The sequence below is a fragment of the Solanum dulcamara genome, chromosome 1, assembly GCF_947179165.1.
Source record: "Solanum dulcamara chromosome 1, daSolDulc1.2, whole genome shotgun sequence".
Taxonomy (NCBI): domain Eukaryota; kingdom Viridiplantae; phylum Streptophyta; class Magnoliopsida; order Solanales; family Solanaceae; genus Solanum; species Solanum dulcamara.
This window is the reverse complement of record NC_077237.1, coordinates 78,309,733-78,438,959: the sequence shown is the minus strand read 5'-3', so window position 1 is coordinate 78,438,959 and position 129,227 is coordinate 78,309,733. Positions and strand designations below refer to the sequence as shown.

Genomic DNA, 129,227 nt, shown 5'->3' with positions numbered 1-129,227 from the left:
CACTATCTATTCTGTGAAGGGGACAAGACAAAAAATGGAGTAAGGTGGGAGGAAAATAATAATTTTAACCCGTTAAATTTAACTTGTCTTGTCATGCTTCATTTAGATATTTTCTACTTTTATCTTGCTTCATGGAGCTTTTATATATGAAAAAATTATCTAATTACACTTCCTTATTTATCATATTTTTCATTACTTCCATTCATTTAAAAAAAAATCAAAAATTCCTTCTTTTCATCCGGATACATTAATTTAGTAATTCTGATACATTAATTCTGATTCATAAATTATCTCTATGTTCAATGTATCATGCTTTAAATGTTACCTGCTGATACATAAAATTCTAATTAATGTATCCAAATTACTGAATTAATGTATTCGAATTGCCATGTTTTAAGAGATTTTTGTAAATTGAAAAATGATAGAGAAAATTGGTAATTAGCCCTCTACACTATGTGATTCCTAAAGAATCTACTTTTTATATTTCTTGTGCTTTTTTTTTCCTGTAATTCTACTTCATTTTGAATTTTTTTAAAAATTCTGAATTAGTGCTCATTCAATCATCTGTTACTTTAAATATCATCAAGATTCTTTTAAAAAGTGTAATAATTGAGTTACTAATATTATAAATTTATAATGTATATTCAGAAGATACATAAATGATATTGTCGATTTTTTAGTTCATTTGATTCAATTTACTAGGTTAGTCATTTGTAAAGACAAATGATGATTAAATCAAATAAGTTTAGTTTAATTTTCATCTTTTTAGAATCAAATGAAAAAAATAAAAAAGAAATACTACAAATTAAGAAAAAAATCAATTAAATAGATTTTGTTACAAGAATATTCACGACTTTTAAATTTCTTCCTTCGATTAATTTTACTTTAATTTATTTTATATAATATTTTTTCTAACTCAATTCAAATTTAATAATAATTCATCATTTTTTAAAAGAGTTTCCACGAGTTAGTACATAGAAAGAGAGTTATGTAGAAACAAAATGAGCAATATAAATAAGAAGAAGACAAAAATTATCAAAAATGTGTATAAGAAATTTAAACAAAGACAATGAGAAAAAGAAAGGGTCATTTACTTAAATAATATAATATATAATATTAATTATGAATTTTAATAAATATTTTAGGTTTATCAAAAATAACAGTACTTTTTTACCCAAAATAATAAAAAAAGAAATAAAAATATTTTTCTCTTTCTTCTCCCCAATCCCTTTTTTTCCTTTTGTCCCTTTTTCCCTTTCTCTCTTTTTCTCTCTCTTTTTTTTCTCTCTCTCTCTTCTTTCTCTTTTATTTGTCCCTTTTCTCTCTCTCTTTCTCTTTCTTCCTCTTTTAAAAATAATAGTTAATTATCATAATTTAAATTTAATTTTAAATTAAATATTACGAAAAATGCTGGTTTATTATTTTTAAAATTAGTTGATTTTTTTATGTAAATACATATATAATGCATTTCTAATAATTATAATGCATTTTGAATTCAACATATTATGCATGTTATATGCATGTTTTAATGCACGTGGTGAATTTATAACTAAAATACTTTTAATACAATAATATATTCATTTAATAAGAGGAAAAAATAAAAAATAATTATAATAGATTTTGAATTTAATATATTATATTATAGGCATGTTTCAATGTACGTGGTGAATATATAACTAAAATATTTTTAATACAATAATATATTTTAGCACTGTTAATAAGAGAAAAAAATTAAAAAAATTATAATATTTTTTTAATTTAATATATTTTACATATTATAAGCATGTTTTAATGCGCGTGGTGAATATATAAGTAAAATATTTTTAATACAAATGTATTATAAGTATTATAAGTATTATGTGTGAATTTCAAATATTCCAGTACTATTCAAATTAATTTATATTGTTAGAAACGTATTATATTTGTTGAAATAACAACAATCGAATTCATAACGATGTATAATATTGAATTCAAATTGTAATTTATTTTGAATTCAATATATTATACATATTATATGTATGTTTCAATGCACGTGATGTGCTGAATATATAACTAAAATATTTTTAATACAATAATATATTTTGTTAATTAAGAGAAAAAAATAAAAAATAATTATAATAGATTTTGAATTCAATATATTATAATTAAAATATTTTTAATAAAAATGTATTATAAGTATTATGTGTGAATTTTAAATATTTTGGAACTATTTAAATTAGTTTTAAATTAGGATAATTAATTATTTTTTTAAAAGAGGGAGAAAGAGAAAGAGAGAAGAAATGGGACAAAAAGGAGAAGAACAGAGAGAGGGGGAGGGTAATGGAGTGATTTTAGTCATTAATTAAGATAAATATGATATAGATCGTAATAAAAAAAAGAATACCCTAAAAAGGGATAATTATTAATTTAAAAGAATTAATTATGTAAAAATTCCAAAAAGAAATAACATAGAAAAAAAATTAAAAATTAAAATTTTACTTTGAACCCAAAACAATGAGTTCTTTCATTGGGCTGAGATTCTGAGTTCAAAACCTTAGCCCATTTAAGCCTTTTCAAAGCACAAAAAAAGATGAAAAAATATTACAATTGATGGGTATCAAGGATTATTTCGGTCATCATAAGTTAGTTATATTTCCAAGACCGCAACAGAAGAATTAAGAGCATCTTTTGACTTACAACCAGTCTTAATGGAAGCACACAATTTTACTAAGGGAAACACGTATATCCTATATTGCTTGGACTCTTTAAAATTATTATCATATACATGTCGGATTCTTTAAAATGCAATAATTTAGCTATTTTCAATAGATCCTCGATTTCAAGTAAGAAACAGAAAAATCATGACTTTGGAAACAAATAAAATGGAAGCACAGAGTTTTAGCTGGATGAAAACACTGAGACAAACTAGCACAGAACCGTTCTCTGGATTTTAGTAGTTATTAATTAGCTCTAAATGGATTGTAACAAAATTAAATCAATTTTTTAATGCAAGAATTCAAATGTTTCAAGATATATATAGAGTTAAAAAACAATATAGTAGATCACTTGACCAAGCATCCAGTTTATATAATATTTTCACGTGCTAGCTCACATGATCACTCTGAAACTATAACAACTAATCTGAAATTCAGAGTCCCAATTATTGAAGCCCGTAATTATCTTATCTAAAAGTTTAAGCTTTATTTAATATCTTCAACATGTTTTCCTCCTGTACGGGCTTTATTATGTGCCAAGCACATGAAAATTTATTTTGATAACGGGTGGCAGTGAAACTCAATCCCAGCTAGATCTTTGTTTGCTTTGATACCATATTATAAAACGTGTTATCATCTCATCTAAAAGGGTTATGCCTTATTAATTATCTTCAGAACAGTCAAAGGAGCAAGCATCACATGATCCCACAAACATTGGATCCTCAACTCCATTTTAATTCATTTCAAACATACATATAAATCTCACCACCAAATCTTGATAAGCTATTACACTTGTATTGAACTTACTTACTATGAAGTGCCATTCAAGATTACTGGTAGCTTTTGTACTAGCCCTCATCTTGATTCTACGACATTCAGGGCCTAATACTGCAGAAGCTGCTCGATTCGTTTTCTCATCATCAGAGACTTTGCCTTCTTCAACATCGCAAACACTCAAAGTTCATGAGCGTGGAAGAATTAGTGAGAAGCAACCACTCAAGAAAGTTAAATCAAGATTTAGACGAATACCTCGAAGCAGATCCAATCCTACGCAAAACAAGTAAGTAGATTTTCTCATGTATCGCGCGTTAATAGGTTGACTGAAAGAAGGATCATAGAGCAAAAAAGAGTGTCTTCAGGGCAGTTCTTTTGTTCAATATTTAATGTAGCTTGCTGCTATTAGATGTTAGTTTCTTTTTAGGACAGTCCACTTAGTATCCAATTTTGTTCATTTGTAGCAACACATAGTTTTCTGCTAGATGTATTTCCATAGTTTTACACTGTTGTAAACTTTTCAAATCAAGGTGCATTTATTTCCCAAATCTTGCTACTTTACTATCTCTTTTTCTTACAATCATGCATCGGATACTTCCCTTTTGAGACGAGGGTCTACCAGAAACAAACTCTCTACGTCAAAAGGTAGAAATAAGATCTGAGTACATTCTACCCTTTTCAAACCTGGCCACGTGTGCGATTACACTGGATATGTTGTTGTTGTATTGTGACTATGCATCTAATTTTCTGCTCCTCTCAAATTAAACTATGTTGGTTAAGCCATTGACTAGAGAGAAATACCAGGATGAATATGATGAATGTTCCGATTTTTCGACTATATTATCTCCGTGTATAGGAAGATTCAATATGCGAGCCTTATATCACTGGAAAGATATTTCTGATATCCTTCCAACGATATATTATTTGTAAAATTTTGATATGTATGAACTAGATATGATTGTTAAAAATCGGTTGTCCGAAACAAAAAGAAATCTAGAATTTCAGGATGAACGTTTAGATTTACGATCTGTTTTCCCCCCTCTGCAGGCTTCAACTATGTGCAATCCATATATCACTGTATAGATATTTTTGATATCTTTCTAAGAATATATTATTTGTAAAATTATGATATCGGATTAAGGCTTCGACCAACCAAGAGGATTCCTTATATAAATATAAAGGAAAGAAAGTTTCAGGAGTGATCCTGCACACTCCAACCATTCAGGTCTATGGCCATCGAGAGCTTTTTCCCACGTTGACTTTTACCTGACTCATTTTTGATAGATTCATATGTGACTTGGCCCGTCCATTTGTCATTTCTATATATCACGAATGACTTCTTTTCAAAATAGTGCAATAAAAAGCAATATCATTTTCAACAACAAAAAACATGAGAAATATTATGATCACTTTTAGAAAACTCAACAATAATTTATTTAATTTTCAACTCTAATAATGCATTCAATCACACCACAAATTTATTTATGCAACATTGTATTAACATACAATTAAAAAACATAAATCCTATTTTTTTTCTAGGATCATATAGCATAATCATAACAAGTTACCTCCGCACTTTTAAATATTTCAGAATAAGAAAATAACTTTTCCACACTTAACAAAAGTTTTAATTTTGTATGCAACATACAAACTAAATTTATGCATAAAAAAAAATATATATGTGATAACTTAGCCAATTCAATAAATTGTTAGTTAATGACCTCTAAAGAATTTTGTCAAACCGTTAGCAGAAATAAATTACTATACCTTCTTGAAGCATATAACTCATGTCCAATAAAATGAACAAACATAAAGTGCTTCAGTTCAAATATAGAACGATAAATCACTAACATTAGGCAATATACACATATATATAAATAAATAAATAAATGTCACTGCAAACATGAAACAAAATGCAGTTTTGGGCATGTTTTTTTTCCCCATGATATTCCATTTGATATTAAGGGAAACATGAGACAAAACCTGAAACAAAACATGCCCAAAGCTGCATTTCCCCCCTTTAATATCCAAATACATTCAGATACGTTCAGATATATTTAAATACGTTTTAGATATATTGTATTCAAGTAGATTCGCATGTATCTGGTATATATAACAAATCTCGCTCGCTTCCGTGGCCTCTCTTCCATCTCGCTCGCCACTCTCGCATATATTTGGTATTTCATGTGAATTACACCAGATACATACAAATACATGTATCTAGTGTGTATTTAGTGTGATTCGCATGTATCTGAGATACATACAGATCTCGCTCACCTCCCTCCCCAATCTCGCTCACCTCTCTTCCTAATTTAGCGAATCTAGTAGTAAAAGTACATGTATTTGATAAAAAAACTTTTAATTAGTGGTAAGATACGTAACATTTTGAAAATATACCTAATAATAGTAAATATGATAGTGAAGTATGTGTAATTATATAGTTTTTCCTTAGAAAAATTCCATGTACACTACTCTGTCTCCTTGTGCCAATATAATTATCTAATGTAAAAGAGAAGTATTTGTAGATATAAAAAAAAAATTGGGACTCTACAAGACGTGTTCAATTTCAATTTGTACTTTATAAGAAGTGTTCAATTTCAATTAGGGTTTTTGAAGGCTACTTTATCCTAAATCCTAACTTATGCCTATATAAAGAATAATACATCTCCTTTGAAAAGCATCTCGAATATCCCTTATACTCTTGGGTATTCATAAAGATCACAATCTCGAACATCCCATAAACTTTTGGGATATTCACAAATATCAGATCACGATGTGGTCAAACTCTTTTTGACAATCAAATATTTCAAGAAGATCCACAAAATTCTTTCATGGAAATCAAATAAATCTCAAAGAGATCTAAATCATCTTAGTTTGAAAGATGCGCCACTAACGACCCTCGAATCACGGAAAAATCTTATGAGAGAAGAATCAAGGGATTAACAAATTTGTACCCACATTGTTTATCAATACATGTGAATTACGCCAAATACATACAAATACATGTATCTAGTGTGTATCTAGTGTGATTCGCATTTATCTGGGATACATACGTATCTCGCTTGCCTGTCTATTATTTTAGTGTATCTAGTAATAAAAGTACATGTATTTAGTAGAAAACTCTTAATTAGTGGTAAAATACGTAATATTTTGAAAGTGTACTTAATAATAATAAATATGATAGTGAAGTATGTATAATTATGTAGTTTTTCCTTAGAAAAATTCCATGTACACTACTTTGTCTCCTTATGCCAATATAATTATATAATGTAAAAAAAAGTATTTGTAGACATATAAAAAAATTGGGACTCTACTAGACGTGTTTAATTTTAATTTATACTCAACAAGAAGTGTTCAATTCCAGTTAGGGTTCTTGAAGGTTGTTTTATCCTAAACCCTAACTTATGTCTATAAAAAGAATAATATATCTCCTTCGAAAGGCATCTTGAATATCCCTTAAACTCTTGGTTATTCATAAAGATCACAATCTCGATCATCCTATAAACTTTTGGGATATTCACAAAGATCATATCAAGATGTGGTCAAACTATTTTTGACAATCAAATATTTCAAGAAGATCCATAAAATAAATCTCAAAGAGATCTAAATCATCTTAGTTTGAAAGATACGCCACTAACGGCCCTCGAATCACGGAAAAATCTTATGAGAGAAGAATAAAGAGATTAACAAATGTGTACCTGCATTGTTTATTAATAACCTTTTGTTCTTTATATTTTATTTGTGATTACAATTTATTTTTCTATCACTTTAAAATTCGTTGCAAACAAATTGACACGCCCAATGGAACCTAATCTGCCCTTCATCTTTTCTTTCATAGAATTGAAGCCACAAATTGCAAAGATGGAAGCTCCATTTTTATACTGAAAAAAGCTCCATTTTTATGGGTACTTCTAGTCTCGTCTTTGAATTTCATTAAGTCTATACTCTAACATGACTTGAAGTAGGGGGCATTTGTAGACATAGATTTTTTTGGGGGACTCTACAAGATGTGTTCAATTTCAATTGAAACTCTACAGGACGTGTTCAATTCCAGTTAGGGTTCTTGGAGGCCACTTTACCCTAAGCCATATGTCTATATAAAAGGTAATATATCCCCTTTGAGAGGCATCTCGATTATTTCATAAACTCTTGGGTATTTATAAAGATCACAATCTTGAATATCCCATCAACTCTTGGAATATTTACAAAAAGCAGATCAAGATATAATCGAACTCTTTTTGACAATCTAATATTTGAAGAAGATCCATAAAATCCTTTCATCAAAATCAAAGAAATTCCAAAGAGATCTAAATCATTTTAGTTCGAGAAATACGCCACTAACGATCCTCGAATCACGAAAAAATCTTATGAGAGTAAAATCAAGGATTAACAAATTTGTATGCACATTATTTTATCAATAAAATTATATTTTTTCATCACTTTAAAATTTTTGCATACAATATTATGGAAGACATTAAGTTATATGAACTCACTAGAATCGGAGAAGTGAGATGAAATTGCACTATACGGTAATGTATATTGTATGAAGTATTTTTCATCAGAGCATAAAAAATATTTTTAAGCTTGTTGAAAATCTTACAAAAAAAATACTTGATTGCATAATTTATAGGAAAATTTTTATAAATATTTTCGTAAGATTTCCAACATAGCAACTATATTTCGTTGGCTTAGTTTTTGAACCAGAAATTTCAACAATCCTTTTCTTTTCTCCATACACTTAGTATCAAAGTAAACATTATTACATAAATAAAAACAGAGAAGGCATATTTAATTTATATATCTCTGTTCCATTTTATACTGCCCTATTTAATTTGACCAGAGACAATTTGAAGAAAAAAAAAACTCCTTTCAAAATTTATAACTTTAAATATGTCATAACATTTATGTTATATAACAAGATCTTTTTAAACTCTTACAATCTTAAAATAAAACGGGAAGTTAAAGTTCAATTACTTTTAAATTTAGAAAGAGATTATTTTCTTTAAATAAGTATAACAAAACTGAATAGTTCGTGCCACCTAAATAAAACGAACATAATATTATTTATAATAAATTTTAAAGTGGTTGAAAATAAATTACTCACCAATAAAATATAAAAAAGCATAATAAAACGATGTGGTACAATTATGCTCCTTCATTGATTCTTGTCTCTTAAGAATGCTCCGTGATTCAAGGATATTAATGACGTATTTTTCAAATGTAGGTTGATTTATACCTCTTTGGGATTTATTGGATCTCCATGTAGGGAGGATTTGGTAGATCTTCTTAAATTATTTGATTGTCAAAAAAGAGTCTAGTCATATATTGATTTCTTTATAAATATCTCATGAATTTATAAAAAAAATTAGAATCTTCTTCAAGAAAATATATTACCCTTTATATAAGCATTAGCTAGAGCTTGGAGTAGAATAGTCTCCAAAAATCCTAACGAAAATTGAACTCGTAGAGTTCCACCAAATTTTAATGTCTATAATCTTCTTAAATTATTTGATTATCAAAAAAGAGTCTAGTCATATATTGATTTCTTTATGAATATCTCATGAATTTATAAAAAAAATTAGAACCTTCTTCAAGAAAATATATTACCCTTTATATAGGCATTAGCTAAAACTTGAGATAGAATAGTCTTCAAGAACCCTAACGAAAATTGAACTTGTCTTGTAGAGTTCCACCAAACTTTAATGTCTATAATCGCCTAATCAACATAGGTAGAGTTAACAGGAAACTCGATGAGGATAGCATTGGGATGGGGCTCGCGTGCAGAGACAACTCAGCCCTAAAACCACTTTAGGCCTCCGAAAAATAAGGCCTCAAAATTATTCAATGTTTTATATATATATATATATATATATATAAATAGAAAAAATTATGTACTTAATTATTGTTAGTATTAATTGAAGTTTTCTTAATATTTTGTTGTCATTATGCATATATTTTAAAAATTGTACTATTTTCTAAAAATATGACTGAACAAGTACCTTTTTTTCTTTAATCAAATTTGACAAAAATAAGTTAGTACTATTTTTTTTAATTCAATACCTCTCTATGACTGTTTGGTTTGTTTCAATATTTTTTTAAAAAACATTTATGGTGATTGATTTTAATAAACTTATAACATCATTTGATATTAAATAAATATCCAAATTTTTTACCTTTCAATCAAACACTATTTCTACGATATTTTTGTTCATCGAAGAAAGTATTAGAAATTGAAGGAAGAACTGATGGATTGAATCAAACTCTTAAACATTATCATTTATCAGTTTGAAATTTATAATTTTCTTTCAAAATATTTATATTGTTACACAAACGCATCTTCTAAATATTATTATGTTATTTTTAAAAAATTATTCTTATTAAAATGATGGACACATGTGAGGCTCACAAAGGTCCTTGGCAAAATATTGGTCGAGTTTTTTTACCCTTTAAAAGTATCTTTTACATTAGATAAAACTATAAATTAATAGTTACATTAATATTTAAGTTTTAATATTAATTAAAGTTTTGACTATTCAAGCTTTCTTTTTATCATTTTCGTTTATATAGTTTTATTGATTGACGTGATACAAACTTGCAAAACACATGTACTACACTAATTATAGTTAAAAGTCATATGCAATTAAGTTTGTGGTTACTTTCCACTTTTTTATTTGTCTAATTCACTTCAATTTGAATCAATCATGTTTTAACGTTGGTGTCACGATCCTGACATATCATAATTGAGACCCACACTAACCTTCCGGTGAGAGAATCGATACCACACCCAAAAGTCAACATTCTCAAAAGAATAAAAGCATTTAAAGCTATGAAAGAAGTATTAAAAAGTGAAACAGGGATTGAGTTCTCATAAACTCAGAAAGGTTAACCAATTAAGCAAAACATGCGGAATTTACCCCTAGAACCTGAAGGTCATTGTACCAAAACTCTTATAAGAACCAAAAGTCTAAGAAAAAAGGGGGTGCAATCCTGAAAGTCAAAACATAAAAGTATCTAAACATCCGGGTCCTGAAAGGAGGGACCAAGACAAGAAAGAACCCATGGTAGCCTGAAAGAACCGGCTCACCCTTGAATTTTGCTGCTTGACGGTAGTCTACACGAGGTCTCTCAACAGCTTTCTAAAGATGCCTTGTACTCAACAAAGAGAGAGAAGGTGTAGTATCAGTTTACAAAATAATGGTGTACTGGTAGGATCACACGGCTAGACTAGTAAGTGAGATATGAACAAGTAACTACAACACAATAAACACACATATACTGAGTACCTTACCACTTATCATCTCATAACCAGAACTTATACATATACACAGGTCAACAATCTTAATTATCATACACATTCAATAATGGTTCTCTCATGTAACCCACATTTCACCTATTAGTGTGTCGGAATGTGATACCCAATCCAACGTTACGTTAGAACGTGATACTCAATCCAAATACGTGTTGGAACGTGATATTCAATCCAGTTATGTGTCAAAATATGATATCCGGTCCAAGCAAACACAACTAATCACAAATACAGTAAATAGTTTCAACAGTCATAAATACCAAAAACAAGTTCATTACAAGCCATAGACAATAAATAGTCATTTCACATGGTTTATTTTATCTTCCCCTATATAGACATATATATGCATACAATGAACATCTATCAAGCAAATATAAGATATACTAGAAGACAAAATCATCACCTACCTCAAAACCAAGCTTTTGGAAACTCTAAACTGTTGGCGCTTTCTCTTTCAGAGTTCGTTCGACTTGTTCTTGGTCTAAAAACAGTCACACATGCAAAGGATCAATAAAATGGCCCAATTTACCTGAATTATAACAAAATTTCAACGCTTGGTAAACCTATGATCCTAATACCCAACTAGGGCTTTTTCCGCCATTAATTTCAGACCAAAATCCTCCCTCAAGGATAATCAACTATGATTCTAAGTTCTAAATATCAAATTACAGTTTAAAGGAGTAATTAGCTTACCTTTGGTGCGAGAATTCGTGGAAATATAGTGAGGAACTGCCTTAGGTCGCCTCTCAGCTCTTAAGAATGAAGGTTTGAAGAAAAATAACATTTTTGGGATTTTTCCCATTTTTAACCCTAATTGTCCCGTTATAGCGAGACAATCCCATTACATCGGCCCCACCTTGGCGGGATTAATCCCGCTTTGGAAGGATGCAAGGAGACAGAAAGTCCATGTTTGAGTCTCAAACTTTCCTCTTTGCAACACACCCTCATCCCATGACGTTCTAACATCTATACTTCACGTCAAGTTTAATTTTGGGAGTTTTACTTGCCCGAATACGATCTTATAAAGACGTACAAGATCTATATCATCTTGGATATCACTAAAATGATCAAGTTAATAATTCAATCCCCCACCCTTACAATATCACCCTAGACCTCACCTGACTCAGATTTTGTCCAAGTCTAGCCTAGGCTTAATATTTCCAAGTCACTACCTTAAAAGTTTTCTGGCCCAATTTTCTTACCCATTGGATTATTAATAAAGATGGGAACAGGTCATTACAATAAATACCAATTTATCCATCACTCATCCCCGATGATCAACTAGTAAAACTAGGCTAAGGCAGAGATAAAGTAATACCTGATTCGATGAATAACCGGAGATACTTGTTTCGCATGTCCTTTTCAGTTTTTCAAGTAGCCTCCTCTACTGGACGATGCTTCTATTGAACCTTCACAAATTTAAATTATTTGGTCCTCAGCTTCCGGACATCAAGATCTAGAATTGCAACTAGCTCTTCCTCATACTGAAGATCTTTGTCTAGTAAGACTAAGTTCCACTTAATAATATAATCTTCATCCCTATGATACTTCTTCAACATGGACACATAAAATACTGGATGGAATCCCGATAAACTAGACGACAAAGCCAACCTGTAAGCTATTGGCCCTATACAATCAAAGATCTCGAATGGGTCAATGTAGTGAGGACTTAGCTTCCCCTTTTTACTAAGTCTCTTCACTCCATTTATGGGTGGCACTTTTCAAAGAACTTTCTCACCAGCCTGAAATGTCATATCCCTTACCTGTGGTCAATATACTCATTTTGTCAAATCTGAGCCGTTAGAAGCTTAGCTTGGATGCTTCTTACCTTATCTTGAGCATCTCTTACCAAGTCAATCCCCAAGGGCTTTACATCTCCAGTCTCAAACCACCCTATGGGCAACCTACATCCCCTCCCATAGAGGGCTTCAAATGGTGTCATATCAATACTAGAGTGATAACTATTATTGTAGGAGAACTCATACAAGGGTAAGAATTTATCTCAATATCCTCCAAAATCAATCATATATGCTCTCAACATATCTTCCAACACCTGAATGGTCCTTTTTGACTGTCCATCAGTTTATGGATGAAAAGTTGTGTTGAAAGTGAGTTGAGTGCTGTCACGCCCCGAGAGGGTACCCTAGGCGTGGCCGGCACTCAGAAACCATCTCTGGCCTCTGAGAGAACCACTTGGTCTCATCACTTATTCATTCATCAGCGGAAGATTTAATAAGAATACTTATATGGGCTCTCCATTAACAACATCTAATGAAAGAAGAAATGTTTTTTTTGAAGAAGTAGTTTCAAAGGAGAACTACTCCAATTACATCATTAAACTTTGTCTATGAAGCCTCTAATACTCTTAGATGGTGCCAATGACATATCCATGGCTACCTTAAAAGAAACATAATACTCAACAATACTTAAAGGATAAAGAGTTCCTCCGAATATAAGAAGGACTCACCAAATAGCTGAAAAATAATGATCTTCAACGAAGCGCCTGTTGAGGATCTCTAACACCTGTATCTGCATCATAAAACGATGCAGGTCGAATGACGTCAGTACGTGGAATGTACGAGTATGTAAAATGGCAGGAAGGTAAGGACAAATATCAAGAAACTTCTCTCAAGAAAACTCAGCTCAGAACTCAACATCATCTCAACATCAATATGTAATGCAAGTTTAAAATATAATAATAAAAATAATAGTAACAAGCAAGGCTTACTCAATTGGGAGTTTCTCTAACCGACAACCATCACTTATGAGCTAGCGATGATACAACGAAGCGATGTCGTTGCCACATCCATCCAATACCTTGCCAGGGTAAATGACATCACCATCTTGGATCCACTCATCAAAGTCCTCTTTTTGGGACTTAAGAGGCATAGCCTCCATCCTACGCTGGCTACGTAGTTCTGGGGTTTGAGTCAATTAAACTCTTACCCAACTCGGTGCTCAATACTACTCCCAAAATATGTGCTCATATTAAACTCATCATCTAGTCTCATTGGACTTTAATTTAAATTATCAAACTCATCTCATTTCATGTTCATCAATCATTATACTTCCAAAAATATCATTTACATCTCATCAAAACATCTTGCTCAAAATATCATTTGCTCAAATTCATTCAAACTCAACTCTTTTGCTCTTTCAAAACTCAATAAAATACATATATAGTATTAATTCATATAACTTTCTTTTTATCAATGAAAAGAATAAAAAGCCAACATCTTTACTCAAAACATGTATAAAAATATTCATGAACATCAAATCAATTAGGATTCATGGGAAAGTAGCCATGAATAATAATTCCAATAATATGAGAGATAACAATAATAATATTAATCATGCATAAATATATCAACTCAATAGAAGAAGAATTAATTCATCTCGAATTCAAGATTTAGATAAAACTCAACTATAACTCAATTATAATAAATTTAAATATTGGGCGCATGGACGAACTCAATCCAATGCTATGAAAGCCTTACATACCTTAAATCGGAAGCTTTACTTCGAATTAGAACACTCTTGGACCCCTAGCCTTTTCTTCTCGCCGGTTTATTTTGTGTACTACCCGGAGTATAAGAATCACTAGAGTAGTATTTTTATACTACTAAAACTAAAACTATATTTGAGAAGGAGTAAAGAAGTATATAGAGAGAAGAGTTGCTTAAGAAAGCTTGGTGAATAAAATGAGGAAATAAGGTGGGTATTTATAGGTGTGGAGGAGGGACCTAACAATAAATAAACATAATCATAAAGGATGATCTTGAAAATTCAATGGAGAATTTTGATGTCATGGATGATGTCAAATGGTTCTAGATCTTTCTATGGTAGGTGAGATGAAATCTCTTTTAACGGAATATCTGTTTTCGAAGCTACGTTTGAATAAGATAAATTCCTTATTAGGATTTGGTGTCTTCATAAGAATTGTAGATGTAGAAGTCTAGTTTCAGTTAGTTCAAGAATCATCCAATTTGGAGTATTCTACATCGAGATATGAATTTTATTCTACAAATACTCCATTCCGTCACAACACTATGTCTTGCAAAGATCAATTTATTTGATCTACTTAAAATCCGAATCTTAAGATATGTTTTTCATGAAAGTTGTAGGTAATGATGTTATGGTTATTCAGAAATTTGAATCACCTAATTTGGACCATCCTATGAAAAGTTATGCCCAAATTACTTTAGGCATGAGAGAACATAATCAAAATACTTTTAGAACATGATCAAAATACTTTAGAACATGATCAAATTTCTTTAGAACATGATCAAAATACTTTTAGAACATGATCAAAATACTTTAGAACATGATCAAAATCTTTAGGCATGAGAGAACATGATCAAAATACTTTTAGAACATGATCAAAATACTTTAGAACATGATCAAAATACTTTAGAACATGATCAAAATCTTTTCATGCCTTCATATAAGGACTTTTGATAAATCAACAATTTAATGCATTTAAAAGCCAATATAAGTTAATATAAGATAGGTAATTAAATTTCATATATTTAATAATCTATGCATTTGAAATTATGATATGAAAAATCCATAAAGTTTCATGCTTGAATTAAATAGAAAACTTTGATAATTTATTTGGACTTCATGAAAGAAAGGATCCATGAATCAATAATATTTATGGGTTGTTACAAGTGCCCAACTATTCATGCAAATTCCCCTAAAATTTGGAGGTGAATTGTGTACCACAGTCTGAGATGATAGAAAGGGGCACCCCATGCAGCCCAACTGTTGTACATTGTAGTCCTCTCTGACTGGAATGAAATGAGTTGACTTCATCAATCTGTCAACCACAACCCATATATTATCAAACTTTCCCAGCTTCTTGGGAAGACCCACCACAAAATCCATGGTTATCCTTTCCCACTTCCATTCGGGAATGAACATCCTCTAAACTAAACCTGCAGGCCTTTGGTATTCATACTTTACCTGCTGATAGTTCTAACCTTAGCCACATACTTGCCTATGTCTTTCTTTATGCCCAGACACCAATAGTCATTTTAAATCTTGGTACATCTTGGTCACACTTGGATGAATAGAGTACCGCGAACCATGAGACTCGAACAACATCTTCTAAACTAGACCATCTACTCGGGGAATACATATCCTTCCTCTAAAATTGAGCACCCCATCTGCATCAAGGATTGCATCTTGGGCCTTGCCCAACAAGGTCTTCTCTCTTATTTCATTCAAGTTTGCATCCTTAAACTGCTTAGCCTTTATTTCTTCAATAAAAGTTAGCCTTAGCTCAACACTGGCCAGCACCCTACCCTTTTCTGAGATGCCTAGCCTCATAAATGTAGGTCCAAGGCCTGAATCTCTATAGCCAGGGGCCTCTTATAGGCTCTCAAGCAGGCTAGAATGCCCATACTAACTAGTTTCAAGCTTAATGTGTCTACCACTATATTAGCCTTACTTGGATGATACTGCATGGTCACATCATAATCCTTGAGTAACTCCATCCACCTTCGTTGTCTCAAGTTTAAGTCCTTCTGGGTGAACACATGTTGTAGGTTGTAGTGGTCAATAAACACTTCACACTTGACACTATAGAAATAATGCCGCTAGATCTTTAGAGCAAACATTATCGTTGCCAACTCCAAGTCATGAGTTGGATAGTTCCTCTCATGAGCCTTCAACTGTCACGAGGCATAGGCTATAACATTCTTATCCTGAATCAACACATCACTCAAACCTGAATGTGAAACATCACAATAAATAATGAAATCCTTACCTTCAATTGATAGGGTCAAAATAGGTGTCGTTGTCGGAAGAGTCTTGAGCTTTTAAAAACTCTCTTCACATTTATCAGTACACTCAAATGGTACCTCTTTCTGAGTCGGCCTAGTTAAATAGATGGCGATAGAAGCAAAGTTCCCCACGAACGTGAAGAATCGGTGATAATAACTGGCAAGCCCCACAAAACTCCTAACTTCAGTCACAAAGCTAGATCGACCCCAGTTCTTGACTGCTTTAATTTTTTGGGAATCTTTCATTACCTCTTTTTTGAAACCACACACCCCAAAAGGCAACTGAAGATAACCAAAATTTGCACTTAGAAAATTTTGCATACAAGTTTTGTTTTTCCAAGACACCCAGAATAATACGAAGATAGTCTGCATGTTCTTCCTTACTCTTCCACTAGACCAAATTATCATCTATAAATACAATTACGAAGAAGTCTAAGAATGGCTTGAATACCCCATTCATTAAACTCATGAAGGTGGCAGGTGCATTGGTGAGCCCAAACGACATCACCAAAAATTCATAATGCCCATATCGGGTTATAAAAGTTGTTTTGGGCACATTCTCAAGTATAATGTTCAAATGATGGTACCCATACCTTAGATTAATTTTTGAAATGACGGACAAACCTTATAACTGATCAAAAAGGTCGTCTATGTGAGGTAATATGTACTTATTTTGAATGATGACCCTATTCAGTTGCCAATAATCTATACATATTCTCATTCTCCTATTATTTTTATTAACAAATAAGATTGGAGCACCCCACGGGAAAGTACTAGGACAGATAAAATATTTATCAAGGAGTTTATGGATTTGAGTCTTAAGCTCTCTTAATTCTGTCGGAGAAATGCGGTAAGGAGGAATATAAATTGGGAGAGTGGCCAGCTCCAAATCAATGCAGAAATCTATGTCTCTATCAGGAAGCATACCCGAAAAATCGATAGGGAACACTTCTTTGAACTCAGACTATACCAGAATAAACTCAATAGAGAGAGAACATCAACATCCCGAATATGAGCCAAATATGTCAAAAAATCCTGCCCCACTATTTTTCTAGCCTGGAGAAAGGATATGATCTTAGTTGTCTTAGGTTTGTAAACCCTTTCTCGCTCAAACCTTTCCCTACTCGGGATTTGTGATCTCTAGAGTAACGATCTTAGCATTATAGTTAAGCACAACATAATAGGGGGAAAATCAAGTCATGTCTAAGATCGTCTCAAAATTAGTCATGTCTAAAATTACCAAGTCAGCCCAAGTGTTATATTCCGTAGTTTTGCACATTGGACTATTCATGAGATAACGGATATAAATCCAAGGACTTTTAATTTTGAATTTTAAAATGGCATAATTCGGTTGTAAATGACAAGTTATATGGATATTATATGTGAAGTTAAAGATGACTTAAGAAGGACCCTTGAGCCAAATCAAAGTGGAAGCCCTCAAATATTTTTTTTCTTAAAGTCACATTTTTGGGTGGGATGACTTTGGGAGGCCATAATCCTTTAGCATTTGGGAATTTGGGAAAACTCTAAAAAAGAAAGTTGTAGACAATTGAAATAGATTTCCAACCTTAAGTCGTGGGTCAGAAGGAGACATCGGAATAAGAAGATATAGATGTTTTAAGGCGGAAGGGTCGAGCTGAAAAGTGGATTCGGCCCAACCCGACTCCAACTCAGGTCAGGCCCAATACCCTCACCCTTTAAGGGATATTTTCAGCCTCCCTTCCTCATTTTTAGACCAAGAATACCCAAAAATTTCCAAAGAGAGAGAGAGAAGAGAATCCTCGAGAGAAACATCAATTTCGACCAAAATCTGAGCCCCGAATCCCGAAGCTCATAAAGAGAAAAGTGTTGTACGTCGCGTTGCCTTCAATTTGGGCTAAAAATCAACCAAGAAGGAGTGTTAATATGGTTGTTGCATACTTAAAGTAATATTAAAGTCTCTTTTTCATTGTTAACAAATTTATTTAGAGTTTTAACGAATTAGAACGGAGAAAATAACGTTATAAAACTCGTTTGTTGTTTTGTTGAGATTTATTGATTAAGGGGCTATTTTGTGTGGATTAAATAGATGGAATTATTTGAGTTATGATGTATAATAATTGTTGATGTTGTTGATGAGTTGTTGTTCTTGAATTTTGAAGAATAAAGTATATGAAGATATAGTATATATTTTGGAACTGTTGGTATGATATTTGTGGTTATTTTGCAATAATATTTTGGGGACTATTTCATGGTGGTTGCAAACTGTTTGTGGGATAGAGTATCGGGGGATTGGCTGTAGTTGTTGTTATTGTTATACTATGGATATACGAAAATAAAGAAGTGAATACAAGCATCGACATTCGAATGTATATTGGATTGTTTTGGAAGTAACTTAAGGATGGATTTAATTCTATATTGATATGGAATTCTTGGTATTGTTGTTGTTGATGTTTTAATTGTGTTTGGCTAAATTGGAATTTTGAGGATTATTACGTTTGTAGGGGAAATGTTGCCCGAATTTTGCTAAGTTTCATTTATACTTGGATTAGTTAGTAAGTGATATGGATATTTAACTATGGCATATGTTATCTTAATTTTAGACCCACAAGCTCGAGAAGTAGATGTTGGACATTTAGATAGAGTTTAAGGTATGTAAAGCTATCCCTTCTTTCTTTTTGGCATGCCTTAGATTTAAGTAATGAATGATATGAGTTTAGTGTAATTCTATTCATAAATTTTGAATGTAATTCACGATCCTTATTTAATTCTTGATGTTAGAGATCCTAATGTGATTGAGCTATTACCCCTCAAATCCTCTATATATTGAATAATTGCTGGTGTATAAAAGTCCCTATTTTTACAGACTTTATCATAATTATCGTCCTTAACTTACAATAGTTGTTCGCTTCATCTTGTTGCATTACCTACACTCAAGTTCGCGATGCGGACTTATCGTGGACCACACTGCCTCGCAGATTAGGTTCAAGTTTTAATTTGGTCGCTACATGTCAAAAGTCTGCGATGCGGACTTGTCGCGAACCATACTACCTCGCAGATTAGATTCAAGTTTCAATTTGGTCGCTACATTTCAAAAGTCCGCGATGCGGACTTGTCGCGGACCATACTGCCTCATGTTTAAATTATTGATTTCGCTTGGGTTATTCCTCATGGACAGATCTGCATCGCGAACCTGTCGTGAACTACACTGCCTTAGCTAATTAATTCCCTACTTTAGGTATTCGAGTGTTACTTATTCTATTGAGTCTCAGACGATGATCTAATTATATATGGTTGCTTATGATATTCTACTCATGCATACTGTTATTACCTCTTTCACTGAATCCCAGGCCGGGTATGTTGTCATGCACAGTTTTACAATATTATTCACCGAGTCCCTTACTAGAGGGTAGGGTACGGTATATGATGATATGGTTATGACATCGAGTCCCATAATGGGTCGGGTATGATAAAGTGTACACTACTTTATTTACCGAGTCTCTTGCTAGAGGGCCGAGTACATATATATATATATATGATGATATAATTATGACACCGAGTCCCATAATGGGTCGAGTACGGTATATGATGATGATATGCATGACTTCATTTCATAAGACATAGGTAAAGTGATTTATTGATTATCATACTTGTCTCTTGAATCTTTATTTCAGATGTGATCTCCTTTATGGTATTTTATACTTTATATACTCAGTACGTATTCCGTACTGACCCCCTCTCTTCGGGGGGCTGCGTTTCATGACCGCATGTACAGATAATCATTTTGGGAATCCTCTAGTTTAGGATTTCCACTCAGCTATTTTGGAGTGCTCCATTGTACTAGAGCCTAGATTTTGGTACCGATCCTCTTGATGTATATATATGTTTATTCAGGGGTATGGCGGGGGGCCCTATCCCGCCGTATGATATTATTGATACTCTTAGAGGTCTGTAGACATATATGTGGGTTGTGTATAAGTTTGTTCGGCTGAGTCTATACGATGTGCTATGGATATTGACATGTAATGGCAGCCTTATCGGCTTGCGCGTCCTTTTATGATATGATAGTGGTGACTCCTCAAGAGACAAATGATAGGAATGTATTATATGAAAATATCATGAACCATTGGAGTTCTTATGTAAGTTATCATATTATTCGTGGTTCATCTTGATAACATCTGATAGGTATGTATGTGGGTGTTCAGGTCGGACCCCAGTCACGGCCTACGGAGTTGGATTGTGACACTAAGTCTGAAAACCATAAACCAAAATAGGACAAGCACGATAGACATGAGTGACTATAACAAATTCTCCAATAGGGGTAAAAACATAGATCAGGGCATCAAGTAAATTACAAGTTGCATCAAAATTCAAGGCAAATTGTACTGACACGTATAAAATAAGTAGAACCAGATCAAACAAAATAGTAGTCATTTGGTCACAGATAATAATAGTACCTATGAGCACTGCATCAGATGCCTCAGCCTCAGTCTTGCCCGAAAAGGCATAAAATTGAGCCTAGACGTCCTGAAAAGCCACCTCCCTACCTAGCTGCACTACCCTCGACCTGCATTACTATTACCTTGGCCTCCATGGGTTACCTGATTTCCTCCTCTCCCACCTTGTGGACATCCTCTACCATTACTATCTCCGCCCATCAATACAATTGCTCTAGTCTACTATGGCGATAGGTCAGTCTTGTAAGGGTGGGGACACTCTCTCCTCTTTTGTCCCAACTCTCCACAATTAAAACAGTCATACTCAAAGGTGCTTCCTGGTATGAAAAAAGATCCCTAGCCTTTTTGGACAGGATTTTGTTGTGCAGTACCTGAGAAACTACCCATAAAAGCAGGCAAGCTAACTGAATTGGCCGGGTTGCAATTGTCGGCCTGCCTGATCCTCTAGAATAAGATCCATGAAAGTTACTTTTGTTTTTTGGCTTCTTAACCAAAGCCTTGACCTTCCCATCGTGTCGCACTCCTTCTAACTTTTTCATGAAGTCTGTCACTTGAAGAGGTCATATGGACAAACAACACCTGCAACTCGAGATTCAATCCCTTCACATATAGCTAGATCATATCCTCCTCTGTAGTCACCAGCTGAGTAGCCCTGGATAGTGCGTGGAACTTAGCTTCATATGTAGCAACAGTCAAACCACCCTATTCTAAGGCCATGAACTCATCCTTATTGTGATCCCTTATGGTCTGAGGTATATAATTTTCTCGAAATAGAGCATGGAACTGAACCCAAGTAAGTTGGGGCAAAACTGGAGAGCGGCACTCCAACAAAGCCCTCCACCACTGCTTGGCTTCACCTTAGAGACAAAAGGACATGAACTCAACCTTGTGCTGGTGGACTATGAACCTATTTAGATAAGTTTTTTTAAGGTGCTTATAAGGTGAAAACAGTTTATTATAAGCTAAAATAAAGTTGGGGTAACCCAACTTATTTTGTTTTGGCTTATAAGTTATTTTCAGCTTATAAGTTATTTTAGATAAGCTAAGTCATATAAATCCAATTATTTATTAGGGCTTATTTTAAGCATAAAATAACTTTAAGTTGACCAGTCAAATACTCAAAAAAGCTGAAAATAACTTATAAGCTAATCCAAACAGGCTCTATACCCAACTTGTTTAGTCTCTCATAACAATCAAGGATGAACTCATAGGAATCCTAACTCTCAGAACCATGGAACACTGGTGGCTTCAACTTCAGAAACTTAGTCAACATGTCATGTTAGTGCTAATCATCACTGGGACTTGACCATAAGGGATGGAAGAGTGAAGAAGGTTAGATACCAATTGGAATCAAGTCATAGCACGAAGGAAGAAAGATAGAGAAATTTTTCTGAAGTTATGTAGCCTCTCGAAGAAAAGTACAGATGTCTCTGTACCATTTTGCAAGACTCTACTAGACTCATTTTGCTACAACGAGATCAACGAACCTAGGTCTATGATAATAATTTCGTCACCACCCAGAACCATCGTGATTGGCACCCACTCTAACCCTTCTATGGGAGAACCATGATTACAACCCAACTAAACAATAATGACAAGAGACAACATTTGAAGATGTTAAACAAGTTTAAATAGCAGTTTTAAAAAGTTGAGTTCTCGTACAGGATCCATATCGTCTTAGATATCAACTCAAATGATCAAGATAACAATTCAATCCCCCATCCTTTATTGGATCACCCTAGACCTCATCTGACTCAAATTTTGTCCAAGTATAACTTAGGCTCAATATTTTCAAGTCACTACCCAAAATATTTCAGGTCTCATTTCCTTCTCCTTTGGCTTATCCATAACGACGGGAACAGGTCGTTACATGTATTAAGTCGCCCGATCAGTTTAAGTGTGAGTCAACTTTTCGAGATAACTTCAGGGTGCATTTGATGTCTTTTTCCTTTTCTTGAAAGGCATAGTATATAATTAAATAAACAAGCACTCAAATTTGTTCTCAACTTCCAAGTAAACAGTACTCCAATTTTGAGTATGAATATCTAGACATCTCAACTCGTTTTTGAGTTTCATCAAGTCTACACTTCGACAAGCCTTGAAGTTTTGTGGGACTCTACAAGACGAAGTCTAATTTCAGTTAGAGTTCTTAGAGACTACTATACCTTAAATCTTAGTCATGCCTATATAAAAAGTAATATATTCCTTTAAAGAGGCATCTTGAATATCTCACAACTCTTAGAATGTTCATAAAGAGATCAAAATATGATCAGATTTTTCTTGACTCGGATACTTCAAGAAGATCCATAAAATTCTCCTTACATGGAGATCAAATAAATTCGAAGAAAATTCAAATCATCCTATGTTCGAGAAATATGATACCAACAATCCTCGAATCATAGATAAATTTCAAAATAAAGAATTAAGGGCTAATCAGAATTCTGCCCACACTATATATTAATAAAATATTTTTAATTTTACATATTTTGTTTATGGTTGAAGACTTTGAAGTTTATTTGTATAACTTACAAAAACAGTACTTCAATAGTTTTGAAGCCCAATACCCCACTCAATCTTCAAGGCTCATTTGCTTGTTCTTCAACCCAACAATGGTGAGATCTTCAATTCAATTTCAAATAGCTTGAAAGTTTGGATCTAAACTCAAACAAGATTAGACAATATAAATCTAGTTTCGAAAACAACAAACTAAAGGATTAATTTGAAATAGATTATTTTGATTTTCAATTTTTTCAACCCATTTTTTGTAACAATTTCAAGGCTAGATTTGTGAAAATAAATCTATAACTCAACTCTGATAACAAATGATGCAACATCGAGTACACACACAAAAAAAGAAATAATAATAAAAGATAGGTTTTTGAGCTTCATGCTTTCATTTCAAGCACCCTTCAATCCTTCAAAATAACGACTCAATGAAAAGTCTACGAATTTCTTAGCTCGATTTTATGTATGAATTTTTGATAAAACTCGACTTGCATCAATAAATTATACTTAATTTATTATTATTGTTGTTTGTTACAAAGTCATTCAAATTTATCTAATATTATACCATGTAAGTCAACATGAGGAAATAAAGAAGACATTTTGTATGATACTTGGTGAAAGCTTTTGCTGCATCAATAATTCAATTTATTTGTGTATCATTTTAGTTTTTGTCTTCATCCATTTCATTCTAGGAACTATACAAGTGTCCTAGTTGTTCCTCGACATGAATATATATAGAATACAACAACTCATATATTAGTCAATTTATTCTAGAATGACATTTTAAATACCTTATGAAGTTACAAACATACGTGGTGCTAACAAGGTTCATTAAAATATATTAAGGAAAAGACAAGTTGTGACTTCATACATACTATTATAATTAAGTTCATTTTTTTAATTAACCAATGATCAGATAAAAGATAGAAAAGAATGATCAGATAATGTCATTGATTAATATGTCTACATATCATACACTATTGCATCCAATAGGTTAGATAGCTTGTTATTCATTCCAAGAAAATTAATGAAATACATTATTAATCGACCACATCTTTTCACTGACTCCTCACCACCATCAAAAGTTATTCCAATTGACATTATTCTTCTTGTTTAACGTATTTTTCGACATAAATATTTTTATATTTCTAAATAATTTAATATTAAACTTCATAATATATGTCTAAATATTTTTTTAAGAAACCCCATGCTCAATCAAATATTTTTACAAGATAGAAAATGGAGGGCAAGATAGGTTATATCATAATGGTAGTATATGAATCATAAATATTAGTTCAGGAAACTATGGGTTTCTCCGTAACGAAAGCGGATCAGCAGCAATTGTGAGTCGCATCACCGATCGTCGGAATTCTCACTAAGCGAATGAATTGCAGAGCGTTTTACTAACCCTAGCCGTCATTTAATGCGAATTATTTTTTGTTTTCCTACACCCATAATGTTGTATTTATTCATAAGAATTAGGGCTACGAAGGAGGACAAATTAATGAACTAACGAATAATTAACACCCCCTTATGAACGGACCCAACCCAATAGTTATTTCCAACAATAATTAATCTCATATTATGTCATAGTATGAAGTATAATGTATATTCATTTCGCTATTTTTATTACTAATAGAAGTTATCATAATTGATTTATTTTGTGTTGATAGTCAAGGTACTACAACTTTTCTTTTTCCGACTTGAAACTCACTATGTTTTTTGAGGATATATAGTTTATTTGTTTGACTTTGGATGATTGTTACTTATTATTTTATATTATGTTGTATTGTATTGTTTTGATGAGTATAAATATTTGGATAAATTGTATTATTATTTTTTTGTTATAGTATGTTACACATCAACGTGTGAAAGAATAAACTTATAATACTATAAAAAAAAATAAGATACGGAGCAGAATTAATATTTAAAAAAGCCAGGATGAAGAATAAAATAAAATTATTAAATAATAAATGAAGGTAAAAGAAGAAGAAAATTTAAGACGCGGTCACATCAAATCAATCATTACATAAAATGAAAAGTTTTGTCATTATATTATAAGAAATTTAACAATATGATATAATAAAATTCAAATAATGAAAGCAAACATTGATTCAAGATAACACAACCATCCAAACAAGTATTACTTTCTTCATTTCAATTTATTTGTCTCACTTTTTTTTAGTCTATTTCAAAAAGAATGTCTCTTTTCTTTTTTGACAATTCTTTTAATTTCAATTTTTTTCCATGACGTGCATGTTTAAGATCACGAGATTGAAAGACATTTAGTTACAGTTAACATTTGATTTAAGAACATAAGATTCAAAATTCTTTTTTACTTTCTTAAATTTTGCGTCAAATTAAATCAAAACAAAATAAATAAATTAAAACGAAGAAAGTACTATTTATCATCCATTTTAGCTTACCAAAAGAAATAAAACCTCTACCATCAAGCAATTAGATATATAATATAAGCGGACATGTTGGCAAGAAGCCATCTCTGAAGAAGAGTCTACAGCTTCAAGAAGATGAAGAGAAAAACAAAGAAGAAAGAGAAGAAACTGAACGGACAGAAGACATAGAAGTCTCCAGAAGAAGATAAGATATTTATGTGTCCAAATAATGGACAGGTTGCATCACAGCCATTGATTTCCCATATTACATCACAGCCATTGATTTCCCATATTACATCACATCCATTGATGTTCAAGATAACATCACAACCATTGAAAGCAATCTTGATGGATCAAATCTGGACCATACATCTCAATATACAACACCTGTACATAAAAACAAATTTAGTTAGTTTGTTATTTTTTCAGCCAATGAGAATAGCACAAATATGTAGGATTTTTGTTTTCTTTAATAGATTATTAGTTAGGTATTTGTATATAAGATGTGTAAATACAAGATTGAAAAATATACAGAAAATTACCAAATTTTGTATCTCTTCAATTTTGATTTCCTTCATGGTATCAGAGCACTGATCTCGATCCACCTCTCAATTTCCGTATCATCATTTTCATTACTGCTGTCACAGCTTCACCTTACTCACAAAAGGCTAAGCAGAAATGGGTGACAATGTTGCATCAGTTGCTGAAACTGGAAATAACACCATGGTGACTTATGATGTAGGCCACCCATATCACCTCAATCCTTCAAATTCCCCTAGGATGAATCTCATCCACTCTATATTTGATGGAAAAGGTTTTCCAGGATGGAGAAGATCAATCTTCATCGCCTTGTCTGCAAAGAAGAAATTAGGTTTTATCAATGGATGCATTAAAGCACCAGAACCAACATCTAAAGATTATGAACAATGGAGCTGTGTAAATGATATGATAATAGCATGACTTTTGAATGCACTATCTCTAGATATTAGAGATAGTGTTATTTACTCGAAAACAGCTAAAGAGCTTTGGGATAGTTTGGAACAAAGATTTGGAAAGCTGGATGGAGCTAAACTCTATCAACTTCAAAAGGTCCCTTTAATGAAGATACTTACAATGATTATTCTTATATTTTAACCATAGTGGATGACTATAGCAGGAGGACATGGACTTTTCTCCTGAAAACTAAATCTAATGCATTTCCAGTCCTCAGAGATTTCTTATTAATGGTGGAAAGACAATTTGAAGTAAAAGTTAAAAGGATAAGGTCAGATAATGCCTTAGAGCTTGGAAAAGGATCACTAGAGGCTGTTTATCTCAAATCAACAGGGATCATTCATGAGACATCTTGTGTAGCTACACCTCAACAAAATGGAATTGTTGAGAGAAAACATAGACATCTTTTGGAAATAGCAAGAGGGTTATATTTCCAGTCTAAAGTTCCTATTCAATACTGGGGTGAGTGTATACTCACTGCCACTCATCTCATTAACAGACTGCCTACTAAGGTCTTGAAAAACAAATCCCCATATCGAGTTCTTTTCAGAAAATCACCATCCTACAACAATTTTAAGTGTTTTGGATGTTTGTGTTTTGTTTCTAGTCTGGCACAACACAAAGACAAATTCCAACCTAGATCTAAAACATGTGTTTGTTTGGAATATTCTCAGGCTCAAAAGGGGTATAAAGTTCTGGATATGAAAACCAGGAAAGTGTTTGTTTCTAGGAATGTAAAGTTTCATGAAGAACACTATCCTTTTGCCAAAATCCCTCATTCAGGTGGGACTCTTTTTCCACCATTTGATCTTGCTGCTGAGCCTACCAAACCTATCTCTATCTCACCACATTTTCATTCACCTATTACACCTTCACCCTCACCCATACCCACACCTAACACTCCTAGTCCTTCATCAGATTCACCATCTACTTCTCAAATCCCTCCTCATAATGTCCCTTCTGGCTCACCTTCTATTTTTCCTGACCATCCACCATCTCATGCTCAAATTCTACCTCTTTCCACTAGACAATCAACCAGAATTAAACAGGCACCTGCTTACCTTCAAGATTTCATATGTAACAGCATTCAGTTGACTGATGTTATCAATTCCTGCTTCATTCATCCCACTACACCAACCCTTTTCTCTTTTGCATCTCTATCTTTCTCCAACCAGACTCTTCTTCAATCCTTTTCACAAATTTCAGAGCCTACAAGTTATGCTGAGGCAAGCCAACACCCTAGTTGGGTTCAAGCAATGAAAGCTGAAATTCAAGCCCTACAAGATAATAACACATGGTCAGTAATGAAATTACCTGCAGGAAAGAAACCTTTGCCATGTAAATGGGTATTTAAAGTAAAACATAAATCAGATGGATTCATAGAAAGGTTGAAAGCCAGACTGGTCGTAAGGGGGGATGTTCAACAAGAAGGCATAGATTTTACTGAATCTTTTTCCCCAGTGGTCAAAATGACCACTATTAGATGTTTACTCACAGTTGCTATCAAGAAAGGATGGAGAGTGTCTCAACTTGATGTCAATAATGCTTTCCTACATGGTGAATTACAAGAGGAGGTATATATGAGATTCTCAGCAGGTTTGGAACCTCCTTCACCTAGGCATATTTGTCTTCTCAAAAGTCTTTGTATGGTCTTAAGCAAGCATCTCGACAGTGGTATGCTAGGCTTGCTGGAGCTTTGAGTTTCAAAGGATATACTAGTTCTTTAAATGACTATTCTCTATTTTTCAAGACTACTGGTGGTCTTGTTTCCATTATCGCAGTTTATGTGGATGACATTTTACTCACAGGTGATGTTGTTTCCAAAATTCTTGATGTTACTTATTTTCTCAATGTTGAATTTAAAGTCAAAATGTTGGGTGATATCAACTATTTTCTGGGTATGGAAATAATCAGGGAACCCTCAGGTTTCATCATCAGTCAACGACAGTTTACTATGAATCTTCTTAAGGAATTTGACTGCTCTGGTTCAAGTGTATCCTCACCTCTTGACCCTTACATGAAGTTGCAAGCTGATGATGGACCTTTCCTCGACAACCCCACTGCATATCGGCATCTAGTTGAAAAATTGAATTTTTTGACTCATACTAGACCTGATCTCTCCTATGCCGTTCTGTGCCTTAGTCAGTACATACAGTGACCTTGTTTTTCACATTTCTCAGCTGCTCAGAGGGTGCTTCGTTATCTTAGGGAAGATCCAGGCCAAGGTATTCTTCTCTCATCTATGCCCTCTTTTGATCTCCTTGCTTTTTGCGACGCCTACTAGGCTTCCTGCAAGGACAGTCGAAGATCAGTTAGTGGTTTCTTTATTACACTAGGAGGTGCCCCTATTTCGTGGAAATCAAAGAAACAGATGTCTGTTTCCCTCTCTTCTGCCGAAGCAGAGTATAGATCGATGAGACGAGTTACAGCGGAGCTTACCTGGTTAGTGCGTCTCCTGGATGACCTCTCTACTCTTCCCTCTCTCCCTATTCCTCTTCATTCTGATAGTCAGGCAGCTATTCATATCGCTCGGAATCCTGTCTTCCACGAACGCACAAAACACGTTGATTTGGATTGTCACTTCGTGCGTCAACAATTTCTCTTCGGTCTGATTTCACTACACTTTGTTCCTTCTCATCATCATCTTGCCGATTTGTTTACCAAGCCTCTCTCTAGAGCTTCTCACCGTGTGTTAATGGACAAGTTGGGTGTTATGACCCTTCCCCCCAACTTGAGGGGGGATGTTGGCAAGAAGCCATCTCTGAAGAAGAGTCTACAGCTTCAAGAAGATGAAGAGAAAAACAAAGAAGAAAGAGAAGAAACTGAACGGACAGAAGACATAGAAGTCTCCAGAAGAAGAGAAGATATTTATGTGTCCAAATAATGGATAGGTTGCATCACAGCCATTGATTTCCCATATTACATCACATCCATTGATGTTCAAGATAACATCACAACCATTGAAAGCAATCTTGATGGATCAAATCTGGACCATACATCTCAATATACAACACATGTACATAAAAACAAATTTAGTTAGTTTGTTATTTTTTCAGCCAATGAGAATAGCACAAATATGTAGGATTTTTGTTTTCTTTAATAGATTATTAGTTAGGTATTTGTATATAAGATGTGTAATACAAGATTGAAAAATATACAGAAAATTCCCAAATTTCGTGTCTCTTTCAATTTTGATTTCCTTCAGGACAAAGTAGAAATTCTTTTTGTTAGGCTTAAAAGGTCATCTTCCTGTACTACAGAATGTAGTAATGTGTACTATTTAATCTCATCCCCTTCCCAAAACAGTACTGTCAAGTTTTGTCACTTACCTGTATTGATGCATATTAAATTATAATAAATTATTTTAGTTTAGAACCAAAAGAAAAAAACACTATATAATATAAAGTCCCTCCACAGCAATACTGCAGAGCAGAAGCTAGCATTAATTATTTTCCTCTCTCTTTTCTTTTCTCTCTCTCCATTAGGATCAATGGCTGTTTTTAACTCTCTTTCAACACCTTTTTTAATTACCAAATCATCTTACACTACAAGGACAATAAGGCTCCCTCTCCACAGACAAGTGGTGTTTGCAAGTGTTGATCATGACAATATTTCAAACAACATCTCATCATCAACAACAACAATAATTAGTCCTCCTCAGATCAAATCAACTTCGAAAAATAAGCTTACGGTATTTCATTCTTTTTAATAATGATGACAGTAAGATTCGATTCACAACAACTTCTGTCTGCTTTGATAATCTATCAAATTATATTAGGCCTAAAAGCCTAATTTAATATGATATCATTTATTGCTCAAGATATATCAATTGATAGAGATAACGATTATGTTTGTTTATTTATCCTTCTTTCTGCTTAGAACATATTGATTCGACCTAATAAGTAGAAGGACTAATCATCCGATTGATAGATTTTGTTTTAAAAATTTGAAATAATATTTGGAGATTATTTTAAGTAAGTGATTGTTTATCAAACTAACACGTTATTTCAATTTCAATTTCAAACTGATAATTTAGAAGTTTCCCACTCACCAAAATCTCGTCTGTATTCTCATGTCCAAACACAATTTTTAAATTTTAAATAGCCTTTTTCAACTCAATTTCACTTCTTAGTACTATTTTCTTTTTTTCAAAATATCAATCAATTCATATACAATCGTCTATTGCTCTTTTCATAATATATTTATTACTATATGAATATATATATATATAGGTATTTGAAGATAAGTCAACGGGTATAGTTTGTTATAGAGATGAAAATGGAGAGATCATATGTGAAGGGTATGATGAAGGCCCTCGTTTCTACCACCAACTCCCAAAATCTCCTTCTAAATCAAGGTATATTTATGTAACAAAAAACTATTAGTGTAATAATTAGAACATACATATATATATATATATATATAACGTTATTAGTACAACCATATAATTAATTTTATTTTTGATACTTACTATAACATGTGAATATCCAGAGATGAAGAAATTGTAGAGCTCATCCAAAGAAATTGGCTTCATATAGCTGATGTTGCTGTGGAATGAACACATTTTTGTGCAGTCTCAACAAGCTTAATTGACTACATGTTTGGAGTTCAAACTAATTAGATAATGTAAGATGAATATTATGTATTCATTTTGTTCTATTTAGACTCATAGTCATCGTTGTTCTAATAGCTAATGTTTTGACAAAACGATAAGCGATATTAGTACGATTGATGTATTGGAAATTCATTTTGCACTTTTTTCAACAACAAAAAAAAATTTTGTTTGGTATCTCATTTATAAACTTAAATTATTAGAGAAAATGTATGTTAATTTATTTAATTACATCATCAGCATGTCCACAGTTCACGCATATGCGGACCTAATCTTTTTTTTAGGAATGTCATGATCCTGATCCGCCGTAATTGGCATCCACACTAATCATCTGACGGGAGAACGATACTACACCTAAAACTCAACATATTTAAGGAGACAAGACATTTAAAGTTGCGAAAGCAGGTTTAGATAACGAAATAACGATTGAGTTCCCATAGACTCAGAAAACCTAGTCAATCAATCCCAAACAGGCGTAAATTTAACGCCGAGTACCTGAAAATCGTTGTACCAAAACTTCTAACTAACAACAAGTCTAAAGGAAAGGGGATGCAACCCTGAAAGCCATAAAAATAACAACATTTGAAAGCCTATGTCCCGAAGGAAGGACCAACATAGAGATGATGTCATACCCCGGGAGGGTACCCTAGACGTGGCCGGCACTCGAAGGCCATTTCTGACCTCCGAGCGAACCACCTGGTCCAGTCACACCTTCATTCAATCATATTCTCTTAGCGGAAAACTCAAATAATGAAATACTGATCATATATATATGGGGGCCGAAGGCCAAGCATTTTCAAACCAACAAAACAATATAATAAGACTCCTCAAAATAACAGTTCAACCTCCCCATACTCTAGTCTATGAAGCCTCTATCAAAGTATAAGAGGTGCCAATGACAAGTCCATGGCTACCAATAATCAAAATAAAGAAAATGGCAACAAAACTATACATGGAGGCTCAACATCCTCCGAAAACTAGAAGGACTCACCAACTAGCTCAGGGTGTATGTGGATCTTCAACGGAGCGCCGGTTGATGATCTCTAGTACCTGTCTCTGCATCATGAAACGATATAGGCCAAATGGCATCAGTACATGGAATGTACGGGTATGTAAAATGGCCGAATACAATGAACATCAAGGAAGAATTAATCAACTCAGAAGCTCAACTCAAGAGGAATAACAACTCAAACAAATGTTCTAAGTCTAAACAAGAATATGATTTAGACGGGACCAATCACATACAATTCAACTCAATCTGACTCAGAGTACTATCAAGACCTATTTGGGAGTTTCTCTTAATCGACAACCATCACTTATGAGCCAGTGAAAGTACAACAAACCGACGTTGTTGCCGCGTCCGTTCATACTTTGCCAGGGTATGAACGAATCAAAAAATCATGGATCCAATCCAACCAGGTCCTATAATATCAGGATAAATCTCTCGGGGAAGCATCCGACTTTAACGGTTCTATCCCCCCTACGTTTGGCGACGCAGTTATTGGGTTCGAGTATGGACTATACTCTTGCACAATTCGGTACTAGATACTCCTCACAAAACACAATGCTCATAAAACTCCATCCAATCAACTCAATCAAATCACATCGACAAGTCTCATTACAACCTTGTCAACTCATCAACTCTATCGCAATTAAATCTCTTCTAATCATACTATCCGATCAATCTCAATCATATCTTCAAAAGAAATTTAAATGCACATATATAGCAATATCTAGATATAATCAATCATTTCCTCCATCCATATGAGAAATATTTGAGACTCATCACGATTTCAAGACTTTAAATTTACTTTTTTTATAATAAGCAACATTTTTAAGAGAATAGCATCCTTTATCAAAATCTACATAGTCAAGAAGATCAATAGAACATGTTTAACAATTCATTTTCATCAACTCATACTCACATAAAGGCTAATTTTGAGAACTTCTTAACTCAACAACATCAATACATATAGAATCAAATAAATAGGGGACAACACTCATTTAAACTTAGACCATACCAAGAATCTCCATTTTCATGAACATCTAACCTCAAAGCAAGAATAGGGCACATGGGTGGACTCAACCCATGATTTGGATAGCCTTACATACCTTAGGTAAGACTTAGATAAAACCTTGATGTTGGGTATTCAATGGAGGACTCAAATCTTGAAGCTCTTAGGACAAATCCTTGTTGAGAATGGAGAAGAAGAAAGAGATAAAGAAGAGAGAGGGAGAGAGGAACTTCTAGGGCTTTTAGAGAGAGAGCGGGCTGGAAATTTTGATCCCAAAATGACCAATGGCAATACATATATAAATTGGGTAAGTTCCCAAATTACCCCTCCTCAAAAGTTCTGAAAATAGGCTAAAACCGCACCTGGTGCGATAGTGGCGTGTCGCGCCATTGCAGCGCTAGGCCGATTACGCCTAAAACCTGCACACCTCATAGTGGCGCGCCGCGCCAAGGACCAAACTACTGAGGCATGTTTCTGGCGCGATAGTGGCGCATCGCGCCCTTATAGCGCCAAGGCCAAAGTTTCTGGGTTCTGGAAATTTGGCCTGAAAAACCCTGCACAACTTTTAGTGGCGTGTCGCTCCAAGGACCAAACTACTGAGACATATTTCTGGCGCGATAGTGGCGCGTCGCGCCCTTACAGTGCCAAGGCCATTTCTCCAGCAATTGCAACCCAGGCCAAAAATAAAATTCCTGTCGCGCTAGTTGGTCTTAGGAGCGTCATATCTTTCGACTCTGAACTCCAAAATTCACATTCTTAGTGGCATTGGAAAGAAGACTCGACGACCATTGATTTAATAGATCGTGGGCCATCCATATCGTCATCTATCAAAAAATAGGGTCGTTAGAAGTTAACCCCTCAAGCGAACTCCTCCTCAAACTTAGTCACGACGAATCCTTGGGTTAAATTTGGTCCTAGGGGTCCTTCATGACCCCACATCACCTCTAATGCTGCAACATTTCTCAACAATTCGTCTTACTCATGCGAAGGCTCCACAATACTCGAGTCCGACCCTATCCGAACACAAGAAGGGTCCGAATCTTAGGGAAAATTTTTGAGGGCTGTTACAGATGAGTTCATGGTACCCTAAAAGAATTGGCTCACCCTTGAACTCTGACAAATCAACGATCTTCTATGCAAGGTTTCTCAACAGCTGTTTGAAGATACCTTGTACTCAACAAAGAAAGAGGAAGTGCAGTATCAGTACATAAAATAACAGGGTACTGATAGAATCACGTGGCTAGCTAGCACATATATAACACATACTAGAAAATAAAACCATCACCTACCTCAAAACCAAGACCGAATGCTTTCACAAGACTTGAGTCTTCCCTTTCCGAAGTCTCTCAACTTGTTTTTGGTCTAAAAGTAGTCACACGTACACAAAGGATTAATAATTATGTCCTAATTTATCTGAATTATAACAAGATACTAACCCTTGGCTAAACTCATAATCACTTTTTCCATCATTAATTTCAGGCCAAAACCCTTCCCAATAATAACCAAACATGATTCTGAGTTCTAAGAATTGAAATACGAATTAGGAGAGTAATTATCTTACCTTTGGCGTGAGAATTCATGGAAAATCGATGGAGAACTGTCCTAGGTCACCTCTTAGCTCTTAAGAATAGTTTTTACAGAAAATAACGTTTTGGGGTTTTTTTCCTTTTTTGTCCCGACTGAACAACCAAAGCGGGCCCCATCCCGCCATAGCGGGCCCACCCTAGCAGGAATAATCCCGCTCTGGCAGGATGTGCAAAGACAGAGAGTTTGTGTTAGAGTCTTAAGCTTCCCATTTTACAACACACTCTCATCCCATGATGTTCTAACATCTACACTTCATGCCAAGTTAAGTTTCGGGAGTTTTACTCGCCCGATTACAATTTTGTAAAACTGTACAGGCTCCGTATCGTATTGTCTATAAACTCAATCAATCAAACTGAAAATTCAATCCCCCATCCATTATCGGATCATCCTAGATCTCATCTGACTCAGATTTCGTCCAAGTTTGTCCCTAGGATCAATATTTTTAAGTCACTACCTGAAAGTTTTCTGGCTCAATTTTCTTCCCCATTAGCCTATCCATAACTATGGGAACAAGTCGTTACAAGGAAAAAATATCTAAATAAACATCCTATTTTATCATAATCTCTAAAATTTCCTACTGTTAACACCCAATTTTGACTCTCCATAATATAAGTTAGTCATCGAGCTCCTCTAATGTCAAAATATTTGGAAATAATTATTTTTTTATTATATATATATAGTACACATTGACCCACCACCTATTTTACCACTTTACTAATACTGCAGATAGCACAAAACTCCATTCCCCACGTCTCTTTGTTCCCCACACTAATCTCCACTCTATAATATATTAATTACAATATATCCCATAATCCCACTAACCCATTACAACATAAAATAGGTATATACCCATCCCCATACACATATTCTTCCTCCAAATAAATCTGAAAAATAGTACAACCCAGCTAGCTCTACATCTCATCCTTTGCTCGCGAGATTGAGCCACATAGTGGCGTCTAGAAGTTTTGAATCAATCTATACCGTCTACCTCACCTCGAATCCATCCTAATTTTATTTAGTTTTTCCCTCAATTCCCCAAAACCATTTCCCTATATGTACCCTCTTTCTTCTTCAGATAAAGGGGGTTAGAAAAATAATTAAAAAATAGAGAGTTGGAGAGCGCAGATAGACTAACTTTCACTTCAAAATTTATTTTTTTCACCATAAAGAACTCACGAAATGGCATGAAGAAACAGGGGTCTTGAGTATCTAAAGGGCATTCAAAGGTTTAGGAATTTTTTTTAGAGGCAAACGTCCTTTTCTTATGCTGTCTCGAGCCATTCGGTTTATTGGAAATTGCCGGAGCTCATCGTGGTGAAGTCCCTTTTGCTCGTTGTTCTCAGAACGATGCCCAAGAAAAGGTAATGACCTCATTCTTATTTCTCGTTTTCTTTCCAAATGACGCGTGTTTTTGATTTGTCGTCTTGGTCATTATTTTAGGATTTAGTTTATTGTTAACGCTATATCGAAACACTCCTAATCTTATTGAGTTTTCTTAGTTATTGATGGTATCTCATGGTTTCGAACATGCCTTATTTAATATTTTCCTTATCTTCTCTATCATAATTTTATCTTAGTTTAATTTCTTGATCTTTTAATTGTTGCTCTAATTTCATTTGTTTGCTAGCATTGTTGTCTCCCTAATGAATATGGAATTGATTTTGACTCTAACTTTAGCTGTTGGTTTTACTTTACTGATTTCTGGTCAACATCTTTAATGTCTTTCATGTGAATTTATTCTTGTTCTTGTTTTTCTTATTTGGCTACTTATCTAAATTCATGTGCCATTTTTTAGGGAACAGATCCTTTAGGCTTATGTAGGTATGAAGTGTTGGGGTATTTGTCTCATCTTAATGTTTGTTGAAGCTGGTAAAAGAAATACGCCCACTAGCATGTTTTGCTCTAAAGTTTGATTCTTGATCATTACTTCTCTTATTACTGCGTGAAATGCAATCTCTGTTAATCTCACTATTTGTTTAAATATGAAATTCTCACATTTTAAATTAGCATTTGAATAATATCCATTTACAAGTTGGTTATGTCTAAATGGTCAAATATGTTAACATTGATAGTTGGGATGTTGCTTCTTTAGGAGTTTTCCTTTGTCATAGTTCACATGCTGAACTCATGAAGTTACAATTGCTTTTACCGATTTTTAGGATAGATATAATATACATGCTTGGCTATAAAATTTGTGTGTGAGCATGGTTGTTCATAGAGGAATTTAATTTCATAGAAATGATTTTCTAAAGTACTGTGTGATGGCCCTTTTATATCAATTTTTCTTATAATATATTGTGGAGTTGGAAGAAATAGGAATAAGCTTTGTCTATAACCACAAATGGAATGCATAATTTTTGTTTTAACCTTCATCATTTATTATTTACTTGATTTACTTTTTATTTTTTCTTTCTTTACCTATTTGAAGCAGTAGAATGTCTACCGTAATTGATTATTTTGAATCATCATCATTGTAGTTTTCTCTTGTTACGGGCAGTGTTTTTTTGTGTAAGCTTAGAACATTTTTTTTCCTTTTCTTTTCTATTTTTATTTCATGATGTCTCCATCTTTCAAGATTTAATAATATGGTTATGTTTTCTGTATCGATTTATTGAGCATGTTCTTACTTGATTCTTTTTGTCACATGTGACATCAGCCTGAGTCCCTTGTGGATTTCCTTTCCTCCTTTGCATTTTGATTTGGGCCACGGAGGTCCAAACTCGTGTCTTTTTCGAGTTTGCCTTTTCGAAAGTGGATCAAAATCTATGAAATTTGAGAAATGGAGTGAAAACAGGTGTTGGAGCTGAAAATGGATCATATACGCCTAATACATGATCCGATATACAGGAAATTTGTGTTGTATACACTGATATATACAATTGTTATATAGGGAATTAGGCCTAAGACCAAAATGTGGCCCAACAACTTAGTCTAGGAGTACAGAAATTAAGTGTTGGGTCAGATTTTCATATAGTTTATTCATGTTTAATTGGGATTGTAATAATTTATTTGCTTGTTTATATTTATTTATAATTGTTTATACATTAATTTGGTTTGGTGTAACCTAATCAAACTCCCCTAAAAGAGAAACCTTTTTTTGTTAATCTATTCTTTAAAATGATTTCGTTCAAGTATTTTCTTTTACCTAGTCATTTTGATAAATATAATGTTCTTTCAAATTATTTTAAAGGTTTCAAGTTAATATTCCTTGAAATCAAAATGAACTCAAGTGTCTTTTTCTTTAAATATTTTCTAAATAGTCAAATGATTTATGTCGTTGGACAACCGCATGTTATTAAACCTTCTAAAAATAGTAATATCAAACCTTGTACCCTTTTCTCTAAAATTTTAAGACTTATTTCTGTTAAAGTCTTTTAAATTAAAGTTTTCTTAATTCCTTTAAAAAAAATTAAGTGGCGACTCCTTTTTAATTTGTTTAAATCTAAATTAATTTTAAAACCCATTTATTTCTCGACATAACACTTACCATTTAAAAAAATTGCAAAAATCACCTCTCGGATACATTCCTCACCTCTCAGATATATCCTTATCCCCTCTCCAATATATCCTTATCCCCTCTCCAATACATCTTTCTCATTAAGTAATGTATCATTCGTAATCCGTGCGCTATTTATCTGATAGATTTTCTGATGTATTCGAGATCCTATAAATTTAAGAATTTTTTGTAATTTGGAAAATAATAGAAATAGGATGTAGTTAACTCTTAGCACTATGTGATTTTTACTTTTTTTATGGACCTAACACGTAAAAGTTTTTTCTGATAATGGATGTAGTGAGACTAAAACTCAAGACTTCTATCTTCTCTAATACCATAATGAAGTTGTGTGGCCAACTTAAGTTAAATTATTAAGAAAATAATTAACCCAATTAGCAGTCCATTATAGCAATAAACTTAAAATACACTACTAAGAAAAGGTTAAAAATCAATGGATGGACGTTGGTTTTTTTGCGTAAAATGCTCAAAAATTATACTAAAAAGGTTTTTTTTAATAAGAAAACCGACAAAATTCCTGAATTATGTTTTTACGAAAATCGAGCGACTCTGTTGATTTTTAAATGCAAAATTGTTGTTATGGAGTATAAATTAAAAACAACGAAAGTATTTCAACAAAGAACACGTGTGGTGTAATGGTTGAATTGTTCAATGCCACAATATATTTGAGTTTGATTCCAAGATACTACAAAGTTTTTTATATATATTTGTGGAAAACGAAGGACAAAACCCAAGTATTTTAGTGCATAATAAATGTATAATGAATACACACTGACTATACACAAATTATGCAGTGATTATTCATCGATTATACTGCCTATTCAATATATAAATTGAAATTTTCTTCAATTATACAATGTAAATTCAATGTAGTATATATTTTTTAAAGTTGAAGTTGTTTGGGATTCAGAAACCAAATTGGAAGTTGAAAGATTATAAGGGTGTTTTTTATTAATAAAAAATAACGGTCCGTCACAAAAAAAAAAGTTATAAATGTTACACTATTTTAGGACTATCAAAAATTATACTCACTTCATTAATTTTATGCGGCACCATTTGACTTGACACGATAAAAAAATAAATATTTGAAACTTGTGGTGTATAACAATTCTTACATATTTGTGTGGTTATAGATCTCATTCCATAAAGGGTAAAAGGAAAAGTTTAAAGTTAAATTATTTTTAACTATAGAAAGGTGGTATTTTTTGATACTAATTAAAAAAAAAGGAAAATTATGCGAATAAACAAACATATACTAGTTAATTAGTTAATATAGCTATAGTTTAACTAATTTACAATTCACCACTAATATTTAGCATTAATTACGGTTTAAGTTTGTAGAATTCGCACGTTTGTATAATTCAAAATTTGTATAATATAATTTGTATAAATTTTGTATAATGTAATTTTGTATAATATAATTTGTATAACTGTTTAAAGTTTAGATATTTGTATTTATATAAATTCGTTATTTTGAGTTTATACAAAAATAATTCAATTATACAAATTCACCCGCGAATTATACAAACCCACGAATTATACAAACAGGACAGTTTAAACTATAATTACAATTCGTACGTAAATATACAAACTGTAATTATGGAGCATAATTAAAATATTTTTAATAGCTATTTGTGAAATTTCCTTTAAAAAAATGATATCACATAAAGGAGTAAACACTTTGATTTGATCACATGCTTTTTTTTCCTTGTTAAAATAGTATATTGAATTTGATTAATAATATATTCAACAGTAAGTTTGCCTAAAAAAACTAAAAGTACAAATACCCAGAAAAAATTAAAAGTACAACTGCTCTACCCTATTTCTTCTAAAGGGTAAATAGACACTTAAATTATAAGATTTACCGATTGAATGCTCAAACTATGTTAAAATTATTTCTTTCACATAACCCGTTTCCACATCCATCATCAAAATAGGAATGACGAAGTTGGACTGCAACGAAATTATTTGTTGTTGGTGGTGTTACAATGGCTGTGGGAGTGGGGAGTGGGACATTTGTGAGGCATTTGTGAAAGAGTTCTAAGAATAGTGGAAAAAATGTGATTTTTTTTCTTTTTTTACTGGTGTGTCATTTTCTTATTTGTAACAATGTCATATTAGCAGTGATAGGTACACTATAGCTTGAGTTCGAATGTTCAATCAATAAACTTATAATTTAAATGTCTAAACCAAAAAAATGAACAAGTTCAAAGGGCTGCATAAAAATAACACTTGACGATAAAGAAGAAGAAGAAGAACAACAACAACAACCCAGTGAAATCCCACATCGTGGGGTCTGGGGAGGGTAGAGTGTACGCAGACCTGACTCCTACCAATGTAGGACAGCTGTTTCCGAAAGACCCTCGGACGATAAAGAAGAAATAAAAGATATTTTATTGAAGATTGGTCAATAGATGAAATATGTTTTAAAATTTTCACTCACTAACTAAATAGATCTTTTCTTATTTGTAAATTTAGATTTGTTTGGTATGTTGGATAAGTATAGATGGGTTCAATAAAATTAGTTATCTAAAGTAAAATTTTAATAAAAGGCTTTAAGTACATATAAATACACAAAATAAAATTGTCTTTTTTATTTTTACATAATTGTTGTTTTTCATGTATTATTCTTAAATGACATAAAGCATTTAGTCAACCTTACGAAGTAATATAAATCTAAGAATTAATTCTAATTAATAAGACGGTAGTCATGTTTTTGCAATACATACCTTGGATATTGTTGTAAATGCTTTATTTATTAATATGAATATTTGAGTTATTTAATTCAAAATTCTAAAATATTTTTGATAAAAGGTACATATTTTCTTTTTATATATATATAAATTTGAATCTTTTTTTTTACAATCTTCAATATTGTAATAAGTGAAAATAAAATCATACATTTTGGGGACCACAATATTTTGGAGGCCTTAAAGTAAATGTTTTACTAGCTTCACCCTTGAGTCATTCCTATAGTCCTAGGATAAAATTTTAGTATTGTTTTATCCTTTGTTTGGTTACTAATTCTGAAAAGTTATATTAGGATTAGTAATTAATAACCGGATAACTTATTCTTCACAGAGGGTAGAATAATAACAACGGGATAAGATAATGAAATTAATGGTAGGCTAAAAAAAATCAAAGTTTATCAAAAGTCTAATATAAAATCCCGATAAAATTAGACTTTTATGATTACATCGGCAATAATCAAGCAAAAGGATGACAAAAGTATCCATACTATCCCTTAAACCTTTTTCTACAAAACAAGGTAGGAGGATATTTGTAACGACCCTGAAGGTCATTTTTTATAATTTTTGCAAAATAATCATTTTAACCCTCTCGGTAGTTGCTCCGAGACATTTTGATCAGTATTCAAATTCAGATTTGTGAAATTCTGTGAAAAATTGAGATTTTTGGAAAAAGTTGAGTTTTAGAATCTTAAATTGAGAAATAGTGATTTTCGGAGTCATTTGGAATTCCAAGTCTTGGAATGGAATTTCATTGATTCCATTAGTTCTGAAATGTGAAATTTGGTCTAAGAGAAATAACAGAATCAGATTTGGAGCTATATAATGGATTTAAGGCCTTGAGTTGAGAATTCTTGAAATTTTGATCACAGAGTTGAATTTGGTCAACAATCGGAGTTTGGATGCTCATAATAGAATTTTGATAACACTGTTGGATCCAGGAGATGATATTAGATCTAGGGAGAGTTTTTGTGTATTTTTCGGAGGCTCCGAGGGAGTTTTGATCTTTTTTTAGGCTTAGAGTTAGTTTGGTTGCGCCTTGTTGGATTTTGGGTCAAAGAGACCTCTAATTCGAATTCTAACAGTTCCATTGAGTTTGGAACATCGAATTTAGTATGGCTGCATATATGATTTGTGTGTACGGAATTTCAAACGAATCTCGAGGGTCAATTCGGGAACTTTCAGACGTATGCTTTTTGGGTCTTTTGTTGATATCTGGTGCAGCTGTCACACTCCGGGAGGGTACCCTAGGCGTGGTCGACACTCGAAGGTCATTTCTGTCCTTCAAGCGAACCACCTGGTCCAGTCACACTTTCATTCATTCACATTCTATCGGCGGAAGACTTAATCATAGGGATACTATCCATAATATAGGGCCAAAGGCCAAACAACTATCAAATCAATAATCAGCTAGAATAAAACTAGTCAAACGTACGACTCATTATTCCCACACTCTAGTCTATGAAACCTCTATCAACAATCTAAACAAGAATATGGTTTAGACGGGATTAATCACATACCATTCAACTCAATCCGACTTAGAGTACTATCAAGACTTTTATGGGATTTCTCTTACCCGACAACCACCACTTATGAGCCAGTGACAGTACAACAAACCGACGTTGTTGCCGCGTCTGTTCATACTTTGCCAGGGTATGAACGAATCAATCAATCATAGATCCAATCCAACCAAGTCCTATAATGTCAGGACAATAATTTTGGGAAAGCATCCGACTTTAACGGTTCAATCTCCTCCTACGTTTGGCGACGTAGTTATTGGATTCGAGTTATTACTTACTCTTACCCAATTCGGTGCTTGATACTCCTCCCAAGACTCAATGCTCATAAAACTCCATCCATTTAACTCAATCAAATCGTATCGACAAGTCTCATTTACAACCTTGTCAACTCATCAACTCCATCACAATCAAACCTCTCCCAATCATACTATCCGATCAATCTCAATCATATCTTTCAAGAGTAGATTAAATATGCATTTATAACAACATGTAAACCTATCCAATCATTCCTCTATTTATTTAACAAATCTTTTGGGACTCAACACAACTCCAAGGATTTAAATCAACAATTCAAGATAAACAACATATTTAAGAAAATTAACATTTTACATAATCAACATAGTTAAGAAATTAACAATATATGATCGACATCTCATCTCAATCAACTCATAATAATATAAAGCACGTCACTTTCTCAACTCCACAATATCAACATAATAGAAATTAGGGTAATAGATGAAAAGGACCTATTTGGACCTACCTCTATCAATAAGCTTCATTCTTATGGAACATAAATCAAAAGAAGATGTAGGGCACATGGGTGGACTCAACCCATGATTTGAGTAGCCTTACATACCTTAGTGAAGCCTCGAAGAAAACCTTGATGTTGGGTCTTCAATGGAAAGCTTGAATCTTTGAAGCTCTTGAAGCAATCCTTGTTGGAAAAGGATTTGAAGGAGAAGAGAGGGAATTTTCTAGGGATTTTAGAGAGAGTGTGGGACTGAAAAATTATCCAAAAATGTTCAAGGCTTGTGTATATATAATTTAGGGAAATACCCAAATTGTCCTTTCTTTGAAAATCTAAAAAACGGCTAAAACACTCTTGGCGCGATAGTGACGCATCGTGCCACTGTGGCGCCAAGTCGAATTTAGGCTTAAAACATGTACATCTTCTAGTGGCGCGCCGCGCCAGGGACCAAACTACTGAGGCTTGTTCCTGGCACGATAGTACTGCGTCATGCCCTTACAACGCCAAGCCCATATTTTCTGGGTTCTGGAAATTAAGCTTAAAAACCCTGCACATCTTCTAGTGGCGCACCGCGCCAAGGACCAAACTACTGAGGCTTGTTTCTAGCACAATAGTGGCGCATCGCGCCACTGCGGCGCCAAGCCCAGGTTTCCAGCAGTTGTCACCCAAGCCTGAAATTTCTGCATTACTAGTCTGTCTTAGGATAGTTATAACTTTTGACTCCGAACTCCAAAAATTACAATCTTAGCGGCGTTGGAAAGAATACTCGAAGACCTTTGATTTAATAGGTCATGAGCCACCCAGATCATTATATTTCAAAAGATATGGTCGTTAGAAATTGACCTCTTGTACTAACTCATCCTAAAACTTAGCCAAGACAAATTCTTTGGACTTAGCTTGGTTCTAGGGATCCTTTATGACCCCACATCACCTCTAACACTCTTCAATTCCTTGGGAACTCATCCTAACTCATGCATACACTTCATAACAGTCGGGTTCGATCCTACACGTATATGAAGAAGGATTCAAATCCTAGTAAAGAATTTTAGGGGGTGTTACATTATCTCCCCCTTGGGATCATTCGTCCTCGAATGACGAGTAAACCAAAGATGAACTCGGGGTACAAATCAAAATCAGAATTTAGTCATGCAACCAGTCAAATTCTCAAAATAATTACTATCCAAACTCAATATACACAAACGAATTCAATTCAAGAAAATAGACATTACCTTCAACATTCTCCTCGGTAGGCACGAATAGATGTGGATATTTAGATTTCATATCTTCCTCCGCCTCCCATGTGGCTTCCTCAACAAACTGATTTCTCCACAGGACTTTGACTGAGGCAATCTCTTTATTCCTCAATTTGCGAATTTGGCGATCAAGAATTTGGATCGGAACCTCTTCATAGGACAAGTTATCCTTAACTCCAATATTATTGATGGGGACTATCAATGAGGGATCGCCCAAGCATTTCTTCAACATCAAAATGTGAAATACCGGATGAATGGTGGCTAGCTCCAAGGGTAAATCCAATTCATAAGTGACACTTCTTATCCTCCTCATAACCCGGTAAGGACCAATGTATCGAGAACTAAGCTTTCCCTTTCTTCAAAACCTTATGACGCCCTTTAAGGGTGACACTTTCAGGTACACCCAATCATCCACCTCAAACTCTAAGTCTCTCCTCCTCACATCGGTATAAGATTTTTGATGGCTTTGGGCTGTCTTTAGCCTATCTTGAATAACTCCCACCTTCTCCATAGCTTGGTGAACAAAACCAGGCCCAATCAACTCCTCTCATACAAAGCTTCAAAAGGAGCCATTTGAATGCTTGCATGATAGCTATTATTATATACAAACTCTATGAGAGGTAAGTGATCATCCCAATTTCCTTTGAAGTCAAGTACACATGCCCTCAACATATCCTTCAACGTCTGGATGGTGCGCTCCGCTTGGCCATCTGTTTAGGGATGAAAGGTCGTACTAAGGTTCACCTTCGAACCCAGTCCCTTTTGAAAGGATCTCCAAAATTAGGAAGTGAATTGACCTCCTCGGTCTGAGATGATAGACAGGGGAACCCCGTGCAATCTGACGATCTCCTGAATGTATAATTTTGCATAATCTTTTGCTGTTTCAGTAGTCTTAACTGCCAAGAAGTGAGCCGACTTTGTCATCCTATCCACAATCACCCAAATCGAATCATGTTGTTTTCGAGACCTCGGCAAACCCGTGATAAAGTCCATGTTGATCATTTCCCACTTTTATTCTGGATTTTTATGTTTTGAGCTAACCCACATGGCCTTTGATGCTCAACTTTAACCTATTGGCAATTCGGGCACTTGGAAACAAATTCCGTGATATATCTCTTCATTCCACTCCACCAATAAACTTCTCTCAAGTCATGATACATCTTTGTAGAGCCAGGATGAATGAACTATCTGGAACTATGCGCTTCGGCCATAATCATTTATCGAACATCATCAATATCTGGTACACACAACCTATTTTGTTACCTTAGCACACCATCTTCCCCTTTGGTAAACACCATCACCTCTTGCTTGTGAACAACTTCCTTCAACTAGAGAAGGATGGGATTTTGGTCTTGCTTCTCTTTCACCTCTATCACAAGTGAGGAGGCAGACCCATCCTGAATATTAACTCCGCCTTCATTGTTCTCTTCAAGACAAACTCCCAATCGAGCTAGTCTATGCACCTCTTTAGCCAACACTTTCCTCCCCTCCTCTATATGGGCAGTACTACCCATAGGCAACCTGCTAAGAGCATCAGCAACAACGTTAGCTTTATCTGGATGGTAGAGGATGCTCATATCATAGTCTTTGAGTATCTCGAGCCATCTTCTTTGTCTCAGGTTGAGTTCCTTCTAGCTGAAGACGTATTGTAAACTCTTATGATCGGTGAACACGTCAACATGCACTCCATACAAATAGTGGCACCAAATTTTAAAAGCAAATACCACAGCCGCCAGCTCAAGGTCATGAGTTGGGTAATTTCTCTCATGAATCTTAAGTTGTCTTGAAGCATAGGGTATCACCTTCCCCCTCTGCATCAACACACAGCCCAAACCGATCCTAGATGTATCACAATAGATCACAAAACCCTTTGTTCCATCGGGCAAAGTTAGAACAGGAGCAGTGGTTAGCTTGGTCTTCAATTTCTGGAAACTCTCCTCACAAGCATAGAACCATTGGAACTTAGCCTTCTTTTGGGTCAGCTTGGTCAATGGTGATGATATGGATGAGAATGCCTCTACAAACCTTTGATAATAGCCGGGCAGACCCAAGAAGCTTCTGATCTTAGTCAGGGAGGTGGGTCTGGGCCAATTTATCACTGCCTCAATCTTCTGAGCATCAACACGAATACCATTTCCAAATATAATGTGGCCTAGAAAAGCCACTGATGCAAGCCAAAATTCACATTTGGAGAACTTTGCATACAATACCTGGTTTTTAAAAGTTTGCAAGACGACTCTAAGATGATGGGCGTGCTCCTCCTTATTCTTGGAGTAAACCAAAATATCATCTATGAATACAATCACAAACATATCTATATATGGTTTAAATACTCAAGTCATGAGGTCCATGAAAGTTGTGGGGGCATTAGTCAACCCAAAGGACATCACCAAGAACTCAAAGTGGCCATAGTGGGTTCGAAAGGCTATTTTTGGGATATCACACTCCCTCGCCTTCAACTGATGGTAGTCCGATCTTAGGTCTATTTTTGAGAAACAGGTGGCACCCTGAAGTTGATCAAATAAGTCACCTATTTTGGGGAGAGGGTATTTATTCTTTATGGTGACCTTGTTCAGCTTCCTGTAGTCAATACACATTCTAAGGGACCCATCTTTCTTTCGCATGAATAGGACAGGAGTACCCCATGGTAAGACACTCGGCCTAATGAATCCCTTATCTAATAAATCTTTTAATTATTCTTTCAACTCAGCTGGAGCCATTCTATATAGGGGGATGGACATATGCTGGGTATCAGGAAGAACATCAATTCCAAAGTCGATCTCTCTATCAGGAGGGACTCTGAGCAGGTCTTCAGGAAAGACTTTGGGAAACTTATTGACAATCCGAACCGACTCTAGGTATGGAGACTCAACCTTGTCATCTTTCACTCAGACAATGTGATAAATACACCCTTTTGAGATTAGCTTTCTGGACCTAAGGTATGAAATAAACTTACCCTTAGGCACGACAGGACTACCATTCCACTCTATGACAGCCTCATTCGGGAATTTGAACTTGACAGTCTGAGTCTTATAATCAATAGAGGCATAACAGACATAAAGTCAGTCTATGCCAAGGATCACATCAAAGTCAACCATATCCAACTCAACTAAGTCAGCCAAGGTATCCCTGTGATGGATTGACACAGTGCAACCTCTATAGACTTTCTCAGCTAAGACAGAATCACCGACAAGAATAGCTACGCAAAAAGGCTCACGAAGACATTCAGGAATTTTATTAAATTTACTTGCCACGTAAGGAGTCACAAAAGATAGTGTGGCACCCAGATCCATCAAAACATAACAGTCAAGAGAAAGGACTCAAATCATACATGTCACGATGTTTGGGGAGTCCTTCTGATCTTAGTGACTACCCATGGCATATAGACGGTTTGTACCTCCGCTCATACCTGAAGTAGTGCCCCTCTGATTACCTCTAGCTGGTGGTGCGGTGGTAGAATAGTGGGCTTTGTTCCCCCATGTTGGACACTCCTTCTGAAAATGGTCTATTTGGCCGCATTTATAACAACCAACCCTCTCCGCTCTGCACTCCCCCAAGTGGAGCTTACCGCACTTGCCGCATGGTGGCTTCCCTTGCGAACCTTGACCCACGCTAGCCTAGGATTGAGAACCCTGGGGTCTGAAATTCTGGTGACTCTATCCCTGCCGATCATACTTATTCTGCGGCATAGGTGCACTAGCGGTAGATGAGGCATAGTTGGAAGGCCTCTTCTGGAAGAAGGACTTGTTGCCCTTGTTTTGCCTCTATTCATTCTCATGGCCCGTTGATTTTGCCTTCTTGCTCAGATGCTCCTCTCTGTCTTTCCTCTTCTCATCCTCCACCTATTGAGCGTACACCATTAATCTTGAAATATCCATGTCAGAGATTAGCAGTGCCACTTTGCACTCCTTCTTCACATGTCTTCCCAAACCAGAGACAAATTTCCTCATCTTCGACCTGACATCTGAGATCATCTCTGGATCATATCTGGACAGCTGGATGAACTTTAGACTATACTCCTTAATAGTCATACTTTCTTGTTTCAGATTCACAAATTCTTCCACCTTCGCTTTCCTCAATTCTCTAGGAAAGAAGTGGTCAAGAAAGGCTCCCTCATATTCATCCCACATAGCAGGTTCAGCATCCTTACCTCTACCCTATTTCCATTGGTTATACCAAATGTTTGCCACATCTTTGAGTTGATAAGACACCAACTCAACCCTCTCGATCTTCGTAGCATACATAGCTTTCAGGATCTTCCACATCTCATTAATAAAATTCTAGGGGTATTTATCAACTTTAGAACCCGTGAATGCCGATGGATTCATTCTCAGTAAGTCTCTAATTCGGGTGATAGCAGATGGCTCTTGGGAACTAGAGATAAGAGTTGGCGAACTCTGGTTACCATTTTGGGCAGCCACTAGTTGAGTGAGCATGGCAATCGCTCCTCAAAAGTCTGCTTCCAACGTTGGTGCAGGTGGAGTAGTAGGCATTTGAGGTGCCTCCACATACCTCGCAGGTCGGCCCCTAGCCCTCGATGGGCGTACCTCTGACTGTGGCATCTCTGCATTATCAGCATTCCTCTGGCTAGCAGTACATTTTGGAGGCATTATCTGTAACGTATAAATGCACGAATTAGAAGGAAAGTTTTATAGAGTTTAACTCTATCGCACGAATTCAGAGTATGAAAGAAGTGAAACAATTCTTAATGTCTTATAGCCTCCTGATTATAAGTGTGGTGCACAACACACCCATAAGCAAGACTCTACTAGACACGGCTTCATAGACTCCCTATAACTCTTGAACTCTGGGCTATGATACCATGTTTGTTATACCCCAGGAGGGTACCCTAGGCGTGGTCGGCACTCGAAGGCTATTTCTGGCCTCCAAGTGAACCACCTGGTCCAGTCACACTTTCATTCATTCACATTCTATCAGCGGAAGACTCAATCATAGGGATACTATCCATAATATAGGGCCAAAGGCCAAACAACTATCAATCAATAATCAGCTAGAATAAAACTAGTCAAACGTACGACTCATCATTCCCATACTCTAGTCTATGAAGCCTCTATCAACAATATAAGAGATGTCAATGACATGCCCATGGCTACCAATAATCAAAATAAAAGAGATAAAAGAATACTATAAAGAAAATCTTGGCATCCTCCGGAGACTAGGAGGACTCACCAACCAGTGAGAAGTGGGGAAATCTTCAACGGTGCGTCGGTTGATGATCTCTAGTACCTATCTCTGCATCATAAAACGATGCAGGCCAAATGGCATCAGAACATGGAATATACGAGTATGTAAAATGGCCAAATGAAACAACATCAAGGAAGCATCAAATCAACTCAAAATCTCAACTCAAGAGAAATAACAACTCAATCAAGTATCCTAAGTCTAAACAAGAATATGGTTTAGACGGGACCAATCACATACCATTCAACTCAATCCGACTCAGAGTACTATCAAGACCTTTATGGGATTTCTCTTACCCGACAACCATCACTTATGAGCCAGTGACAGTAAAACAAATCGACGTTGTTGCCGCATTCGTTTATACTTTGCCAAGGTATGAACGAATCAACCAATCATAGATCCAATCCAACCAAGTCCTATAATGTCAGGACAATAATTTTGGGAAAGCATCCGACTTTAACGGTTCAATCTCCTCCTACATTTGGCGACGTAGTTATTGGATTCGAGTTATTACTTACTCTTACCCAATTCGGTGCTTGATACTCCTCCCAAGACTCAATGCTCATAAAACTCCATCCATTTAACTCAATCAAATCGTATCGACAAGTCTCATTTACAACCTTGTCAACTCATCAACTCCATCACAATCAAACCTCTCCCAATCATACTATCCGATCAATCTCAATCATATCTTACAAGAGTAGATTAAATATGCATTTATAACAACATGTAAACCTATCCAATCATTCCTCTATTTATTTAACAAATCTTTTGGGACTCAACACAACTCCAAGGATTTAAATCAACAATTCAAGATAAACAACATATTTAAGAAAATTAACATTTTACATAATCAACATAGTTAAGAAATTAACAATATATGATCGACATCTCATCTCAATCAACTCATAATAATATAAAGCACGTCACTTTCTCGACTCCACAACATCCACATAATAGAAATTAGGGTAATAGATGAAAAGGACCTATTTGGACCTACCTCTATCAATAAGCTTCATTTTTATGGACAATAAATCAAAAAAAGATGTAAGGCACATGGGTAGACTCAACCCATGTTTTGAGTAGCCTTACATACCTTAGTGAAGCCTCGAAGAAAACCTTGATGTTGGGTCTTCAATGGAAAGCTTGAATCTTTGAAGCTCTTGAAGCAATCCTTGTTGGAAAAGGATTTGAAGGAGAAGAGAGAGAATTTTCTAGGGCTTTTAGTGAGAGAGTGGGACTGAAAAATGGTCCAAAAATGTTCAAGGCTTGTGTATATATAATTTGGAGAAATACCCAAATTGCCCTTTCTTCGAAAATCTGAAAAACGGCTAAAACACTCTTGGCGCGATAGTGGCGCATCGCGCCTGTTATAACCCGTATTTTGCACATTAGGGCATTTCGGGATAACGGTAATAAGTCAAGGGCAAGGCTATGTTTGATCTTGTTGGACACAAAATTCTTATGACTAAATTGGAATTTCAACTTGGAAATATTAGAAAAAGTAAGGGGCAAAAATTTGGAATTTCTCATGGAGGATGTTATATCCCGTATTTTATACGGTTGGATGTTTTAAGGTAGCCGTGGTAAAGTTAAGGGAATGAACATCTTCCAAAATTTATTTAATATACAAGTTGGATATGAATATTATTTATGTTCATTAATAGTGTGGAAATATTGGAAAAGGCAAAGGGCAAAAAGGAAAATTCGCAAAGTGGCCTATGGTAATATTGTGGAAGGCTAGGGGTAAAATGGGAATTTCACAAAGTCTTCAAAAAGACTCATGTGGGCCCCCACATGCCACATGGCAGCCCATGGTTGGATAAAAGGGGTGTGTTGGACCAATGAAACCTTGACATGTGTCACTACTTAGATTTTGACATTTGTCGCCACTTAGGGCTTGACACGTGTCACCACTTAGGGAATGACATATGTCACCCCTAAAGTTGTATATATATATATGAGTCTTATGACTCATTAATTCCCATACTCATCTAGAGAGTTCAAGAGGGAGGAACCGAAATTACAAGGAAAAAAAAGAAGAGAAGAGAAGAGAAATTAGGCTAGAAACAAGGAAAGAGCTACGATTTTGGGAGGAGAAAAAGGTAAGTTCTCCGATTCCGTTCCAAGAATTATTATATGAGCTATACCATGATGTTATGAAGATGTTTGTAATGAAATTTTATGGTTTTAGGCAGCCCAAAACATTACCAAACAGTCCCTAAGTTTCAGCTGCGCTAAAGGAAATTCCGAGGCAAGTTTTGGCGAGTTTTGGTGAATTTTGGGAAAGGTAAAGTTTTCTGTTTTGAACTGGACTTTATGATGATGTTATGAAGTATATTACATGTCTTAAAATATGCTGGAAGTGGAAAAAAATGTATAAGGATGTTTGACGTTGGAAACAAACTAAATGGAAGTCGTAGTAGTTAAATCGAAGTCGCATAGTGTGTTGTTGTTGTGGTGCTGCAGTTTGATGGTGGTTTAATTTCGTGTTGCAGGGATGTAAAGTACTCAAAAATGGATGTGGGTGCTGCTGGTTGCAGCCACACAACCCTCCGTTGGGTATGACTACATATTTTATGAAATAAAGGTTAAAAACTCTATTTTGGTACCGTAGTTTGGAATGAGTTGTATAGAGCTTGTATTGTGTAAAGTTGAAGTGATTTACTTGTATACATGCTGCTGGATGTTGTTGTTGGTATGGATTTTGACATGGTGGCCGAGTTGAAAACTCGGGGATGCTCAAGTTACAGGGGAGATGCTGCCCGATTTTTGGTAGATTCGGAGCTAATAATAAACTAGTCAAGAGACATAGATAAGGAAATGATTCCTATGGTTACTTGGGTGTAGAGTTGGAAATTGGAAAGTGAAAATTTATTAACCTTAGTATTAATTTCATGTTAAATAGGTTCAAGAGACGACGAGGCGAGCATAGTTAAGAGTAATCCGTAAGAGGTACATAAAGCGAACCTTTCTTTCTTTTGGCAGGTCTTTGTCATAAGTACGTAAAGCTTATACTTTCTCTTATTTTGGCATGTATTTGTTATAAGTATGTAAAACCTTTCTTTATTTTGGCATATTTTTGACATAAGTATGTAAAGCATATTCTTTCGATTTTCATGTTTTGACATAAGTATGTAAAGCTAATCTTTATTTTGGTATGATATTTATGAAACAAAAATATGACTTTTATATAATTTCAAAGAGGTTCCTATTCCTAGAGCCATTAGGATGGCCAATTCCTTGATTTCCAAAAGGTATTTTATTATGCTTTGATACGTCTATATGATTCCAGAAGATTTATTCTGATATAATCCAGGGTAACTTTCGAAAGGTACTTGACATGAGTCTCGTCTCAATTTTTAAATGATAGCTCATTCTGATTATTCCATTGAGTCTTAAATGTGATTTAAATTGCATATAGTTTCTCACTACTCCACTCGTGGATGCCTCAATGCTTCTTTCACTGAGCCTGGGCCAGGATATGTTTTCGTGCGTATTTCTCTGCATTATTCGTCGTGTCCCGACGTGAGGGGGCATGTATGACATGTACCATGGGGTGGTAAATATTATGCCACGGAGTTATGCTGTGCCATGTACATATATGTTTGTGATATGATATGATATGATATGATTTGATATGGCCATCTGATATGATATGATTTGTTACGGAGATATTCCCTACTCTGGTGTTATGCTGTGCCGTGGCGCCGATGATGGGAGGGCGACCACACTTTGTTCACCGAGTCCCATAATGGGGCCGGATATGGCATATGTTTTCTGTATACATTATCTGAGGTTTTGATCAGCATTTGATATCTCCGGACATTTTGCTCAGTTTTGTACATTCTATCGCGGTAATGACTTTACTTATTACAATCCATTATATGTGGTTTGATAAACATTTGATGTTTTTGGATATTTTGCTCATTTTTGTACATTTTGCTCTAGTAATGACTTTACTGATTTCAGTCCATGCTTTACATACTCAGTACATTTTCCGTACTGACCCCCTTTCTTTGGGGGCTGCGTTACATGCCCGCAGGTACAGATGATTGGTTTGCTGATCCGCTCGCTTAGGACATCCACCATGTTGGTCGACAGTGCTCCTTTGTCCGGAGCCCTATTTTGGTACTGACACTTTCTGTTGTATATATATATATGTTGTTCAGGGTACGGCGGGGCCCTGTCCCGTCATATGACTAGGATATCATTCTGTAGAGGTCTGTAGACATGAGATGTGGGTTTTGTATATATGTTTTGGGTTTTATGTGTTTCGTTATGGCCTATCGGCCCTCGTGCATTATATCTATTTTTGTGATCTGTTTAGAGATCCCTTCTGATCATTACCTATGTTTAGTCGATTAAGGTACTAAGTGGGGCTAAAGGTACGTATGGGTGCCCAACTCGGGCACCAGTCACGGCCTACAGAGTTGGGTCGTGACAGCGCCACTACGGCGCCAAGTGGAATTTAGGCTTAAAACCTGCACATCTTCTAGTGGCGCACCGCGCCAGAGACCAAACTACTAAGGCTTGTTCCTGGCGCGATAGTGGTGCGTCGCGCCCTTACAACACCAAGCCCATATTTTCTGGGTTCTGGAAAATAGGCTTAAAGACCCTGCACATCTTCTAGTGGCGCGCCGCGCTAGGGACCAAACTACTAAGGCTTGTTCCTAGCACGATAATGGCACATCGCGCCACTGCGGCACCAAGCCCAGGTTTCCAAGAGTTGTTACCCAGGCTTGAAATTCCTGCAGTACTAGTCCGTGTTAGGATAGTTATAACTTTTGACTCCGAACTCCAAAAATTACAATCTTAGCGGCGTTGGAAAGAAGACTCGAAGACCTTTGATTTAATAGGTATGAGCCACCCAGATCGTCATATTTCAAAAGATATGGTCGTTAGAAGTCGACCCCTTATACAAACTCATCCTAAAACTAAGCCAAGACGAATTCTTTGGACTTAGCTTAGTTCTAGGGATCTTTTATGACCCACATCACCTCTAACTCTTCAATTTCTTGGGAACTCATCCTAAATCATGCATACACTTCACAACAGTCGGGTTCGATCCTACACGTATATGAAGAAGGGTTCGAATCCTAGTGAAGAATTTCGGGAAGTGTTACGGCAGCCTTTGCTTCATCAAAGAGAGTGGCACTTTAGCAAACTCTTCTTTAGCAAAAAGGGTGCCATTTTAGGGAAGAGGGTGTCATTTTTGTGAACTCTACTTTAGCGAGAGAGCTATCACTTTAGCGCATAGGGTCACTTAAGTGGGATTCGCTTAAGCGAACCACTAGTCACGAAAGTGAAATTCGCAAAAGCGTCCCCTGTATCTCTTAAGCGATACGTGAGAGACTTATGGTCGGGGTTTAGCCATTTTCCTAATTTTTAGACCTTAGGGACTCATGAGGGCCATTTGTGAAGTGATTCTTTTGAGGCTTTTTGATTGAGTAAGTGTTCTTTACCTAGAATCTTCATTAGTCATTCATTAAATCATGATTTTTAACTTCAAATTAAGGATTTTGGACCCCATAATTTGGTAATTTCTTCAAGAACTTGAAATTTCTAAAAATGTGGATTATGGGCTGTATTGAACTCCATTTTTAAAATGGTTTTCTTCAATGAATTCCTAGTGCTTTGAGGATCATTTTCATCAAAAAATTCCCAAATTTAAACTCCATTTTCTGAATTGGAATTTTGAGCTATTTAGACCTTTTTACCAAAATTTCTTGATTTGATATTGTTAGCTTCGTAATTTGATTGTGAATCACTATTTGGATAGATTATTGTATTTTAGATTCAAATCAGAAGGGAAAGACTCAAATACTTAATTGACCGGATATTGATTAAAGCAAGTGAACTTTTAAAACCCCGTAAATCTTATAGATTACTTAAACTTGCTTTCGATTATGTGTTGCGGTGAAATGGGAATAAGGTTTGGGATGATAATCATATAAATCATGCCTAATGAAAGATCCTTGTATGCTATGATTTGATCGGAAATGTGAATTCGTTGACTTGAAATTGACATGAAACTTAATGAAATGTTATGATAGCCTAGATGTGATTATGAATTGATGAAATTTTCACTTGCTCATTTTTTGTCTTGGAAATTGACTTAGATATACTTGATCATCGATTGATCCTAAACGTGATAAAAGGGGTATTGAAATAAAGTCTTGATGACTTATGTGATGTAATTTTTGATGTGAAAATATTATCGATAGTGTGATGTGAATTGCATTGATATGAATTGCGTTGTGACTGTGAGCACTATTATTTTCTCATTATATTTGTGAACATGCTTATTTGCATTGGTTTTAAAACATTTTTATAAGACTCGATTGATACTATAAAGGCAGCCTGATGCACTAAAGCTCCTGCTATGCACAGGGTTCAGAGAAGGGCCCGATCATAAGGGTCTATTGTATGCAACCTTACCTTGCATTACTCATTGATACTATGCCCATGGAAAATAGTTCTAGCAGATTGATACTTATGCCGATAGGAAATGGTTTCGAAGGATTCATATTGAAAGTACAATAGGGATCGTGCCACACGTTCATGGTGAAAGTTATTTATGAGAGAGATGGGATTGAGCCATACGTCCATGGAGGATACATAGTCCTTGTAAGGCCCTCATAGATTTCGATTTATTATACAACAGATATGTAGCATTAAGACAGATATATATCATCCTACATGATATCACATTGCATTGCATCTTATCTATCATCATGAAATTATGTATATACACCTGTGTTCTGAGATTAATCTATTTGAGGCTGATATGACTTATTCGGTGATGATGATGAGTATTGATGATCTATTTACTATAGGAACTATGTAGAGTAGATTGTATTGATTTATGTGTAGGTTGTAGTTGAGGAGGTTCGATTGGGATGAAAGAAGTTTTAACATCTATTAGATTTATCTGATTTTTTTAGTTGGCTTGATGAGTACTTCGTTATTTGTCACTCACCTCTTACTATCCACACCTGTGTAGGTCCCTAGTCCGGATAGTTACTTGTTTCCATTTCTTTTCATCTGAGGACAGATAGAGGAGAATGAAAGGTAGTTGTTCATCCCCGGCGACCCTTGATTTCTTTTTGTTATACTTTGTTCTATTCGAGTGACAAAGATATTGAAACTTATATTATTTCTATTTTGGCAACTTGTATTATTTCTATTTCAGCTTATTTAGAGGCTTGTATATGTGATAACCAGTAGTTTGGGGGTGTTTTTACTTACCTAAAACTTCTATTTTTGTTTATTTATCTATCTATTTTAAATTATTTCCACTATATTTTCTATAAATATTGGATTTTAGGTTGACTTTTCTGGTAGAAAGAATAAGTGCTACATGCTCAGGTTTGGGTCTTGATAAAATGACATCAAAGCCCTAGGTTCATAGGTCTCATGTGTACAAGCCAAGTCTAAGTAGAGTCTCGAGGATCAGTACAGATATTTTTGTACTTATCTTCGAGAGGCTATGAAGACTATTAGAAAAACTTTCTTTATTTATTCTTTCTTATCGTGCGTGGTTATTATCGCTAGTGCTGAGTGTCTTGTGTTGTTTTGGTAGATGTAGAGGACCAGAGCTTCAATTATGAGTAGAGGGAAGGCAGTCCTAGTGGCAGTTGTTGAGACTCCAGCTAGGGGTAGCGGTAGAGGTAGAGCCCGAGGTAGAGGTCGTGTCTGAGGAGTGGCACCAGCTTGAGGATATGCTGGAGAGGCTTCTCTAGAGCCACAGGATGAGGTTGGTGAGGACCAGGTTCCTTCATGACTCACATTCAGTAGACCTTGTTAAGGATGTTTGGTGTTTTGGAGAGTTTTACTCAGGGTGTTGTAGGCATACAACAGGGATCACAAACTAAAGTTAGTGCACAGACTCCAGAGAAGCATCAGGTCCTAGTGGATTAGCCACCACTAGTTTTCGCACCAGTTGTCGGTGCGCAAGTTCCTCCAAATATGGTCATGATAGTAGCTCATCAGCAGTGTTATAAGAGGTTTCAGAAGATGAAACCACCCCAGTTTTAAGGTGGTAGGAGTGAGGATGCTCACTAGTTCTTAACATTATGACATGAGATATCAGAGGCAGTGAGCATAGAGGATGCCCGGGGTGATCATTTTATTACACTCCACCTCTATGTTTCAGCAAGAGAATGGTGGAAGACGTTCATGAGATCTAGCCAGTAGGATCTCCTCTAGTAGAGTGGGTTGTTTTTGTTAGTGCTTTTGTGGATCTCATTATTCCATGGAGCGTATGTAAGCAAGACAGATTGAGATTCAAAAGTTTAACCCAAGGTGGTATGTCTGTTACTAAGTATGAGGCACGTTTTTGTTAGTTATCGAGGCATTTCATAGCATTGATCCCGGATAAGGAGGAGAGAGTCCACAGATTTGTGAGAGGTTTGACTTTCTCTATTCGTTCTTATGTGTTCAGATCGGCCCGCAAGGGGGATTCCTTCTAGTCCACTGTGAGCACCGCCAAGGAGATGGAATTGATGGTCAGATAGGAGTTTGGGGACCCCAAAAGGGCCCATTCTAGTGGTCAATTTTTAGGAACCTCATCTGGAGGTAGAGGGTCGCACGATGGTAGGCAAATGTACAATATCCAGCAGCCGAGAGTGGATAAGTAGTTTGAGGGTCCCAAAGTTTGGGTCGAGGTGGTTATGGTATTCCATTGGGTTCTTTGCAACAGTCCTCCTACTTGAGATCTTGTTATAGTTGTAGGGATCAAAGTCATCCAATGCGACAGTGCCCTCTACAGATTCATTCCAGGCTTCAACACACTTATTCAGCGGCTCTAGAAAGAGATTCGATGCCTTCGGCTATAGGTCGGGGCAGAGCTTAGACAAGTAGAGATGGTAGAGCCTCTAGTAGTGTTGTTATGGGTCCGCGAGGTAAAGGTATGATTCAGGCTGGTGGTGGTAGAGGAGCTCAGTTTATGCTTTCTTAGGGAGACCCAAGGCTGAGGCTTTCGATATAGTTATTATAGATATCGTCTCAGTTTTCCACCGACCTGTATTTGTGTTATTTGATCTTATAGCTACATTCTCTTATTTGTCTACCTATTTTTGCATCTGGAATTTACTTGACTTGTAATCACATGTTTGTGCTTGTTTATGTTTCTATACCCATGGGTGAGCCTTTAGTGGTGGATTAATTGTATTGATCCTGTCTTGTTTTTTTAGCCAAGTATGGTACTTAGGTAGACAAGATCATTCTAGGGATGGTAGACTTTGATGTGATATTGGGTATGAATTGGCTTTCTTCTTATTGATTTATTCTTGATTGTTATGCTAAGATTGGTACCTTAGTGATACCTGGTGTCCCGAGGGTCAAGTGAAAGAGTACTAGTGGTTCTTATCCTAGTTAGGTCATCTCCTATATGTGTGCTCAAATATTGATTGATAATGGATGTATGTCTTTTTTGGATTTTATTCGAGATACTAGCGTTGAGTGATCTCCTTTAGAGACTATTCATGTGGTTAAGGAGTTTGTCGATGTGTTCTCTACTAATCTTCCAGGAGTTCCTCCAGATAGGTATATTGACTTTGCTATTGATTTGAAGCCGAGCAGTAAGCCCATCTCTATTCTTCCATATCGCATAGCTCTAGTAGAGTTAAGGGAGTTGAAGGATCAATTGCAGAATTTTTTAAGTAAGGGGTTTATTCATCCCAGTGTGTCACCTTAGGGTGTACTAATTCTATTCGTGAAGAAGAAGGATCGGTCTATAAGGATATACATTGACTATAGACAGTTGAACAAGGTGACTGTCAAGAATAATATCCTCTTTCTTATAACGATGATTTATTTGATTAGCTTTAGGGAGCAGCTTTTTTCTCTAAGATTGAATTGAGATCTGGGTACCATCAGTTAAGTATTAGGCCATCGAATATTTCCAAGACAGCTTTTCGGACCCGTTATGGCCATTATGAGTATTTGGTTATGTCTTTTGGGTTGACTAATCCCTAGTAGGGTTCATGAAGTTAATGAACGGGGTATTTCATTCATACCTAGACTCTTTTATGATTGTTTTCATTGATGATATCTTGGTATATTCCAAGATAGATGAGGATCATGCTTGTAATTTGAGATTGGTGCTTCAGAAATTGAGAGAGCAGAATTTATATGCAAAGTTCTCTAAATGTGAGTTTTGGCTTGATTCTGTGGCATTTCTAGGATACATGGTGTCTAAGGAGGGTATTAGAGTGGATATGGCCAAGATTGAGATAGTTAGAGGCTGGATTGGGCTTACTTCCCCTATCGAGATTCGAAATTTTATAGGTTTGACTGGTTATTACATACACTTCTTGCAGGGATTCTCTACTATTATGGCTCCATTGACTAGACTAACTCAGAAGGTAGTAGATTTTTATTTGTCTGATGAGTGTGAGGCGAGCTTCCAAAAGCTCAAGACTTTATTGACTACAACTCCTATTTTGACCTTACTCGAGGAGGCTGTAGACTTCACTATGTATTATGATGCTTCCAGAGTTGGTTTAGGTGGAGTGTTGATGTAGATGGAGAAGGTAGTTGCCTATGCTTCTAGACAATTGAAGGATCATGAGAAGAATTACCTTTCCATGACATGGAGTTAGCAAGTGGTGGTATTTGTGTTGAATCTATGATGTCATTAATTGTATGGTGTGCATTGTGAGGTAGTCACCGATCATCGAAGTCTTCAGTACATCTTCAATCATAGGGATCTATACTTGAGACAATGCAGATGGATTGAGCTATTAAAGGACTATGACATGACTATCTTGTATTATTCAAAAAAGGCCAATGTGATGGACGATGCTTTGAGTAGGAGGGCTCCTAGTATGGGGAGTATCGTATCGATTAGTGTTGACAGGAGGCCCTTGGCTAGGGATGTTCAGAGGTTATCTAGCAACTTCGTCTGATTATAAGTTTATAAGGAGAGTGGAGGTTTTATTTCTTTCATTGAGGCTCGCTCTTCTCTAGTGGAGTAGATTCGGGAGCGACGGTTTGATGATAAGACAAGGTGTTGAGGGGTGAAGCTAAGAAGTCTAGACTTAGTGGTGTTTTGAGGATTGAGGGAAGGATTTGTATGCCCAAGATGGGTGATCTAATCAGATCAATTCTAGAAGAGGCTCATTGTTCTCAATATTTTATTCATTCGGGTGCAGTAAAATTGTATCATGACCTTAGTCATCATTATTGGTGGTGTGGTATAAAGAGGGACATTGCAGAGTTTGTGTCCAAGTGTTTGACCAGGTCAAGTATGAGCACCAGCGATATAGAGGTGTGACCTAGAGGATGCCCATTCCTACTTGGAAGTAGGAGCAGATCACCATGGACATTGTTGTGCGTTTTCCTACCACCGTGGGTGGTTATGAATCTATATGGGTGGTTGTTGACAGACTGACCAAATCTGCCCATTTTATTCTAGTTTGGGTAAAGTATACGATAAAGAAACTAGCCAGTTGTATATCATTCAGATTGTTCGGCTTCATGGAGTGTCTGTATCTATTGTTTCGGACCGGAGTTCATTATTTACTTCAAACTTTTGGAGGGCATTACAACATAATACGGGTACTGGGCCTTATATGATTACAGTTTTTCACCCACATACTGATGGGCAGTCCGAACGGATGATTCAGGTGTTAGAGGATATGCTTCGAGCCTGTGTTATTGATTTCAATGCTAGGTGGGATCAGCATTTACCCTTAGAAGAGTTCGTCTACAATAACAACTATAATTCTAGTATTCAGATGGCCCCACTAAAGCCGATGTATGGTAGGTGGTGTAGATCTCCGATCAGATAGTTTGACTCTGTTGAAATAGATTCTCTTGATACAGACTTTCTTAGAGACACCATAAAGCAGGTTCGCATGATTCAGGCTAGGCTCTTGACTACCTAGAGTAGGCAAAAGAGTTATGCAGATAGGAGAGTTTGACCCTTGGATTTCATGGAAGGTTATCATGTTTGGCTCTGAGTGTCGTCCATGAAAGGCGTGATATGATTCGGAAAGAAGGGCAAGATTATCCCTCGGTTTATTGGCTCATTTGAGATTTTAGGGCAAGTAGGAGAGGTGTATTATAGATTAGCCTTTCCACCTAGCTTATCAATGGTGCATCATGTTTTCCATGTTTCCATTCTTTGAAAGTATGTTCTGAATGAGTCTCAGGTGATCTCTCTTGATTCGGCAAAGTTGGGTCCAGATTTGACATTTGAAGAAGCCCATAATCATTCTGGATAGGCAGTTTGTAAGCTTAGGACCAAGGAGATTGTTTCAGTGAAAGTACAGTGGAGAGACCGTTTAGTCACAGAGGTGACTTGGGAATCGAAGGATGACATGTGTGCCCAATATCCCTAGTTTTTCAAGGTTTCGGATACTTTATTTTACTTAATGTTCAAAGACGAATATGATTTTTAGTGGTGGATGATGTAATGACCCTCAAGGTCATTTTTAGTATTTTTTATAAAATGACCATTTACCCCTCTCGATAGTTGTCTTAAGTCATTTTTTATCATTATTCGAAGTTGGTTTTGTGAAATTTTGTGAAAAAACTGAGATTTTTGGAAAAAGTTGAGTTTTAGAAGCTTAAGTTGTGAAATAGTGATTTTCAAAGTCATTTGGAGTTTCAAGTCTCGGAATAGAATTCCGTCAATTTTATTAGCTTTGAAATATGGAATTTGGTCTAGGAGAGTTGGAGGAATCAGATTTGGAGATATATCGTGGATTTGAGGCCTTGAGTTGAGAATTCTTGAAATTTTAATTATAGAGTTGACTTTGGTCAATATTCAGAGTTCGGATACTTGGAATTGAATTTCGATGACTCTGTTGCATTCAGGGGATGAGTTTAGGCCTAGAGAGAGTTCTTGTGTATTTTTCGGAGGCTCTAAGGACATTTTAGTCTTTTTTAGGCTTAAAGTTAGTTTGGCTGAGACCTCGAATTTGAATTTCGATGGTTCCATTAAGTCCGAAACATTGAATTAAGTATGGTTCGCATATGATTTGTGTGTATGGGATCCTGAACGAATTTCGAGGGTCAATTTGGGAACTTTGAGACTTATGCTTTTTGGGTCTTTTGCTGATATCTGGTGCAGCCTTTGCTTTAGTGAAGGGAGTGCTGCTTTACTAAACTCCGCTTTAGCGAAAGGCGTGCCGTTTTAGCGAACTCCGCTTTAGTGAGAGGGATGCCGCTTTAGCGAATAGGGTCACTTAAGCGGGGTTCGCTTAAGCGAATTACTGGTCGCAAAAGTGATCTCCGCGAAAGCGACCCCTGTGTCACTTAAGCGATACCTGAGAGGTTTATGATCGGGGTTTTAGCCATTTTCCTTATTTTCAGGCCTTGGGGACTCGTGAGGGAGTTCTGCGAAGTGATTTTTTCAAGGCTTTTTGATTGGATAAGTATTCTTTACCTAGAATCTTCATTACCCATCCATTAAATCATGATTTTTAACTTTGAATTAAGAATTTTGGACCCCAAATTTTGGGAATTTCTTCAAGAACTTGAATTTTCTTAAAATGAGGATTGTGGGCTGTTTTGAACTCCATTTTTTAAATGATTTTCTTTAATGGATTCCTTAGTGCTTTGAGGATCATTTTCATCAAAAAAAATCGAATTTAAACCTCATTTTTGGAATCGGAATTTTGAACTAATTAGACCTTTTAGCCTGATTTTCTTGATTTTAGTGTTGTTAGCTTCATAATTTTATTGTGAATCTCTATTTGGGTGGATTGTGGTGTTTCGAATTCACATCGGAAGGGAAAGACTAAAATACTTGATTGATCGGATATTGATTAAAGCAAGTGAACTTCTAAAATTCTGTAAATCTTGTAGATTACTTGAACTTGCTTTTGATTATATGTTAGGTGAAATGGGAATAAGGTTTGGGATGATAATCATATGAATTATGCCTAATGAAAGATTGGGGTAATCAAAAAGACTTGTGTGCTATGATTTGATCGGAAATGTGAACTCCTTGACATGAAACTTGATGAAATGCTATGATAGTCTAGATGTGATTATGAATTGATGAAATTGTCGCTTGCTCATTATTGATCTTGGAAATTTACTTAGATATATTTGATCACTAATTGATTCTGAATGTGATAAAATGGGTATTGAAATAGAGACTTGATGACTTATATGATGTAAATGATGTAATTGTTGATGTTGGCATGTTATCGATAGTGTGACGTGAATTGCATTGATATGAATTGTGTTATGATTATGAGAACTATCATTTTCTCATTATATATGTGAACATGCTTATTTGCATTGATTCTAACCATTGTGATGAGACTCGATTGATACTATGCCAATGGAAAATGGTTCCGGCGGATTGATACTTTTGCTGATGGAAAATGGTTCCAGCGGATTCATATCAAAAGAAAAATAGGGATTGGGCCACACATTCGTGGTGGAAGTTATTTATGAGATAGATGGGATCAAGCCACCGTCTGTGGAGGATACATAGTCCTTGTGAGGCCCTCATAGATTTCGATCTGTTATACAGCATATGTGTATCATTAGGAAAGATATGAATCATGCTACGTGATTTCACATTGCATTGCATCTTATCTATCATCATAAAATTATGTATATACCCCTGTGTTCTGAGATTAATCTATTTGAGGCTGATATGACTTATTCGGTAACCATGATGAATATTTATGATCTATTTGCTATATGAACTGTGTAGAGTAGATTGGGCTGATTTCTGTGCAAGTTATAGTTGAGGAGGTTCGATTGGGATGAAAGGAATTTTAGTATCTGTTAGATTTATTTGGTTTTCTTAGTTGGCTTGCTGAGTACCTGTTGTTTGGTACTCACTTCTTGCTATCCACACATGTGTAGGTCCCAAGCCCGGACAGTGACTTGCTTCCATTTCTTTTCACCCGAGGCCAGATAGAGGAGACTGAGAGGTAGTTGTTCGTCGCTGGGGACCCCTTGGTTCCTTTTTGTTATACTTTGTTCTATTCGAGTGAAAAAGATATTTAGACTTGTATTATTTCTATTTCGGCATATTTAGAGGCTTGTACATGTGACAACTAATCCTTTTGGGTGTTTTAATTGACTAAGACTTCCGCTTTTGTTTATTTATCTATCTAATTTAAACTATTTTTGCTTTATTTTCCGCAAATGTTGAATTTTAGGTTGACTTGTCCGGTGGAAAAGGATAAGTGTCTTCAAGCCCGAGTTCGGGTCGTGACAATATTTTTGTAAACAAACAACTTCTTAGAAGTTTGCAAGGTATGTTGTTTTTAATGCAACAAATCAAACAATCAATAAAAAATAATCTCAATATAACTAATCTCAACGTAACCAATCCCAATATAACTTATCTTCAAATCAAACAGCCCCTTAATGTTATGATGATCCTTGAGTGCAGAATATTAAAATATTATAGACTCTGATAGAACATTTATGATACAAATGATTCATACAGTTGATCCCCAACTACTAAATTGATATTAGACATTGTTGTTGTTCAACAATAACACTATTCAGAAACTCTAGTTTTCCAGCCTATAGTATTGGAGAGACTTGAAAGTCATCTGTTTACTACTTGAACCAAAAGATATTGAAGCCCAACTTCATTTATTTTCAGGTAGACAAATCAAAAAGGAATATGAAGTGAGCAAAGAGATCAAATCCCATTGGAAGGAAAATAAGGAAAAAATAAGAGACCAAATTTATTATAAAAGATCAATGTACAAACTCTTCAGCAGCATAAACTAATCCAAAAAATCATGCATTGACCAAAAATTGTAATTGATCCTTTGTAACTCATGTACAACTTGTGTTCCACACAAGGAAAAAAAATCAGGATTTAAAAAAAAAATGTACAAAGGTAAACCTATGTCTATGTAGGAGAAACCTTTCGCTAGAACTATAATTCTCCAGCAATGTCTTCTAAACAAGTAATTATGTGTTCCCTCACTAAGGAGAATACCCCTGAATCTGCAAACTACATATCAAAGAATTGAAAAAATGGGGAGAAATATATGAACCTAGTATAACCGGGAATCCCAGTTCTACGATCAAATATACAGAATCACTCAGTAGATTTTACACTTTGTGAGTTCTCTCCAGACAAATCATTCTGTGACTTGTTGGGAGTAATAATAAGAGGTGACCAGTGATCTGGAACCATCAGGAAATAGGTGGTCATTGCCTTTCGGAACCTCTTTTTGTATTGCATAGGTGAAATTATAGTCGGGGCCACGTTCTTAGGTCCACCAAGGATACCAGAGGCCTTAACCCATGTCTCCAGGTGCTTGTCCCATGTATACTGCCTCATGAAGTCAATAATCCCAAGAACGAGTTCATGCTTTTCTTCGTCGACACCAACCAATAGTGAGTAATCCATCACATCAACTGACTGCAAGAAGAATTACTAAATTAGTCCAAACCATAAAGAACTCTGCTAAAAAGAAATACTCAGACAAGTTTATGGGATTAGGCAACAAATATAATAGCTTGTTAGGTAAGAGGATGATGAAGGGTTTGAGTTTGAAAAGACATCTGATCAACATAATGGAGTTTGGAGGAGTGACTAAACAACATATGATCGCATTAGAAAGAAACACAGATATCCTTGAGCTTTTTTCTTTTTGTTTTCCTTTGCACAGAGGTTGGGTATTGTTAAAGGCAAATAATAAGAGGTGGATCGAGGAGCTAAATTTGATGGGTTCAACCTTTAGGTACTTACTACTGATCCCATTACATTTGAAATAATGGGTTCAGAATTCAATATTTCTACAAATTTTAGTGATTTTTCACAGATATATCTATACCATCAAACCACCAACCAGCTATGTTGCTCAGACTCTCTAAAAATATTGCTGCACCCGTGTCGGATCCTCCAAAAATGCACTACTTTTAGAGTATCCGACATGCACCTGTCGATATTTTTGAAGAGTCCAAGCAACATAGTCAACCAGCTCCTCATGGTCAGAGAGGTGCTTCCTTCTTCGTTCCTCGCCCCATGTGTCAAACAGACACTTTCCATTTGGAAGTGATACAACAATCACATCGGTTAGAAGTGATTCAATCAACTGCAATACATAGTTCTGATGGCCAATAAAAGACATGAAACTCTTCCATGATCAGACCTCAATAGTCCACTAAGCAGTTTAGAAAATGTTCATTGGAATGAACAGAGTGTCATAAACTTACTGCAAGAAAAGCAGTGTCATTCCAGACTGCTCGTTCCAAAAGTCTCTTGGCTTTGTTTCCAACAAAAATGGGTGAAGTTGGCATAGACTCGATCAAGTTTTGATCCAGCAAGACCTTATTGCTTCCGCTAGAGTCGGGATTGTAACGAGACCTGGCAGATCCTTTAAGGTCATAAAGCCGTGTGAGGTTCCTCCCAAATAGAAGGTTCTCCATAACTAGCACATCCATTTTAGATTCCTTCCCTCCTTTAAGATGCTTAGATGTCACCTTCACATAAACAACAGACATAATTATGCAAAACGACTAGATACTCATAATCATAGTACATGATATAATGTCTTGTGAAATTGCCCAATTAATGAAATGTGAGGGAGTCAGGGAACAATCAAGAAACTTATTACTTTAGACACTAATTGCACATCAAAATTTGTCTTCATAGAAAGGAAGACAAATATCCAGCCGTTGTTTTGTGGTCAATTCACACACAAGGTCATGGAACCATAACAACTATAATTCGAAAGACTTTGCAGACCATAAAGATGATCGTGTACTCATACAGACCAGCATGTTCCTTCTAAAGGCAAAAATCCAAAAAAGAGGTATCTCGATTACCCAAAGACACCAGTAAAAATGGATTGTGCCTTGCCAGACCAATCCTAGTGAAAACTTCACGTGAAAATTAAAAGTGAAAAACAAACCCAAGTGGTAGCTCAAATGTGTCAAGTTAAACCATTAACTATTTATAAATTATGTTAAACGCACCTTCCAAATGTGATACTCGTCTTAGCCCCTTAAGAAATACTACATTCACAATAAATGTCGCATCGTGCTGTTGCAGATATTTTCCCCTCTAAGACTATATCGATCACTTCGTAACACGAATGACCTTATAATTCAAAATTAAAAAAAATCGAGAAGCTGGAGTAATCAAGAGTGGATAAAAATACCTGATAGATCCCCAGAATTTTTGCCAGGCAAGTAGGACTCCTTGAGCTTATTGATTCTGAAAGATACTTAAAATATGCAGGAGCAAACTTTATAAAAGATTCCAGCTCTGTCTTAGTCACTTGTTTGATAATGAATCGATCATCCAAGGTCTTGGCAAAGAAAACATTGCTCTTGCCTCCTTGGGCGCCCCACTTCTTACAGCGGCTAAGAGATCTTATGTAATCCATCTCAGATGGGCAACATATCCTCCTCAAAGCTTCAAAGCGCTTCGCATAATAGCAAGTCACTGTATACTTCACGTTCCCAAGTGGTCCATCATCCGAAAAGGAGACTCTGGCATGCATTGTCTTCGTGTATGAGAGCGGATCCAAAACCGAAGAGCTGTGACTACTGGACGAGGACAAGATACTGTCATCTATAGATCCAAGACTTCTGTGGGATTCTAATACTATTTCATCCATAGATTGAAAGGACTGCAGACTTCCAGATTCTAGGGACTGCAGTGGCAGGGTCGAGTCCAAACTAGCATCCTTTGATTTCTCTGGTTCATCAGATAGTTGTGCAAGATAATCTGGTGAAACTAGTGCATGAGATATAATACTTGTGGGCTCGTCATCATACACTGGTATAATGGTATCATTAACCCCAGCAGGTAGGATCAACCTGGCTCCACCTTGTGCCTCTGACTCTCTAAATGATGAAATGTAGACAGGGCTGTACTCGCCTAGCGTATCCAACTTCTGAGCACTTGGTAAAAAGTTTTTGTTCAGTGACCAGTAGAAGCTAATAAAAGACATACCTAACCATCCCCCGGCGTCTTCCACACTTTCAGAGCTCTTGGAGGATAATGAAGGAGGAAATCCAAACGCCTTAGTTCCGCTATGTTCCTCCACAGGGTCTTCAACATCTACTTTTTCTGCTAATCTAGTTGTTGAAGAATCTGCTATAGGTGGTTCAGAAGATCTGCAAGTACCATCCTTCAGCACTCCAGGACCGGAATTAGTTTCACCAGTCCAAGCTGCCTCAAGAGTATCTGACAAACTATCCATGATCGCAGACTGCCCTTCAGAAAGGGCTCTAGACCCCTCTGTATTGGATTCTGCAGAGTTCGACCCGTAGAAGCTTTCTGTTCCAACGGGAAGACCTGATGGTTTCTCAACTGCACAACTAGAATAAAAGAGAACCTCATATCCTTGATGAACTGTGTCCACATGATTCTTTTGGCTATCACTTACTCCATCATTAGATTTTTCATCAAGTATTGGAGTTATAGAAACAGAATCAGTGGCATTCAAACAGTCACTGGGCCTGGAAGGATTATCTGGACCAGTGAACTTATCATTACCAACAAGGGGTTTCTCTTCAGTAACGCAATGAGCCTCACATTCTAAGCTGGCTGCATATACGAGACGGTGATCCCACATATAAGATTGGAAAATAAATTGCCTTCGCAACTGATTAATCTCAAAGATATCAATGGCAGGCTGCACCTTTTTAGCCTCCTTGGTCAGAATTTTCTGGAGAGATTCCTGCTAATACACAACACCCAGGGAAACCCATAAAAAGAAAATTAGCAATTGCTTTACAAAATCATTGGCTTTAAATCCCTAACATAAAGTGAGACAATCGAGAATTCCACTCAATTAGTTTACATGATGTTAGAATCATGATACACATGAAAGTTAAGTATTAATGCAAGAGGTTAATAATGATACCAAGCAAGTAAAGTTCTGATGCATCAAAGAAGATGTCAATAGAATCTGCAATATGGGCAGCAGAAGACAATTCCACCATTTTCTGACGCCCAAGCACAAGGTTAATAAAAGAAGAAATACTGAATCATAATGAGACCCATTTGCACATCCCTTACAGATAATTGGAGTAAAAGAGAACAAGCAGAGACTCATGCTTCATAATTACTGCACAAACACCCAACAACACATACAAACATAAGTGTGGAGCGGAGGGGAAGTGCTTAGTAATATATGCAGGACCATGCCATGCTTAACAGAATATTGAATCCGGGTAAGGTTTAAAATTTATCCTTAATCAACCACATAATCAGTATCCTTTGAATTTCATATTTAGGAAACATATCTCTCAGGTTATGCAGAATTTAGAGACAATTTTTTATTAATATTTAGAAGTGAAGACTTTACTTCAAATTCTTCCTTCTCCTTCTGCAGCATTCCTTCCAAAACAGCAATTTGACCTCTTCCTTCTCCTTCTGCAGATTTTTTCTCCACCAAAAGACGGATTGCATGCCGAACCTCAGAAAACAAACGTTCAGCTCGTCCAGTGACCTGCTCAAATTACGCCATGAAAAAAAGTATACAGTGAGATCAGATGCCACTTTATACCACTAAAAAATCTGTCTTCGCACCTCATTCACTTCTTTTTGTATCCAGTCCTGATTTTTCTCAGAGTTAAAATCCAGCTTTGCAGGAGGAAGGCACACTAAGTGAACATCAATTGAAGCATAGCGAAAGCATGCAACCATTTTTCCGAAACTGCACAAGTCACAAATTTATCAACATTGCAAAAGATAAAAATAATACCCAAATTGATGGGTACAGCATTGCAAAAGACACTGAAAATAAAAGGGGAATCATAGTTTTAAATTCAAACCCGTAGAACTTTTATGCAGATTATTTTCATACATTGGCAAAATAAATTACAAGCTAGCACTACGCAAAACCAACACACAAAGAAGGAAGCAATAATCAATCAAAAAATCAAAGGGAGAGAAGTACTGTTAATTGAGGAGAGCATTAAACCAGCTAACCATGCAAACAGATTAGAAAATTAAGCATGACTAAAGAAGAGAACAAAAAATTGAAATGCTCTTAGATTTATAACACTGCAGGCAACAAACTGAATAAAAGCATACCCATAAAACCGAAGACAATCTCTGTGTAACGAATGCCCGCAACTAGCCACTCTGCTAGCAGCTGCATGGTTTGAAAAACTAAGTTCTAGGAACTTCCCAAAGGATAAACCCCAAGCAGCATCAGACATCACTACTCTTTGAGTTGCTAGAGGAAATCCTTTAACCCTTGGACATCTCAGGCATCTATGCCACATCCATATTTTTCCTTCCCTTTCACCAGGCAAAAGAAACTCTGGCAGCTTCTTAACAGAAATAGTTAAAGTGCCTTGACGATGAGTATAACACTGAACATGTGCTTCTGAAGGCATGTCACATGAACTACATCTATAACTCTGCAGAAGAAAAGGAAAAATAAAAGATAAAAGATCTTTTCGGTCTCTTAATTATATTCTTAATGTTTCTGGCAAACATGGAAAGGAAAGGGGAGAGCTTTACTTGATCAAACAAATTGTCTCGTAGAAATCGACCCAATGGCTTATCACTGTTCCCATAATATTTAATCCGAAAGAGATGAGACCTTTCACAGACAGTACCCTTCCAAACACATCGGGATGATAAGGAAACTAAAATGCTTTGATAGTCAGATGGGGACGGAGGAAACTCTTCCTTTGAAGAAGCTGGTTCATCATGAACATTTTGTCCATCTAGTTGCAAAACCATTAGATTTGAGCCACTTTGGTTCGCATCCACCCTGCAATCTTGGACATTCTTTGACAAACAACCTTGTTCAACTTTATTTGAAGGCGCAAAACCGGTAGACAAAAAATGGTAACCTTGGGCATCTTGGATATTGTTGGCTACTGAAGGCTTTGACCAGGAAGACTCTATCATATGCATAATACCTCTGTCCACAGATGTACCAGTCAAGGAGGGCCAGAGGAAGGAAGTCTCAGTGCTTGCAGCAGTAGGGAACTCTGACATACCCATCTTCTGAGCACAAAGGTTTGCAGCCTTGAGCAGGTCTGTTGTGGGAATGCTATTTGATCTATGTGGTGCACCACCACATAATGCTGATTGAGTTTTCTCAGTGTAAGGAATATCATAACCAGGTACTTTTGAGATTGATCTGCAATTAGTTGATGATTTATCCGGAAGTGCTACAGTCATTGGAGAATTCAGAGGAAATTCAGGTAGAGATGCTCCCTCATCAGCAAGAAAAGATGTTTCCAGAGCCAAATGATAAGCTGCAAAAATTGAATATTGAAAGACATGCTTTATTTTCTTCAACTCATCCCCATTTGCACCACGGAGTAATACCTGAGACAACAAATATCATGAGAGCCCAAAACATATTTAGATGTCCATATGACTAATTTGCAATATGTACACATATGATGTCGTAAGAGTAACTTGGCCATGATAAGAAACGGAAAAACCACCAATTTGCAGGTTGTCAAGTGTCTATTTAGAACATAGCAAGACAATAATTACCTTACGGTGGTTGAAGTAATTGATGATAGACTTACAGTGCATCCCAGTGGCTTTAGACATCCTTCGAAGTACATTAGAGTCTTCGCCAGCTTCTTTCCACTCTGTCCAGCTGTACCATGCTCTTCAAAAAACTTCTCAACACGGAACATGTCACAGTATCCCAATTTTTTAGATGAGAAATGATCTATTGAAGGTACTATTGGACTACCCGTGCAGCGGGCTATACGCTCCAAAAGTGTCCTCTTGATATTTAAGACAAGTGATATGTCCTTTGCCAGGAGGTACTCTTGTGCATAGCGAGATACAGATTTTTCCACCAGAAGAAGATCTGGTTGGTGTACATCAATTTTGGCAACAGCCATCTTGAGATGATCCATTTCCTGAATAGATATACACATCTATAAAAAAATGATTCAAACACTATCTGTTTCAAATATGGGAAGACAAGGTTATTCATCAAAACCTGCTGCAACAAAGTATCAAAACTTGATAAGTGGTTAGAGACACGCTGGTATTCAAGAGCCCCTCCAAGGATTAATATGCGAGGCTTCTCTATTTTGGATGTCATTCGTCGATGAGCTACATTTTTCTTGCAGACAACTCCTTTCACCACGACACTATTTAAGGGGGAAAAGTTTAATATGAGAGGATACTATATTGGATGTACGCAAGAACAAGAACACAACAAATATGCTACAACATAAAGAGGTATAAAAGGCAGTGGGTACACAAGAAGAAGAAAATGATTTCTATTCTTGACCAAGAACACACTCACGAGCAAAAGAAAGCTGCCATATGTATTTGCACAACTATATTTAGTTTACAGATCATTTGGGGAAAAGCACAATGTCAATAATATTGTCATTGCTTCGTACTTTGCAAAAAATCACTTTGATCAAAATACTTCACAAGGCAAGAAATACAGGTTCTGGAGAAGAAGCCAAGTATTGAATAGAATTGTATCAGTGAGAGACTCTAGTACTTCAAAGTTCTTCAAAAATCAAAGAAAACAAAAGTATGTGGTGTTTATTGAATAGAATTGTATCAAAAAGAGACTAGTATTTCTAGGTTCCTTCAGAAATCACAGCAAACAAAAGTACTGTCTCTGTGTGTGTGTGAGGGAGAGGGGAGGGAGAGAGAGAGAGAGAGACATGAAAACCTCAACAAAGCTCCTGTTTTCCTATTTCAAAATTTTCTGTAGCTGCTTATCCTAACTAGTAACATAAGTGGCAAGGATCCAACACACAAGCTGAACAGCATTGTGGACAAAAATGGAAGAAAACAAAACTGCTTACCTGTCACCACGACGTCCAGATGCAATACATTTCACCTTTACGTATCCCCCAGGGTCCATCCCTCCACCCTTGCTAGTGTCTGGTTTCAGAAGTGTAGCAGCTTCCCATGATAGGGATGTAATAATCTCCAGCCAACTCTCTTTTTCATCTTCCTCATCGATGTCAAGGCCGTGAACCTGCATAAGCTGGGATACTAAAGCCCTAAAGTGGCCATCAACCACATTTTTCACAATCTTTTTCTGCTCCTCACTTGACCTATCCCTACTTCTATATTCACCACTTCCAAAACTGCTTGATGACCATAAACCTCCCAACTCTCCTGCAGCACCCCCGTCGTCATCATCATCATTCATAAGTGCTTCCTTTTCGTCTTCTTCATCTTCTGGTTCAGGTGGAAGCCACAGAAGTCCATTGTTCTCAAAATCCACAGGTTCCACATTAATATCTTCTGGAACATTTAGGGATGGAGGAACTTCACATTCATCAGAAATGTCCTGTTTTACAATCTGTTGGACTTCTTCGGAAGCCTGGGAATCAAAGCTATTGTGTAAGGAAGAGCTGCTCACACTTTTTTCATCAATAGCTTCTCCATCAGGGTGCTCTTTATGTGATCCATAGTCCTTTTTGATCTCATCATACTGAATGTGACCATAGTAGTCATTAACCTGGGGAAAATGGCCCTGGGAATCTAACTGGTAAACACCATATTCATCTTCTTCATCATCACTCCTGATTCCACAATGTAGCAACAAACAATTAACTGATACAGAAACGTATTCTTGGACACAAGTAGTAGAAACAGCATATAACTACAAATGTAAAGCAACTCAAAAAGTAATTGGTTTGCTCAGGATAAACTTTTCATACACAAATCAAAGTGCTTTATATAAATCTTACAGCAGATGATACACATTCCTCTCAGACATAAGACTGTTCAAGATGTATGAAGACTTCCTTTTTTTGGTGTAAAGAAGAGGGTATAGAGGATGCTGGATAGATTTAAGATTTTATAGGCTCTTTATAACTTAGTAGTAGTAGTCCTTGGTTATTTTTTTTGGTTTTTTTGATGTAAATCTTTTTGGGGGTTGCCAGCATGCCCTTAAAGCTGAGGAATACAACTTCACCTTTTTCAAAAAAGAAAGAACTATATTCTCGACACATTATTATCAAGCTCCTAGTTATACAAACATATGTCAAGCAGCATGAATCTAGTACGTAATAGAAGACCCGTTCCAACAAGGAAAAGGTGCCGAAAATACTGCATGCTGTTCAAGAATGGGCAAAGTAGTATAAGAGGAGAAGCCATGTGATCTGCAAACAAAGTTGTTCTTTCTGACTTGATTCAACATCACGAATCATGTCGAGTCACTCATAACACCACCACCACCCGCAATCCTGCAACAACGTTTTTTGGGGGAAGGTGGAATTGGCTTGTATTGATTTGTGTGTTCATCTCATCTAAAAGCTTAAGACGTTAGAGAAGCCTAATTCCTTTTCATGAGCCAAGCACGTGGAAATTCTTTTTAATATTGGGTGGCGGTGAGACTCAAACCTAAGACCTTTTTTGTTCTGAAAACATGATAAAAAATGGACCTAGTCCGTCATTAGTTGTGTAAAAGTCCTTGGCCACTCCACCCATTGCCTTAAAGGTTTTGGTTAGATGCTAAGCTTCACCTAGTATCGGAGCCAAACTTTGGTGAACCCGTTTGCACTATCACTTTATCTCGTCATGTTTTATCGCTCTGAGCTTCTCTCTCTCAACTAAGCCCATGGAGTAGCTCTGGGCTTCTTCTTCTCTCTCAATTCAGCCTATCGCACCAAAAACTTCATTGCAGGCCTACTTCTTAGACTGTTGAGTTTACTCTACTCTCAGCTCCAGGTGCACTCTTTGGCTTGTTGAGCCTAATCTCTCTCTTCAATCATCAAAAAGAAAAAAGGAGACCAAAAAAATATTCAGCCCATGTGTAGACCCAAGAAGTTCCACATGTGTGAGGGTGTCAGAGAAATACACACTTGTCCTTCATTAGTTGTGTAAGGGTCTCCAAAGAGGTTTATAGTGTCTTGAGCCTCTGCACCCATTGCCTTAAGGTTATGGATTGGATGCTCATATTATTTCAGATCTAGGTCGTATAGCAGGCAAATTATCTTGCAAGTTGCATAGAAGAAGTAGCATCATGTTTCCGACTTTCCATCTGGTTGCAGGGAGATGGTTGGCCTATTGTAAATAAAAGTACACACATGGCCCACACATCATCAACCATCACAAAGGCTGGCCTTAACCAAGCAACAAACTTCAGTTATCAATGATTTGATATTGCTTGTGGTATCAGTTCTTTTACTTTTTGCTGCATTACTTGAGAGAAAGAAAGGGAGTTTTGCTTATTGGAACAAATTACACATTTGAAAATAGAAGGATATTCAAATTGTTAAGAACATGTCCAGATTCATTGTCGTAAGAATGTGTTCAAATTCATAATAGAGCATTTTGTAGGATAGTCTAGAATATTGTGTCTTAATTAGGAGGTTATCTTGCATTAAATATAATCCTTTTAAATAAGTTACCATACTCATAAGAGTAGTTTAACAACTCTTATATAAAGGCACCCAAGGGTGGGGCCTAGGGAGGATGATGTGGGAGGAGAACAGGTCTCAAATTCAAATCCCAGCGGAGACAAAAACACTAAGTGGTTGGTGCCATTCTAACTCACAAACCAATTATGGGATATGTTCATAAATATGAAGGGTGTCAGGTGGGACAATGCCAGGCAACACTGTTGATCTCCTGGCAAGCTAGAATGCAAGAAACAGTGGCAACAGGGACAGATATGGAAAATTGTCCCGGCAAGCATTTGGTGGACAATATGGAAAGGGAGGAACTCTAGATGTGACAAGGATACAAGCTGCTCTCTGCAGAAGATTAAAGCTAGATGCATTCTTCTTTTTGGGTTTTGGTGTAAATCTAAATTATAGATAGAAATGATGTAATTTTAAAAGTATTAGGATCCTTGTAAGAAGAACAAGGATGTTCTAAATATCCTTTTGAATTCTTCCCATTTGTCTAAGCCTTGGAAGACAGAATTACCTAATACCTGTTGTTGGTGGGATGTAGCAGGTATCGCAAGGAACTAGTTGAGGTGTGTGAAAATCTGGCCAGGTCACCACTGTTATAAAAAAAAAACACTCTTATATAAGGAGCTCCTTTGTATTGAATTTAATCATCATGGAAAAAATTTCTCTCTGCGCTCGTCTCTCTTTTCACACAAGGGTAACGTTTTCTAAGCCCATTCCCTCACTTGTAAGTTACGGTTTAAAGTTAGTGTGTGATCCCAAAATCGGATTACACTTGCAACAGGGTGTTGAATTAATGGTTGTCCAGCTTCTGAATACGTTTCTAGAAGTGTTGGGTTCATCCACTGATAACCTTAAAGTCTACGGTTCGATACTATAATCTTTTACATAACTCAAAATTTTAACCTATCTTAACATTACACGACCGGATATCTCATTCACTATCAGTATGGTTAGCCAATTTCTGTAGGATCTCAAGATAGTCACTAAAATGCTGCTTGAGAAAGATCCTGCCTGGTGATCTACTTTATTTATGGAGAGTTTGCAAGGAAAGCTGAATGTGAATATATGGCATTGATGCCCCTATACAAAGTGGCTAAATATGAGTTGGGAGAGCATTCTTTGGTATATCAAAAGCAATCCAGGACAAAGCCTTCTCTATGAGGACTAAGGAAACACTGATAATATAGCACACGTAGACACAGATTTAACCAGATCACCCTCTAACAGATGGTCTACATCAGTATATCATGGAGAGAAAGATAAGTTTAAGCTTGATTGACTGAAGGAGAGGAGCAGAGAAAGAAATTAAATTCCAGAGAAGAGAAAAAATTAAAGTCAATCTAATCCCAAACAATGTACCTTCAACTCGGAAGGCTAAGCCATGTAAAAGGGTGTGTCTCCTACGTCAGTTTGTGGATCACAACCTCACACACTAATCCCGTCAGGTGCTAGTTTGTTCACGAAAACTTGATGTCGTCAAAAAATTAAGAGGCAAGATGTGGTTGTAACAACTGGTGTAGAACCTGAGTACCGAGCCACATCCTTATAGACACATGAGTTCATTTGGTTGATTTCACACAAATCCCTAAGAGGATTCAAACATGCAATCATGCATACTATTTAAGATACTATCGAAACTAGAGTCACAAGTGCTTCTTCACTACTTAGTAGGAGCTGCCCATAGTGTTTAAGGCAATCTACCCATTCACATTTGAAAACAAAGAAGCTCATAAATGTTGCTACTTTATAAGCAAAAATCAATGACAAAATAATAGCTGATTTGATTTCTTTTTCATTAACTGGTTGGAATAGAACTGATAAAATATAAGATGTCGGATGAACCTTGTTGCGCAAAATGCATATTGGTTTAGAGAAGGGTCCAAAACTCCTGTATTAGCAGGATCAAAGCTCCCTCTAACTGATGCAAAATTCTGCCTGTCTAGAGAAGATTCCGTTACAGACGATTTGCACGGACTAAGTACACTAGAAGGTGGCACCGAAACAAAGGTAATATTACTGCTGTCCGCGGTTCCACTAGATCTGAAGCTGATAAAACTAGTCGTTGCAGAAGGCGAAGAACTAGTATGCAGGTTAGGAACCTGAGTTCCATTACTAACACTAGAAACTAAACCTTGATCCCATTGCTTATAACAGTAATTGCATACCCTGATCTTTTCCCACTCTTCTTGTAGTGGCCTTGGATCACTAGATGTTGCAGGAATCCAATTAGACGTACACTTTGCACAAAAAACTCTTCCACAAAGACGACAGTGATGCCTACGGTTAAACAATGTAAATTGTGAATCACAATCATAACATACCCTACAAATGTGATCAGGCATCCAAAAATCCCTCGATACATTTTCAGGCTCAGACCTCCAAGGGATCCAAGATTTCAGTAACTTTAACAGATCAGAAAATGTCCTATTTGTAGCATCCATCAAATAAAATAGAGGCTTTTGCCTCTCATTGCTATAAAAACCTCATTCACTAACAAAACACATATCCCAATCAACCTTAAACAAAGAGTCTAACAATCCAAACCAACAGACTAAATCCCCTAATCAACAAACTCTTTCACTGATTATAGCACACTAATATTGATAATTTCACCAAATCCATAGATATCAAAAGTGCCCATAGCTTCCAATCAACTAGCATAAAAATAAGATTCCATTAAACTGTTCTCTGAATCAAAAAAAAAAATCTTGGTATGGCAATAAAATCAATTTCAGAAACTCCCCATTGAAAAATCAAAACACCCAAAAGCAAAAGATTGAAACTTTAACCTTGAATGATAAAGGGAACAAGTTTTCTTGCTTCTCCGCAATCGATATACATCTGGAAAAAAAATATTAAAAAATCAAAGATATCTGATTAAGATGAATTGAATGGGATATATAACCCTTATATGAACATCAAACATTCTTGAATCGAAACATAAAAACATTTTTTGTTTGAATATATATAAATGAAACCAGAAAAGACCCTCTTTTTTTTTTTGCAGAATCAAATTTATGGGGTCAAATTATGGAAAATAGACCCCCCCCCCTCCTGCGGAAGAGGGGTAGGTCAGTACGTCGATTCAAACATGCAACCTTGCTACTCTTTTGTTTGGATGGCCTCATTTTATTTTTTTAAAATTAAAAAATATTATTTTCGTTTCATTAGCTTTGATTGATATTTAAATTTGTATAAAATTGAACAATTAAAAACATGCGTTCTATATAGCATAATGCACGTAGACACAAAATTCATCATGTGTCTATTTATTTAATTTTATATAAGTTTAAGTGACTATTTGTACACATTCAAAATTAGACGATATATATGTCAGTTGAGATAACTTAAAGGTCATGTTTATGTATTAGGTCTTTATTATATTTAGACTTGATATACTTATTATGAAAATAATGATTAACATGATTATTTTACTACACTATCCTTATTATAATCTTGTTTGGATGGTTGTTATCCATCGTATTATATTATATCGTTAGTTTAAATATCATGAAATTGTTACTTAAATTTATTGTATTGTATCGCTTAAATTTATTATTAAATAAAAAAAATTATATAACGATTGATTTGATGTGATCATATTGTGCATCTCCTTCTCAATTCTCTATTTAATAAATTCATTGTGGTATGTTTAGGTGATTGAAATTTATTCTCTATGATGCAAATATCAATTTAATAATATGAGATTTTGTCGGTCAAATTTTTATTACTATTTTGAGTTAATGATCAAAATCTTATTTAAAATAGCATATTTTCAATGTTGATTTGGCTTACGCATATTTATCATCGACTGAAAATAATATTTAATCAATTCAACACATCAAATTATTACTTAATATTGAAATATCGTAATTTAAATATGTTTTTAACTAACTCTTTTATTTTGAATTGTTTTCCTAAAGATAAATGGACCACCCTCAAGAAAGTCAACTTTGCGGAACCATCATTTGTTTCTTTTCTTTTTTAATTTTACCTTGATTTTCAATAAAAAAATTTAAAAGCAGAATACATAAATAATTATTTAAAATCGACATCAAAATTCATTTATGTTAAAATCTAAATGATCAACAACAACAACCCAGTGAAATCCCACATCGTGGGGTCTGGGGAGGATAGAGTGTACGCAGACCTGACTCCTACCAATGTAGGACGGCTGTTTCTGAAAGACCCTCGGCTCAATAAAAGCATAGAAAAAGGTCAGACAAGAATATTAGAGTAAATAAGTAGATGACGAAAACGGTCCAAACAATAGTATAATCAAAGCACAAAAAACAGTAGATATTATTATTAGATAATAACATAAATACCATAAATAACATATATCAGAGTACAAGAAATTATAGTGCGTTAATACGAAATCTAAATGATCATGAGTGACATTCATACCTACCCTTCAATAGGGACGGCTCAACGAATTTTGTGGTCTAAGGCAAAATCATATTAAGAGGCCTTTAAGTTTTTATAAAAATTTTAAACAATAAATTTTCAGACGAAGAATAAGAAATTTCAAAAAAAAAAGAGATTTGGAAGAAGAGCACAAAGAATAAGGTGGTGGATTATCGATGTTGAAGACCGAAACTCAAATTGAAATTTTGATTTGACTATCATCACAAACAAGAAAAAGAAAAAAGCGTACACAACTTAATAGTTGAAGTTTTGAGCATGGATAGTGTCAAAATATATACACCTTCGATCAAATTTTTGATCAGTTTAAATGATAATTGTAGTTCATTCTATTAAGTAACACTCGTTAGTGAATATTTAAATAAATTATAAAAAAAATAATATAATATGTTTAATTAAACATAAAGGAGATTGATGCATGAATGCTTTTGTGTTCATGCAATTTCAGAGAAGATTGAAAAAAGAAATTCATTATACCATCAATATATATAACTTAATTCCTATAAAAAAAATTGAAGGGTGAAAAAAATAAAATTGACTAATAAGAGAAAAAAATTGTCATAATTTATGATCTTATTGATACAAAATAACCTCAAATAAATAATAAAAATTATATTGTAGCAATTTTATTTATATACATTATCTGATACATGATAAATTTAATAATAATAAAAAAATTAAAATAAATTGGGGCCTCCAAATTTTTGGGGGCCTAAGGCAATGGCCTCATTAGCCAAGCCATAGAGCCGCCCATGCCCTTCAACAAGAGAAACAACAAACTCAAGATTTAAATACCGTTTGAATTGGCTTATAAGCTGTTTTCAGCTTTTTTTGAGTGTTTGGCTGGCCAATTTAAAGTCATTTTGTGCTTAAAATAAGTCCCAATAAATAGTTGGGTTTATTTGGATGAACTTATTTTAAGCAGTTTTCAACTTATAAGCTGCTTAAAAATAAGTCAATCCAAACATGCTATTAATCAACGTTAGGCCATTAAGAATTAATAATATCTAAAATTAAATTAATGTTTTCAAAAATAAATGTCAAGATCTAAGTACTGAATAAATAAACAACTCTTCAAGAACTAAAAGTCATCGAAAAACTTCTAACTAAACAAGTTTAAAAGAAATGTCAACAACTAATATAAAATAGATCTTTATCATTCAAATATACTTAGATCTATTAAGTGATTGTAAAATAAAAGGGCAGCCCGGTGCACTAAAGCTCCCGCTATGCGCGGGGTCCGGGGAAGGGCCTGACCACAAGGGTCTATTGTACGCAGCCTTGCCTTGCATTTCTGCCAGAGGCTGTTTCCAAGGCTTGAACCCGTGATTGTAAAATAAAAAATAAATAAACGCACTCTATAATTAAAAACTAAATAATTAAGATTCATATTTAAAAACTATAAGCTCCTAAATTAAATGAGTGAAACTTAACTAACAGTTACAACTGGCACCTAACAAGCTAAACGATTATCTACCTTAAGTGAACCAATTCCTTACTTTTGAAAATCAATATGAGAATATGCATAAAGTAAAACATGTTTACAAATAAACGAACTTACTTAGTCCTATAAGCACCTGGATTATAAAGGGAGCAATAAAATTATAAAAGATAGACTAAAACCTCATGACTATAATCAAAGAGATATTATAGAATTTAAATACAAGATTAAGAAACACGATCCGATATAAAATAAAACAAAAAAATATAGGTCTCATAAGTACTACCATGAACAAATTGTAATTGGCTCAATCATAGCAGAACTTGATACGCTGTCTCGAACTAATATTAGATAAATCTTGTGTTACTATAAGTAGATGCATATGCACAAACAAAGAGGGAGAAAAAGAAATAAATGAGGCAAAATTTTAATTGATTTCGTATTAATATAAAAATTTAAAAAAGAGAAAAAGAAAGATCACGCAATGAATTGTAAAGAGGATTAGATGAAGAGTGTCAAGATTCGGATTTGTCGCGAGTGACACTCACACTAACCTTAGTGGGAGAATCAATACTATATTCAACTAAAGCATACTCTTAACCAAAATATATATTAAAATATGTGGAAACAGTTTAAATATAAATTAAAAGTTGATTTCCTATAAACTTAGTTAATTTATCAAAACAATGAATGTCATTGTTCCAAAACTCAATCTAGCGGTCTAGAATAAGTGGATGCAACCCCAAAAAATGATAAATATAAAATAAAAATCTAACAAGTCTGAGTCCAAAAAGAAAAGACTAAGAGTTAGGATGAATCCACACCAGCCTGAAAGAACCGATTCACTCTTGAATTCGAATGATTAATGAACTCTTAACTGAGGTCTCTCAATAGTCACCTAAATATGACCTGTACTCAACAAAGAAAGAACAAATACAGTATCAATACACAACCACAGTGTACTGGTAGGATCACACGACCATTTTCAGTAGATGAAATATGAACAAGAAACTACAACATAGTAAGACAACAATATATATAATCACATCACAGGTATGCCAACTCTTAAATCATTATACAGGTAAATAAGCTCAATCACAATTCAACAGTCAATAATGGTCCTCTCATGGAACTCATACCCAAACTGTTAGTGTACTGGCGTGGTACCCATTCCAATAGTCAATAAACATAGTACCCGTTCCAAATGTACAGGCTTAGTGCCCTATTCAATTGTACCGGTGAGGTACTCAACCCAAATGTACTGGCATGTACCCGATCCAAAATGAATTCACACATCACAATCACAATCACAATGAATAGGCACACACACTTGTACAATCAAATAATACATTCATTGCATGCAATTTGATAACAAGATGTCATTTCAATTCATGTACTTTCTTTTCCTCTAATCATATATTATGCATGGAATAATAGTGAAGTAGTTAACAGATGCATATAACGCAAATGGAAAAGACAACCATCACCTACCTCGAAACAAACCTTGAAAATTCTAAAGAACTGGAACTTTCCCTTTTTTCAAACTTTAGCTCGTTATTGGTCTAAAACAAACAAAGAATATATGTAATCAATAGACAATGGCATGCACCCTGATTGTATCAAAATCCTGACCCTTGGCCAATTTCATGTCATTTCTCCCAACTGGGCTTTTTCCATCATTAATTTCAAGTCAGAATATTCCACGAAAGAACCCCCATATATTAGAAGGTCTAAAAATCAAATATCAAGTTAGATGAATGAATAACTTACTTTTACCGAAGAATTTGATGAAAACTGAAGAGAAACAACCTTAAGTCTCCCTTTGCTCTTAAAAATTAAGTTGCAGCAAATAATTACGTTTTTGAGACTTTTAAATTGATAAATCAGCTTATGGACAGTTATAGCGGTCCCAGCCTGCTATAGCACCCCCCTCTATAGCGGAATAAATTCCGCCACAGCGGCTTGCACGGAGACAGAAGCTCAAAATTCGTTTCTCCAATCCTTATTTTGCAACACATCTCAAACTTTGACGTTCCAAAATAACCCAACAAATTCGTTACAAAAATATACTTTTCAAAAAAATAAAACTATGTAACTAAACAAGCATAACTACTATATATGTATAACATAGCAATATTTTCAAAAAAATTATATAACATGGCTATAGTTAGGATTTTATAGTAAATGCCCCATTTCTCTCTTCCTCTCTCATTCGCCATTCTTCTTTCTCTCTCCCTCTCTTGCTTTCCTCGCTCGTCTTATGTTCTTTTCATGCCTTTTTTTTCTCTTTGTAATGATCCATTTTTGTAGTATTAGATAAGCCAATGGAGAAGAAATTTGGGTCAGAAAACTTTTGAATAGTAACATAGAAGTTTCGAGACTAGGCCAGACTTAGACGAAATGTGAGTCAAGTGAGGTCTAGGGCAATCCAGTAATGGATTGGGGTTGATTTCTAAGTTTTGATTATTTGAGCTAGTAGCTAAGACATTAAGAAATCCCTAAGGCCTTACGAAAGTGAATTCGGCTAAGTAGAACTCCCGAAATCGTTAAATAAGTGAGACTCAATATAGATAAGATGTTGATAGTGTCAATTTATCGAGAACATGATTTTAAATAGAGGAGTATGAAAGTCACGGGTAAGGGTGGTAGTTAAAAGTTGTACCATTACTAGCTTATTCATTTATTTAGTCTGGTAATAGTGTAGAGCATCGTGTAGATTGTAGTATTAATCTGGTCTTTATCTTTTGATATTTACTAGAGGAAATACATCATTTCACTCCTGAACTTAGCACGAAAATTCACTTTAGCAATTAATTTAAGTTGTATTTATATACCCGTAACAACTTTCATTTTAATTATTTTTCACCCTGAAAAAATTAAATCACTCTCACAATGTAAGCATTCAAGCCCATTCCGTGAGACAGAACTTCGATCACTCTTGTATTACTGTTACGATCCAAAATGGGTCATGAGTGACACCCACACTTAACCTTCTTGGTGGGAGAACAAACGGTACAAACTCCAACTTATAAAATATGACAATAATGCTGAAGTTCAATTTATGAGAATAAGAAATAATAAAACTATTAAAATCTATTACATACGTTTTTCCAAAATCTGAAAGTCATCACTTCAAGAAAATCTAATTCTAAAATACTAAGTCTGCAAATATCAAACACCAGAATAAATAAATAACTTAATGTATTCGAAAACTAAGGACATCATGCCATTCTCAAGAGAATCCAACACGAGCTAGATTGAATAGCTCACCTTGAAACCTGATGTGCTGGACACTTACTAGAGCTGAGATTGAGTCGAAGTCGATGGAACACTCCATGCACTCCACAAAATAAAACAAAGAAAAATACAAGTAGGGGTCATTACAGGACAACATGTACTGAGTAGGTATCATCGGCCGACTCAAAATAGAAATCAATATGCATTAAGAAATAGCGGGAAATCAACCATAGCACTTAACATGTGCAACCAACAAGATCAAGATCAAGTAACAACACAATAAACCATTACATAATCAGTCAACAATATCAAAAGTATACATGAAGACCCAGGCCTCCTGTAACACCCCTCAAAAAATTTCCCTAAGATTCGGATCCTTCTTATATACGGGTAGGGTCGAACCCGAGTATTGAGGAGCGTATGCATGAGCTAGGATGAGTCCCCGAGAAATTTAAGGATGTTGGAGGTGATGTAGGGTCACAAGGGGCCCCTAGGACCAAATTAAATCCAAGAGATTCGTCATGGCTAAGTCTTGGGATGAGTTCGTATAAGGGGTCGACTTTTAACGACCCTATCTTTTGAAAGACGACAATCTGGGTGGCCCACGACCTATCAAATTAAAGGTCGTCGAGTTTTCTTTTCAATGCCACCAAGAATGTAAATCTTAAAGTTCGGAGTCGAAAGATATGATGATCCTAAGACGAACTAGCATGGCAGGAATTTCATTTTTGGGCATGGGTTGCAATTGCTGGGGAAATAGCCTTGGCGCTGTAAGGGCGCGACGCGCCACTATCGCGCCAGAAACATGCCTTAGTAGTTTGGTCCTTGGCGCGATGCGCCACTAAAAGTTGTGCAGGGTTTTTCAAGCCTAATTTCCAGAACCTAGGAACAATGGCCTTGGCGCTGTAAGGGTGCGACGCGCCACTATCGCGCCAGAAACATGCCTCAGTAGTTTGGTCTCTGGCGCGGCGCGCCACTACGAGGTGTGCAGGTTTTAGGCGTAATCGGCCTGGCGCTGCAATGGCGCGATGAGCCACTATCGCGCTAGGAGCATTTTTGCCTATTTTTCAGAACTTTTGAGAAGGGGCAATTTGGGAATTGTCCCAAATTATATATGTATCATCTGGGAATTATCCCAAATTATATATGTATCATCCTTGAGCATTTGGGAACATAATTTTCAGCCTCTCTCTCTCTCTAGAAAAGCCCTAGAAAGATCCTCTCTCTTCCTCTTCTTCTTCTCCAAGCCCTTCTTTAACAAAGAATTGTTTCAAGAGCTTCAAGATTCGAGTTCTCCATTGAAGACCCAACCACAAGGTTTTCTTCAAAGTCTTCACTAAGGTATGTAAGGCTATCTAAAACATGGGTTGAGTCCACCCATGTGCCCTATACCTTCTTTGAGGATAAATGCCCATAGAAATGGAGTTTCTTGCTAGGGTTGTGTTCAAATGAGTTTTGTTGTCTATTAGAGTGATTCTTGCTATGTTGATGAGGTTTAGTCAAGAACTTCCAAAAAGAGTCTTTATGTGAGTATGAGTTGATGAAGATGAGTTGTTAAATATGTTTTATTGATTTTCTTAACTATGTGGATTATGATAAAGGATGCTATCTTCTTTAAAATGATGCTTATCTTGAATTGTTGATTTAAAGCCTTGGAGTTGTGATGAGTTTCAAAGATTGATTAAATGGATAGAGGAAATGATTGGTTATGTTCACATGTTGCTATAAATGTGCCTTTAAATTTCTCTTGAAAGATATGATTTAGGGATGATTGATTGTGCTAGAGTGGATGAGTTGACAAGGTTTAAATGAGACTTGTCGATATGATTTGATTGAGTCGATCGGATGGAGTTTTATGAGCATTGAGTCTTGGGAGGAGTATCGAGCACCGAATTGGGTAAGAGTAAAGTCCATACTCGAACCCAATAACTACGTCGCCAAACGTAGGAGGGGATTGAACCGTTAAAGTCGGATGTTTCCCCAAAATATTTGTCCTGACAATATAGGACTTGGTTGGATTGGATCCATGACTGGTTGACTCGTTCATGCCCTGGAAAAGCATGAACGGACGCGACAACAACGTCGGCTTGTTGTACTGTCACTGGCTCATAAGTGATGGTTGTCAGATAAGAGAAACTCCACATAAGTCTTGATAGTACTCTGAGTCGGATTGAGTTGAATGATATGTGATTGGTCCCGTCTAAACCGTATTCTTGTTTAGACCTAGGACACTTGATTGAGTTGTTATTTCTCTTGAGCTGAGTTCCGAATAGGTTTGATATTTCCTTTATGTCATTTCATTCGGCCATTTTACATACCAGTACATTCCACGTACTGACGCCATTTGGCCTGCATCATTTCATGATGCAGAGACAGGTACTAGAGATAATCAACCGGCGCTCCGTTGAAGATCCACACCCACTCCCAGCTAGCGGTGAGTCCTCCTAGTTCCGGAGGATATTAAGCCCTTTTTGTATAGTTTTGATGTCATTTACTTTGTCTTGATTGTTGGTAGCCATGGGTTTGTCATGGGCACCTTCTAGGTTGTAGATAGAGGCTTCATAGACCGGAGTGTAGAAATGTTGAATTGTTCTTTTGAGTAGCCCTTTTTAAAATTTCTTGTCGAGTTGATGATTGTTTGGCCTTTGGCCCTAATTTATGAGCAGTATATTATTAATTGAGTTTTCCGCTAAGAGAATGTGATTGAATGAATGTGTGACTGGACCAGGTGGTTCGTTCGGAGGTCGGAAATGGCCTTCGAGTGCCGGCCACGCCTAGGGTACCCTCCCGGGGCGTGACACCTCCACACCACGGTCTTTTGGAAAATGAGTTATTTGAGATTGAGTAGTATTAAGTCATTTTAATATATTTTCTTTTAATATTATCGTATCGGAATGTGACACCCGATCCAATAATATCGTGTCGGAACATGACACCCGATCCAAATATACTGTGTTGGAATGTGACACCTGATTCAAATATACTGTGTCGGAACATGACACCTAATCTAAATATAATTAATTTATCATTATTTATTATCACATTCCACTTCGTTAACAATATTTCATCAAGCCTTCTTTATTTAAGACATCACTTTTAATAGGATAAGTTCAAGATTATGAATTTCACGATCTTGGGATTGCAGACCAATCACAATAATATATCAACCATTCAAACCACAACAATCAAATGCATAGTAAACTTCGCACACTACTCAATGACTATCAATTGCTATTAAAAGTCTATCTATGATATAGAATAAACCATAACCTACCTCAACCGAAGAATCGAAGTCAAGCAAGCTAATCCACCAATGTCTTTCCTTTCTTCGATGCCTCGGAACGTCTCCAATCTATCAAATATATATTCATAAGCAAACGAGTTCATAGACACCCATATCACTATATATCGTCTAGATTCAATAACCCATCCCAATCTATAATAAGATTCCTAAATTTTGATGTCAACTAATACCTCAAGTCTCATATTCCTAAATCTTAAGCAAATGTTAAGTCTCAATTTCCTCCAAATATCATAAAATTAATGGTATTAATATAATACAATACACCTAATATTTAATTACCTATCTCAATATATCAAAACATAAATTATAATGTGATAATTAAATAAAAATATTTAAAGGCGAGACCACTGCTAGAAAACAGTGATGACATACTATTGAACATATACAGAACCACCGTTTCTTTCCTACGTTTTCTATTTCATATTCACCCCACATATGCTCATGATGATCTCCAATGATTAGGTGTAATCATGATCTCATTATTGGCCATAAACCCATAGTATTATATTTCTACTTTTCCTACTATTTTTTCCAACTACTGCCAAACAAATTTAACAATATACTTTCACTATCTAACAAATAAATTGAATCAAGTAATATGTTAATATACACATTGCCTATCCTAGAAAATAATATGCAGAACGAGACTTGATGTTTAACCCTTACCTGAAGCAGTTTCGGTTACTCTTCACCAGCGTTGCAGGTAAGTTTTCTGTATCCTCCCTTTCTCTTTTCTTTTTATCTTATAAAATAATTATGTACTAAAATTAATAAATTTTATCCTTTTATTTTAATAATTATGGAACAAGTGGTATAAGAAATTCAACTAAATTATCACTTTAGTCCACCAATTAAATTAATTATCTAAATTTACCCTTCAACTAAATAACCATAATTATCAAATAATCCAAAACACCCATTAAAAATTTACGAGATAAGTCTTTTATGAAATAAAAAGCTCTAGTATTCAAAACGACATAATGGATTGTTACAATTACATTTGCTCTATGTCATTGGCTCATTGCCATGTCAAAAATTACCAACCCTTCATTTTTTATTTTTCTTTTATTAGTTTTTCTCTCTTTTTCTCCTTCTCTTTCTCTTTCTTATTCTTCTCCCTTTTCTTTTTGGCCCTTTTTTCTCCTCTTGCTTACCACAACAACCACAATCGCCGCCAACGACAATCATAAAAGAATCAATATTATTATCCGTTCAAATTAGATGAATTGCCCTCAAAAAAATTATCACCATCATCTTTAATCCACACTCACCACCACCACCATTATCTCCCTCCAAATTTCATCTAATTCTTTCACAAATTAATTTTATTTATACTCAAATTCGTTCAAATTGAATGTTTTGATTGTTATTATTAGCCATTATTAATTTGGAAGAATTGTCCTTCAAAAGAAAATCATCACCATCATCTTTAACAAACACCCACTATTACGATCCAATTTCGAAAACTAAGTTTCAAAACCTTTTCATAACTTGGCGAAAAAAAATTCTTAAATCATTAAAAATTATTTTATTAGAAAAATAGAAATTTAGAGTCGCCACTTAATTTTAGAAAAATTAAGAAACCATTTTTAAAAAAATTGAAAAGAAGCCACATTCGGGTAAGGATTCAAACAATCCTCTAAAGAAGGTTTTATGCACCTTAAAGGATCCGCTGACATGCAAATGACCGATGGATTAAAAAGTTTGACTGTTTTTAAAGAAAATTAAAATTACTTGTAAAAATATTTATTAGAAATGACTAAACGATTTTATCAACAGTCAAGTACTTGAACTAAACGATTAGTTCAAAGACATAAACAGAGATTAAAAAAAACTTAATTCAATAATTATGAAAGGATATAGGTGATTTTTAAGTCATTCTTACAAAGTCCTTAGAAAAACTAAATTAATTTTTTAGAAAAAACTTACTGAATATATAAATAACATGAGTAAATAAGATAGTGAAATAACCATTGAAAACCCAAAACGTTGAGGATTCATCTAAGCTAACAAAAAATGGATGTTAGAGTTGACAACAAATATCATGAACTAATAATATAAGAAAATAATTAAATGCAAATGAAATTGGGCAGTCTCAAGTCTACTTCTGCTCTAATTGAACTCCTATATGTATGTGTATATATATATATATCAACAGGTCCACCTTTTTGTGTACTTCACTTGCTTAATTTTATTTTTTTGCCACGTCGACATTTGGGGTGGAGAATAATTAAAAGATAAGTTGTTAAGGGGGTATATAAATACAACTTAAGTTTAGTCGATAAATTTGAATTTTCGTGCCAAATTCAGGAGTGAAATGATTTATTTCTCTATTTAATATCATATGTGGTCCTTTGTTTAGGTGATCATATTTTGTTGGTGGTGTTATGGTTCCTTGCATACATGCATCGCACTGTTTTGCTATTGGCTGTCATATTTCTCCCAATTATCTTTTTTTTGTTGTGATTTGCTTGAGCTGAGGGTCTTTCGGATGCAACCTCTCTACCACATAGAGGTAGTGATAAGGACTACGTAAATTTTACCTTTCTTACACCTCTCTTTGTAGGATTTCACTGAATATGTTATTGTTGTAGATGGCTTACACCTCCCTGGACTTGTGCCGAAAAGTCAAGTACACACTTAAACTATTATGACGGCCTATTATACAGTCAAGTACACACTTAAACTATTATGACGGCCTATTATACACCTTTGATACTTAAGAGTGAATTTATTTATTCCCTAAAATTGATGTGAAAAAAGTAAAATAAATAAAAGCGTGTTAATTAAAAATTAAAGTTAAAAAGATAATCAAAATCCTTCTTCCATTCCTACGCCCCACGTCTCTTATTCTTCACACCTACCCATTATTCTCTTCTTTTTCATTCTTTCTTTTTATCACAATTCTCTTCTTAATTTCTTCATAAATTTTATTTTTATTCTTACTCCACTGTTGATACAAAAATCAACATTTAAAATCTTCACCTTCTTCATTACATATCGCTCAACTTTGTCAAAATGTAATCGAGAAGAAAGCTACAAAATCACCATTAATTTTTCTATACTAAATGAAACATCAATGAAGAAGAACCGCCGCATTCCTAATAATTTAACTATTACTATCAGAAATCATAACATTATCATCTGATTTATCACCTTTATCATATCCGATTTCTCTCTTCCTTCACTTTAAAAAAGGTTCTCTACATTAATTGAAGAAATTAATGTTAATGACAACTTTATTGGTAGATGATAAAGCTGGTTGTTGGATTTAAAAAATAATATATAGTGATAAATTTGTTGGTGGTGGGTGATGGCTGGTAAAGAAGAGGGAATGAAAGATGATGAAGAAGAAGAAATCGATATCGATAATGATGATGGTGATATTTGGTGGTTGCTGACGAAGAAGAATTGAATGTGATTTGATAATTGATGGTAAAAGTGGCCGGACATGATTTTTTTGATATGATAAGAAATTGAATGGATGACGTTTAGTGATTAAAAAATATAATTATTAGAGAATAATAATAGTTAATTAGGAGATTAATTAGTATAAAATATAATTAACAAAAAAATTAATAAATAAAGAAAAGAAAAGAGACATAAAAATATTATAATTTGTGACATGATGTTTACGTAATGCTGATGTGACTATAAATGACAAATACCACATATTACAAAAATGATGTTAAATAGTAAAAATATATAGTAAATTTAAATGTATATTCAATTTTTCAAAATAAATTTAAAGAAATAAAATGATGTCATATAAATGGTTAGGATTAAGCTCCAATTCCCCTTACTTTGATCAACGTCAAATTTTTCATATTATTCCGCATCTCTTTTTCCACTTTTCAACCAACAGAATCTGATCCACAACTTTTTCCGGCGATTCTCCACCCCATACGCCCAGCTAAAACGCACATTTCCCGGAAAAAAAATGTGGCGTAGATCAGCTTCTTTCATTATGGACAAAAACCAAAACGACGTCGTAACAAACCCCGAAAGCCACCATCTTTCTCCTCTTTCAGCCGCCGCCGCTGCTTCAGCATCCATGGCCGAAACCCTACAACACCAGCAACAACAACCTAACCCTAATCCTGACATTTCGGCATACTATCAAACTAGAGCGGCTCATCATGGGGTTGTCACCAGCGACTGGCTTGCTCAAGCTCAGGCTGCCGTCGACAACCCATCCGAAGACGCTGTATCCACGAACTATTCTTCTAGTTCGGGTGATTTGGGTAAGAAATTTAGTGTGATTGATGAGTTCAATAATTGGCGTAAACAACCTGATTTGGCTGAGGCTGTTGCTGCCATTAGGGCTTTGGCTTCGGTTATTCGGTCGAGTGAAGCAACTACCATGATGGAACTTGAAATTGAGCTCAAGAAGGCTTCTGATTCTCTTAAGGTTACTTTTCTTATCCCTGTTCTTATTGAAATTAATCGAATTCTCGTTTCTGTTGCAAAGTCGCAATACTATTATGCATATTGTTTTTCTTCTCTTTCTTTATCGTTCTCCGAATAAAGCTCTATTTTTTTGTTCTTCTTAATTCCTTAAAATTAGAATATCCCCTATTCATTCAAATTTGGAACTTTAAATTGTTCAATTGGTGGAAGTGGTAATCCTACTGTCAAAAGTCAAGGTATTGCACCCTTTTAATAAAGAAGTGACTAAAAGAGTGGTCATAGAAGAAGAAAAATGGAGGAATGGAATTGGAGAAGTGAATGGGATGTAATGGCAAAGTGAAGCATACTTTGAGGCCTTAGGAGAAGAAGTTGAAGTCAAATATGAGAAAATCTATAGTGTGGAGCCAATCTGCTTATTTCATTGACCAATTTACCATGAATGCTGGTGGCCTTATTCCTTGGGGCAGCAACAGTGGTAAGTGGACTGCTGCCACTAATAATGACACTGAAGGGGCTTTGGACAGTGGCGGAGAAGATCTCTTGGTGATTTTAGGCGATGACGACTATGGTGGTGATGAAGAGTCTGGGAGCTTTACACTCTAAATAATTTGATATTTACTTCTCTAATGGCATTGTTAGCCCTGTTGTCCATTCATATTAATGCAGCACTCATGTTATTGTAGTCTGAAAATGTTTAGCTAGGAAAAAGGAAAAGAAAATTGTCCTTTCCTTTGTTTTTCACTAGTAGTTAGAAAGTGTTGTTCTTGTGTTTCCTGAGTTTTTTTAGAGTACTTTTCTGTGGTGTCAGAATTGTCGCCCTGAGTCTTTTAATCAAGTGTTAACGTTATATTTACTTTTAGACATCAAAAAGAAAAGTTGGTTCTTTTTAGTTTTCGGCCCAGTTTTACCTGGCAGCCTGTTACCTGCCAAGGGTGGAATTGATGAGCTCACACTGAGTGTTGTTGTTGGAGTGCAAACCTGGGAATCCAATGCACACATTGTTACTCCTACACCTTAACTACTTAGCCTCCCCTTGGAGACAACTTTTAAGTTGTATTTGAGCGGTGTAATTGGTACATGTTTTAATAAGGTTAGGTAATGTTTCTTAGACAAAGTACTCTTTTGTATTTTTCTGTCCTTCTAAGGTATTGTTGTGAACCGAGTTGGATCTGAAAGGGCCTATGGGCTAGAATTGGTGGAGACTAATTTAATTGGGATTATTGGGCCGAGTAAAATGTTGAAGTGTTTTATTTGAGATCCAGGTCCAATTAGCATTTGGTTAAAAGGGCGAATGAGTTGGAAAGAAGGGTTTATGCATATTGAAGAAAATGTTTGTTCCTCTCTTCTTCTTTTAGAGTCTAAACTTCTCATCCCCATTTTTATCTCTATCCTTAGTTACTTATCATTTCAGTATTTTCCGTTGTAATTCAATAGTTTAAGTGTTGCTGTGATAATTTGGTTGTCAAGGATTATATAATACTTCAGTATTTGTGTTGAGAATTCGGGTTCGTTACATGTATTTAATTGTTAACTGCTGATGTGCTAAAGAATTAAAGTAGGCTTTTTTTCTTCTTTAGTTAATATGTCCCTAATTCAATCCAATGTGGAATTTTGAGTTATTCTTGAGTGGTGAAAGTTGTAAACTGCGTTCAAGGAGTTTGCCTCCATAACACCCAGTGCTGCTATGTTTTCTTCAAACAGGGGAGATTTGGAAAATTCTTGAAAGACATGGATCTGTTTTACTAATCTGATGTTTTGAGTCACTTAAGCAAAGATAAAATAGAATGTGGATGTCAAGGGAATAATTTTTTGATAAATCCTTTTTATTTGTTTATCCTTAAAAGTATATTTGAAGGTCACTGTTGTTTTTGTTGAAAGAACTAAGTATCAATGAGCCAGATCATCAGATTTAGTCTTGCCATCAGAGGATTATAATTTGATTTGATTTGGTTAGAGATGATTGTTACTATGATCGAAAGGGAAGCCTGTCTTTTGGGTTTGAAGGGAGAACTAGTGGTGGTTTACGAAACTTGATATCAATGGACTGATACGACAGCATAGATGCAGATATGGCGCTGTAGTGATTAACCAATTTCCCCCTTGATGGAGGGTGACGTGTGTCTAATGTCATTAGAGCTTTATTATTCAACTTTTTAAACGCCTGCTGTCGTTGGACCCTTGTATTTTGATGTGTAAAAGTAGATTTCTGGAGCAGTATACATCTACCTTATGATAGTCAAGTCAAATTTGATTGCCAGCATAATGAGAGACTTGAGAAATTTATGCTTTTTCATTATTTATGTTTGTATTGCAGTCATGGGATAAAACCTCCATCTCTTTGACAGCTGGTTGTGATTTGTTCATGCGCTATGTAACAAGAACTTCAGCATTGGAATATGAAGACTTTAATTCAGCCAAGTCTCGCCTTCTTGAACGTGCAGAGAAGTTTGGGGAAATATCTTATAAGGTACACCATGCAACTGCCTAAAAGGAAAAATATTAAGCATTTTAATCAAACTAACATAATGTTTCCAAAAAAAAATTTATGCAGGCTCGGAAGATAATTGCAATGCTCAGCCAAGAATTTATTTTTGATGGCTGCACCATTTTAGTACATGGCTTCTCCAGAGTGGTGTTTGAGGTTCTGAAAACAGCAGCTCAGAATAGGAAGAATTTTCGAGTTCTTTGCACTGGTTTGTGTAGAAATATTACATTTCTAGTTCAAATAAACTATTGCTAGAGTTAGATAGTTCTATATGCTATCAATCATTAAGTGACTGTTGTTTTCTCCTTTCTCAGCATGTATGTTCATATTTGTTGGGTAAGCCAGAAGTGAATGGGAAAAGTATCTTTCATCAATTTACTGGCTTAATAAGAGAACTTTTGCTTGTTGGTAAACCAGATAAAAGTCAATAATGTTTAGGACAGTTAAATACAAATAAATAAGGGAGAGGAACTTTTTTTGCTTTTGCTCTTTTATTTGTTTTGGTTATGGAGATCTACATGGAATTTTAGGAGTCAACTTTTCTGTAGTCCCCTGTCAAAAAAGAATGTTCTTTCTCTTTCTCCCAGTTCCTCTCAACTACTGATTGGTGAAAAGTTTTTTGAGTTTCCTTTGATTATGCAATGCTTGTTGATTTTTATGTGTTCCTAATAATGATGAAAGATGACCTTGCATATGCTTTCATCTAGACCTGTTTGAGAAGATGGGCTATTGTTTAATGGTGTCGCATGATAATTTGGATTCCATAATCTAAAATGCAGAAGGGCGGCCAGACAGGAGTGGGTTACGATTGTCTAACGAGCTAGCCAAGCTTGATGTTCCTGTGAAACTCTTAATAGATTCTGCTGTGGCATATAGCATGGATGAAGTTGACATGGTTTTTGTTGGGGCAGACGGTGTGGTTGAAAGTGGAGGTGTTATCAACATGATGGGAACCTACCAAATTGCTTTGGTAGCTAAGAGCATGAATAAACCAGTCTATGTAGCTGCTGAAAGCTACAAGGTAGGTTGAAAGCATGTTATCTGTTACATTAAGGATTCAAAGCACATATATTAAGGAGGGCCATTTTAACTAGATGAACATACTGAATGCTGTTTGCTGCCTAACAAGTTGTACTTTCTTGCAGTTTGCTCGTCTCTATCCACTAAACCAAAAAGATATGGTTCCAGCTTTACGTCCAATTGATTTTGGGGTGCCAATTCCGTCCAAGGTGGAGGTTGAAACATCTGCTCGTGATTATACACCACCCCAGTATCTTACACTACTATTCACGGATTTGGGCGTTCTAACACCATCCGTAGTAAGTGATGAGCTTATACAGCTATACTTATAGCCCCCAATGAAGTCTGGTTCTGTTGTAGGTATCCCAACTACTACATGTAGAGAGGAAATTTTGTTTTCGTTCTCCCATTTCTTCTATGACATGGGAGAATATATACCCAAATATTACATTCTGTTTTCAAGTTTGCTCGTCTTTTTGGGTATGAATCAAAAAAAGAATCATCAGACTATTCAGAGCAACTTCATTTTTTCTCTCCCCAAATTTGATGAGAAATGAGTTGATTTTCCTAAATTTAAAATATTCAAATTGAAGCATAGTTTACGTAAACACAAGGATATCATTAGATTCTACAGAAAATATTGGTGCTCGTCTATAATGGCAATGCTGTCTGGAGGGATTGCTACTTAGATACATATGGTATTTGATCTTTTAGCCCTTTAGTTTTTACGTGTTCTTTTTTTTTGCAACTCTTCTTGTTCATCAAGAACACCATATTCTTGAAATTCTTGTTTAGGGGTGGAAATTTGATGTTAATGATTGGTTGTTATTTAAATTGTTTGAGTATTGATTATTTGTGCTTAAATTTCTAGTTCTAAGTGGGAAATCACACGTTGGCAAAAATACTTTTAGCTAAAACACGAAACAACTCGAACACATGATAATAGATTTGAAGCTTTGACGGATGGAAGCTAAGGCAAAACGTGCAAAAAATCTTAGAATTTCAATTACAGTTCAAGCTCAAAGAAGAAATACCTCAAGTTTTTGACTGTGGTAGCTCAAATTAGCAATTTCATCATGGAGTTTGAAGTGGTTTAGTCTAAGCTTCAAAAAGTTTTATGGAGTTTGAAGTGGTTTAGTCTAAGCTTCAAAAAGTTTTATGGAGTTTGAAGTGGTCAAGATATTTTTATATATGGTGCAAACTCGATGAGTGTTTTTCATGGAGTATAAACTTGAAATTGTTATGAAGTTTGAAGTAGATTTATGAGTAAAATAATGTTAAATGATTGTGAATGAAATAAATAATAAATGGTCAATCTAGTGCAATAACTTTGTGACATTGGCTTTTGTTGGTGTAAAAAATTTTGTGACAAATGAGGCATCATAAATTCATCACCACTTTCAGATACTGAGAAAGGAAGGAATTTCATCTCCTAATAGAAGGGATTTGATTTCTAAATTCAATCGAACTTCAAAAAGTTAGGCAAAGACTCAATATAATTTACTAAATATTGTGGTAAAAAAGATATTAGGTATCGCTCTATTACGATAATTTAACATCTTTCTTACTAATGCCCATTCTTTTATAAGTTGCATTGAAATTTTTTCTTATAGTCAAGTAAAACTGAAAACTTAACAATTGGACTGTGGTGGACAACTCTATAAGCCTATAATAAACACCATTATTGTTGTGGGTGATTTCACCATTTCAAAAATAATGAAATTCTAACCGTTGACTCACTAGACATTTTTGGATATATAAAAAAATATAGGAAGATTGATGAATTTTAAGCTCATCCAAAATTCCTTTTAAATAGAGTTTTGAAAAAACAAAAATCGGACGAAAAAGTATCATAAATCGCACTATTTTTCTTCTCTATTATAATAGGTCAAGTATAAATATATTTTTTGAACTTGGTAACTTTAAGTATAAATATAATAAAAATTGTGTAAAAATATTAAATCTGCCCCAATATTAAAACTCATATAGAACACTAAATTAGTGCGCTATATGAGTCAACTTTCTTTTTACACTTCAAACACTTTTCTTTTTTCACCCATCAGTTAAATTTCAAACTCCTTGCTCATTTAGTACGAGAAATAAATTAGATATTTCATAGATAAATATAAAATAAAATTTATAATGCATTAAATTAACGATATAAATTTATATCTCATCTAATTTGAAATTATTTTATCCTATCTCTCGAGTGAAATAAATTAATCCACATTTCGAACAATACAAAATTAATTTTCAAATATCAAATATACATGTAAATGTACCTTAAAATTAATACAATACTAAATTGAAAAATAATAACCAACAGAAAAAAAACACACATGAAATGTGTTTGGCATGATTATTTACGTTATATCAATTGTAACTTTAAGCCATTTCAAATTTTCGCAAATTTAATACAAGTAGAACATCAAATTGATATTTTAAAAATCAAATTAATTTCATAATCACGATATAAATTTTTACTCAAGTCTTCACAATTAAATTACTTGGTAGGAGTAAGGTCTGCGTACATTCTACCCTCCCCAGACCCCATGTTGTGGGATTTCACTGGGTTGCTGTTGTTGTAAATAGATAAAAGGTAAAATTGGATCATTTTCCTTGTTTTTGGAACATTTATTAGTAAGATGAGTATTTTTGAGTTACTTTCGTCAGTAGAAGGTCATAATTAAGTCAAAAAAACATAATAACAAGGTACAAAATAATATAACGATAGATAAAACTAACTCATTTTTAATAGTCCAGCAATATATATTTATCCTTTTTATTTTATTCTTATGTATTTGAACATGTAGAAACACCAAATTCCAATTTTATTTTACTTTTTGTAAAAATTTTCCCACAAATTTTGGAAGATTCTTTTTTCTCGTTTCATCTCTTTTTTTTCTGCATGATTAAATTAGAGAAAATGAGTGATTAGCCTCATTCTCTAAACTAAAATTACCGCAGAATTGCTTAATTGACTTCCTATGAACGTTTTATAGTTCTGGGTTTCTTATTCGAAAATTTGTTCTTAGTATTATTTTTTCAGAAACAGAATATTAAGGGCAAAAAAGAGTATATATATGAACTAGTTATTCTATGTTTTTATTTAATCAATTTTTTTTAATTTTTCTTTTTTACAATTTTTGGAATTGGTTCGTTCTCTTGTTCGTGTTTTTTTTCGAATTGAGTGTTTTTGTTACTCTAAACCCAAGCTCGTTTTTAGACGTAATGATTCAAATTAAAGTTGTAAATTTTTAATCTCTTTTTTCTTGGCTGTTGATTTGACTGTTGAGTTAATAATTTAATGTGAAAAAAAGGGACTCTTAAATCACACGAACATTTAACTTTCCGTATTCTGTTTACCATATATTTTCTTTTTGATTATTAGTTGTAGATTTTAAAAGGGTTAGGGTTTGTATTCTTTACTCTATTGGCCTTTTCATCTGTGGCTGTATTGGTTTCTCATTCGTGGATGGATTCGGAGCTATGTACGAAAATCCTTTGATGTTCTCTAATTTCTCTATCTGGTGAGTACTTTTTTGCTTATACCCAGTTCCAGTTTATCTGATTGTTCGTTGATTTTTAACTGTTTTTTGGGGATTTGGGTTGTATTTGACATTGAAATCTTTGATTTTTTCCAAGTGGGTATGTGTAACTTGAGGTTGTTTTGAGATCAAAATCCAGATTTTCAAGTTGGGTATGAGTAATTTTCTGAATTAGGTTGTCATTGAGACCAAAGAATTGTTTTTTAAGTGGTTATTGGTAGTTTTCTGGATTGGGGGTGGGGTGGGGTGGGGGTGGTTATATATGAAGATCAATATGTTGCAGTTTTCTTGCTAGCTTCTTTTGGTTTATGCATGTGTTAAAGGTTTGGTGCTTTTGCTCATCTGGGCATTTTTATATGTTCTTACACGTGTAATAGGATTTTTCTTTATGCAGGGTTTGCTAGAGTTAAGATTCAGGGTATGAGAATTCCTTTGTAGGCGTGAAGTAGTTTTAGGAAAGGAAAGCGAGGTTAACGTGATGTTTAATAGCCAAGGAGCTTCCAGACAAAGTTGCAGTCTTCTTGCAGTATTATGTGGGAGAACTGCTGAATATGATCAGAAGAAAGATGTACATGATGGTAAGCCGAGATACTGCTTCCCGGAGATTGTATCATCAGGGCGTTTGGAGGTATTATTATTAATTACGTTTGTATCTAATTTAACATGTTCTGGGTTGATACCTCTCAGTAGCAAGGTTCATCATCAGCTTGGCATATGAACTGGTTTCTTATGTCTATTACAATTTGCTAAATGTAGGTGCAAGTGTTGAAAAACCCCAGTACCGATGAATTTCATAAAGTTGTAGATTCATGGAAGCCAAATATTGTATACTTGCAAGGAGAACATCTTTCGAATGATGAAGTTGGTTCACTTGTTTGGGGAGGTCTTGATTTGTCTTCTGCGGAGGCCCTTTCTGGACTCTTTAGTTCCGCGTTGCCAACCGCTGTATGTAACATTCTTTCCTTTGTTTTTTCAGGAGATTTGTGCTAGTAGTGCCTTTTCTTGCATCTCCGTTGGTTGGATGTTCAAAGGTTTTTTTTTTTGATTGATGTCTCAAGGATTTTATTGATGCATTTAAGTATTAAACAGTTCATGTACTTCATCTTTGGTAGTTCATGTTATTTCTGAAGCCATTGCCAAGTCGTTGGATTTTAATATATCTTGCCAAATGGTTTAGATTCAGATTATAAGATAATTTGCAGGCTTGTTAGGTTTGCATTATTTCACTTAATTTAATAAATAAGATCCAGTCAGTTCTTTTGCAGAATCATCCTCTTTAACCATTAAAGTTGCATGGTTATTATTTGGGAGAATCAAACTTTGTGGTAATTTAGCATTATTTCAATGAAGGTTGTTATTGTGCTTATGTTTTCAGTCTAGCGGTTGAGAGCATGTGACTAAAGGTTCTCGTATTTTGGTCTATTTCATGTATGGATGCTTGTCCAACAATATGTTGGTTTGTGGCTTGTTTACAGATTGGTGTTTGTTCCTCTAACTTGTAGTGTAAATGGTACAGCTTCTATTGTCGTAGCAAAATAGACTTCCAGGTGATTGCTTATAAAAAGTAGACTTCAAGATGATCATTTCTTAATGAAATACCTAATAATCAGTAATGCCTTAATTCAAAAAGGGGTTAGAAATAAATACCAAACTGCCTGTTAGTGATTAAGTTAAGTTGTATTCTGCTGAAGATTCAATTATTTTGAAGTGTTCCTATGGTCATATTATACTTGCACTATTAGGACCGTAAATTGCAGTATTGTTAGTTCTGATGTTTACTTGATGATCCAATTGTAGGTCTATTTGGAGCTCCCAAATGGAGAAAAATTGGCTGAAGCACTTCATGCTAAGGTGAGAGATTACTTGTATTCGCTAAATCAATTGATGATCTGGCCAAATCTCCTCATTTAAACTAATGGATGGTTTCTGTTGGTTCCACCCCTATGCTCATTTTTGCAGGGAATTCCTTATGTGATGTACTGGAAGAGCGTATTTTCATGCTATGCAGCATCCCATTTTCGACATGCATTTTTATGTGTGGCACAAAGGTATTCTTACCGGTGACTCTGATGTGCAGTGTTTTGACTCATTATTCTGGACTTCCCATATACTAATTGCTTGTACTTTCCTTTTAGTGCGTATTCTCTATGCTAGAGAACAACAGATGTATTCTTACAGTTGACTTCAATAATATGGCTGTGTATTCCGTTTAGAAAACTATCTGGTTTTATACATTTCCATTAAGCTATTTCTTAATGGTATTTTTGTCGTTTGTCAAATTTTCTATTATAATGTTTTTCCATGTCTGCTACATTTGTCTGAGATTTACACTGCATTCTTGTCTAGTTTGACGGTGCCTTAGTTGTAGACTTCACAGAGCTTTTCATATTGAGTTATGTGGCATTCTTGACCTTCTATTCTACTGGAATGTTATGAGATCTCTTTAATTGCAATCAAGAATGTTATCTGGGGATTGTCAAGATTATCAGCACACTTTACAGCAAAGGGATGCCTTCTTTAGAGGCTTACATCAAATAATAGTGCTAGCTACTTTCAGATCAGCTGACCATGCGATTGATTTCTTACCTACATTGCATTGCTAGGAGAGCTAACTATAATGAAATTTATACATGATTTTATATATGTATGGTTTGATTTAAGGAATTGATTCAAGAGGCCGACCTGTCTTTTGCAGTTCAACTTGTCATGTTTGGGATGCTTTTCAACTTGCACATGCATCCTTCAGGCTTTACTGTGTCCGAAACAACCTTGTTCTCCCTGAAATGAGTCAGAAGGAAAGTGAGAATGTGGGTCCTCACCTGCTTGGTGATCCTCCAAACATTGATGTCCCTCCACCTGAGGCAGGTCCTGAAGATGATGAAGAAACCAATTCTGATGCTCTTCCTGCGATAAAGATCTATGATGATGATGTGAACTTGAGGTTTCTTGTCTGTGGATTGCCATGCTCGTTGGTATGGGATTCGTTTCATGTACTCTTTCTATTCGGGTGCACGTGGCACAATTCCCTTTTTTATTCTAAAAAGTTTGACTTCAAAAAATTTAAATTCATTAATCAATTCAATTTTAATGAGGATTCATATAGCTTACCCCAACTTGTTTGAGGCTGAGACATAGTTGTTGTAATCAATTCTATTCTGAACAGCAATTGTGATCCTTCCTTTGCGAAATTGTATCTGAACAAACCCCAAAAGTTAGATTAATTTGGGTATTGTTACAACTGCAATATGTTATCAAGCTGTTTGACAACAAAATTCAAACTTTCTCCTTATTCTTCATGCACTTAGTTTATGACTGAAGATATACAGTTTACTGTACACAAACATATAATATTCTCTTCATAGCTTATCTTCTAAGTTGTATCATCTTATATTTGGAAATAATTGTACACATTACTTATGTTATGAATGGCTTCTTGTGCTCAGGATGAATGCTTGTTGGGATCTATAGCCGATGGTCTGAATGCCCTTCTAAACATAGAAGTAAGTTGCACCAAATTTTTCCTCTTTTTATCACCTTGTGACACATATTTTCAATTCTTGAAGAAATGGAAGCCGCTAATTATATCAAATATACTAAAACTACTTCAGATGATTATCATTTGACACCATTTTCTTTACTTGAGTTGCTCAGACTTGTCCTCTTTTTGGCTTCTTGCCATCCGACTAAGGGGTTGTTTGGTAGAGTGTATAAGAAATAGTGTTGAATAAGGTGTATGAGTAATGCTGTCATTAGTTATGCTGCGCTGATTTTTTATACACTGTTTGATTTAGTGTAATAAAAATAACATACATTGTATAACTCCTAAAAATGTTTTTTTACAAAAATACCCTTCACAAAATACGGTGAAAAGGATGTCCAAAAGGTTTTGAGGGACAATTGTATCTTTAACCATGCTAATGCATGCATTAAGAACCCTTGCATTACTAATACCATGGTTTGCCATGTGTTTAGTTATTCATAAGATAATACCAAATAGAAAATATAACTAATACTTGTTATACGTAGGTTGAAAAAGTATATCAAATAAGATATTAGTAATACAAAAAGCTAATGCATTTTACCAAATGACCCCCAAGTGTATATGGTCACCGTTTTCGTAGAAACCAAATTTTCTGTGCACATACGGTCATGAATCAGGCTGTTATTGTTCCCTTTTCTTGATCTTAAAGAAATGTTGATAGATGAACCCAAGGTTGTGTCTAACGGTCAATGAAGTAGGCAAAAACCATCGGAGACCAAGGTTCAATCCTAGCATAGAAAAAAATGCTAGATGATTTTTTCCCATTCGCTTAAATAAATATTGGTGGACAAAATTACTGCTACTTCTATTCCAATTTATGTGACGTAGTTTGTATGGACACGTAGTTCAAGAAATATGGGAAGACTTTTCAATATTCCAAAACTACTCCTAAAATAAATGGATTTTTAAATAGAAGAGTACAGATCAGTCTAGGTCGAGATGAATGGAAGATGCTTCTGGAACTAGTTTTTGATAGGGTCTATCTTAGCTCGAAGGAAAGAACAACCAAAGTTATACCCCTATCTTTATTTACTTTCCCCAAATAAGTGAGACCCAACGAGGGCAAAGTGTTATGTCATTAAACATTTGCCAAATAAAAAAATGTGTCATTCTTTTTGGGATTGATTAAAAAGGAAAGTGTCATAAATTGGGGTAGAGAGAGTAGATAACTTTTTTTTGGGGGGGGGGGGATCATGTATTCGATGGAGTAGTTGAGGTGCGTGCAAACTCATCCGAACGGACAAGAAGAAGAATAAGGGCACATTTGGAGAGGTACCTTGGAATAGGATTTGGGTGTAATTGAATGTAGTCACAATTTTTGCGTGTTTGTCTGCCCAAGTAATTAGTTGGTCAAAATGGAAAAGAATGTAATTGAGGGGGAGCAATTACACTATCCAATTCTTAAGAGAGGTGAGAATTGGTAGAAATTACACTTTGTAATTATATTTCAAAGTTAGCTTCTATTTTTTTAGTTCATTTCTCATGCTATCCTGTGCTCAGGGACGGAGCTACGTGGAGTTCATGGGGTTCACCTGAACCCCTTCGACGAAAAATTATACTGTATATGAAAATCAATTTCTGGTTTTATTAGTATATATATTAAAATGAACCCCTTTAAAACTAAAGAGAGGCATGACTTAGTGGCTAAAGGGTTCATTGTTGACCGAAATGGTTCGAGTTCGATTCCCATTGCATACAATATTTTCCCACCTTTTTTTGTGCTTTGAAAAGGTTGAGATGTGCTCAGGTTTCGGGCTCAGAATCCTAACCCAATGAAAAGCCTCATTGTTTTTGGGTTTAATGTAAAGTTTTATTATTTTTGTTTTTCATTATTTTTCTCTCTATGCTATTTCTTTTTCTCAATTTGTATTAGACACATTTTTGATAATTTGTGTTTTATTCTTCTTATTTATATTGCTCATTTTGTTTCTATATAACTCTCTTCCCATGTACTAACTTGTAGAAACTCTTTTAAAAAATGATGAATTATTATTAAACTTGAATTGAGTTAGAAAACATATTATATAAAATAAAGTAAATTAAAATTGATCGAATGAAGAAATTTAAAAGTCGTGAATATTCTTTTAACAAAATCTATTTCATTGATTTTTTTTCTTAATTTTATAGTATTTTTTTTTTCAATTCGATTCTAAAAAAATGAAAACTAAACTAAACTTATTTGATTTATTCATCATTTTTCTTTTTGCAAATGACTAACCTAGTAAATTGAATGAAATGAACTAAAAATCGACGATGTCATTTATTTATCTTCTGAATATACATTATAATATTAGTAACTCAATTCTTACACCTTTTTAAAAATCTTGGTGATTTTTTAAGTAACATATGATTGAATGGGCACTAATTTAGAATTTTAAAATCAAAATGTAGTAGAACACTACCAAAAAATGGAAAAAATGCACGAGAAATATAAAAAAAGCTCGATGGAGCAGGGTAAAAGTACGAAGAACCTAAATGCGGCATGATAAGGCAAGTTAAATTTAGCGGGTTAAGATTAATATTTTCCTCCCATCTTGCTTCATTTTTCATCTTGTGATTTTCACGTGTTTACTTATTTATATTTTGAACCCCCTTCATAGAAATTCTGGCTCCGCCACTGCCCGTGCTACTTTTTTCACGCCATTTTCACCAACAAAGTAGGAGTATATGTTCTAGAAAAAAATACTTTCACATCTCATGCCAATCTTTAAGACATTTTTAATTTTCAAACCAAACAAATATAAATTTATTGATGAAGAACAATTATAAATTTAGATTCCATTCACATGTTTTGACTAAAACATCTAAATTTGCAATTAGATCTTTTCTAAAATTATTTGTGAGACGCACACAATGTTGCGTCTTAGTGGTGAATGAAGTGAGTGAGAACTTTTAGAAACTAAAGCTTTAATCTCAGCTAAGACAAAACACTAGGAGATTTCTTCCCCATCTGGAAAAGCTTTGGTGGGTAGAGTTACCCCTTATTTGTCTTGATGTGAGCTGCCAAATAGCCAGAAGAGTAGCCAAGGTTCTCACACGCTTCCCTAGACATCACGTTATTCAAAAACAATTCTTGTGAGAAACTATTAATTATTTACCTAATACTAAATTAAAATACTTTAATAAAAAGATATGTATTTCAAAATATATCATACTAAGAAGCTGCTAGGTCACGCTATGAATGTTTGAGAGTGGGGCGGAGATGAGGGCGAGGAGGGATGTGATATTTTTGAGAACCAATTTGGATTTATGCCAGGACGCTCGATTGCAGAAGCCATTCACCTAGTAAGGAGACTGGTGGAACAATATAGGGAGAGGAAGAATGACTTACACATGGTGTTCATCAACATAGAAAATGCTTATAACAATGTCCTCGGGGAGGTTATTTGGAGGTGCTTGGAGGCTAAAAGTGCATCTGTGGTGTACACTAGGTCAATTAAGGACATGTACAATGGAGCCAAGATCCGAGTAAGGACAGTAAGAGGAGACTCAAAGCAGTTCCCCATTTTGATGGTGTTGCACCAGGGATCAACAATTATTATGCTTTTATTTGCCTTGGTGATGGATGTATTGACGCAGAAAATTCAAAGTGAATTGACAAGACTCGTGTCAGAGCACTAAACTGGAGGTATAGAGACAAACTTTAGAGTTTAAAGGTTTTAGGTGGTGCAGGAACACGAAAGAACACTCGGAGTGCAAGTTCAATAATATGGTGGATGAGACTGACGTAGAAGTGAGGCTTGATACATAGGTCATCCAAAAGAGAGATAATTTCAATTATCTTGGATCTATTATTTAGGAAATGACGAACATGTCACTCTCCGTATTAGTGCAGGGTGGATGAAATAGAGGTTCACATTTGGTGTTTTGCGTGATAAGAAGGTGCCACCAAAACTTAAAGGCAAGTACTGCAAAGTGATGTTTAGACCAGTTTTCTTGTTCGAGGTGGAGTGTTGGCTGATCAAGCTCTCACATTCAGAAAATGGAAGTGGTGGAGATGAGGATAATATGATGGATGTGTGGTATACTAGAAAAGATAAGGTTAAAAATGAGGATATCCGAGACAAAGTGGAGTGACTTTAGTAGAAGACAAGATACAGGTAGTGAGGTTGAGATGGTTTGAACATATGATAAGGAGATGCACAGATGTTCCAATGTGAAGGTGTGAGAGGTTGACTATGGATGGATTCAAGAGGTAGAGGTAGACCGAAGAAGTATTGGAGAGATGCGATTAGACAAGAAATGACGCAGTTGCAACTCATCGACGTCATGACCTTAGATAGAAATGTTGTGATGGACACAAATTAGGTTAGAAGGGTGTCCATACTAGTATGTAGGAGTGTATTGACTTGTTGTCTATTCTAGTAGTAGTATTACTCTTGTTTCTTGTTCTTCGAGTGTTGTTATTATATGTTGTTTGGTGTAGTTTGATTATAGTATTATTTTGTTGTAGTATTATTCTACTATTATCTGTTGTTTGATTACGGGCTGTTGTTTCTTTTATTTCCTTTACTTCTTTTTCTATCGGAAACAACCGCTCTACCTCTGAGGTAGAGGTTAGGTCTGATACATTCTACCCTCAGCAAACCTCACTTTTTGGGACTACACTGTGTATGTCATATTTTTAAATATATGGTACTCCCTCCGTTTCAATTGATTTGTCCTACTTTCCTTTTAAGTCCCCTTAAAAAAGAATACTTATTTCCTTTTTTGACAACTCTTTAATTCTAACTTTCCACATAGCATACTTAAGACCCCACAAGATTAGATGGTATTTTGGTACATTCTATGTATCTTTAATTTAAGACCACATGTTTCAAAAGTCTTCTTTATTTTCTTAAACTCCGTGCCTAGTCAAAACTAGACAAACAAATTGAAATGGAGGGAGTTATAAATTATTTTTAATTATGATTAGATACACATTAATAATTACGTAAATAAAGCTTATTTATTGTTCATATTGTTACTTTTCATATTATTTGTAAATTTAAAATATGGCTTTGTAATTACCACTTGTGAAACACACCAATCATGATGTTGAATTACTTAATAATTACATTATGACAAACAAACAAGCCTTTGTTTACTAAGCCATGCAATTACTAGACTGCGCAAATGCTACCTTATTAATTACACAACCTAGCAATTACTCTGGCTTTCCATATGTGTCCTTTTTGTATCTTTGCATGTCTACTGAAGAATGAGGAAGTAGGACTTTCTTGAAATCACTAAATATTTTCTAGGTAAGACGTGATCGAGTACTGAAAAAACTGCATTTCTTTTTGTTATTCCAGATGCGAGGGAGTAAGCTGCATAACCGAGTCAGGTATTTCTCAGGATGGATCTTGTGGAGCAGTAACAATTTATTTTCCCTACCTGCTTCATGGAGTTGTTATTGTCCATTTCCAAAATTTGATGTTGAATTACATCTTAAAATTTAATCCACCTGTTGATTCCATCTTTAAGACAAGGAAACTTTCATGTTTCATATGTGATTACTTTCTTTTATTCTATGAGGAAAAATTTGCTTATTTTTCTTCTGGTTGTCAGTCACCAAGTCATCAGCAATATGCACTTCCCTGATTAAATTCTTTCTGTTCATGTGCTTCTCTCTTGTCAAACTTTTGTGCCCCTAATGTTGCTGCTCTGTGATACAGTGCCCTTCCACCGCCTCTTCAGGCTGGTACATTTTCCCGTGGTGTTGTGACTATGCGGTGTGATCTGTCAACCAGTAGTTCTGCTCATATTTCACTTCTAGTTTCAGGCAGTGCTCAAACATGTTTTGATGATCTGGTAATTTTAGCAGTATGTTCATGTATAAGCTAATGACTTTAATCTCTCTCTGACGATAGATTGGGTAATGTATATTTCCCTGTTAATTTTCAGCTATTAGAGAATCACATAAAAAGTGAAATCATTGAAAATAGTACGCTGGTTCATGTCCTGCCAAGTGATGAGGAAAATAGACCACCTATATCTGCTCCTCGGAGATCAATGTCTGTAGCTTGTGGATCAGAAGTATTTGAAATTTGCATGAAGGTTCCGATGTGGGCTTCACAGGTCCTTTATTTTCACTGCTCTTTGTTTCTCTTTTTTGTCCCCTCCTTGAATCTTTTTGAGAGATACCCTGAGAGAAGAAGGTGAATCCAATAAATTTGACTCCAGGTTTTCTTTGAACGTAATGGCTGATTTAATCAGTATATGTGCGTCCTTATAAAGAAAAAAACAATTTATGTGTGTGTTCTAAGTTCGGTATCTCTCCTTCATATTTGTACTTACATAAGTTTGCCTTCTGGTTAGTAAGTTAGACGATGGGTCTATACATTTGATAGTGGGTATCCAGGCTTTCTTTTAATGTAATGGTTGATCTAGTCATTGTTGTTCTTCTTTTAAGTTCCTTAGTCACCTTTACATATTTGTACCATCAAGGATTGTGTGCTGAATCACGGATCACTATTAGTTATTCATTTTTTCCATAGTTTCAAAGAAAAAGTTAATTCATATTTTCAACGTTGATGGTGTTTACCACGTGCTTTAGGTTTTAGATAGTCCTTTATAACTTTGTTCTTCATGTTCCGTTATTTTCAGGTTTTGAGACAATTGGCTCCTGATGTTTCATATCGTAGTTTAGTTGCACTTGGCATTGCTAGCATTCAGGGACTAGCTGTAGCTTCATTCGAGAAAGATGATGCTCAACGACTTCTTTTCTTCTGCACAAAGCAAGGGAAGGATGTTTTTTTTGGCAATTTTAAGATTGGCAATCCTCCAGCATGGTTAAGACCGCCTGCTCCTAGTAGAAAGAGGTCTGATTTATATCAGGGAACGAGTTATATTTGCCAAAATGGGTTAACACCTGGAAATCATGTGGCTGTGAAAGAAGAGAAAGAAAGTCGATTAGGGAATGGTGTTGCAACACCTCTGGTGACTGCTAGACAAAAACTCAAAGTTGCTGCTATGAGGCCCATTCCTCATGTTCGTCACCAGAAAATGCTACCCTTTTCACGAATTTCGGAGCTGGAGAGTCATGATGGGAACCAGGTGAAAACTAATCTACCCATCATTCCTTCTTCAACTAAGGGTAGCAATGTTGGAGTAACACCTGTTACCCATCGAAAATCTGCGTCAAGCTCACATCAAGCTAAGCAAATTATATCCTTGAATCCTCTTCCACTGAAGAAACATGGTTGTGGGCGCAGCCCAATACATGTGTGTTCTGAGGTGAGATAAGTTTTCCTTTCATATATATTTTCTCCTTTTTTTTAATCAATTAAGTGTATTTCCATTCATAAACATGGACAAAAAGACTATATACCGGGGGTATACCAAAAGGTAAAGAATTTACAAAAAGACATGATTCTCTACAAACTCCACCCTATCATCTATACGACAAGGGACTTTTTGTGTGCACCAAAAGAAGAAAATAATGAAAAGGAGACTACTCCTCAACTGAGAGAAACTTGCTTCTACTCCTTCAAACACTCCTATTTCTCTCTCAACCACATTAATGCAAGAGGGACCATGTTCCAAACCCTACATCTTCTCTCGCTCTTCTAGCTGAACATCAACTCTTTCTCAGTTTTTGGCATTGCCATGGAGTGCCAAACCACCTAAACATATCCCACCATAGTCTCATGGTAAACCCACAATGTAGAAGAAGATGGTCCACATCCTCGCCCGCCTCCCTACACATGTAGCACCAGCTGACGGGGATAACCTTGCGTTTTCTAAGATCCTTTCATATATATTTCCGTGCATAACTTTGCTTGAGGAATCTGATTTCTGCAGTGGATGATGTCATTTATCTGCTCTTACCTATTTAACTTGAATTATTGTAAGTAGACAGAAGTCAGAACACTGATTTCAGAACACTTTAGCTTATTTTACATGCTCTAAGAAAAGTAAGTGTTGGGGATTTCAGACATTGAATTTGCGAAGCTTGTCATCATTAAATGGTAATTTACAATATTCATTCTAGGATATGTGAGGTATAGGGGCCTTACAGGATTTTTTGTTCTTCAGAAGGATTGCCTTTTTTTGGTACTTTGTAGTTCTTTTAGATGAGAAAGTGTTGGCACAAACTTATGGAATCAAGTTATTTAGTTTGCATTAACTGATGAGAGGTTTTCTTTTAACACCAGGTGCTTTCAGAATACATTCTACACATCGAATGCCGCTTTTCACTTGATTCTACTGGTTGTAATAATTTTTTCTTGTTCCCTCTTTTCTGCCCAACCTATTTACAGGAGGAATTTCTGAAAGATGTAATGCAGTTTCTAATTCTTCGTGGACACACTCGTCTCATTCCTCAAGGTGGCCTTGCTGAGTTTCCGGATGCTATTCTCAATGCCAAACGCCTTGACCTCTTTAACTTGTATAGGGAGGTGAGCTTTCTTGTCTTTGTGCTTATTAAGGACATTTCAGAAATCTGCAAAGGGTGTAGAACAATATATTTTATACCCCCTTGCAGAAAAAATGATAAGACTATCATACATTGTTCTAATTTGTAAATTTATGTTCTTCAGGTGGTTTCAAGGGGTGGGTTTCATGTTGGCAATGGCATCAATTGGAAAGGGCAAGTTTTCTCAAAGATGCGAAATCACACAGTGACCAATAGGATGACTGTAAGACCTCTACTCAGTGTAACATATGGTAGCCTGTTCCTCTTCCAAGAACAATTTTTTGACTAAGCATGTTTCTCTCTCTGAACCTGGTTGAAAGAACTGCATGTTTGTTATGTTCATAAGTTTTTGTGGATGCTTATACTTCCGCGCAAGAACTGTTACTCGAGTATTTTTTACTTCTGATTTTCCAATCCCCTTTTTATGTATACTTGCGGAAACTTGAACAGCTCTTTTAACAAAATAATTTCTTGAATCAGGGTGTTGGAAATACACTTAAAAGACATTATGAAACTTACCTCTTGGAGTATGAATTGGCTCATGATGATGTGGATGGAGAGTGCTGCTTGTTATGTCACAGGTCAATTCCCGTTCGTTTTGTTTTAACTGCTGCTAGTTATCAAAGGTGTAATAATGATTGCCTAACATGATGTTCTCCTTATGTCCTCCAGTAGTGCTGCTGGAGATTGGGTTAACTGTGGGATTTGTGGTGAGTGGGCACATTTTGGCTGTGATAGAAGACCAGGTCTTGGCGCCTTCAAGGTACCACTTTGATCTTCATAACCACCTCTTTCATTTCTTAGTATTCTTAGAGGAGTTTTGATGTGAAATATGGGCTGTTTCTTGTTGCAGGACTATGCAAAGACAGATGGACTGGAATACATATGTCCGCAATGCAGCGTTACAAATTTTAAAAAGAAGGTGCCAAAAACTATAAACGGATATTCCTGAACCTAAAGCCTAATGGCTTCAGCAAAACCAATCCCAATTGATTAAACAAACATGTTTTCTCTTAGAACATCATCTGTGCTTTTGCAGAGAAATTAGTTAAAGGTTGTATTACTTAGGGCATTAGCTTCTTGTGTTCTGGACAAACAGGGAAAGACGTGGAGGCGTATATTGAACAGAAGTGAAAAGGCAAAAGAAGTTTGGAAGGCGTCAGGCGGCGACGAGGAGTGCTGCTACTCTTATTAGGAGGAAGAATTGTAGAGATAGGGAAAGGGATGAGACTGCAGACAGGCTCATGGCGCAAGTCTGTAATATATAATCCTCTGTGAGGATATGGCATTTTGTAGTTTGGTTGGTGGAATTCATCATTTTGCTAAAATTTCACAGATCTTTTTTTAGTCTTCGTTTTTTGGATAAAGATGTCTTCTTTTTTTCCACCTTGCACTTTCCTCTTACTTTATTTTTCAAGTCTGAGTTGGAAATTTTAGGGAAGTTTTAGTAGCTTAGTTGGTTGGTGTTCGATTTACCATCTTATAATTCTCTATTCTACCCTCAATTTCTTTTTTTTAAAAAAACGTCAGAGAAATTAGCAGTACTTAAACTTGTTTATTCAAAGTGATTTTTATACTTAAACTTGTTTATTCAACGTGATCTTTAATAAGCTATAAATTTTTTTAACCAAATCGAAGGAAGTGAAACCGAGATAAATGCAACAATCAAAGAACTTATATACGACAGAATACCCGAAAACTTACCGTTTCATCTGTGAATATGTTTTACTTCTTTTTTCCCGGAGTTAAATTTTGAAAATCATGTTTGGCAATACAGTTTGAAGTTGAATTCCGAAATTTTAAAAATATCAAAAAAAAAATTCATTTCAAATTACTTGCAAAGATTTAAAAGCATAACTTCAATTTTTGAATGTCATTTTTCACTTTGAAAGTATTTTTTTTCCTTCCAAATTTCACAATTTCATCTGTTGTATCAGATATCTATTTCATTTTGTGTATCTCATATCAATTTCATCATTGTACCATCTATTAAGTATTTATGTAAGGGTATGATATGTGTACACTTTATCCTCACCAAACTCACTAGTGAGATTTTACTGGATATATTATTGTTATTGTAATAGTGTATTCGTCCACTGCAAGTATTTGATACAAAAAATACATGTATTTAGTATCACAAAATGTATTGATACAGTTATTAGTGTATCGGTGCATAAAGAAAAAGCGAGAGGGAGAAGGGGGGGGGGGGGCGCAGAAGAAGAGAGTGAGGGGGAGTAAGGGAGAAAAAAGAGGAAAAGAATGAGTGATTATGTAATTAGTTAAGATTACATGTAATTATTTTAAAGTATAGGAAGATTTAGTAGATATGATAGGATATTCGTCTAATTTGATATTATTTCTCAATTTTTTTTATGAAATGCACTATAAAACACATACATAAACATAGTATAATGTCACAAGTATGCCTTGAAGAAAATAATGTGTACATAAACCTTAATCGTATTTTAAAATTATTTTTAATAAATCCTCAATACAAAAAATACATATATAATTCTAAATATCTAGAACAATCCAATAAAATAAATTATTTGAGTCCCAAATAGTAATAACATATTCTTTTGGGACAAATGAGTATTTCACTCTTCATAACTTGTCATTTTTTTTTGGGTGATGATGGGGGATGGATAGTGTCATTACGATGTAAAAGTATCATCATTAGTTATTCAACGTAATTTTATAAGAGATTAACTCATACAAATTAATCATGTGCCAGGAATCAGATTTGAATCGGTGACACGAGGATTTTCAGTCCTCTGCTCTCCGACGCTATCTAATATATGATAGCAGTCAAGAAATTGAGGGATTCCTTTTTTCTTTCAATTTTGATAGTACCGATAGATACTATCATATAAAAAGAAGAGGTGGTCTGACTAACTCAATGAAGTTAATTTTTCAAAAACATGATCAAAAAATGGAGTTTTTGAAAAGAAAAAGAATCCATTTTATCATTTAGACGAAAAAAATATTATGATTCTTAAGAACTCAACGGGCCCTTCCCCTTCGAATCAAACAAACAAAGAAGGGAATCCTAGCATTGAAACTTTAGTATGGGCTCACGAACGCACACCTTTGGCCAATTTGATTACCCACGCTGCATAGATTAGGCATACATGCATTTCAACCCATTTTAGTGGAGGGGCGCGCTATTTGTTTACATTCATTAGTTTGTAAGGGATTCAATGTCGATTTTGATGGAGATCAAATGGTTGTTCATGTACCTTTATCCTTGGAGGCTCAAGTAGAGGCTCGTTTACTTATGTTTTCTCATATGAATCTTTTGTCTCCGACTATTGGCACTGGACGTTCCCAAAATAGAGATTATCGAGTAAATTCAATATAATAGACACCTGTTGGCATTCTAGCCTTCATTCTCCTTTCAGGGCCTATCCGAAAGAGGATTCAATTTGTGCCATAAAATTATTAGTATAAAAATTGGATAGAAACTATATTTTATGTGATTCTTTTACCTATTATATTAGTGTATACAACGATTGTAATATCAATAACAATCTAACTAGGAAAATAAAAACCTAAATAACCTTATTTATCATTGTGAAATAGAGAATTTGATTAAATAATATATGCTATAATATCCCAAAATTTAGAAATATGTACAAGCACAACAACACACATCTTAAAAGAAACTCATAGACTTTCAATTTTTTCCGCAAAGTAATCTTTATTTGCATGAGATTACACATTTTTTTTTTGGTATTATATCCACTATCAGACAAGATTAGGAGGTACTTCTTCCAAGTATTGAAAATTGCATTCAAATATCACTTTTGTTTTATTTAGGATTAAAATATCGCTCAACTATTATTATTTTTTCAAAATATACTTAATACTTGAAAAGCGTCCTTCTCTCCTAGTTGGTATGCCATGTCACTAAAATCATTTTTTTAATAATAGGATTATTTAATTCATCAAACTCATTTAACTAAAATTATAGTATTATTTTTAAAAAAAATACATTAATTTATTAAGAAGTAAATCTTAAGAATCATATATCATACTTGAACTTTATATTTTTTTCTATTGTGAAGAATAGCTTTTTAACACTTACTATAATGCCATTAATTTTTTTGTATAATTATAAACATATATATTCAAAAAAATATTGCAGTTTTAAAAAATTCAATTGAAGTTAAAACTAAATCATGATGCACAAATCATTTCATGAACATTTACTTACATTATTTAATCATTATTGTATAATAAATTAATAATATTAAAGGTCAATTAACCATTGAAAAACATAAATTAAGTAATTTGATATTAATCCTTACAATCTTTTTTTAAGAAAACAAATAGAAAGTGAAGCAATATTTGTAGTACAATTTTTTTTAACCTTTATTAATGAGCATATTTATCTCATATAATGTGTGTATTATTAAATTAAAATAGGTAACCCAACTAATTAATTGTGTTTCATGAATTCGGAATGAGTTAAGGATATATATTAGTGCTTAATTATATGATTCGATAAAATATAATATAATAGTCATACAAAAATTAAAAAAAATTATAAATAAAAGTTAAATAGTAAATTTCTCTTTTTTACCAACTTTTTTGTATGTCAACCTTATGGATATATTTGAATATTTTAATGGAAAATTACTTGCTTTTAATTTTCAGAAAATTTACTTAGGGATTTCAAAATCCTTAGGTAATAATTACTTGCAAAGATTTTTTTCATTGAATTTTATTTGTTAGAAAAATTTGTAGGAAATTAGATTATTTATGACCTTTTTTGTATAATCTCCATAAATTCCTACATAATTTATAATTTTTTTTTGTAGAGACATAAGTTTGATTAGTTAAATAACTCTATTTTTTTAAAATGATGATTTAATGATATGACATGTCCACAAAAATAGAAGGAGATTTTTGAGGTATTTTGTATTTTTTGAGAAAAAAATATTAATGGATCTTTAAAAAAATAAGAGTGATTTGTATAGGCAATTTTCAAAACATGAATAACTATTTAGGAAAATAATATAAATTTTAAGTGCCGAAAAAGATTTCTAAGCTTGCAAATTTCTTCTTAATAAACTAATCTATTTTAAAAAAAAAATAAAGAATAAAATTAAAATTTTGGTTAAATAAATTAAATAAGTCTATTATTAAAAAAAATAAGGCTTTATTGACATGGCATGACAACTAGAAGAGAAGGGAGCTTTTGAAGTGTTAAGTATTTTTGGAGGAAAATAACAATAGTTGAGTGATATTTGAAGGAAAATAGTGATAGTTGAGTGATATTTTGATCCTAAATAAAAGAAAAAATTATATTTAAAGGTAATTTTCAAACCTGAGTGACCATTTAAGGAATTGACTCACAAGATTAGTCTACATTTTGACCAATGGTCGATCATTTTTTTATAGAAAAAGAAATTATTAACGATAAAAATATTTTTAAATTAAACTATTAACTGATGAGAGTTTTATTCAATTTCGTATAATTGCATCTTTGACCCCCTTTTCGATATATTTAAGGGATTGTTGGCTAGTTAAGGTCTCTCACGTTCAAAAGATGAAAGTAGCCGAGATGGATGTGTGGGCATACCAGGAGCGACAGGATTAGAAATGAGGCTATTCGGGACAAGGTAGGAGTGACCTCGGTGGAAGACAAGATGCGGGAAATGTGACTGAGATGGTTTGGGTATGTGAAGTGAAGAAACACAGATGCCCCAGTACGGAGGTGTGAGAGGTTGGCCATGGATGGTTTCAGAAGAGGTAGAGGTAGATCGAAAAAATATTGGGGAGAGGTAATTAGACAGGATATGGCGCAGTTACAGCTTACCGAGGACATGATCTTAGATAGGAGGGTGTGGAGGACCCATATTAGGGTAGAAGGCTAGTACATAATCTCGTTATTCCTCCGTATTAGTAGGCGCATTAGCGCACTGTAATTTCTTTTATTCTGACTTTTGTTATTATCTTTCTATTACTTTCTGTACTTTGATTACTCTATTTTATCTGTGTCGCTTTCGTTATTTGCTTTCCCATATCGCTTTTAACTTCTTAGTCTTATCTGACCTCTTTTTATGCTTTTTTTGAGCCGAGAGTCTCTCGGAAACAGCCGTCCTACCTTGGTACGAGTAAGGTCTGCGTACACTTTACTTTTTTCAGACCCCATATTATGAAATTTCACTGAATTATTGCACGTTGTGGAATTTTACTAGGTTATTGTTGTTGTTGTTAAGGGATTAATCATGACCAACTCCAAAACATGTGATACCATTTTTATCATTTATTGATAATATACGTAATTAAAGGGTTACATGAGGGAGAATAAAGTAAAATAATTCAGGCATCCAGGTTTGCAACCCTTATTTAATAGTTTTCTCAAAGATATTTCTCGAAACATCCGCAAACAAACTTTGACAGTAGAAAATAATTTTTGACCGGCGAACGGAAAAAGCATGTGTGGTGGTGCCATAATCTCCGATTGGATACCGCCGCCTCGATTGTCGAGACGACTCACCGCCGACCTGTTATGGGATTGCTCCGATCTGAAAAACAAGAAGAAGAAAAAGAAGAAAAATCCTTCTAATTACCACTCCAAGTCCTTGAGATCTGATGTTGTGGACTTTGAATTTGATTTTCAGAATTTCTCTGATGATGAAGAAGATTTCAATTTGGATATCAATCCTTTTGCTTTTTCTGCTTCTGAACTCTCTGGAACCTCTGCTGGTAATTTTTTTTTTTTTTAATTTATAAATTTCTGGCTTAGTGGGAAACGCAGGCTAGAGGTGTTAAATGGGCGGATTGAACTATATTTGGGTGGATCTAGATGTGCTGAGTTAATAAATGTGCCTGTCAATGCGGGTTAAGCCTGCTTAATTCTTATTTTAATTTCTTTATTTGTTCAATTATCATTTTTTAAATCTAATAATTATTATTTTTCTTTACTAGGAACCTATCAAATGAAAAAAATATTTTGGTATGATTTCTCATGTATCAATTTGGAGTAGGTAAGTGCTCAAATTTTGATGGGTTTAAATGATTTGGGTTGAGCTAATAAATAAGCGGGTCAATAATCAGCTCAAACTTGTATATCTATGTAAATTTCCCTTTTTTTTTACCTCTAGGAAAGACTTTTGAAATATGTTTGACCTAAAATAAGTCTTTTATAATTGTGTGTTTCTAAATGATAAAATAAGAATTTTGAAGTTAAATTGTTAATCTTTAAAAAGTAAAGAGTGCAACATAAATTAGGAGGAAAGTATGTGTTAAAAGTTCTTTTTATTCTTTATGTGAATGAAATTAGCTCAAGTGGAGTGAAATAGATATTGAGGGTTAATATAGTTATAGCATACCCCAACTAGTTTCAATTTTGGAATAAGGCGTCGTGTCTGTTATGTTTTCTGGATAGATATTGAGCATATTTTGTGAGGTTCTGCTATGTTGTTCATTGGGTAAAATATTATTTTTTTTAAAAAAATTATTCATTTATTTTTGATTTTTTTCACTTAGTTAGTTTGGCTATTGGCTATTGTTTGGGTTTGGAATGGGATTTTTTTTCCTGCCAGAAAAGTTGAATTTTTGCATGAAATGTGTTGTAAAATTATTACTTCTGTCAAATTTATTGGTATTCCATTTGCATTCGGTGGATGCCTATTCTTTAGGCTTGGAATGTTTTTTCTGTTTTTGCCAAAAATGCTGAATTTAGCTCTAAATGGGTTGTAATTCTTAGTTTTGTTGAAATTATTGGTATTCGGTTTATGTTGATGGCTATTCATCTAAGTAAAGAAGATGACTTTATCTGCAGAGTGTAGAACAGGAAGCGAAGATGCTATTTTTCATCATTATTAACTGAATAATGATTTCTCATATCGCTTTGAACTTCTTAGCCTTATCTGACTTCTTTTTATGCTTCTAATGAGCCGGGGTCTCCCGGAAACAGCCGTCCTACCTTGGTAGGAGTAAGGTCTGCGTACACTTTACCCTCTCCAGATCCCACGTTGTGGGATTTCACTGGGCTGTTGTTGTTGTTGTATTAACTGAATAATGAAAAAAGTCCCAGATAGAAGATGCCCCTTAATTTCTTTAGGACTCTAAAGTAAGTTCTTGTTTGGGTATGAAAGTTTCATGGTGTGTAGTGAGTGTAAGCATAATTAGATGGCTGGGTATGCATCTAAGTTTTAGCTAGCTTCAATTGTATCTGAGTTTCTTCTTAACCCATTGTTGATAGTTTGCTCAATCTAATAAATTCTTTTGGTAAGATCATCACGATTTACGTTATCTGTATATTTGGATTAGAAGTTTCTGTTCAAGCACAATTTGGTTGTGAAATAGATACTCGCAGAGCAGGTTCCCCAGATTACGATTCCTCTACCTGATGGGGGTTGGCTACGTGATACCTACAGTAAAAATTTAAAATGATAGTGTCTTAGCATGCTGTGTTCTTTTGTTGTTTGTAAGTTTCATGCAGATGAGACTAGGGAACATGTTATGTACAAGTGTAGTTTGATTAAGATACCAATTTTTTTTAGGGAGAACTTGGCTTGATAAAACCTGTTATAGCAATTTATTACAAGCAATTATCAGGGAACGTGATGTGCACGTTGTTTCTCTGGGTTTCTCAATTTCTTAGCATCTTTATGTCAGTGTGGTGATGGATTGGTTCTTGCAAATTACGGTGTTGTTGATGATGACTGAGGTGTTTATTTCATTCTGTATGTGAAAGGATCCAAAGCATTGAAATCTGTTGATTCAAACAAGGAAGTTGAGAAATCTTCCAAGAGACAGAGGAAGAATCAGTATAGGGGGATCAGAAAGCGTCCTTGGGGTAAGTGGGCAGCTGAAATACGTGATCCACAGAAGGGTGTCCGAGTCTGGATTGGAACTTTTAATACTGCAGAAGAAGCTGCCAGAGCTTATGATGCTGAAGCTCGGAGGATCAGAGGCAATAAAGCTAAGGTAAACTTTCCTGATGAAGCTTCGGTGCCTGCCTCGAGGCAAGCTGGTAAGATAAATCCTCGGAAGGTTCTTTCTGATGAGAGCTCTAACCCAGTTCTGTCCAACACCACTTTTATAAACAACTTGAATAATGGATATTGTGACAATTTGGGCCTTCTCGAAGAGAAAACAAAAACTCTGTATGGCTACGAAGCTTTGTGTGCCACTTCTGTAGATACAGGACCTAACTCATATGCCCCTCCAGCTGCCGCTGGTGTTTACTTCAGTTCTGACCAAGGAAGTAACTCTTTTGACCACTCAAATTTTGGTTGGGGAGAAACGTGTTCAATGACTCCAGACATATCATCTGTTCTGTCAGCTGCTATAGAATGCGATGAAGCTCAATTTGTTGAAGGTGCCGACTCAGAGGAGAAGCTAAAATCTTGTTCCAACAATTTGGTGCCTGATGATGTGAACACTGCACACAAGCCACCTGAAGAATTTCCAGCTTTTGAATCCCAGATGAAGTTCTTTCAGACGCCATATTCGGAAGGAAATTTGGATGTATCAGTTGATGCCTTCCTCAATGCAGATGCAACTCAGGGCGGTGAAAATGCTATGGACCTTTGGTCCTTTGATGACCTTTCTTCTTTAATGGGAGGTATCTACTAAGCTAAGAGAACGTCTTACGTGTGGATTCTTTGTAAATAAGGCTTCACATGAAGTGAGGTTTGTTTCTCATCTCTCGTCTCCAAGCAACGCCAAGTTACTTGGCGTAATCACCTTTTTGATGTGTGTTTTCCTTCTTTTAGGTGTCTTGTGTTAAGGAAGAGGATGACAACCATTCAAGCATGTTTAGGGTTCCATGGATTGTGTGTTGAGTAGGTGTTTTGGTTATAAGACCATTAGACCAATATGTGGGTATTTAGGTTATTAACAACTTTAGACAACAAGAAACTGAAGTTTTCAAATTTTGCATCTATTGATGGGTCAAAATGCTTTATATTTCACAACTTGGTTATTTATGGCAAGTTGCTTGACATTGTTCCAATCCATTATATTCAACCTTTCGCTTATGCTGATAGGATTTAAGAATCTGATTTTAAATTTGTTTATGAAATTTGTACTAAATTTCTACTTCCAACTCATGATTTCAAATTCATCAAAAAAATAAGATTTGAGATTTCAAATTGTATTTTTGAACTTTTTTAAATATAAAATTTGATCCATAAGTTTATATTTTGGTCAAGTTTTATATTTTACCAAAACAAACTCATAATTTTAAACTTTGCAAATGAACGGCGAAAGTTGAAATTTTATTTAAATATGCGATATCAATTTCTTAAGTTGTACATATTTTTAGTAAACATGAACCCCATAATTAATGAAAACATTAAAAAAATTTCAATTCTTATACAATATTTTCAAGTGAGCAAATTATAGTACAAAAACAACGTATCAGAATCTTCTGTGATGTTATCACATATCTTCATGTTCTTTTTATAAATAAATATTTATAATTATATGTTATTATAAATTTTTAATACACATAATTTTATAAAGTTTTACTAGTATAGTAAATCAACAATAGTAGTAACTCGCTATTCTTTGATAAAATTCTCATATTTGGTACGGATAGTCTCCACGGCGAGTGTGAAATTTTTTTGCAAAATTTAAAATTATGATTGTTTTTTGCTTTGTAAAATATAAACTTATAAGTCAAGTTTTATATTAAAAAAATTAAAATCATAATTTATTTTTGGAGAAATTGAGATTTAAAATCATGATTTCAAATCGCGGTAAGGGTCTACTAATGTAAGTGGTTGCTTTGAGTTGCAAAGATTAAAAGGACAGATACATAAGGATCGTTGATCGATCTAAGAATTGCACTCTTTAAAATGTGGTTATGTAATAGTTCAGTTCCACAATTTTGAGTGATTTACACAAATGGCAATAGAGAATAGATAGATAGGAAAAGAATAAAAAAATGGCTAGTCTTAATAAAAAATGCCCTTAACTAAACTTTAAATCTAAAAATGTCCCTCCTTTTAACAGAAAAAGAGAGTTTGAGAAGCAGATTGCAGTAAAAGAAGAATGCTTTTGAAAATTCACTTTCAAATTTAATCTATGTCAATTTTGGTGGGCAAAATGTGAAGTTCTTAAAAGGAAAGTGCCAAGAAAAACATCACATGCCACCTAAGCACTTTTAAAATTTGTTAAAAGAAGGGGCACTTTTAGATTTAAATTTAATATAGAGGCATTTTTTTAAAGGAAAAACTTAATTTCATATACTTCACTGCCATATTTACTATTATTATCTATACTTTCAAAATATTACGTATCTTACTATTAGTTAAGAGTTTCCTATCATATGTTGAAGAAGATACACTTAGATACATGCATTTTAGTTACCAGATACATTAAAATAGGGAGAGAGGCGAGCGAGATGGGCAGGGAGGTGAACGAGATTCGTATGTATTCCAGTACATGTAAATCATACTAATACACACTAGATATATGTATCTAAATGTATCTAGTGTGATTCACATGTATTTGAAATACTAGATACATGCTAGAGTGGCGAGCGAGATGGGAGAGAGGCGATTATGTATCCCAGATACGTGCAAATCCACTTGGATACAATGTATATAGAATAAATTACACTAAGTTTGACCCATGTATCTGGAGATATATGTATCTGGATGTATTTGGATGCACAAAAATATGATATGTTACGTAATATTGCAAAGTAGAGTGTATCTAAGTAACTAGTTCCTAAACTAATGAGATTTATGTAAATTTCCCTTTTAAAATCTAAATAGGAGGAACGAGGGACAATTTTGATCCAATAGGTAGAAGAATAACATTTTGGAGTCATTTCATGCATTTTTTATCCTTTTTCGTAGATAGAATTAGAATAGTTATTAAGACCTCATTTGTTTGCAATTAATGAAGGTCTTAATCTTAATCATTCAGATTATAGTCATTAAGTCGTTTTATTTTTAAGGTCTGAATCTTAATTATTCAGATGTCAGTCAATAAGTCTGTTTGTTTTCAAAGTCTGAATCTTAATCATTAAGTGCAATTGTTTTTCTATTTTACAACCACTTAATGGGTCTGAATGAATAAGATCTATAACAAAGTTTTAATATCATTAAGATGTTTATTTAAAAATTTCTACAAACCTGACAGTTTACCGTCACTCCATTTACTTTCACTCACCACACATAACCACTATCAATCACCACCACCTACTATCCACAACACCATCCTCAACCCAACCACAACTATCACCAATGACCACCATCTATCATCTATAACCACCATCCTCAACCCAACCACGACTATCACCAATCACCACCACCTATCATCCACAACCACCATTAGGGGTGGGCGTTCGGTATTCGGTTCGGTATTTTCAAAATTTAGATTCGATAATTCGGTAATCGGTAATTCAAAGTATATACCAAATACCAAACTTTCAAACTTCGGTTCGGTAATTCGGTAATCGGTAAATAAAAATTCGGTTCGGTACGGTATTCGGTAATACCCAAATTTTTGCATCTTATAAGATCAACACTTGCATCACATTATGGATGGCACCACCATCAGGGTTCAAGGATTTCAATAACATTGGAGATTTTTTCTGGTTGTTTGTTTGTTTGTTTGTTGGTGCTGTAGGTACAGGTTCACAACACATTGGCACAATCTGAGAAGACAACTATGCTTGGTTGGTTGTTTGCATTTGTTTGATCTTTCTTGTATAGGTGTGACAAGGGTACAAATACAACTATGGAAGGTGCATTCACATCACATTGGAAGGAGCTGCTCATCAAGAATATCACATCAAACATCACACAACAACAACTACAATCTGCAAACTGAAGTTGAACATGGAGGAGCAACAGCAACTTCCAACAACTACACCTGCAGCAAAAAATGGTGTTTATGCAGGTTACTGGAGCAGCAAATCCCAACACCTGGAGCCATTTTTCTCCTATGCAGAAACATCACACAACAACAGCAGAGACTACCACCAAATTAATGCACTCAAAATGGTTTTGCAACTTGGAGGATGCAATTTACTTGGAGCCAACAACAAGCAACAACCAACAGCAGTCAGCAGCAAAGTCAGATTAAGTTAACAACAACCAATCTGAAGTTGTTAGAGCACTACATGGCTATTCTCCAGCACCTCTTCAGCAGCAACATATCTCCAACAAGTTGCACCTTCTTCAGCATCAACAATTCCAACAAACTGCAGCTCCCTACACACACTACAACACCAAGTAGCAACAATAAGCCAACCAGCAGCAACAATAAGCTGCAACACACTCAAGCAGCTCCCTACACACACTACAACCAGCAGCAACAACACCTGCAGGCTGCAGCAGCTCCCTACACTACAACCAGCAGCAACAACACCTGCAGCAACCAACAGCAACAACAAACTACACACACTACAACCAGCAGCAACAACAAACTACAACACCTGCAGGCTGCAGGCTGCACTGCAACAACAATAAGCCAACCAGCAGCAACAATAAGCTGCAACACTACACACAACAGTCAACAGCACCTGCAACAGCATACAACATGCAACAACAACACCAAAATGATTCAGCTGCAACACACAACAACAACAAACAACATAAGCTGCAATCATCTTCATTTGAAAGAAAGGAAGCAAGAAACAAAGCAACAAAGAAGGAGACTTTGAGCTGATACAGTGAGTTACTAAGAGCTGGTCTTTGTGGTTAACCTAGCTGAAAAGTAACCTGATCCAAAAAACTAGCTGAAAAGTATAGAACATGAAAGAATAAATGGTTTATTACCAATTCTTTTCCAGTTTCTTCCTTTGAACCTTTTCACCACTTCAGTCAACAGATTGTCCTGTGAAAGGAATAAAGAAGTCAGAAATTTCTAGATCCAAAGAAATGAGCCTATGAAAATAGTAAAAATGAGCAAATGAAACTGGAATTTTGACTAACAAGAAGTAACCATTAAACAAACACAAGCTAATAAATATCATAATCCCAAATATCAGCAGATTAAGATGATGTGTAATTGTTGGGGTTTGGAAAGAGCATTAACCAGATTAGGCATAAAGAGTGACAGAAGCCAATGAGGCTGTTAAGTTTTCTCAATGACTGACTATAATACCAAAAGGAGTAACATCTTAAATACTTCAAGAAAATTAACAGAGAAATGCAAGGTAGGAGAATGATGTTAGCTTAAACCTCTCTTGGAAACCTATAACTTAACATTAGTTGTCGACTTGTTTCATCTTCCATCTAAACATCGAAAGATATTAGGAAAAAAACAAATCAAGAAAGGACCCAAGTAAAGTAGACAGAGAACTCAGAACAACAAGTCAGCAGGTAAAAAAAACATTAGAAGAAGAACAATGGGCAAACACCTACAAAACACGGTTAAAAATGAATGATTTTATGTTTTGTAAATGTGTACAAACATGGTTAACTAGGTAAGAGGAATTGAACAGCATCCCCAATTTGAATTCTAGAAAACAAATTAATCGAAAAATGGAAGAAAAAAAAGGGAAACAAAAACTTGGAGAGTAGGTAAGTCAGAATACATTAGCATAAATATTGAAGCTCACAGAATCATTTGCTGACTCTTGCATATTGTAATTTCCTCCTCCTTACCATTGACAAGAAAGAAATAAATATGAACTTTATACTCTGTAAACACAAAGAAGTCGAACAATAAAAAGAAATTAACTTTGTGAAGAATGGACACAAAAATCTGATACCAACTTCTAATGTATGTTGCTAAGACAGACTAAACATGTTGCCTCAGCTGTATGTCGAACCCTCCATACAGTTCTTGTCTACAGTTCCACTCACTTCAGATTTTCAGATTTTCAGGATAATAAGAGACATCAATCAACATGAATCTCTTACCTGGAACTTCTATTTCACTAATTCCATACAAATTTTTCCAAAAGATTTGATATTTGATGGAGAACATGAAGCTGATGGTGGCGTGATTCGTGAAGGGCTGAAGGCGGCGTGAAGCTAAAGGGCGGTGGTGAACTCAGAAGTTAGAACTTAGAAGTGAAGAGTGATGAGTGAAGAGTGAAGATTAGGGTTGGGCAGTATAGAGATAATATTGAATGCTGAAATGGATAAGTTAATTGGGCTAATGGGCTATTAGGGACTTAGGGTATGTTACATAGTTGGGCTGGGACTTAGGGTATGTTAGATATAGTTAAATTATACGAATGGGCCCAACAGAAATAATTATAGGAGGCCCAATTGCCAATAGAAATAAATTCGGTATTCGGTAAATACCGAATACCGAACGGGAAAATTATAAAATACCGAAACCGAAACCGAAATACCGAAATTTAACATTTAGGTACCGAATACCGAACCAAAATACCGAATACCGAATACCGAAATACCGAAATAATCGATTCGGTTCGGTAATTCGGTTTTCGGTATTTTATGCCCACCCCTAACCACCATCCTTAGCCCAACCACAACAACCACCAATCACAAAATCAACCGTCATCACCATTAGCCACCAATAACAATCATCACCACCAACCATTATTACATTCACTAATTACTATCGATAATTACCGCCATTAGTCATTATTATATATCACTGACCTCCATCATCATTTATCACTGTCATTAGTTATCAGTATCATTCCACTATTAATTATCAATTGTTACCAACAATAACCACCTTAATCACTAGTACCAACCACTATACCATAATACTACCCAAACACCATCCCAAATTGACACATACAATCACCATCATTAGTCATCACCACAACTAATTGTCATATAAAAAATTTAAAATATTTTATTGATATAATAATAGATCAATTCAGTATTTTATTTGAATTTTATATTTATTATTTTTTAAATAAAGACAATTTTCATACATCCAGTGTTTAGAAAACAAATGGTCTTAACTATTTAATATTCAGATATTAAAGTAACATGTTAATATTCAGATGTGTATTCAAATTCAGACCTCTACATATTAATACACACCTTAATATTCAGATGTGCATTCAGATTCATGCGTTTTAATCTTAATGCACATCTTAATATTCAGATGTGTATTCAAATTCAAACGTCTTAAGCTTAATGAAAATAAATAAGGCCTAAGGGTCGTATGTTACTATTAGGGGTCATTCGGTTTATGAGATAAAAATAACAATTTTAGGATAAATTGTAGAATTATCTTATTTCGTATTTGGTTGGATTTCTTAGTTATAAGTTATAACACAATTGTGATACTTCTTTTGTCCTAAAATATTTGTGGTGTTTTACCTTTTTAGAGTCAAATTATAGAATTTTGATCACCATTTTGAGTTATATTTTATACCATATGAATATGAAAAAAGTTTACACTTATAATATTATTTGTATAATTTTTGAATATCTATTAACAAATTAAACGAATTCAATTTAAAAAATTAGTCAAATTAACTCTCGAATGGTAAAGTCAAATTTAAACGAAAGATCATAGATATTTTAAACAAAAATCACATAACCAACCTTTCAATTTGCAGTTGTTTATCAAGAATGCATGAACTGAACATCTAATATTATATATATAACTTTAATTAGGTACTTCTGTCTACAAGTTAGAAAAATTACCTCGAATCATAATTATATTTATCTCTATTGATGTTAATACTATGAATAATTTATGATAAAAAATATCGAATAATATGAAAGATGAAAACCATTTCTCTAAAGACCTTACATAAATATAATTCACAAAAAATAGAAATACAATAGAAAATACTACAAAAGATTTTTTTTTTTTTTTGTAAAAGCACAAGAAAACAAACATTACTATATAATGATAATATAGTCACCTATTAATGCAATAATTTCAAGTACTAAGATTTATCTTTTTATTAAATAGTTATTAATTAAATTCGTTTTTGGCCAAAACTACCAAAATGAAAAGAAACATAAAGAGTTCGAAATTGAAACAAATTGCTTGCTTGCTGCCCCATTTTTTTGCCCATAAGAATTTTTCATTTTTTTTCCCGAAAAATTTGTGTTTGGTCATAAAAATTTCAAATATAATTTAAAGTTGAATTTGAAATT

General features: G+C 34.9%; 5 protein-coding genes and 1 long non-coding RNA gene across 12 annotated transcripts; 5 read left to right on the top strand and 1 right to left on the bottom strand.

Annotated features, from left to right (window-relative positions):
- Positions 1–30,278: 30,278 nt before the first annotated feature.
- Positions 30,279–31,672, top strand: LOC129889114 (uncharacterized). Its single transcript, XM_055964274.1, has 3 exons — positions 30,279–30,577; positions 31,119–31,243; positions 31,378–31,672. The coding sequence occupies exons 1-3, from the start codon at positions 30,377–30,379 to the stop codon at positions 31,442–31,444; spliced, it is 393 nt and encodes a 130-aa protein (XP_055820249.1). The 5' UTR covers positions 30,279–30,376; the 3' UTR covers positions 31,445–31,672.
- A 20,614-nt stretch (positions 31,673–52,286) lies between these two features.
- LOC129889109 (uncharacterized) lies at positions 52,287–54,323 on the top strand. Its single transcript, XR_008766800.1, has 3 exons — positions 52,287–52,374; positions 52,993–53,039; positions 54,130–54,323. It is a non-coding gene; the product is annotated as an uncharacterized LOC129889109 (long non-coding RNA).
- An 11,484-nt stretch (positions 54,324–65,807) lies between these two features.
- Positions 65,808–79,318, bottom strand: LOC129871728 (1-phosphatidylinositol-3-phosphate 5-kinase FAB1B-like). 4 transcript variants are annotated; one of them, XM_055946754.1, is made up of 12 exons: positions 79,175–79,318; positions 78,228–79,073; positions 73,815–74,543; positions 72,983–73,136; positions 72,555–72,899; positions 71,524–72,345; positions 71,089–71,420; positions 70,582–70,708; positions 70,358–70,501; positions 68,198–69,730; positions 67,251–67,517; positions 65,808–66,453 (listed from the first exon to the last, which is right to left on the bottom strand). In XM_055946754.1, the coding sequence occupies exons 2-12, from the start codon at positions 78,824–78,826 to the stop codon at positions 66,127–66,129; spliced, it is 5,379 nt and encodes a 1,792-aa protein (XP_055802729.1). In that variant the 5' UTR covers positions 78,827–79,073; positions 79,175–79,318; the 3' UTR covers positions 65,808–66,126. The 4 variants fall into 4 exon arrangements, with proteins under 4 accessions (XP_055802729.1, XP_055802709.1, XP_055802740.1 ...); XM_055946734.1 differs by lacking the exon at positions 79,175–79,318 and having other exon boundaries at positions 78,228–79,166; XM_055946765.1 differs by lacking the exon at positions 79,175–79,318 and having other exon boundaries at positions 68,198–69,727; positions 78,228–79,166.
- Positions 79,319–92,583: 13,265 nt separating this feature from the next.
- Positions 92,584–97,227, top strand: LOC129871640 (uncharacterized). The gene is made up of 5 exons (XM_055946630.1): positions 92,584–93,203; positions 95,517–95,669; positions 95,754–95,895; positions 96,467–96,708; positions 96,833–97,227. The coding sequence occupies exons 1-5, from the start codon at positions 92,733–92,735 to the stop codon at positions 97,037–97,039; spliced, it is 1,215 nt and encodes a 404-aa protein (XP_055802605.1). The 5' UTR covers positions 92,584–92,732; the 3' UTR covers positions 97,040–97,227.
- Positions 97,228–99,900: 2,673 nt separating this feature from the next.
- On the top strand, positions 99,901–113,561 carry LOC129871440 (AT-rich interactive domain-containing protein 4). Of its 3 annotated transcripts, none has more exons than XM_055946459.1 (17): positions 99,901–100,237; positions 100,633–100,883; positions 101,012–101,200; positions 102,053–102,106; positions 102,215–102,303; positions 102,951–103,227; positions 103,699–103,755; positions 109,091–109,122; positions 109,454–109,589; positions 109,683–109,856; positions 110,385–111,014; positions 112,040–112,177; positions 112,319–112,417; positions 112,675–112,775; positions 112,867–112,957; positions 113,048–113,116; positions 113,294–113,561. In XM_055946459.1, exons 2-17 carry the CDS (start codon positions 100,734–100,736, stop codon positions 113,387–113,389), a joined length of 2,382 nt encoding a protein of 793 aa, XP_055802434.1. In that variant the 5' UTR covers positions 99,901–100,237; positions 100,633–100,733; the 3' UTR covers positions 113,390–113,561. The 3 variants fall into 3 exon arrangements, with proteins under 3 accessions (XP_055802434.1, XP_055802362.1, XP_055802508.1); XM_055946387.1 differs by having other exon boundaries at positions 99,902–100,237; positions 100,650–100,883; XM_055946533.1 differs by having other exon boundaries at positions 99,902–100,237; positions 100,650–100,883; positions 113,048–113,561.
- Positions 113,562–118,566: 5,005 nt separating this feature from the next.
- On the top strand, positions 118,567–122,203 carry LOC129871318 (ethylene-responsive transcription factor RAP2-12-like). Of its 2 annotated transcripts, XR_008762252.1 has the most exons (3): positions 118,567–118,911; positions 120,908–121,848; positions 121,932–122,203. XR_008762252.1 is itself a non-coding variant. In XM_055946249.1 (2 exons), the coding sequence occupies exons 1-2, from the start codon at positions 118,641–118,643 to the stop codon at positions 121,789–121,791; spliced, it is 1,155 nt and encodes a 384-aa protein (XP_055802224.1). In that variant the 5' UTR covers positions 118,567–118,640; the 3' UTR covers positions 121,792–122,203. The 2 variants fall into 2 exon arrangements, 1 of the variants encoding a protein (XP_055802224.1); XM_055946249.1 differs by having other exon boundaries at positions 120,908–122,203.
- The last annotated feature ends 7,024 nt before the right edge of the window (positions 122,204–129,227 follow it).

Bases quoted from the DNA above. Each gene is read 5' to 3' on its own strand.
- LOC129889114 (XM_055964274.1), top strand. From the start codon at position 30,377: ATGGCTGTTTTTAACTCTCTTTCAACACCTTTTTTAATTACCAAATCA. The intron at 30,578-31,118 runs GTATTTCATTCT...ATATATATATAG, and splicing joins CTTCGAAAAATAAGCTTACG to GTATTTGAAGATAAGTCAAC. The intron at 31,244-31,377 runs GTATATTTATGT...GTGAATATCCAG, and splicing joins AAATCTCCTTCTAAATCAAG to AGATGAAGAAATTGTAGAGC.
- LOC129871640 (XM_055946630.1), top strand. From the start codon at position 92,733: ATGTGGCGTAGATCAGCTTCTTTCATTATGGACAAAAACCAAAACGAC. The intron at 93,204-95,516 runs GTTACTTTTCTT...TTTGTATTGCAG, and splicing joins AGGCTTCTGATTCTCTTAAG to TCATGGGATAAAACCTCCAT. The intron at 95,896-96,466 runs GTTTGTGTAGAA...TCTAAAATGCAG, and splicing joins TTTTCGAGTTCTTTGCACTG to AAGGGCGGCCAGACAGGAGT.
- LOC129871318 (XM_055946249.1), top strand. From the start codon at position 118,641: ATGTGTGGTGGTGCCATAATCTCCGATTGGATACCGCCGCCTCGATTG. The intron at 118,912-120,907 runs GTAATTTTTTTT...TGTATGTGAAAG, and splicing joins ACTCTCTGGAACCTCTGCTG to GATCCAAAGCATTGAAATCT.
- LOC129871440 (XM_055946459.1), top strand. From the start codon at position 100,734: ATGTTTAATAGCCAAGGAGCTTCCAGACAAAGTTGCAGTCTTCTTGCA. The intron at 112,178-112,318 runs GTGAGCTTTCTT...TATGTTCTTCAG, and splicing joins TCTTTAACTTGTATAGGGAG to GTGGTTTCAAGGGGTGGGTT. The intron at 112,776-112,866 runs GTCAATTCCCGT...TATGTCCTCCAG, and splicing joins TGCTGCTTGTTATGTCACAG to TAGTGCTGCTGGAGATTGGG.
- LOC129871728 (XM_055946754.1), bottom strand. From the start codon at position 78,826: ATGGATGCTACAAATAGGACATTTTCTGATCTGTTAAAGTTACTGAAA. The intron at 72,346-72,554 runs GTAAGTCTATCA...TTGTTGTCTCAG, and splicing joins TAAAGCCACTGGGATGCACT to GTATTACTCCGTGGTGCAAA. The intron at 69,731-70,357 runs GTAAAGTCTTCA...GTTGTGTATTAG, and splicing joins AGGAGAAGGAAGAATTTGAA to CAGGAATCTCTCCAGAAAAT.